At 41.8% G+C, this 119153-nt stretch overlaps 5 protein-coding genes and 1 pseudogene across 11 annotated transcripts; 1 reads left to right on the top strand and 5 right to left on the bottom strand.

Annotated features, from left to right (window-relative positions):
• Window positions 1–39942: 39942 nt before the first annotated feature.
• On the bottom strand, window positions 39943–59801 carry LOC115101461 (phosphatidylinositol-binding clathrin assembly protein-like). Of its 4 annotated transcripts, none has more exons than XM_065004899.1 (19): window positions 58972–59801; window positions 57273–57415; window positions 56424–56499; window positions 56104–56206; window positions 55695–55788; window positions 55476–55587; window positions 54303–54409; window positions 53330–53371; window positions 51419–51504; window positions 50704–50797; window positions 50314–50441; window positions 49982–50082; window positions 47964–48101; window positions 47809–47839; window positions 45936–46074; window positions 45416–45439; window positions 45261–45317; window positions 43867–43986; window positions 39943–43010 (listed from the first exon to the last, which is right to left on the bottom strand). In XM_065004899.1, exons 1-19 carry the CDS (start codon window positions 59099–59101, stop codon window positions 42978–42980), a joined length of 1758 nt encoding a protein of 585 aa, XP_064860971.1. In that variant the 5' UTR covers window positions 59102–59801; the 3' UTR covers window positions 39943–42977. The 4 variants fall into 4 exon arrangements, with proteins under 4 accessions (XP_064860971.1, XP_064860972.1, XP_064860974.1 ...); XM_065004900.1 differs by having other exon boundaries at window positions 39943–42992; window positions 58972–59800; XM_065004902.1 differs by lacking the exon at window positions 53330–53371.
• A 593-nt stretch (window positions 59802–60394) lies between these two features.
• On the bottom strand, window positions 60395–62531 carry LOC115146954 (ras-related protein Rab-38-like; annotated as a pseudogene).
• Window positions 62532–67289: 4758 nt separating this feature from the next.
• LOC115147067 (ras-related protein Rab-39B-like) lies at window positions 67290–85821 on the top strand. Its single transcript, XM_029689057.2, has 3 exons — window positions 67290–67624; window positions 68375–68601; window positions 77773–85821. Exons 2-3 carry the CDS (start codon window positions 68387–68389, stop codon window positions 78197–78199), a joined length of 642 nt encoding a protein of 213 aa, XP_029544917.1. The 5' UTR covers window positions 67290–67624; window positions 68375–68386; the 3' UTR covers window positions 78200–85821.
• A 391-nt stretch (window positions 85822–86212) lies between these two features.
• On the bottom strand, window positions 86213–103902 carry LOC115101460 (cationic amino acid transporter 3-like). Of its 3 annotated transcripts, none has more exons than XM_029620958.2 (12): window positions 103786–103902; window positions 93671–94132; window positions 93350–93511; window positions 92913–93102; window positions 92626–92744; window positions 91660–91882; window positions 91395–91534; window positions 90713–90815; window positions 90310–90533; window positions 90013–90179; window positions 89782–89890; window positions 86213–89636 (listed from the first exon to the last, which is right to left on the bottom strand). In XM_029620958.2, exons 2-12 carry the CDS (start codon window positions 94035–94037, stop codon window positions 89488–89490), a joined length of 1953 nt encoding a protein of 650 aa, XP_029476818.1. In that variant the 5' UTR covers window positions 94038–94132; window positions 103786–103902; the 3' UTR covers window positions 86213–89487. The 3 variants fall into 3 exon arrangements, with proteins under 3 accessions (XP_029476818.1, XP_029476817.1, XP_029476815.1); XM_029620957.2 differs by lacking the exon at window positions 103786–103902 and adding an exon at window positions 102878–103053; XM_029620955.2 differs by lacking the exon at window positions 103786–103902 and adding an exon at window positions 102916–103053.
• Window positions 103903–105889: 1987 nt separating this feature from the next.
• Window positions 105890–110078, bottom strand: LOC115101459 (sorting nexin-12-like). 2 transcript variants are annotated; one of them, XM_065004898.1, is made up of 5 exons: window positions 109724–110078; window positions 109306–109401; window positions 108935–109059; window positions 108574–108664; window positions 105890–107510 (listed from the first exon to the last, which is right to left on the bottom strand). In XM_065004898.1, exons 1-5 carry the CDS (start codon window positions 109886–109888, stop codon window positions 107505–107507), a joined length of 483 nt encoding a protein of 160 aa, XP_064860970.1. In that variant the 5' UTR covers window positions 109889–110078; the 3' UTR covers window positions 105890–107504. The 2 variants fall into 2 exon arrangements, with proteins under 2 accessions (XP_064860970.1, XP_029476813.1); XM_029620953.2 differs by having other exon boundaries at window positions 105890–107263.
• Window positions 110079–112842: 2764 nt separating this feature from the next.
• il2rga (interleukin 2 receptor, gamma a) lies at window positions 112843–117688 on the bottom strand. Its single transcript, XM_029620952.2, has 8 exons — window positions 117541–117688; window positions 116512–116605; window positions 115437–115603; window positions 115141–115277; window positions 114835–115006; window positions 114637–114736; window positions 114408–114477; window positions 112843–114283 (listed from the first exon to the last, which is right to left on the bottom strand). The coding sequence occupies exons 1-8, from the start codon at window positions 117608–117610 to the stop codon at window positions 114062–114064; spliced, it is 1032 nt and encodes a 343-aa protein (XP_029476812.1). The 5' UTR covers window positions 117611–117688; the 3' UTR covers window positions 112843–114061.
• Window positions 117689–119153: the final 1465 nt, after the last annotated feature.

Raw genomic sequence — 119153 nt, 5'->3', positions numbered from 1 at the left:
CTTTCAATCACCAAGGTGGGTATAAACAATGAGGAGATGGCACGTGGGTACCTGCTTCTATAAAACAATGAGGAGATGGGAGAGGCAGGACTTGCAGCGCAATTTTATTTTTGTTATGCAGGTGAGTGAGGACCCAAAAGCGGTTTAACAGAAACAGAGTCTTTTAATGTCAAAACACAGGGAAGACATAGATCCCCTTCAGATGTATCGATTGACAAAATAGACAACCCGCAGAGAGGACGACAAATAAATCATAAAGTCCTCTGATGTTTACAGGAGAGTCCCCTTCTAGCAGCAGAGGAGAATAGCAGGGTTAGCGGCAACAGACTGCTGGTCTCTCCGGGTAGATCAGAGGTACCTGATCACACGTAGCATCTGATGAAGAGGCAGATTACGACAGGACGGGACAAGGGTGAAGCAAACGAGAATCTGACAAAGACAGAAGCAGAAACAGAGAGAGAAATAGAGACCTAATCAGAGGGAAAAAGGGAACAGGTGGGAGAGGGTAAACGAGGTAGTTAAAGGAGATGAGGAACAGCTGGGGGAAGGAAAGGAAGAGAAGGTAACCTAATACGACCAGCAGGGGGAAACGAAGTGAAGAGAAAGAACAGGAACAAGACATAACATGACAATACATGACAATTTTAGCCCTTGGCAACGCAGACGCTCGTTGACGCGCGCAATATTTGAATAACTTACTGACTTTATTGTCCCCATGGGGAAATTCTGTTGCAGTGTCATGTACACATTCAAAGTGGCGTTTAAATACACAACACGATTGACAAAACAACTTTCATAACATTTATGCACCAATAAAAATAATAATAGTAAGAAATAAAACATTAAAAAAAATATTTAAAAAAAATTAAAAATTAAAAAGAAGAAAAGACTAGCCTGCTGGCTTTATGGGGTCAATGGGAACATTCGCCCCAAGCTATTTAGGAGGGATATCACACCTGGCACAAATGGTTGTCTAGTTCTGTTTTTCCTGCTGAGGTGCCCTATACCTGCGCCCAGAGGGGAGTAATTCAAAGTCCAGGTACAGGGGGTGGCTTGGGTCTAAAATTATTTTGTGAGCCTTACGGAGGGCCCTGACCTTAAAGATCTCATCCAGGCCTGTCTGTTTGACTCCAAGTACCTTGCTTGCTGTGGGTATACTCCTTCTCAGCATGTTTCTCTGGCTGACAGTGGCATTGCCAAACAAACAAACAATACAAAAAGTTAAAATACTCTCAATAAAGGATTTGTAAAACAGAGTCAGTATAGTACAGTCTATATTAAAATAACCCAACTTCTTTAGAAAGTACAGTCTCTGTTGGCTCTTTAGGTAGATCCGGTCTGTACATTTACTCCACTGAAGCTTATTGTCCAAAAAACCACCCAGATATTAATATTCCTCTACGATTTCTATATCCTGACCTCTGATAGATGTTGCAGAGGTAGGTGTTGTACGCTTCCTGAAGTCTATGTGCATCTCTTTGGTCTTGTTGGTATTGAGGACCAAGTGTGATTCCTCACACCACTCTACAAAGTCATCTAGGACCGGGCCATGATGTTTCTCGTCATCATGCAACAGGCTGATCAAGGCAGTGTCATCAGCGAACTGAACGAGGTGTCTGTCAGTATGGGAACTAGTACAACTATTAGTGTACAAGATGTACAGGAGTGGGGACAAAACACATCCCTGAGGAGAGCCTGTGTTGGTATTGCGTATATCCGACACATGGGGACCTATTTTGACTAGCTGTGAGCGTCGGCTCAGGAAGTCCAACAGCCACAAAACCAGCCCCCCGTCTAAGGAGAAGTCCCGAATGAGTCTCTGTGCCAGAATGTAAGGCTGGATTGTGTTGAAGGCAGAAGAAAAGTCAATAAACAGAACCCTGACATGGGATTTGGCCCCCTCTAGATGTTTATAGACCATGTTAAGGAGACTACACCCTCTAGATGTCTATAGACCATGTTAAGGAGACTACACCCTCTAGATGTCTATAGACCATGTTAAGGAGACTACACCTTCTAGATGTCTATAGACCATGTTAAGGAGACTACACCCTCTAGATGTCTATAGACCATGTTAAGGAGGGTAAGAATGGCATCATCAACTCCTCTGCTAGGCTGATAGGCAAACTGAAATGGGCCGAGGAGCTTCTGGGTGACACTGAGAATATGACTTTTCACAATTTTCTCAAGGAATTTCATAACTAAGGATGTCAAAGTGACAGGGAGGTAGTCATTCAGCACAGAGGGATTAGATGCTTTAGGAATGGGTAGAATTATTGAGTTTTTCCACAATACTGGAACATGTTGCTGGTTGAGTGAGGATTGGAAAATGTCTGTAAAAACACCAGCCAGTTGTTCAGCACAGTGCTTTATCACATGCCCACTTATTTTGTCTGGGCCTGGGCTTTTGTATGTGTTACATCGCCTGAACAACTTAAGAACATCAGACTGTTGAACAATAACTCCCTCAAACATTTGTAATGATGCTTCCATTTGTTTTACTTCCGACACGAAGTTGTCTGATTCAAATCTTGAGAAGAAAACATTCAGTTCATTAGCCATGTTCTGGCCCTCGTATCCCCCAAGGTCAGCACTGTTTTCCCCCCTGCCTATGTGGGAGGCACTAGCCATGGATTTAATCCCTTGCCAGGCCACCCTTGCGTTTCCTGAGGAGAGGGTCCTCTCCACCCTTGTGTTTCCTGAGAAGAGGGTCCTCTCCACCCTTGTGTTTCCTGAGAAGAGGGTCCTCTCCACCCTTTGCTTGAATGCCTCCTTGTCCACCAGTATCTGTCTTTGATCTCACATTGTACATCTCTTAAAGCCTGTCTATCACCCTCAGCATAAACTGATCTCACATTGTACATCTCTTAAAGCCTGTCTATCACCCTCAGCATAAACTGATCTCACATTGTACATCTCTTAGAGCCTGTCTATCACCCTCAGCATAAACTGATCTCACGTTGTACATCTCTTAAAGCCTGTCTATCACCCCCAACATAAACTGATCTCACGTTGTACATCTCTTAAAGCCTGATTTTAGATGTTTTGGTACCCAAGGCTTGTTGTTAGGGAAGATTTTACAGGTCTTAGTAGGCACAACTGACTCAACACAGAAGTTTACATAGTCTGAAATAACCTCTGTGAGTTCATCCAGATCAGAGCTGCTGTCCTCAAATACCTCCCACATTGTACAGTCAAAACATCCCTGGAGACAAGTGATACTGTTGTCATTCCAGATCTGGACAGTTTTAACTGTGGGTTTCTCCCTCTCCAGGAGCCGACAGTAGGTTGGCCTGAGGTAGACCACATTGTGGTCTGATGTCCCCAGAGGAGGTCTGGTGGTGGCAGAGAACGCCGTTGGTATTGTCCCATAGCACAAATCAAGAGTCCTATTTTTCCTAGTGTGACATTTCACATACTGATGGTATGTGCGCAAGACTTTGCGCAAGGTACAGAATAACATAGATTCCTAAATGTATTTTGCGACGCGAGCTGTGTGGTCAGCCTGTTAACGAACAACAAATTGTGCCGTCTGATTTGCTTAATAAGTCATTTGAAATTATTTATACTTTTACTTTTGATATTTAAGTATATTTAAAACAAAAACGTATAGCTGCAGCGTCTGAAGAATTTACTTGGAATGAAAATTGGCTGACCACACTGCGTTGCCAAGCAGGCTGACCACACTGCCATCTGCGTTGCCAAGGGATAACAGGCTCCCTTGACCAGTGTGGTCAGCCTGTTATTCCTTGGCAACGCAGATGCAGCCTGTTATTCCTTGGCGCCCCTTGGCAACGCAGATGGGCGTGAGCTGCGTGTTATCCCTTTGCAACGCAGATGGCCAGAGCCAGATGGGATAACAGCCTGTTATCAGATGGGCGCGAGCAGTGTGGTCAGCCTGTTATCCCTTGGCAACGCAGATGGGCACGAGCAGTGTGGTCAGCCTGTTATCCCTTGGCAACGCAGATGGGCGCGAGCAGTGTGGTCAGCCTGTTATCCCTTGGCAACGCAGATGGGCGTGAGCAGTGTGGTCAGCCTGTTATCCCTTGGCAACGCAGATGGGCTCGAGCAGTGTGGTCAGCCTGTTATCCCTTGGCAACGCAGATGGGCGTGAGCAGTGTGGTCAGCCTGTTATCCCTTGGCAACGCAGATGGGCGAGCAGTGTGGTCAGCCTGTTATCCCTTGTGTGAGCAGTGTGGTCAGCCTGTTATCCCTTGGCAACGCAGATGGGCGCGAGCAGTGTGGTCAGCCTGTTATCCCTTGGCAACGCAGATGGGCGCGAGCAGTGTGGTCAGCCTGTTATCCCTTGGCAACGCAGATGGGCGCGAGCAGTGTGGTCAGCCTGTTATCCCTTGCAAACGCAGATGGGCACGAGCAGTGTGGTCAGCCTGTTATCCCTTGGCAACGCAGATGGGCGCGAGCAGTGTGGTCAGCCTGTTATCCCTTGGCAACGCAGATGGGCGCGCAGTGTGGTCAGATCCCTTGGCAACGCAGATGGGCAGCCTGTTATCCCTTGGCAACGCAGATGGGCGAGCAGTGTGGTCAGCCTGTTATCCCTTGTGTGGTCAGCCTGTTATCCCTTGGCAACGCAGATCCTTGTGGTCAGCCTGTTACGCAGATGGGGCGCCTGTTAGCAGTGTGGTCAGCCTGTTATCCCTTGGCAACGCAGATGGGCGTGAGAGTGTGGTCAGCGTTATCCCTTGATGGGCACGAGCAGTGTGGTCAGCCTGTTATCCCTTGGCAGTGTTATCCCTTGCAACGCAGATGGAGCAGTGTGTCAGCCTGTTATCCCTTGGCAACGCAGATGGGCGTGAGCAGTGTGGTCAGCCTGTTATCCTGTTGGTCAGCCTGTTATCCCTTGGCAACGCAGATGGGCGCGAGCAGTGTGGTCAGCCTGTTATCCCTTGGCAACGCAGATGGGCGCGAGATGGGCCCTTGGCAAACGCAGATGGGCGCGAGCAGTGTGGTCAGCCTGTTATCCCTTGGCAACGCAGATGGGCTCGAGCAGTGTGGTCAGCCTGCAGTGTGGTCAGCCTGTTATCCCTTGGCAACGCAGATGGGCGCGAGCAGTGTGGTCAGCCTGTTATCCCTTGGCAACGCAGATGGGCGCGAGCAGTGTGGTCAGCCTGTTATCCCTTGGCAACGCAGATGGGCGCGAGCAGTGTGGTCAGCCAATTTTCATTCCAAGTAAATTCTTCAGACGCTGCAGCTATACGTTTTTGTTTTAAATATACTTAAATATCAAAAGTAAAAGTATAAATAATTTCAAATGACTTATTAAGCAAATCAGACGGCACAATTTGTTGTTCGTTATCGATAGCCAGGGGACACTAACACTGCCATCACATTTTTGCTTATAATTTCCGACATTTGGTAGGCCATTTGTTTGTCAACTACAGATACATGCAGCTTCTCTTCTGTCGTAACTTTCTGCCCTAGAAGACTAAATAAAGTAGACAGAATAATGTCTTACATCGATAGAATGAAAGCATTAGTAATCTAGTTGACATCGGTTAGGTCTGTTTAACTTCAGCTGACCTCTCCCGTGTCCCAAATGTGTAATTCGCACTCCGACCTGTGAAAGGCAGCAATACACCACAAATCGTCTAGTCTGCTGGAAAACTTCAAGAAGTTTTTATATGTCCGGTATTTTTTCTTGTATTACAGTTAGCGACGACATTCACCGCTCTCTGCTCTACAGTACTGGATTACAACGCCCATTACACCAGGAAAACTGTTATAATGAACACTTATGAGTATGGTGGGCTGAATTGTCTGGACTTTACTACCTTAAATAATACTTTTAAGATCAATTGGATAAAACAATTCCTAAGAAGACCCACTTCTATGTGGAAATGTATTCCTTATCATGTCTTCTCTACTTTTGGTGGCCTTAACTTCATGTTGGTTTGCAATTATAATATTGACAAAGTTCCAGTGAAACGTTCTGCTTTTCATCGGCAGGGTTTCTGATCATGGTCCTTAATTTATAAGCATAATTTTTCTCAACACAGATATTATATATAGAATAATCAGGACATATTGTATAAAAGTACTTATTTGTTTTTAGAATATTGGTTCCGAAATAATATCCTATTGGTGAGCCAACTGGTAAATGCAGGGTGTCTTTTACTTAGTTATAAGGAATTCTTATCACTTTGCCAGGTCCTTGTTACACCTAAAGATTTTGCAATTGTTTTAGATGCCATTCCCTCAGGTGTTGCTTTATTATTCAGAAACGTGTCAAGACCTGACCCTCAGAGCCTGCCTTCCATTTGTTTCTCTTTTGGTCCATTCAATAACAGAACGATACGAACCTTGTTTCAGCAGGATGTTGTATACCTTATGTCCTGCCTTATTGGAAAGGATTTATTGATATTGTAGCGACCCACACAGACAGCTGTGTGTTATGTGTCAGGCTATTAGTTGGTTGTAATGTACTAACCAGTACCCAGTGTTCGCGGGGTCCGACATGCCAATCAACCTGCTATCTGCCAATCACGGGAATGCCTGGAATGTTCTGATGCCAGGCATCCTGGTGGTTGGCGGAGTGGTGTGAACGGGGGTTGGGCAGGGGGATGGAGCATTGGAAGTTAAGACCAGGTTTAGTCATTGTTCTTTCTCTTATGTCTGGGCTTCACAAGAGAAGGTTACGGTTGGTTTGTGGGGTCTTTTCTTTCATTTATTTGGCGTGGGCTACGGCCAAACAGTAGCCTGTGTAAAGTTGGGTTAATAAACTGTCAATTCATAAGCTCAATCCTCTGTCTGGACAATTGTTCCTTTATGATCTAGTCAGGTCATTACATTGGTGTCAGAAGTAAAAACGTTGCTAAAAGTTAGCCAGCTAGCTAGTTGACTTCTATGGCTAGCTACCGTAGGTGAGAACGGTGGTTGAAAATGTTTCCGAAATCCGAAAGTGAAGGTGGAGGTAGGGGACGATTATGGCCAAGAAGGTGCGTGTGCTTCCTGGGCCTGGCCTCGTACTACAGGAGGTTTGTACGGGGCTCCTCAAGCGTCGCTGCTCCCCTGAACCACCTGCTGCCGAAGGACAAGGCCTTCAACTTGGACAGTGGAGTGTGACGAGGCCTTCAACATCCTCAAACGTGCACTGATCAAGGCCGCCGTGCTCGCCCCCCCTGACCTCACCTTGACCTTTATCCTGGACACAGACCCGAGCAATGTGGGCATGGGTGGGGTGCTGGCCCAGGTGGGGCCAGAGGAGAGAGTGGTGGCGTACTTTTGACAAACATGAGCTGTGTCACCCGGCGGGAGCTCTTGGCTGTTGTGGATTCCGTCAAACACTTCAAGTATACTACCTGGGTGGCCTGCCCTTTACTGTAAGGACTGACCACTCTGCTCTCCAGTGGCTCATGTCTTTCAGAGAGCCAGAGGGGCAGGTGGCACGCTGGATGGAGGAGCTTCAGCCGTATGACTTCACAGTGGTGCACAGGGCAGGGGCACGCCACTCCAACGCCGACGCCATGTCCCGTCAGCCCTGTACTGCAGACGGCTGCCGCCACTGTGAATGGAGAGAGGGACGGGAGAGAGAGCTGTGTGCAGAGGAAGGGGTCTGTGCCACAGTGTGTTGGGCGAGCGGGCCTGTCTGCTGTGATCTGCAGACTGTCAACGTGGCTGAATGGGGGCAGCACCAGGGACGGGACACAGACCTACAGCCAGTGCTACAGTGGGAGCAGGTGAGGCCACGATGGGAAGAGGTGAAAGAGCTCTCACTCGCGACCAAAGTGTTGTGGTCAAAGTTTAGCCATTGTTCTTTCTCTTACGTCTGGGATTCACAAGAGAAGGTTACGGTTGGTTTGTGGGGTATCGTTCATTTATTTGGCGTGGGCTACGGCCAAACAGTAGCCTGTGTAAAGTTGGGTTAATAAACCGTGGTGCAGTGGTCTAAGGCACTGCATCGCAGTGCTAGCTGTGCCACCAGAGATTCTGGGTTCGAGCCCAGGCTCTGTCGCAGCTGGCTACGACCGGGAGGCCCATGGGGCGGCACACAATTGGCCCAGCGTTGTCAGGGGTTAGGGAGGGTCTCCTCACGCACTAGCGACTCCTGTGGCGGGGTGGGCACAGTGCACGCTGACCAGGTGTACGGTGTTGCCTCCGACACATTGGTGCAGCTGGCTTCCAGGTTGGATGTGCATTGAGTCAAGAAGCAGCGCGGTTGGTTGGGTTGTTACGGAGGACGCATGGCTCTCGACACTCTCCGTATGGGAGTTGCAGCGATGAGACAAGACTGTACTACCAATTGGATACCACAAAATTGGGGAGAAAAAAGGGCTACATTTAAAAAATAAAAATAATAAAAAACCGTCAATTCGTAAACTCAATCCTCTGTCTGGACAACTGTTCCTTTATGATCTAGTCAGGTCATTACAATAATATCTGTTGGGAAAAAAATTGGATGTTGTCACACACATACTTAAGGATGTTTCCTTTAAAACTATTAATAAACATCAACTCAAATTGTACCTTTTTTATGTACAGTTTTATTGTAATTGTACAGTTTTATGTAATTCATTTCATTATTCTTTTGGCCAAATTTTATATTCAGAAATGTACATTTACAAACAGAACACCACATTTTCTTACCTTACAAAAAGAAACGGAACTGTTTTTACGATAATTAAAAACTCTACAAACAAAAAAGCTGTTAGAATTAAGTGTATGTCCCCTAAGTGTATGTCCCTTAAGCTCCTTGCGTAATGTGATATTGTCCTTTGTATATTATTGATCTATCTTCTGTATATGTTAGGATGGTAACGTTATAATAATTAAGGATGAAGCGTGAATTCATGCCAGGAATAATACGTGTAAAGATTTGATTTCCTCCCTTCTGTAATAAGCAGCCAATGAGGTATTTTTCCTTTATTCATGTGTTTAATCTGATACTGTTATAGCTCCGACTAAACTGTTTATGTATGTAAGCACTTCAGAGTTATATCAAGCTAATAAGTCACTCGTAAAACAAGAAGGTTTTAAGAGTGTGCTTAACTGTATTTTCTCTTACTTTATAGTTCTCACGGAAGGTGATAATTCTGACTAAAACTACAGAATAAAGCCGCCAGTTAAAATCAAGGAACGGTTGTGCTCGTGGTTACTGGAGGAAGCTACATCTTGTGTTCCCACATGTACTTCCTGTATTGATTTGTTGTTAATAAAAAATAAATGTATATAAAAATACTGGATTAAAAGGGGGCGCTCACGATGGCGGCATGAGAGGACGTAACATAGTAGCTGGGGAACAATTTTAGGGTTTACTTACAAAATGTATCATTTTAGGCTGCAGTTGCAAAAAAAATATCTAGCCATACAATGAGCAATTTTGAATAATTTTGTAATTAATCAAGCTATTGAAATATTTTTTTGGGGGGCGATATCCAAAGAACAAGCTAGCTTTCGAAAAGTTTCAGCGTGTTTAGCTAACATTAGCTAGCTAACATCTTCATAGCTAGTATTATGGAATCAGGACATAACCAAGCTATTGCTGAGATAATAGATGTGGAAACTTCCAAGGAGAAAAGAGGCATTGCTGAAACTCATGCATATGCTTGCAGTGTAAAAAAGGGGGGTGAAAGTGATTCATACCAGAATACCCCAACCAAGGAGCAACTTCCAAAGAAGCTGAGAAGTGAACCATCACTGAGCCAGCTACAGGACAACATCGTCCGCATCCTCACGGCTAAAATCAAAGAGCGCTGATGACATCATGGATTTGGTGTAAAAGAACACTATCAGCATTAGGCAGGGCTGCCCAATTAGTAAATAAAATCATGTTTTATTGGTTACTCAAGTTGCTGCTCTTCATATCAAGAAAGGGAATTTTCAAGGTGTTTCAGAACTTGTCAAGGAACTTAAACTAAGTCAACTGGCTGATGATACTACCATATTTTTGAGAGATATTTCATTATATGGTCGGTCGGGTTTTATTGTCCGAAGCTTTAGGGTTATCCAGATCAGTTTATGTCTCGTTATCACTTGACTTACCCCCTAAAATTGCAGAGGACTTAGATAAGATTCTTTATCATTTTATTTGGAGCAACAAGCCTCACTATCTACAAAAAGATATTCTCACTAAAACCCAAGAACAAGGAGGTCTTGAGGTTTGAGATTTCAATACTCTAAATAATACTTGTAAAATAAATTGGATTCTGAAGTATGTTAAGAACCAGAACAGTATTTGGAATGTCTTCCCTAAGTATTTATTTGACTCTGGTGGTGGTTTAGAATTTTTGCTTCTGTGTAATTTTGATGATAAAATCCCAGTAAAATTGGCCAAATTCCATAAGCAGGCAGCTTGGATGTTAGCATATAAACATAATTTCCCCCCTCACAGATAACTTATATGGAACAACAAAGATATACGATTTAAAAATAAGTGTCTTTTTTTTCGGAACTGGTTTGAAAATACAATTCTTTTGGTTGGTCAGTTACCGAATGATGGATATAAACTCTCATATGGGGAATTTCTTGATAAGTTTAGAATTCCAATAACCCCGAAAGAATATGCAATTGTTTTTGATGCGATTTCAAAGGGGGTTGTATTTTTATTTATTTTTGATTCCTCTGTGGTTGATGTAAGTAACATAGGTTTACATGAAAACATATTAATTGGCAATATTAACACCCTCAAAGATAAATGTAGTAATAAACAGATTAGGAATATTGTTTGTGATTAGTGATGCACTGATATTTTTGATACCGATATTGTCATGTATGTTCCCTCTCCGCCTCTAGGTCACCAGTCTGCTCGTTATGGCGCACACCTGTCACCACCGTAACGTGTAATTGCGCATTATGACACTCACCTGGACTCCATCACCTCCTTGATTACCTGCCCTATAATTGTCACTCCATTTAGGTTCCTTCCCCATTCGTCATTGTATCTGTTCCTGTTTCATGTCGGTGCGTTTTGTGTGTGTTTTTTATTTATTAAACATATTCACTCCCTGAACTTGCTTCCCGACTTAGTGTACATCGTTCAGATATCCGATATTTTCCTTGCCAGAAAAACAGTACCGATATTAAAAATCACTACAGTCCCTGGTTCGAATCCAGGCTGTATCACATCCGGCTGTGATTGGGAGTCCCATAGGGCAGTGCACAGTTGGCCCAGCGTCATCCGGGTTTGGCCGAGGTAGGCCGTCATTGTAAATAGGAATTTGTTCTTAACTGACTTGCCATACTTTTATTTTGAAGGCAAACCGCATATTCCACTATTGTGCCTAATTCTTATTGTGGCTAGCTTCACAACACAATCCGGTGTGGTCAAGCCTCACTAGCCAGATGATGCCAGCTGGCTGCTTATAACGTTAGCTTTGGGCAACAGGGTTAAGTAGCTGGCTGCTATTTATTTTCATGAAATGAAGTTCATTTTCAATAGGCGAACAACATGTGGCAACCTTGCTAATACTTACAAGGATTCGTAAATCATTGCTAAGAATAATGAAAATGACTGCAGTTTCTACTGGTCATTGTTTTCAGGCTGGTTGTATTGGTGCTAGCTAGGTACCAAGCTAAAGCTAACTACCCTAGAAGTTGCGGTTCGAACAAATGATGCTTTATTACCAACGCGGTATTGTAAACACATCATTCATGGTCGGTGTTTGCTTGTTTGCAGACTTTTTTGTACAGCTTTGACAGTGCTACTGTATCTTTTTTGACACTCAACGACCCAAACAGTGTTCCGTAGTATGTTTGTCATGAAGTTAATAGCAGTGACACTATTACTGTGTAACTCCGGTAGGGCAACATCTGAAAAATAGCGCACTTGGTAGTGTGTACCGGTGCTCGACCAGTCGGCGAAAGCCAATATCACCCACGACAGAGATCGGTTGATTGTCAAGGGCAATTAATTCCATTATCTTGGATTTAATGGATTTCACCTTTTGAGTTGTCTCGCTGAAGTTTTGTTACTCTTTCAAATGACTGCTCGACTTGTTGATTGCTCAATCCAGCAGACATTGTGGGCTAGTTGAGGAATGCTGTGTTGCACGTATAGCGCAAATTTAATGTGGCGTCATTACGTCATCTACCTACTACATTAGGTATGCACGTAAGCTTTGACATAGGCTTTGCTTTGCACATCGGCGTTAAACTAGACATCGGCCAATACCGATGTTGGCATTTTTAGCTAATATTGTCCGATTCCGATATGTTCACCGATCTATCATGCATCCCTATTTGTGATGCTACACTTCCCCCAGCATGATGTTTTGGGTTGAATATCTATGGTGATATACAATTGGGGAAAGCATAGACAATGGCTAACACACATTGTATCAGTAACAAGGTAAAGGGCGTTTCCATGGCAACAAGGTAAATTATGTTTTCATGGTAACAAGGTAAAGGAAGTTTCATTTAAAATGTTACAAAGAATTTATCCTGTGAAACGTTTTGGAAAGATTCAAGCTGAATATTGACTATAATTGTGATTTCTATGAAATGGAGGAGACCATTTATATTTTTTTAAATCATACAGAACTTTGTTACAAAGAAAACAGGACTGGTTGTACAATTGAATTGTTTTGATATAATGATTTATTTCATATGTTCTGACACTGATAAAGATATATTTACTATATAGTATATTTTATTCAACTGCTAATAATATTAGGTACATTTCACTTTGTAAATTAATTTAAACAATATGGCACTATAACTAAAAGGAACAACAAAAAGCCAATTCAAACTTGTATTATTAATGAATATGATTTGTTTGTTTTGGATTCCTGGCAATGTAAATAGCTTCTATGTATGCTTGTTTGCATGTGACTATTCCTCTTTTTTTTGTTGATATTTGTTAATCATTTATATATATATATATATTACAGTTGTAGACGGCAGTTTACTTAAACTTAGGTTGCCGTCATTAAAACTCGTTTTTCAACCACTCCACAAATTTATTGTGAACAAACTATAGTTTTGGCAAGTCGGTTAGGACATCTACTTTGTGCATGACACAAGTAATTTTTCCAACAATTGTTTACAGACAGATTATTTCACTGTATCACAATTCCGGTGGGTTAGAAGTTTACATACACGTGTAACGCTCGTCGTCGGTGGAAGGAAGAGTGGACCAAAGCGCAGCGTGGAAAGTTGAGGCTGTTGAGGGGAGGGCAGGCCCACAACAATGGCCAAAGTGAAAATGGAGACAGTAGATACAGCTGGTCTGTTGTAATATAATAAAGACAGTAGATCTAGCTGTCTGTCATAATACACTGCTCAAAAAAATAAAGGGAACACTAAAATAACACATCCTAGATCTGAATGAATGAAATATATTCTTATTAAATACTTTTTTCTTTACATAGGTGAATGTGCTGACAACAAAATCACACAAATTATCAATGGAAATCAAATTTATCAACCCATGGAGGTCCATCCACCAACGTGGCGTTGGTGGATGGAGCGAGACATGATGTCCCAGATGTGCTCAATTGGATTCAGGTCTGGGGAACGGGCGGGCTAGTCCATAGCATCAATGCATTCCTCTTGCAGGAACTGCTGACACACTCCAGCCACATGAGGTCTAGCATTGTCTTGCATTAGGAGGAACCCAGGGCCAACCGCACCAGCATATGGTCTCACAAGTGGTCTGAGGATCTCATCTCGGTGCCTAATGGCAGTCTGGCTACCTCTGGCGAGCACATGGAGGGCTGTGCGGCCCCCCAAAGAAATGCCACCCCATACCATGACTGACCCACCGCCAAACCGTTCATGCTGGAGGATGTTGCAGGCAGCAGAACGTTCTCCACCGCGTCTCCAGACTCTGACACGTCTGTCACGTGCTCAGTGTGAACCTGCTTTCGTCTGTGAAGAGCACAGGGCGCCAGTGGCGAATTTGCCAATCTTGGTGTTCTCTGGCAAATGCCAAATGTCCTGCACGGTGTTGGGCTGTAAAGCACAACCCCCACCTGTGGACATGGGGCCCTCATACCACCCTCATGGAGTCTGTTTCTGACCGTTTGAGCAGACACATGCACATTTGTGGCCTGCTGGAGGTCATTTTGCAGGGCTCTGGCAATGCTCCTCCTGCTCCTCCTTGCACAAAGGCGGAGGTAGCGGTCCTGCTGCTTGGTTGTTGCCCTCCTACGGCCTCCTCCACGTCTCCTGATGTACTGGCCTGTCTCCTGGTAGCGCCTCCATGCTCTGGACACTATGCTGACAGCCACAGCTCGCATTGATGTGCCATCCTGGATGAGCTGCACTACCTGAGCCACTTGTGTGGGTTGTAGACTCCGTCTCATGCTACCACTAGAGTGAAAGCACCGCCAGCATTCAAAAGTGACCAAAACATCAGCCAGGAAGCATAAGAACTGAGAAGTGATATGTGGTCACCACCTGCAGAACCACTCCTTTATTGGGGGTGTCTTGCTAATTGCCTATAATTTCCACCTGTTGCCTGTGAAATTTATTGTCAATCAGTGTTGCTTCCTAAGTGGACAGTTTGATTTCACAGAAGTGTGATTGACTTGGAGTTACATTGTGTTGTTTAAGTGTTCCCTTTATTTTTTTGAGCAGTGTACATCAAAATACTTCATATTTTCATTTTTTTTGTATATTTGTACTGTGTAGTTGAGCTTGTGCCATAAAAAATTACTACACTTGAGCAATTTATAAGTCACAATAAGGGGGGATTTTACCTTTGTTGGAGTTTTTTTGTGTACGGCACTCATGAAATAATTACTTTTGGGGGTTACATAGATTGCATTTTAAATTACATTTAGTTCCATTTAACTGGTTTTAATGCAAACATTGAAAGGTCAAGCCCCTCACGCCATGTGACTTAGTCCTACAAATAGTTCCTTTGAGATAACCACGACTATGAGTACAGATCCCCCCAAAATTGCTACTTTTAAAACGTTTTGAATACAGATCTCAGAATGTAATTAAGATTAAGTAAGATCTGATTAGTGACAACTTTTCAGAATCTACACTTGCGTGCACAATTATTAGGCAAATTGTATTCCTCAGGATTAAATGTATTGTTGAACAAACAAACCTGAATGTTTAACAAAGGAAAAGTGAGTTTTGTCTTTCTCAGGGGAATATATAAGTGTGCACAATTATTAGGCAACTATGTTTTTTTATTTCACCTTTATTTAACCAGGTAGGCCAGTTGAGAACAAGTTCTCATTTACAACTGCGACTAGTGTGCAGAATTATTAGGGAACTAAATTACAAAAATAATTTCTCCCAACTCACTTGTTTATTCTCCATTTTTAGAGTAAGTGTAACAAAGGAGTAACACAAAATGACAATTAAATAAAAATGTTGGCCTTTCAAAAATATTCAGTGACCAATATACTAGCCACCCTTCTTTTCAATAACTGCCTTGAGCATTCCATCCATGGAGTCTGTCAGTTTCTTGATCTGTTCACGATCAACTTTCGCTGAAGCAGCAACCACAGCCTCCCAAATACTGTGTCTTCACTCACTGTAAATCTTAAAAGGGCCCACAAGTTCTCAATAATATTTAAGTCAGGTGAGGAAGGGGACCAGGTCATAATTCGGGCATCTTTGAGGCACTTGCTGGCTAGCCAAGCAGTGGAGTACCTGGATACATGTGATGGAGCATTGTCCTGTGTAACAGTATTGCTTCCGTCCCTCTCCTCGCCCCTACCTTGGCTCGAACCAGGGACCCTCTGCACACATCAACAACAGCCACCCACGAAGCATCGTTACCCATCGCTCCACAAAAGCCACGGCCCTTGCAGGGCAAGGGGAACAACTACTTCAAGGCCTCAGAGCGAGTGACGTCACCGATTGAAACGCACCTCAGCCACGCTCAAGGTACTAAACGATATCATAACCGCCATCGATAAAAGACAGTACTGTGCAGCAGTCTTCATCGACCTGGCCAAGGCTTTCGACTCTGTCAATCACCATATTCTTATCGGCAGACTCAGTAGCCTCTGTTTTTCTAATGACTGCCTTTCCTGGTTCACCAACTACTTTGCAGACAGAGTTCAGTGTGTCAAATCGGAGGGCATGTTGTCCGTTCCTCTGGCAGTCTCTATGGAGGTACCACAGGGTTCAATTCTCAGGCTGACTCTTTTCTCTGTATATGTCAATGATGTTGCTCTTGCTGCGGGCGATTCCCTGATCCACCTCTACGCAGACGACACCATTCTGTATACTTCTGGCCCTTCCTTGGACACTGTGCTATCTAACCTCCAAACGAGCTTCAATGCCATACAACACTCCTTCCATGTGTAACGGATGTGAAACGCTAGCTTAGTTAGCGGTGGTTCGCGCTAAATAGCGTTTCAATTGGTGACGTCACTTGCTCTGAGACCTTGAAGTAGTAGTTCCCCTTGCTCTGCAAGGGCCGTGGGTAACGATGCTTCGTGGGTGTCAGTTGTTGATGTGTGCAGAGGGTCCCTGGTTCGCGCGAGGGGACGGTCTAAATTTATACTGTTACACATGGCCTCCAACTGTGTTAAGGTTTTCTTGCAATGAAGGAGAGGAGGACCAAAATGCAGCGTGGTTATCTCGATACATCTTTAATAAAGATAATAACGAACAATACAAAACAAGAAACGAAACGTGAAAAACCTAAACAGCCCTATCTGGTACAAACAAACACAGAGACAGGAACAATCACCCACGAAACACTCAAAGAATATGGCTGCCTAAATATGGTTCCCAATCAGAGACAACAATAAACACCTGCCTCTGATTGAGAACCACTCTAGGCAACCATAGACTTACCTAGACAACTCTACTATACCACAATCCCATAACCTACAAAAACCCCAAGACAAAACACACCACATAAATAACCCATGTCACACCCTGGCCTGACCAAAATAATAAAGAAAACACAAAATACTAAGACCAGGGCGTGACAAACTGCTCTTAAACGCTAGTAAAACCAAATGCATGCTTTTCAACCGTTCGCTGCCTGCACCCGCACGCCCGACTAGCATCACCGGCCTGGATGGTTCCGACCTAGAATATGTGGACATCTATAAGTACCTAGGTGTCTGGCTAGACTGCAAACTCTCCTTCCAGACTCATATCAAACATCTCCAATCCAAAATCAAATCTAGAGTCGGCTTTCTATTTCGCAATAAAGCCTCCTTCACTCACGCCGCAAAACTTACCCTAGTAAAACTGACTATCTTACCGATCCTCGACTTCGGCGATGTCATCTACAAAATAGCTTCCAATACTCTACTCAGCAAACTGGATGCAGTTTATCACAGTGCCATCCGTTTTGTTACTAAAGCACCTTATACCACCCACCACTGCGACCTGTATGCTCTAGTCGGCTGGCCCTCGCTACATGTTCGTCGCCAGACCCACTGGCTCCAGATCATCTACAAGTCTATGCTAGGTAAAGCTACGCCTTATCTCAGTTCACTGGTCACGTTGGCAACAGCCACCTGTAGCACGCGCTCCAGCAGGTGTATCTCACTGATCATCCCTAAAGCCAAAATCTAATTTGGCCGCCTTTCCTTCCAGTTCTCTGCTGCCTGCGACTGGAACGAATTGCAAAAATCTCTGAAGTTGGAGACTTTTATCTCCCTCACCAACTTTAAACATCTGCTATCTGAGCAGCTAACTGATCGCTGCAGCTGTACATAGTCCATCGGTATATAGCCCACCCAATTTACCTACCTCATCCCCATACTGTTTTTATTTTATTTACTTTTCTGCTCTTTTGCACACCAGTATCTCTAGCTGCACATGTTCATCTGATCATTTATCATTCCAGTGTTAATCTGCTAAATTGTAATTATTCACTCCTATGGCCTATTTATTGCCTACCTCCTCATGCCTTTTGCACACAATGTATATAGATTCTTTTTTTTCTACTATGTTATTGACTTGTTTATTGTTTATTATTTACTCCATGTGTAACTCTGTGTTGTTGTCTGTTCACACTGCTATGCTTTATCTTGGCCAGGTCGCAGTTGTAAATGAGAACTTGTTCTCAACTAGCCTACCTGGCTAAATAAAGGTGAAAAAAAACAAGGCCTTATTTTGATGTTTTATGGGCCACATCAGGCCTGCAAGTATGGTTCCAAATTTTACACAACTTTCCCAGTAATTCTGACTAGCCACAGTAATCACATTATTGTGTGCATGTATCTGTACTCATTGGCTCATAGTCTTTTAGATTGAGTTCTGATATTTGGCAAGTGTGGTAATGAGTACAGAAATAGCTCATCCCAGGGTAATGTGTCATTTGTTTTACCGATGTTCGTCTTATGAGGCCAAATTCTGAACCTCGGCATGGATGACCGGGTGCAGTACATGGTGACCGGGTGCAGTACATGTTAGACAGGTTCATTTTGGTAGGAGTAGCTTTTGAATATGTTTTGAATATTTGAAACTTCCTTCTTCACTTTCACTTTCCCCAATGTGACGGTCATGGATGTACATGTATTTTTTGAAGCTTTGTTTTTGTAATATATTGATTTAATATTTTAGTGTGTAGATTTCTTTTTGACCATTACCAAGGATTTTCTGGACCCAACACATTGGCCCCTCTAAGAAAGATCACCCATCAAATCTGAACAACTGGTGTTTTGTCCACAAGATGGAAAAAGGTAACTTAATGTTATACTTAATAAGTTATTTTGATTTATTTTAAGTACTAAACAAAAGTACTTCTTAGTTACTGGTTTACAACACATAGCCAACTATTAACAACTTGAAAAAATAATACAAATTATGATTGAATGATGACGTCAATAATGACAATATGGAAAAGCTTAGGAATAGGTTTTCAACAGCACTAAGTTTGTTGAAAAGGTGAAAGCAAACATTTGTTAAATAAAGGTAAAATAGGATTTTACTTCAGAAATGACGTACAACACACAGATGATAAACCCTACACAGCACCTTTGACTCTGGACCACAGGTGTCGTAGGTTCTTCCTTTTCCGGATTTGCTGCACGACTACACGTGGCGTTTTTCAGACCTGAATATATAAAACGATGGTACGTTTGTAATTGTTTCTAAAAAAATGATTGCTGAATTTCGTAACAGACAGAATGATAGGACGGAGCCCTCAAGAATGATTTGGATGATTTGTTTTGTCTCGTCAGATGCAAAAATGTTGATTGGCTCGGTAAACGTAATGTTCCTGTTCAAGTTATAGGCCGATATTACTTTAATTAGATGATACCTGCTATGGAACTTTCCTCCATAAAGTATTGTTTGTTTGTTCATGTAGCTTTTACCTTAACAAACAAATATTTACAGTATGTTAAACACTAGATCAGTAGATAAAGATGTGTTTAGCCTATGCTACTTGTGTTAGCATGCTAGCCTTACCTAGGTTACGTATCTTGTGATTTTTCAATACAGCATCCAGGGTAGAATATCTTCACTATGTATCTCAGAAGTATGACTTCTATGTTCTACAGATGAACAATGACAAAGTTATATCTGATCGTCCATCAGTAGAATAGATTGTGTCTTTAAGAACAGCCGGTTACATTTTTTTACATGGCGTTATTTGTACCAGGAAGAATGGTTCCTCATTGTCTGTTAGATTCCACAGTCTTCCAACAGAAATACAACATTACTTCATGTAAAGTTACAATCTAATTGTTGACTGTTGTTTTGTTGGGTCAATGTCATAGCAAACCCCTGCAGAAACCAAAGGGCAGGGTCAAGGTGAATACAACCTTCAGTCTTCTGATCTGACCTGCTGGGATATATCTTAATAACCCAGCACCAATAACCAAGCATTAACAACACAACCTTGCTCTTTTTAAAGAAACCAACCCAAATAAGTGACCCAACACCTGCAACCCAGCAGTTAGGTCAACCAAACAAGCAGTACTTTTTTTGTAGGTTGTTGTTTGAGGAACACGTTATGTTTTTTAAATTCTTGCTATGCATAAGCCGTAAATTATAAAGGCTTTAAATGTTCCACTACATAAGAGTGCCTTGATTACTAAAGGAGGTTTTTTGCCATCTATGTTTTTTAAAGGTAATTTGCTTTAGTAATTGGAGATGGAAGGGAGTTCCGTGTGATCATGGGCTCTGTATAATACTGTGCGTCCCTGTGACTTGTTGACTGTTTGCAGTTTCAGTGTGCTAACAACCCGCTGGGTAATCCTGGAGTGGTGGTCTACTACCTGTGTACATGTCCCCTGAACCAGACACCTCTTCATGGAGGGCAGAGGTATGACCATGTTAACACCTCTCTGGTTTAGGAGGGAGCTGGGAGAAACCTCTCACTCAGCTGTATGTATCTACCTATCACAGAAAAACCATGTGGATTTTAAGCGATAACATGAAAACGTGATCTTGTGGGATCTCATTTGATCACTTGATTTTATGGGGTTACGTGTAAAATAATCCCCCTGACAAAATTAGGGAACGAAAACTCACCCTCCCCCCACCTTCGACAGCACCCCAACCCAAAACATCTTCCCGCGGCCATGATAACGTGAGCACATGTGACAACAGGTCTCTGAGTATTAAAGAGATATGGCTCCAGACTTATTGGCAAGAATACATTCCTGCATTTTGCCCAAAAACTGCCCAGAATCAAGTAAACAATTGTCCAATTATTGCCACCGACGTTACTTTAACGTAAAACTAGCAGTGCTCAAGGACACGTGACACAGAGTATACATGATTGCTTGGGGATTTGAACTTGCAACCTCTTGGTTGAGAGCACCAATGGTTCTGCAGTGCCCGCAGGTTCATACTCATTGCTCAGAACATGTATTAAAACGCTCCAAAAATAAGGGTGTGGTTAGGGTACAGTGTTGTTCCCTGGGGTACAAAAAAGTCAACGGTACACTTCACAGGTACACATATTTATTTGTATTTATTTATATGTAACCTTTATTTAACTAGTCAAGTCAGTTAAGAACAAATGCATATGAGCTCACATGGTACAGTCTGGTACCTTGTAGGTATAATGGGACATTTTTCTAGACAATATTTTGAAAATAAGGTATGGTCATCACAGCACTTTGATAGGTGATGGCAATGTACTGGTGGGGCTCCTTAGCATAGTTGCGGGAGAGGTCAAATATATGTGTATTTGTGCCAACAGTCAGTGGAAGTGTTGTAGCAGTTTAAGTGTTTAATGGTTATGCCAATGCAAATTGAGCATCTCCTTTGACACTGTCTGTTCTACAAATGTATGTGTTACTGATGAGTGGCAATGCAAAGAGGTCATTGTACATTTTCCAGTAATTTAATGGCAACTTGTTGCTGTGAATTTGTAAGTTCTTAACTGGAAATCATTTGTCAGTAAGTACGTTATTGTACAATTCACAACAACTTAGTGGCAAAACGTTTTCCATTAACATACAGGTGTCTTGCTGACTCTAGCAATACATGCAGGTAACCTACTGTGCCTTCCCTGAGTCTTCTGTTTACAGCATACAATGTTACTTGCTGATTCGCAGCATACCGTAGCAGTGGCAGCCTATCAGAATATTGAAGGTGTGGCTTTCAGCTACTTGTAGCTCTTTTTGGTCTCCCAAGAAAGGGGATGCCATCCCAGTGAATGTGCTCAATTGGATTCTGTTCATAAACAATAAGGTTGTAGAGTGTCAGTTCTCCAGCCTTGTTAAAGGCTGACTGACATAAGTGCATGTTATACCAAAGAGCTCTTCACTATTTCATTAATAGCTGTTCACTGTCGTTGTAATAGTCACTTCCCTGACAAACCATCTAGTCAGGAGTTGACATATTACATACGATCATTTACAGCCAAATTTACAATAACTGACTTGCAGCTAGTTCAAATTAAGTTATTGAAAATCAAACATTAACTTTCTGTGAACCCGCTGCCATTAAGCTACTGTAAAAGGCACATTAAAACCCCATAACAGTTGATTGTCACAAGTTCTTACCAGGGCCGACGCCAAAACGAATCAGTAGAGGCTGTTGAGAAGCCTCTTGGACCTAGACTTGGTGCTCCGGCACTGCTTGCCGTGCGGTAGCAGAGAGAACAGTCTATGACTAGGGTGGCTAGAGTCTTTGACCATTTTTAGGGCCTTCCTCTGACATCGCCTGGTATAGAGGTCCTGGATAGCAGGAAGCTTGGCCCCGGTGATGTACTGGGCCGTACGCCCTCCTTAGTGCCTTGCGGTCGTCATGTTATTACACTAAATTATCCGCACATGCACTCTAAAACGGTACCGACCAGCACCATGTGAATTCCTTTCTGTACCTCTGAAGGTACCTTATGTTAATGAGATTTTTGTAAACCAGGGAACAACACTCTACTGTAACCGTACTCTTTTTTTAGAGTGGTATGTTTTTGGTATCAAATAAATATCTGGTTTGCACTTCTGAGACATTAATCCACTCCAGACCAAAAGGTTGCAAGTTCAAATCCAGAGAGCGTTTGTGCACACTTAATGTCAAGTGTACTGAGCACTGCTACTTTTTTGTTGGTGTTTTCAGATAGTCACATAATTACTGACCTGATTCTGGGCAACTTTTAGAAATGTATTCTTGACAATAAACTTGTGTCCGATCTCTGTCATGGCCACAGACCAGGTGGTGTAGCAGGAAATTCCGATCGCTGGCATCCCCCTTACGGAAAAACCACATGACTTTACATGTGGAAAATCACATGATTTGTTGTCAGAACACATCACGTGACATTTCACATGTGAAATCGTTTGATTGCATGTTTAAGAATTTCTTAAAACATTGTTTCTACCAGTCGTCAGGACGTCATGGGATGGTCCTTAATGGTCTCAATCCATCCCAAACCATTATAAGCAAAGTAATGAAATGGTTGTTTTAAAGTTAGAGGTTCACTGTTCAGCTAAAGTATGACCTCATGTGGGATTTGAACTCACAATCTCAAGTGCACTGTACTGTCTTCTGCTCCACAAAGTCTATTGCATTCTTATACACATTCATTACATATAAAACATCTCTGCACTTTGCAAAAGAGTGGCATTGATATGTTTTTTTTTAATTTAACTATGTAAGTCAGCTAAGAACAAACTCTTAATAACAATGACGGCCTGCACCGGCCACACCCAGACGATATTGGGCCAATTGTGTGCCGCCCTATGGGACTTCCAATCATGGCCGGTTGTGATACAGCCTGGAATCGAACCACTGCGTTTTATGTTTAGTTGTCTAATGATGGAGTGGCATAGTATTCTGTATAGTTGTCTAATGATGGAGGGGCATAATATTCTGTATAGTTGTCTAATGATGGAGGGGCATAATATTCTGTATAGTTGTCTAATGATGGAGGGACATAATATTCTGTATAGTTGTCTAATGATGGAGGGGCATAATATTCTGTATAGTTGTCTAATGATGGAGGGGCATAATATTCTGTATAGTTGTCTAATGATGGAGGGGCATAATATTCTGTATAGTTGTCTAATGATGGAGGGACATAATATTCTGTATAGTTGTCTAATGATGGAGGGACATAAAATTCTGTATAGTTGTCTAATGATGGAGGGACATAATATTCTGTTTCAATGTTATGCCTCAATCACTTTGAGAAAATATTATATTTATCTTGAATTTATCTGAGATTCACTTTGAATTCCAAAGTGTAGGCATACAGGTGAAATCTGTTATTGACACAGACATAGTGGTGCAGTGGTGTAGTGTCAAGATCCAAATGTTGTGAACCAATAGGTTGTGAGTTCAAACCCAGGTTGAGGACATGTTGAATAATAATTACTGTGACATCATGTCTTTTTTCTATAAGGACTGTTTAATTATCTATTTAATTATGTTGCTTGTTTCCCATTTGTGCTTTCCTAGTCAGATTAACGATGAGGATCCAGACGAACCCATGGAGGTAAAATGACACACACACTGTGTGCCTTTATTTGATCATTTTATACAATGCCTGTTTTACATATTTGGGGGGTTTTAAAGGGCAATTCCACCAAAATAATGCATGTCTATTGACTGTTCAGTGATGAGCAAATTGGTAAACTGAAGCAAAGATCATACCCCAAGACATAACCTCTGTGGTTAATGGTAATAGTGAGAGATTAGCATGTCTTGGGGGTATGATCTTTGACCCTCTGTAACATTCTCACTCATCAAAATTCACAATTCATTCAGGATTATCCCTAATCTTTAAAAAAAAAAAATTTAAAAACATGTTTGAATTTTTTATTAACAACAAATCAAAACAGGAAGTACATGTGGGAACACAAGTATATATACATAATATACAAAGGACAATTGGGCTAGGTGTGACAATATCACATTAAGGGACATACATACACTTAGAATTCTAACAGATGTTTTGTTAGTAAGAAAGTTTGGTGTTTTGTTTGTAAAATGTTATTTCTGAACCAATATTCTAAAAACAAAGAAACCAACTAGCTGCAACATGGAGTTAAGGACACCAAAAGTAGAGAGGACATTACATTACATTACATAGAAGTGGGTCTTCTTAGGAATTGCTTTATCCAATTGATCTTAAAAGTATTATTTAAGTTAGTGAAGTCCAGAAAATTAGTAAGGGTGTGCCTGGAGTGATGGTCTACAACAAGTGGACCTGTCCCATACATATACTGCCTACTGTAAGAAACACATTGTTTCATTATATTTTCCATCCATTCCCCTGGTCTGAGATAAAAAATACAAAAACAAAGGCATTCATATCTTTCACCACTTATAGCTTTACTAGGTGGTTCATTCGTATCCCCATTAGCTTTTGCCAAACAGCAGCTTGTGTGTCATTTCACAGTCCCTATTGTGCAATGAGATGTTGTTTTCTATGTTTTTTAAAGGTCATTTGCTTTAGTAATTGGAGATGGAAGGGAGTTCCGTGTGATCATGGGCTCTGTATAATACTGTGCGTCCCTGTGACTTGTTGACTGTTTGCAGTTTCAGTGTGCTAACAACCCGCTGGGTAATCCTGGAGTGGTGGTCTACTACCTGTGTACATGTCCCCTGAACCAGACACCTCTTCATGGAGGGCAGAGGTATGACCATGTTAACACCTCTCTGGTTTAGGAGGGAGCTGGGAGAAACCTCTCACTCAGCTGTATGTATCTACCTATCACAGAAAAACCATGTGGATTTTAAGCGATAACATGAAAACGTGATCTTGTGGGATCTCATTTGATCACTTGATTTTATGGGGTTACGTGTAAAATAATCCCCCTGACAAAATTAGGGAACGAAAACTCACCCTCCCCCCCACCTTCGACAGCACCCCAACCCAAAACATCTTCCCGCGGCCATGATAACGTGAGCACATGTGACAACAGGTCTCTGAGTATTAAAGAGATATGGCTCCAGACTTATTGGCAAGAATACATTCCTGCATTTTGCCCAAAAACTGCCCAGAATCAAGTAAGCAATTGTCCAATTATTGCCACCGACGTTACTTTAACGTAAAACTAGCAGTGCTCAAGGACACGTGACACAGAGTATACATGATTGCTTGGGGATTTGAACTTGCAACCTCTTGGTTGAGAGCACCAATGGTTCTGCAGTGCCCGCAGGTTCATACTCATTGCTCAGAACATGTATTAAAACGCTCCAAAAATAAGGGTGTGGTTAGGGTACAGTGTTGTTCCCTGGGGTACAAAAAAGTCAAAGGTACACTTCACAGGTACACATATTTATTTGTATTTATTTATATGTAACCTTTATTTAACTAGTCAAGTCAGTTAAGAACTAATTCATATGAGCTCACATGGTACAGTCTGGTACCTTGTAGGTATAATGGGACATTTTTCTAGACAATATTTTGAAAATAAGGTATGGTCATCACAGCACTTTGATAGGTGATGGCAATGTACTGGTGGGGCTCATTAGCATAGTTGCGGGAGAGGTCAAATATATGTGTATTTGTGCCAACAGTCAGTGGAAGTGTTGTAGCAGTTTAAGTGTTTGATGGTTATGCCAATGCAAATTGAGCATCTCCTTTGACACTGTCTGTTCTACAAATGTATGTGTTACTGATGAGTGGCAATGCAAAGAGGTCATTGTACATTTTCCAGTAATTTAATGGCAACTTGTTGCTGTGAATTTGTAAGTTCTTAACTGGAAATCATTTGTCAGTAAGTACGTTATTGTACAATTCACAACAACTTAGTGGCAAAACGTTTTCCATTAACATACAGGTGTCTTGCTGACTCTAGCAATACATGCAGGTAACCTACTGTGCCTTCCCTGAGTCTTCTGTTTACAGCATACAATGTTACTTGCTGATTCGCAGCATACCGTAGCAGTGGCAGCCTATCAGAATATTGAAGGTGTGGCTTTCAGCTACTTGTAGCTCTTTTTGGTCTCCCAAGAAAGGGGATGCCATCCCAGTGAATGTGCTCAATTGGATTCTGTTCATAAACAATAAGGTTGTAGAGTGTCAGTTCTCCAGCCTTGTTAAAGGCTGACTGACATAAGTGCATGTTATACCAAAGAGCTCTTCACTATTTCATTAATAGCTGTTCACTGTCGTTGTAATAGTCACTTCCCTGACAAACCATCTAGTCAGTGAGTTGACATATTACATACGATCATTTACAGCCAAATTTACAATAACTGACTTGCAGCTAGTTCAAATTAAGTTATTGAAAATCAAACATTAACTTTCTGTGAACCCGCTGCCATTAAGCTACTGTAAAAGGCACATTAAAACCCCATAACAGTTGATTGTCACAAGTTCTTACCAGGGCCGACGCCAAAACGAATCAGTAGAGGCTGTTGAGAAGCCTCTTGGACCTAGACTTGGTGCTCCGGCACTGCTTGCCGTGCGGTAGCAGAGAGAACAGTCTATGACTAGGGTGGCTAGAGTCTTTGACCATTTTTAGGGCCTTCCTCTGACATCGCCTGGTATAGAGGTCCTGGATAGCAGGAAGCTTGGCCCCGGTGATGTACTGGGCGTACGCCCTCCTTAGTGCCTTGCGGTCGTCATGTTATTACACTAAATTATCCGCACATGCACTCTAAAACGGTACCGACCAGCACCATGTGAATTCCTTTCTGTACCTCTGAAGGTACCTTATGTTAATGAGATTTTTGTAAACCAGGGAACAACACTCTACTGTAACCGTACTCTTTTTTAGAGTGGTATGTTTTGGTATCAAATAAATATCTGGTTTGCACTTCTGAGACATTAATCCACTCCAGACCAAAAGGTTGCAAGTTCAAATCCAGAGAGCGTTTGTGCACACTTAATGTCAAGTGTACTGAGCACTGCTACTTTTTGTTGGTGTTTTCAGATAGTCACATAATTACTGACCTGATTCTGGGCAACTTTTAGAAATGTATTCTTGACAATAAACTTGTGTCCGATCTCTGTCATGGCCACAGACCAGGTGGTGTAGCAGGAAATTCCGATCGCTGGCATCCCCCTTACGGAAAAACCACATGACTTTACATGTGGAAAATCACATGATTTGTTGTCAGAACACATCACGTGACATTTCACATGTGAAATCGTTTGATTGCATGTTTAAGAATTTCTCAAAACATTGTTTCTACCAGTCGTCAGGACGTCATGGGATGGTCCTTAATGGTCTCAATCCATCCCAAACCATTATAAGCAAAGTAATGAAATGGTTGTTTTAAAGTTAGAGGTTCACTGTTCAGCTAAAGTATGACCTCATGTGGGATTTGAACTCACAATCTCAAGTGCACTGTACTGTCTTCTGCTCCACAAAGTCTATTGCATTCTTATACACATTCATTACATATAAAACATCTCTGCACTTTGCAAAAGAGTGGCATTGATATGTTTTTTAAAATTTAACTATGTAAGTCAGCTAAGAACAAACTCTTAATAACAATGACGGCCTGCACCGGCCACACCCAGACGATATTGGGCCAATTGTGTGCCGCCCTATGGGACTTCCAATCATGGCCGGTTGTGATACAGCCTGGAATCGAACCACTGATGGAGGGCATAGTATTCGTTTTGTTTAGTTGTCTAATGATGGAGTGGCAATAGTATTCTGTATAGTTGTCTAATGATGGAGGGGCATAATATTCTGTATAGTTGTCTAATGATGGAGGGCATAATATTCTGTATAGTTGTCTAATGATGGAGGGACATAATATTCTGTATAGTTGTCTAATGATGGAGGGGCATAATATTCTGTATAGTTGTCTAATGATGGAGGGGCATAATATTCTGTATAGTTGTCTAATGATGGAGGGGCATAATATTCTGTATAGTTGTCTAATGATGGAGGGACATAATATTCTGTATAGTTGTCTAATGATGGAGGGACATAAAATTCTGTATAGTTGTCTAATGATGGAGGGACATAATATTCTGTTTCAATGTTATGCCTCAATCACTTTGAGAAAATATTATATTTATCTTGAATTTATCTGAGATTCACTTTGAATTCCAAAGTGTAGGCATACAGGTGAAATCTGTTATTGACACAGACATAGTGGTGCAGTGGTGTAGTGTCAAGATCCAAATGTTGTGAACCAATAGGTTGTGAGTTCAAACCCAGGTTGAGGACATGTTGAATAATAATTACTGTGACATCATGTCTTTTTTCTATAAGGACTGTTTAATTATCTATTTAATTATGTTGCTTGTTTCCCATTTGTGCTTTCCTAGTCAGATTAACGATGAGGATCCAGACGAACCCATGGAGGTAAAATGACACACACACTGTGTGCCTTTATTTGATCATTTTATACAATGCCTGTTTTACATATTTGGGGGGTTTTAAAGGGCAATTCCACCAAAGTAATGCATGTCTATTGACTGTTCAGTGATGAGCAAATTGGTAAACTGAAGCAAAGATCATACCCCAAGACATAACCTCTGTGGTTAATGGTAATAGTGAGAGATTAGCATGTCTTGGGGGTATGATCTTTGACCCTCTGTAACATTCTCACTCATCAAAATTCACAATTCATTCAGGATTATCCCTAATCTTTAAAAAAAAAAATTTTAAAAACATGTTTGAATTTTTTATTAACAACAAATCAAAACAGGAAGTACATGTGGGAACACAAGTATATATACATAATATACAAAGGACAATTGGGCTAGGTGTGACAATATCACATTAAGGGACATACATACACTTAGAATTCTAACAGATGTTTTGTTAGTAAGAAAGTGTGGTGTTTTGTTTGTAAAATGTTATTTCTGAACCAATATTCTAAAAACAAAGAAACCAACTAGCTGCAACATGGAGTTAAGGACACCAAAAGTAGAGAGGACATTACATTACATTACATAGAAGTGGGTCTTCTTAGGAATTGCTTTATCCCAATTGATCTTAAAAGTATTATTTAAGTTAGTGAAGTCCAGAAAATTAGTAAGGGTGTGCCTGGAGTGATGGTCTACAACAAGTGGACCTGTCCCATACATATACTGCCTACTGTAAGAAACACATTGTTTCATTATATTTTCCATCCATTCCCCTGGTCTGAGATAAAAAATACAAAAACAAAGGCATTCATATCTTTCACCACTTATAGCTTTACTAGGTGGTTCATTCGTATCCCCATTAGCTTTTGCCAAACAGCAGCTTGTGTGTCATTTCACAGTCCCTATTGTGCAATGAGATGTTGTTTTCTATGTTTTTTAAAGGTCATTTGCTTTAGTAATTGGAGATGGAAGGGAGTTCCGTGTGATCATGGGCTCTGTATAATACTGTGCGTCCCTGTGACTTGTTGACTGTTTGCAGTTTCAGTGTGCTAACAACCCGCTGGGTAATCCTGGAGTGGTGGTCTACTACCTGTGTACATGTCCCCTGAACCAGACACCTCTTCATGGAGGGCAGAGGTATGACCATGTTAACACCTCTCTGGTTTAGGAGGGAGCTGGGAGAAACCTCTCACTCAGCTGTATGTATCTACCTATCACAGAAAAACCATGTGGATTTTAAGCGATAACATGAAAACGTGATCTTGTGGGATCTCATTTGATCACTTGATTTTATGGGGTTACGTGTAAAATAATCCCCTGACAAAATTAGGGAACGAAAACTCACCCTCCCCCCACCTTCGACAGCACCCCAACCCAAAACATCTTCCCGCGGCCATGATAACGTGAGCACATGTGACAACAGGTCTCTGAGTATTAAAGAGATATGGCTCCAGACTTATTGGCAAGAATACATTCCTGCATTTTGCCCAAAAACTGCCCAGAATCAAGTAAGCAATTGTCCAATTATTGCCACCGACGTTACTTTAACGTAAAACTAGCAGTGCTCAAGGACACGTGACACAGAGTATACATGATTGCTTGGGGATTTGAACTTGCAACCTCTTGGTTGAGAGCACCAATGGTTCTGCAGTGCCCGCAGGTTCATACTCATTGCTCAGAACATGTATTAAAACGCTCCAAAAATAAGGGTGTGGTTAGGGTACAGTGTTGTTCCCTGGGGTACAAAAAAGTCAAAGGTACACTTCACAGGTACACATATTTATTTGTATTTATTTATATGTAACCTTTATTTAACTAGTCAAGTCAGTTAAGAACTAATTCATATGAGCTCACATGGTACAGTCTGGTACCTTGTAGGTATAATGGGACATTTTTCTAGACAATATTTTGAAAATAAGGTATGGTCATCACAGCACTTTGATAGGTGATGGCAATGTACTGGTGGGGCTCATTAGCATAGTTGCGGGAGAGGTCAAATATATGTGTATTTGTGCCAACAGTCAGTGGAAGTGTTGTAGCAGTTTAAGTGTTTGATGGTTATGCCAATGCAAATTGAGCATCTCCTTTGACACTGTCTGTTCTACAAATGTATGTGTTACTGATGAGTGGCAATGCAAAGAGGTCATTGTACATTTTCCAGTAATTTAATGGCAACTTGTTGCTGTGAATTTGTAAGTTCTTAACTGGAAATCATTTGTCAGTAAGTACGTTATTGTACAATTCACAACAACTTAGTGGCAAAACGTTTTCCATTAACATACAGGTGTCTTGCTGACTCTAGCAATACATGCAGGTAACCTACTGTGCCTTCCCTGAGTCTTCTGTTTACAGCATACAATGTTACTTGCTGATTCGCAGCATACCGTAGCAGTGGCAGCCTATCAGAATATTGAAGGTGTGGCTTTCAGCTACTTGTAGCTCTTTTTGGTCTCCCAAGAAAGGGGATGCCATCCCAGTGAATGTGCTCAATTGGATTCTGTTCATAAACAATAAGGTTGTAGAGTGTCAGTTCTCCAGCCTTGTTAAAGGCTGACTGACATAAGTGCATGTTATACCAAAGAGCTCTTCACTATTTCATTAATAGCTGTTCACTGTCGTTGTAATAGTCACTTCCCTGACAAACCATCTAGTCAGGGAGTTGACATATTACATACGATCATTTACAGCCAAATTTACAATAACTGACTTGCAGCTAGTTCAAATTAAGTTATTGAAAATCAAACATTAACTTTCTGTGAACCCGCTGCCATTAAGCTACTGTAAAAGGCACATTAAAACCCCATAACAGTTGATTGTCACAAGTTCTTACCAGGGCCGACGCCAAAACGAATCAGTAGAGGCTGTTGAGAAGCCTCTTGGACCTAGACTTGGTGCTCCGGCACTGCTTGCCGTGCGGTAGCAGAGAGAACAGTCTATGACTAGGGTGGCTAGAGTCTTTGACCATTTTTAGGGCCTTCCTCTGACATCGCCTGGTATAGAGGTCCTGGATAGCAGGAAGCTTGGCCCCGGTGATGTACTGGGCCGTACGCCCTCCTTAGTGCCTTGCGGTCGTCATGTTATTACACTAAATTATCCGCACATGCACTCTAAAACGGTACCGACCAGCACCATGTGAATTCCTTTGTGTGAATTACCTCTGAAGGTACCTTATGTTAATGAGATTTTTGTAAACCAGGGAACAACACTCTACTGTAACCGTACTCTTTTTTTAGAGTGGTATGTTTTTGGTATCAAATAAATATCTGGTTTGCACTTCTGAGACATTAATCCACTCCAGACCAAAAGGTTGCAAGTTCAAATCCAGAGAGCGTTTGTGCACACTTAATGTCAAGTGTACTGAGCACTGCTACTTTTTTGTTGGTGTTTTCAGATAGTCACATAATTACTGACCTGATTCTGGGCAACTTTTAGAAATGTATTCTTGACAATAAACTTGTGTCCGATCTCTGTCATGGCCACAGACCAGGTGGTGTAGCAGGAAATTCCGATCGCTGGCATCCCCCTTACGGAAAAACCACATGACTTTACATGTGGAAAATCACATGATTTGTTGTCAGAACACATCACGTGACATTTCACATGTGAAATCGTTTGATTGCATGTTTAAGAATTTCTCAAAACATTGTTTCTACCAGTCGTCAGGACGTCATGGGATGGTCCTTAATGGTCTCAATCCATCCCAAACCATTATAAGCAAAGTAATGAAATGGTTGTTTTAAAGTTAGAGGTTCACTGTTCAGCTAAAGTATGACCTCATGTGGGATTTGAACTCACAATCTCAAGTGCACTGTACTGTCTTCTGCTCCACAAAGTCTATTGCATTCTTATACACATTCATTACATATAAAACATCTCTGCACTTTGCAAAAGAGTGGCATTGATATGTTTTTCAAAATTTAACTATGTAAGTCAGCTAAGAACAAACTCTTAATAACAATGACGGCCTGCACCGGCCACACCCAGACGATATTGGGCCAATTGTGTGCCGCCCTATGGGACTTCCAATCATGGCCGGTTGTGATACAGCCTGGAATCGAACCACTGCGTTTTATGTTTAGTTGTCTAATGATGGAGTGGCATAGTATTCTGTATAGTTGTCTAATGATGGAGGGGCATAATATTCTGTATAGTTGTCTAATGATGGAGGGGCATAATATTCTGTATAGTTGTCTAATGATGGAGGGGCATAGTATTCTGTATAGTTGTCTAATGATGGAGGGGCATAATATTCTGTATAGTTGTCTAATGATGGAGGGGCATAATATTCTGTATAGTTGTCTAATGATGGAGGGACATAATATTCTGTATAGTTGTCTAATGATGGAGGGGCATAATATTCTGTATAGTTGTCTAATGATGGAGGGGCATAATATTCTGTATAGTTGTCTAATGATGGAGGGGCATAATATTCTGTATAGTTGTCTAATGATGGAGGGGCATAATATTCTGTATAGTTGTCTAATGATGGAGGGACATAAAATTCTGTATAGTTGTCTAATGATGGAGGGACATAATATTCTGTTTCAATGTTATGCCTCAATCACTTTGAGAAAATATTATATTTATCTTGAATTTATCTGAGATTCACTTTGAATTCCAAAGTGTAGGCATACAGGTGAAATCTGTTATTGACACAGACATAGTGGTGCAGTGGTGTAGTGTCAAGATCCAAATGTTGTGAACCAATAGGTTGTGAGTTCAAACCCAGGTTGAGGACATGTTGAATAATAATTACTGTGACATCATGTCTTTTTTCTATAAGGACTGTTTAATTATCTATTTAATTATGTTGCTTGTTTCCCATTTGTGCTTTCCTAGTCAGATTAACGATGAGGATCCAGACGAACCCATGGAGGTAAAATGACACACACACTGTGTGCCTTTATTTGATCATTTTATACAATGCCTGTTTTACATATTTGGGGGGTTTTAAAGGGCAATTCCACCAAAGTAATGCATGTCTATTGACTGTTCAGTGATGAGCAAATTGGTAAACTGAAGCAAAGATCATACCCCAAGACATAACCTCTGTGGTTAATGGTAATAGTGAGAGATTGGCATGTCTTGGGGGTATGATCTTTGACCCTCTGTAACATTCTCACTCATCATAATTCACAATTCATTCAGGATTATCCCTAATCTTAAAAAAAAAAACATGTTTGAATTTTTTATTAACAACAAATCAAAACAGGAAGTACATGTGGGAACACAAGTATATATACATAATATACAAAGGACAATTGGGCTAGGTGGTACAATATCACATTAAGGGACATACATACACTTAGAGGGACATACATACACTTAGAATTCTAACAGATTTTTTGTTAGTAAGAAAGTGTGGTGTTTTGTTTGTAAGATGTTATTTCTGAACCAATATTCTAAAAACAAAGAAACCAACTAGCTGCAACATGAAGTTAAGGACACCAAAAGTAGAGAGGACATTACATTACATTACATAGAAGTGGGTCTTCTTAGGAATTGCTTTATCCAATTGATCTTAAAAGTATTATTTAAGTTAGTGAAGTCCAGAAAATTAGTAAGGGTGTGCCTGGAGTGATGGTCTACAACAAGTGGACCTGTCCCATACATATACTGCCTACTGTAAGAAACACATTGTTTCATTATATTTTCCATCCATTCCCCTGGTCTGAGATAAAAAAAAAAATACAAAAACAAAGGCATTATCACACATTAATATATTCTGTATAGTTGTCTAATGATGGAGGGGCATAATGTTCTGTTTCAATGTTATGCCTCAATCACTTTGAGAAAATATTATATTTATCTTGAATTCCAAAGTGTAGGAATACAGGTGAAAATTGTTATTGACACAGACATAGTGTTGTAGTGGCAAGATTGAAATGCTGTGAACCAATAATTTGTGAGTTCAAAACCAGGTGAGGACAAGGTTGAATAATAATTTCTGTGATATCATTTGATTTTTTCTGTAGGGACGGTTTATTAATTGTCTTTTGAATTATGTTGATTGTTTCCCATTTGTGTTTTTCTATTCAGATTAACGATGATGAGGAACCCATGGAGTAAAAAATTTGTTCTTAACTGACTTGCCTAGTTAAATAAAGGTCAAATAAAAAAATAAAAGAAATGCATGTCTATTGTTTGTTCAGTGATGAGCAAATTGGTAAACTGAAGCAAAGACAAAACCTCTGTGGGTAATAGTGAGAGATTAGCATGACCCTCTGTAACATTCTCACTCATCACAATTCATTCATCATTGTTGTATCCATTGTCAGTGGCGTCATTAGGCCTTGGCTTCCAATGCTGTTTTTGATGGTAAAAGAAAAATGTTATGCGTTTCAATAAACACACATCATTTGCACTATAGAGTTCTTTAAAAAAAAAAGTTTTACTGACCAATTCTTTAATAATTAAATATATTGCGCTTGGTAGTAGCAGGCACTGCAAGAAGCCCCTGGAGTGACACGGTGTCCGCTGTGATTGGTCGAGATATCACCACGCGGTGGACTACCACGTCCCTTGACCCCACCCCTACGGCACCGGGAAGATGTAAACGTCATCACTCAGAAAAACGCCTGTCACTCAGTTAGTCTGCCGCATAGCATTAGTGCTCAGCATCCTTAGGCTATTGGGTTTCAGTCAGATTTATTTAATTGTATATTTAGTGAATGAGCAAGATAAGGGTGTTGATATGAATCATGATATTAGGAAAAGTGTTAATTTCTAGCGAGTGTATTTGATTTGAGTTTCGTTTCTTGGCTGATTAGCTATTGGCTGGCTAGCTAGCTGAGATTGAAGAGATGAGAACGTTTGCTGATTGAATCACAAATCTTTTGATTGTGACACAGTGCCCCCTGTGGACTGAAGCTGAACTTTACTACAACATATTTAACCCTGTTTGAAATGTGTAATGTTGAGGTGGGAGAACTGACGGTGTTCCCCTGCCAGAATTCTCCCCTTCGTGTAAACGCGCACGCACCCAATTCTTCATTGCTGCGACTTGCCTGCTAGTTGAGAATTCTGATCAAATTAGGTAGCGTTTCATTTGATTTTTTAAGTCGGTTTGATCGCGGGGGAGGCTCTAGTAATGTCTGCAGTTTTCGGTTTGGCTATTTGTTTCAAGTGTATTAGTCTATCTATAAATCTCTTTGCCAAAAGTCGTCATCTCTCCCATGTCTTATTCGACTAGTAGTTGTTCTGAAATGTTTATGTTTATTGCTTGCCTACATTTTACTCCCTCTATGCTTAATACACATACATTATTCAGAATTATTCATTTCGTTTGACGTGAAGTTTGTTCTATAGAAAGTATTTGACTCTGATGTGTGCCACAGAAAGTATTTGACTAGCCACAAAATTAAGGAAATTAGAAGGGAGAGGGGGGAGGACTTCGGCAAGGCTATTTTCTTGCCTGTCGAAATTCTCAGCACCCCCTTCCATCTTGGGACTGCAAGAAAATGGCATTATCGAAATCCCCCCCGCCCTTCTAATTTCCTTAATTTTGTGGTTGTTTTTTTAAAACTATTTTTTATTCACAATAGCTACTTAATTGTTCTACTGTTGCATTATTGAGAGGTTAACCTGCTAGTAAGCATTTCATTGCACTGTGTACCTACATGTACACTGAGCATATAAAACATTAAGAACACCTGCTCTTTCCATGACATAGAAAGACCAGATGAAAGCCATGATCCCTTGTTGATGTCACCTGTTAAATCCACTCCATTCCGTGTAGATGAAGGGGATGAGACAGGTTAAAGAAGGATTTTTAAGCCTTGGGTCAATTGAGACATGGAATGTGTATGTGTGCCATTCAGAGGGCGAATGGGAAAGACAAAAAATGAAAGTGCCTTTGAATGAGGTATGGTAGTAGATGCCAGGAGCACCAGTTTGTGTCAAGAACTGCAAAGCTACTGGGTTTTTCACGCTCAAAAGTTTCCTGTGTGTATCAAGAATGATCCACCACCCAAAAGACATCCAGCCAATTTAACACAACTGTGGGAAACATTGGAGTCAACATGGGCCAGCATCCCTGTGGAATGCTTTATACACCTTGTAGAATCGAGGCCCCAATGAATTGAAGCTGTTCTGAGGGCAAAAAAAGGATGCAACTCAATATTAGAAAGGTGTTCCTATTGTTTGGTATACTCCTCCATATTATCATGTGTGTATGACAAATAAACAAAATTGAACTGAGAAGGAAAGGAGGAGGTTAGCCAGAAAGGCAGGGGAAAGATGGCCAGCTTTGTGGTGAGATTGTAGGTGAACACATTGAAAATACATAAGCACTTAAATGATGTGTCCTCAAATGTTATGTAATCTAAAAGTCTCATATTAGTTGGTAGAACTGATGAAATTAATCATAGATGTCTTATAACCTATTCTACCCATTCTACAGGTAATTGGTTTTGGCTCATGTCTCTTTATATTCATATATTTACAGTACCAGTCAAAAATTTGAACACACCTTCTCATTCAAGGGGTTTTCTTTATTTTCTACTATTTTCTACATTGTATAATAATAGTGAAGACATCAAAACTATGAAATAACACATATGGAATCATGTGGTAACCAAAAAAGTGTTAAACAAATGAAAATATATTTTATTGCATTTCAATTAACAGGTGTGCCATGTTAAAAGTTCATTTGTGGAATTTATTTCCTTAATGCGTTTGAGCCAATTAGTCATGTTGTGACAAGGTATGGGTGGTATACAGAAGATACAGTAGCCCTATTTGGTGAAAGACCAAGTCCATATTATGGCAAGAACAGCTCAAATAAGCAAAGCGAAATGACAGTCCATCATTACTTTAAGACATGAAGGTCAGTCAATGCGGAAAATCTCAAGAACTTTGAGTGCAGCGGATAAATTCATTAGAGTTACCAGCCTCAGAAATTACAGCCCAAATAAATGCTTCACAGAGTTCAAGTAACAGACACATCTCAACATCAACTGTTCAAAGGAGACTGCATGAATCAGGCCTTCATGGTCAAATTGCTGCAAAGAAACCACTACTAAAGGACACCAATAATAAGAAGAGACTTGTAAGTCGCTCTGGATAAGAGCGTCTGCTAAATGACTTAAATGTAAATGTAAAATGCTTGGGCCAAGAAACACGAGCAATGGACATTAGACTGGTGTAAATCTGTCCTTTGGTCTAATAAGACCAAATGTGATTTTTTTTGTGAGACGCAGAGTAGGTGAACGGATGATCTCTGCAAGTGTGGTTCCCTCCATGAAGCATGGAGGAGGTGGTGTGATGGTGTGGGGGTGCTTTGCAGGTGACACTGTCTGTGATTTATTTAGAATTCAAGGCACACTTAACCAGCATGGCTACCACAGCGTTCTGCAGCAATATGCCATACCATTTGGTTTGCGCTTAGTGGGACTTTCATTTGTTTTTCAAAAGGAAAATGACCCAACACATCTCCAGGCTGTGTAAGGGCTATTTGACCAAGAAGGAGAGTGATGGAGTGCTGCATCGGATGACCTGGCCTCCACAATCACCCGATCTCAACACAATTGAGATGGTTTGGAATGAGTTGGACTGCAGAGTGAAGGAAAAGCATCCAAGAAGTGCTCAGCATATGTGGGAACTCCTTCAAGACTGTTGGAAAAGCATTCCAGGTAAAGCTGTTTGAGAGAATGCAGGGAGTGTGCAAAGCTGTCAAGGCAAAGGGTGGCTACTTTGAAGAATCTAAAATCTATTTTGATGTGTTTAACACTTTTTTGCTTACTACATGATTCCATATGTGTTATTTTATAGTTCACTATTATTCTACAATAAAGAAAAAACCTTGAATGAGTAGGTGTCCAAACTTTTGACTGGTACTGTATATTATACACTGGGTATACAAAACATTGAGAATACCTGCTCTTTCAAATCAAATTTTATTGGTCACTTACACATGGTTAGCAGATGTTATGTTTCTAGTTCCAACAGTGCAACAGTATCTAACAGGTAATTTCTAACAATTCCACAACAAAATCTAATATCTAACATATTCCACAACAAAACCTAATATCTAACAAATTCCACAACAAAACCTAATATCTAATCATTCCACAACAAATCCCAATATCTAACAAATTCCACAACAAAACCTAATACACACAATCTAGTAAAGGAATGGAATGAGAATAAATAAATATAAAATATATGGATGAGCAGTGACAGAGCGGCTAAGATGCAATGGATAGTCTCAATCTGATGAGTTTGGGGGGCACTATGGTGTTGAATGCTGAGCTGTAGTCAATGAACAGCATTCTCACATAGGTATTCCTCTTGTCCAGATAGGATAGGGCAGTGTGCAGTGTGATGGCGATTGCATTGTCTGTGGACCTCTTTCCATGACGTAGACTGACCAGGTGAATCCAGGTGAAAGCTATGATCCCTTATTGATGTCACTTGTTAAATTCATTTCAATCAATGTAGGTGAAGGTGAGGAGACAGGTTAAAGGAGGACGGGCTCATTTAATGGCTGGAACGGTATTAATGGAAGGGTATCAAACATTATATATATGGAAACCACGTTTGACTCCATTCCATTGATGCCATTCCAGCCATTACAATGAGCCGGTCTTCCTATAGCTCCTCCTCTGGTGGGCACCTACATCCAGGACTTCCTTCCCAGCGGTGCCCGTGTCCTCCAATGAGCTTTCAGCGACACATACTATAGTAGGGATCAGAACCTGAGAAAGTGGTATTTCATTATAGTTATCCGACCTGTTCCTCATGGAGGTTAATTTATTTTGGTATATTACATACCCCAGGAAGACTGTGACTGACATAGACAGGGAGACACTCCCTATGAGGGAGAACACATCACAAGATAACACTATTTTGAATACCAACTTCCTTTGATATGGCAGATTGTTATGTAATGCACTGTTTCAAAATTCCAGTCCTTACGCAACCCCAACCGTCCTCATTTTTATTGTAACCCTGGACAAGCACACCTGATTCAACTTGTCAACTAATCAACAAGCCCTAAATGAGTTGAATGTGGTTTGTCCCAGGCAACAACAAAATGTGTTCTGTTGAGGGTACTGGAGGACTTGGCAAACATTGCTGTAATACATATAGCTAGGTTTCCAGGCTTGTTGTTCACAGCAGGTAGATATTTGTTACTAAATAGATGGTAAACTGTGATTCTATGTCATAGTGAGCGATTGTTGCAATACTAGTGGTAGTGAAATTAGTTATTAATTATACATTTGTGACAGGTACTGTATGGATCTTTGAAATGGATAGAGAATAGTGACAATCTTCATCTTGTACACGGTTGTTGTGAGTTACAAGGTGTAGCGGCTACAATGGGCAGCAGGACTACTGCCAAGAACTACATAAAACCTGAGCAAAATATGACATTTTATTCCAAAAACAACAACCTCTGCATTTAAAATAAGAACCAATTGTTTATAACAATGTAACTTATCATTGACAATACAGTGTATTATGTATTATCAATCCATTTGATGTACAAAATCAAAAGGTATGGGCCCTCACTCCTCAAACAGGACATCCTGGACAATGCTTTCATCACAGGAAAAATGACAGTTTCCAGACAGACAGTATGGTATACAGTAGGTAATACTGTTCTCACATTGTGAAATATACATATATTATATATAACCAGAGAACGTCAGGCAAAAAAGTGAAAACGCATGTTGTTGACATCTTTCAGTGGCCAAAAGATATGAGAGTGAGATTTTCCACTGCAAACACAAAGGAAGCTTATTGGCAAAGAATGATGTGGTCCAATGACAAGGGGACAAGACATCCTTAGAGATGTCCAAAAATGTTGTCAGAGTACTCAAAAAAGAGCAAGCATTCAACAAATGTATTGCAAATAGCAACGCTTTAATAAAAGAGGGGTTTTGCAGACTAATGTCTAGCTAGCTATAGGTGATGCATGTCATTCACATTCATGTTGTTTCACAAACGTGTGGTCTCAGAACGGATTTGATAGCGCTTCCGAATGCAACACAGACGTCTGGATATCTGGTGGGACAAACATTTATGAATCCCAATGGATGCTTCTGTAAAGAGGTAAGTAAAATATTGTTTTGCAAACACACGGTAAGTGCAATTTCACACATGATCATGCTTTTTACCGGGCACACAAGTCAATAAAAAGACAACACTAATCATGCATAAAGACTTGTGTCTCTGAAATCAAATTCCTTCAAATTGGATATCAGCAATGTGACCTTGAGAAAAGCTGCGCTTGATGACTTTGGTGCAAAATGTTCCTGTGCGGACTGAGAGGACAGTGTCCACTGCCACAATGAAGACACTCTTGGTAGACAAGTTGTGATACTGTTGAACCCAACCCCCATCCCTCATCAAGATGTAGACAAACATTACAGACGAACAGCCCATCACATCTCCAAACACAATAACCCCACCACAGACACAGCTATAACAACCCATGGCATCTCCATGGGCCATCACTTACAGAGAACACTTCAAAAAACACGTGAGGTTATATACAGAGGACAGCAGAACGGTCAGAATTGGTCTATGGGACTGCACAAACTTGCATGAAACCATTTAACTGACACAGAGGACATTGAGACTGAACTACAACGTTTCTAATAACATCTACACAATGTGGGCTGGTCACAGATCAGAATGCAGTAGTCCGACAGGCCAATGATTAGCAGAATGAGAGGCTCTATAGCAATCTAACAGACGACGGACATGTACTGAGACACGTTACGACACTTGACTACTCATTGCTAAATACACGCTACCGGATTGCCTGGATGACTTCAGTGACATCATTGACCTCGGAGGACCCAGGAGCTGGGAGGCCTCGTGGAGGATCACTACCCTGTTTAACTCACGGGGAAGGCATGGACATAGAGAAACACAATCAATAGAAAACAAAAGCTTTCCCCAGCCCCTTCGACTGTACATCCCAGCAAGGGTTTTAGTTTTGTGCAGTAGAACGCTCACCCCTCCAGGGTTTGTGCTATATATGCTGTCTGTCACCGTTAGTTCTTTTGGGAGTTTGACAGACATGACCCTTGATGACATTTACAGGTCCCTGTACTTCCTCCTCACTTGTCCCCTGCCTTCTGCTAAAGTTCCGGACAGCTCTCTCTGGGGCTGGAGTTAGCAACGGTATGTCAGATAGTTGCTGATTCACTAGAGCGAGTGTCAGTTTCACTGTCTCAGGACGCAGTCTCAGAAAGAGCTCCTCAACAACATTCCCCAGTGGTTGGTGAGGAGCTACACTACAATAACTGCCACTCAGAAACACAACCACTCAGTAGGCCTCAACCTGGAGCAGTACAGTTAGCTGGAGAAGAAAAACAAAGAACGCACTCTCCCAACGTTTACTCACAGACAGGGCAAGACTGGTAGGACCATTACAAGAACAGCACATCTATCTATAAAACGCAACCAGTTTCAAAGAGCAGAATCTGTTGTAGCAGCTCAAGAAACACGGATCATATAAAACAACCTCACGCAGAGCGAACAATGGACGGGACAGCAGAGGCAGAATGTGTTATGACGTTACATATGAAATGACGAGTGGGGCTTCTTCATTGCTTTCATAGGAGTAATACTTTCAGTTTGTGGATGTATGTAGACATGTGAACCAGCAGTGGCCAGTCAATGCAGACCACAGCTTTCACAGGAACCTATGAAAACAATACACAATAGCCTTTGTACATTTAGATGTCTGAGTGCTACCTAACCCTCAGACAGATACACAGTACATACACACAACATGTGTCTCCAAGCCATTTATCCAAGGTCTTACTACAACTGGCTGTGGAATCTGCAGTTAACAACAAAATGGAATGAATACTGATGGTGGTGTACATTGATTTAAATACACACAAAAAAAGGACACACTTATCCATGTTACAACGATGGCAACAGCAACTCTGACAGGAACCTTGGAGAGGAAAGACGTAGCGGTACTGTAGTGGTTTGTATGAGATGCTAAGTGGACAATGCGCATGTAGACATTGATTAAAGTGCGTGCAAACTCTTAGAGAAAGAGATAGACACCGGTGGATGGGGGCTGGCAGTTGTCTGGAATTCACTACAAAGGGCCAAGCTCCAAACTGGAATACAGCAGTCATCATACCAGGGGTTCAACAGACAGAACATTACCCATTCAAATGATCAAATCAAATACAGAATGAATGTGAGCTGTGACTTTTCAAAAGACTTGGATGGGATTATCAGTCATGATACACAATGTGACAGAGGTTCTATTCCACAGAGGCCACTGAAAGAGCACGGACACCAACACATCTCCAGTCTGTCTCCACCCCGATCTTCTGCTCCTCTATCTTGCATTGTATTTGGTTCTGGATTGGTTTGTTTTGTCTCTCTGCTTTGCTGTCATGGTAAAATACTCCCGGTCCTACATGAAGTGCATCTGCATAGGAAAATAAGCCTGTTACGGTTTAAAAACAGATCATTCAGTGTAAGAAACAAAACAAAACAGTACGGTAACACTACAAAAAGGTAATATAGTAACAAGATCTTACATTATTCCAGAACCTACTGGCAAACCAACACTAATTGGCATTGACAAATGAAGTATTAAACAGTAGGTGATACATTCTAAAAGGAGCAGAGACAGTATGATTATGATTAACCTACTTAGGCCTCTTAACTGATGCCTTGAATCATGATTCACATAACAGAAGTAGTTAGGGAGAGGACAGTGAGGAGTGGAGAGAGGACAGTGAGGATTGGACAGTGAGGAGAGAGGAGAGAGGACAGTGAGGAGAGGAGAGAGGAAAGTGAGGAGAGGAGAGAGGACAGTGAGGAGTGGAGAGTGGACAGTGAGGAGTGGAGAGAGGACAGTGAGGAGTGGAGAGAGGACAATGTGGAGTGGAGAGAGGACCGTGATGAGAGGACAGTGAGGAGTGGAGAGAGGACAGTGAGGAGTGGAGAGAGGACAGTGATGAGAGGACAGTGAGGAGTGGAGAGAGGACAGTGAGGAGAGGAGAGAGGACAGTGAGGAGAGAAGACAGCAAGAAGTAGACAGTAAAGAGAGGACAGTGTAGAGAGGACAGTAAAAAGAGGACAGTAAAGAGAGGACACCTGCATTGTTTGCTGTTTGGGGTTTTAGGCTGGGTTTCTGTACAGCACTTTGAGATATCAGCTGATGTACGAAGGGCTATATAAATAAATGTGATTTGATTTGATTTGTAGAGAGGACAGTAAAAAGAGGACAGTAAAGAGAGGACAGTGTAGAGAGGACAGTAAAGAGAGGACAGTAAAGAGAGGACAGTGGGGATTACCTGGGCTCCTGGCATGGGGGCAAATGGATTGGAGTGTCGCAGGACAGGCTGGTTGTACATCATAGACTGTGGTGCCATCATAGGGACTCCACCCATCTGCCCCATCTGATGAGGAGGCATCTACAACGGGGGGAGGAGGACAAAATGTCACCTGAGGATCAGTGGTCCTTGTGTGCAGATCCCCCTTTATTGTTAGGCCTGGGTACTGTACCATGGTGCAGATCATTCCTTATTCTTAGGCCTGGGTACTGTACCATGGTGCAGATCATTCCTTATTCTTAGGCCTGGGTACTGTACCATGGTGCAGATCATTCCTTATTGTTAGGCGTGGGTACTGTACCATGGTGCAGATCATTCCTTATTCTTAGGCCTGGGTACTGTACCATGGTGCAGATCATTCCTTATTGTTAGGCCTGGGTACTGTACCATGGTGCAGATCATTCCTAATTTGTTAGGTCTGGGTACTGTACCATGGTGCAGATCATTCCTTATTCTTAGGCCTGGGTACTGTACCATGGTGCAGATAATTCCTTATTGTTAGGCCTGGGTACTGTACCATGGTGCAGATCATTCCTTATTCTTAGGCCTGGGTACTGTACCATGGTGCAGATCATTCCTTATTGTTAGGCCTGGGTACTGTACCATGGTGCAGATCATTCCTAATTTGTTAGGTCTGGGTACTGTACCATGGTGCAGATCATTCCTTATTCTTAGGCCTGGGTACTGTACCATGGTGCAGATCATTCCTTATTGTTAGGCCTGGGTACTGTACCATGGTGCAGATCCCCCTTATTGTTAGGCCTGGGTACTGTACCATGGTGCAGATCATTCCTTATTGTTAGGCCTGGGTACTGTACCATGGTGCAGATAATTCCTTATTGGTAGGCCTGGGTACTGTACCATGGTGCAGATCCCCCCTTATTGTTAGGCCTGGGTACTGTACCATGGTGCAGATCATTCCTTATTGTTAGGCCTGGGTACTGTACCATGGTGCAGATCCCCCCTTATTGTTAGGCCTGGGTACTGTACCATGGTGCAGATCCCCCTTATTGTTAGGCCTGGGTACTGTACCATGGTGCAGATCATTCCTTATTGTTAGGCCTGGGTACTGTACCATGGTGCAGATCCCCCCTTATTGTTAGGCCTGGGTACTGTACCATGGTGCAGATCATTCCTTATTGTTAGGCCTGGGTACTGTACCATGGTGCAGATCATTCCTTATTGTTAGGCCTGGGTACTGTACCATGGTGCAGATCATTCCTTATTGTTAGGCCTGGGTACTGTACCATGGTGCAGATCATTCCTTATTGTTAGGCCTGGGTACTGTACCATGGTGCAGATCATTCCTTATTGTTAGGCCTGGGTACTGTACCATGGTGCAGATCATTCCTTACCATTCCATAAACAGGCAGTTGCTGTGTCGTCATGGGAAAAGCGACTGGTGCTGGAGCCTATGGAGAGAAAGGGTGAAATGGAACAATGCAAGACTAGAAGAACAGACTGAGGAATGCACTACAGGTACTCCCTCTACAGATATTAATGTACTTACATAGCCAGTATAGATCATTCCATTCTGCAGCATGAGGGTAAGAAGAGGAGGAGAAATAGCAGGACATGTAGATGGGAATGGATGGTGGTGGATAATTGAGTGGAAAATGTAAAGAGAAGATGGATGAAAAAATGAAATGAAAAGAGGAGAGAGATAATTAGAGTGCAAACTTATTCAAATATGCAGAGGGAAAATGAGAATTGCCAGCGCCCGAGAGGAGCTGCAATAACCACTTCCATTTTGAAAGATGGGATTTGCAGCAGAATCCCAGTGTGTAATGCGTGCTGTTAGATTTTATAAGGAAAGAGTACATCTAATATCAAAGCCACCTTTTGCATTGCTGGCTTGTCCTTAACATTATATTTGGTGAGAGTAAGCAGGATACTCTTGCAACGCCAGGAACCCGTGTTCAATTCCCGCTGGGGCCACCCATATGGAAATGTATGGACATACAGTATGATTAATGTCGCTTTGTATAAAAGCGTCTGATAAATGGCATATATTACATACTATCACTCACCAGCTGTGGTATGGGCATAGCTTGAGGAGCCATGAGTGTGTGGTGGCTCCAGTTGGGGGTGGTGCAGGTGGTTTTGGCCTGCCAGTGAGTCCCCCCTGTGGGCCTCTTCTCTACCAGGTGGGTCCACTGGAGCTCTGGCCTGAGGGGGTGGGGGTTATGTATCAGATCATACTGGATCCAATACTGTATTATACTGGATCCAATACTATATTATACTGGATCCTATACTGTATCCTATACTGTATTATACTGGATCCTATACTATATTATACTGGATCCTATACTGTATTATACTGGATCCAATACTCTATTATACTGGATCCAATACTGTATTATACTGGATCCAATACTGTATTATACTGGATCCTATACTGTATTATACTGGATCCAATACTATACTGTATCCTATACTGTATTATACTGTATCCTATACTGTATTATACTGGATCCGATACTAAACTGGATCCAATACTAGACTGTATCCAATACTAGACTGTATTATACTGGATCCTATACTGTATTATACTGGATCCAATACTATACTGGATCCTATACTGTATTATACTGTATTATACTGGATCCAATATTGTATTATACTGGATCCTATACTGTATTATACTGGATCCTATACTGTATTATACTGGATCCAATATTGTATCATACTGGATCCAATACTGTATCATACTGGATCCAATACTGTATCATACTGGATCCAATATTATAGTGTATTATACTGGATCCGATATTATAGTGTATTATACTGGATCCAATATTATACTGGATTATACCGGATCCAATATTATACTGTATTATACTGGAACCAATACTATACTGTATTATACTGTATCCAATATTATACTGTATTATACTGTATCCAATATTATACTGTATTATACTGTATCCAATATTATACTGTATTCTACTGAATACAATAATATACTGTATTATACTGGATCCAATAATATACTGTATTATAGTGGATCCAATAATATACTGTATTATACTGGATCCAATATTATACTGTATCCAATATTATACTGGATCCAATACTATACTGGATCCAATATTATACTGTATTATACTGTATCCAATATTATACTGGATCCAATACTATACTGGATCCAATACTATACTGGATCCAATACTATACTGTATCCAATATTATACTGGATCCAATACTATACTGTATCCAATACTATACTGTATTATACTGTATCCAATATTATAGTGTATTATACTGGATCCAATATTATACTGTATCCAATACTATACTGTATTATACTGGATCCAATACTATACTGGATCCAATACTACACTGTATTATACTGGATCCAATACTGTATTATACTGTATACTATACTGTATTATACTGTATACTATACTATACTGGATCCAATATATACTATATTATACTGGATCCAATACTATACTGTATTATACTGGATCCAATATTATACTGGATCCAATTTTATAGTGTATTATACTGTATCCAATATTATACTGTATTATACTGGATCCAATTTTATACTGTATTATACTGGATCCAATTTTATGGTGTATTATACTGTATCCAATATTATACTGTATTATTCTGTATCCAATATTATACTGTATTATACTGGATCCAATATTATACTGTATTATACTGGATCCAATATTATACTGTATTATACTGGATCCAATATTATACTGTATTATACTGTATCCAATATTATACTGTATTATACTGTATCCAATATTATACTGTATTATACTGGATCCAATACTATACTGTATTATACTGTATCCAATATTATACTGTATTATACTGGATCCAATATTATACTGTAGATTGTTTGCACATCGGTCCTTTTCAAATAGTATTGACACTCACTTTTTGGCTGGTATTTCTCCGAACTGCAAGTCTGGAAAATGAGCGATTAAGATGTGTTACATGTTCAGATGTTATTACAGACCATATGACCATTTAATTACTACTGAAAAATAAAAGAATATGTGAAGCAACAAGTAAAAGCGAGAGAGACTCACTACCAACGAGGTTGGCTAAAGAGGAGTCCAGGTGGCTGGGTATCATCTTCCCCCCAGAGTGCAGCGGGATCCCAGGGCTGTGGGAGTGGACGTGTGTCGGCTGAGCTGGCTTCAGAAGATCCCCTGGGAGCCCCAAACCTGAGGACAGAGACATACAGGGGGATAGAGTTTGTTCTCACAAGGAAAGAGTCAAAGACTGAATGTTTACTGTTCATTTTTTATTGTTTATTTCCCTTTTGTTTATTATCTATTTAACTTGCTTTGGCAATGTAAACATGTTTCCAATGCCAATAAAGCCCTTTGAAATGATTTAAGTCTGGTCACACAGAGAGAGGGTCAGAGAGTCAGGTCACACAGAGAGAGGGTCAGAGAGTCAGGTCACACAGAGAGAGGGTCAGAGAGTCAGGTCACACAGAGAGAGGGTCAGAGAGTCAGGTCACACAGAGAGAGGGTCAGAGAGTCAGGTCACAGAGACAGACAGAGTCAGGCTACAGAGAAAGAGAGAGTCAGGCTCCCAGGAGAGAGAGTCCAGTTACAGGGAGAGAGAGAGAGAGAGAGAGAGAGTCCAGCTACATGGAGAGAGTCCAGCTACAGGGAGAGAGAGAGTGAGAGAGAGAGAGAGAGAGAGAGAGAGAGAGAGAGAGAGAGAGAGAGAGAGAGAGAGAGAGAGAGAGAGAGAGAGAGAGAGAGTCAGGCTGCAGGGTACAGGTTAATAGCCCTAGCTTCAGGCATATTGTAAGGCTATTTCAGTACTGTCATATTGTAAGGCTATTTCAATCCTGTCATATTGTAAGGCTATTTCAATCCTGTCATATTGTAAGGCTATTTCAGTCCTGTCATATTGTAAGGCTATTTCAGTCCTGTCATATTGTAAGGCTATTTCAATCCTGTCATATTGTAAGGCTATTTCAGTCCTGTCATATTGTAAGGCTATTTCAGTCCTGTCATATTGTAAGGCTATTTCAGTCCTGTCAGCTGTCCAGTAGAAAGCTACAAGCCATGTTGACTCAGCGATCAGAGAGAGAGGGACTCAGCAGGAATTGTGTGTTTGTACTGTATGGATGTGTAGTCTGTGCGCCTCACCTCCCCAGGAGTTGCTGTTAGACGGTACAGTGTGTGTTTGTACTGTATGGATGTGTAGTCTGTGGGCCTCACCTCCCCAGGCGTTGCTGTTAGACGGTACAGTGTGTGTTTGTACTGTATGGATGTGTAGTCTGTGGGCCTCACCTCCCCAGGCGTTGCTGTTAGACGGTACAGTGTGTGTTTGTACTGTATGGATGTGTAGTCTGTGGGCCTCACCTCCCCAGGCGTTGCTGTTAGACGGTACAGTGTGTGTTTGTACTGTATGGATGTGTAGTCTGTGAGCCTCACCTCCCCAGGCGTTGCTGTTAGACGGGACAGTGTGTGTTCGTACTGTATGGATGTGTAGTCTGTGGGCCTCACCTCCCCAGGAGTTGCTGTTAGACGGTACAGTGTGTGTTTGTACTGTATGGATGTGTAGTCTGTGGGCCTCACCTCCCCAGGCGTTGCTGTTAGACGGTACAGTGTGTGTTTGTACTGTATGGATGTGTAGTCTGTGAGCCTCACCTCCCAGGCGTTGCTGTTAGACGGTACAGTGTGTGTTTGTACTGTATGGATGTGTAGTCTGTGGGCCTCACCTCCCCAGGCGTTGCTGTTAGACGGTACAGTGTGTGTTTGTACTGTATGGATGTGTAGTCTGTGGGCCTCACCTCCCCAGGCGTTGCTGTTAGACGGTACAGTGTGTGTTTGTACTGTATGGATGTGTAGTCTGTGGGCCTCACCTCCCCAGGCGTTGCTGTTAGACGGTACAGTGTGTGTTTGTACTGTATGGATGTGTAGTCTGTGGGCCTCACCTCCCCAGGCGTTGCTGTTAGACGGTACAGTGTGTGTTTGTACTGTATGGATGTGTAGTCTGTGGGCCTCACCTCCCCAGGCGTTGCTGTTAGACGGTACAGTGTGTGTTTGTACTGTATGGATGTGTAGTCTGTGGGCCTCACCTCCCCAGGCGTTGCTGTTAGACGGTACAGTGTGTGTTGTCTGGATGGTTGGGTTGTAGGCGGGCTGGACGTTGAATAGGTCGCTGGTGAGGTTTGGCACGCTGGGGAGACAGAGGAGAGAGTCAGACAGCAGAGATAAAAAAGATAGCAGAGCAGACCCCTTCAGGGGAGGGTTCCCATTCACTAATAACCCAACTAATATACTATAAAGTGATTTAGCTAGCTCCCATTTTTAATAAGATACATAGAGTAGTTATACAGAGCAGACAAACTGAATGAAACATAGCCATAGGTCTTAAACACGTCAATTATCAGACAGCGGGTCTGCTTACTTATTTGTACCGGATAGAACGGATGAGTTGGAGAAGAGTTCTGTGGCTCCGCTGCTGGCACTGCCCACTGACTGGGCACTGGGAGAGATGGTGGGTGTCTGCATGTCAATCACCTTGGCTCCCTCATCCTGTGGGACAGACACGCAGGAGTGAATCCACATGGGACAAAAGAACGTACAACAGGGCTGGGTTTTACATGTGTTTCCTAATTAGCCTATATACGAGTACATTATCTGAAAGAACAATGTATAACAAGTGTTTATAATATGTCAATTATAAGCGTTATAATTTATTCTCATTTATATAAGTTGTTCATACAGTAATGCATTTACATTGTAATGGGCTATTCAAAAAAGTTATTCTACAGTGGTAGCAGTGACCCTGTCTGACCTGGAGACTGTTGGGGTCCTCCTTCTGTTCCATGAGGCTGAGGGAGATTCCAGTACTGGACAGTGACGATACAGCACTGGTTAAGGTGCTGGCTCTAGAGAGACCACACAGCGCTTGTCAGGGACCAGCACGCACACTAACTGTCACACATAGCACTCTGGGACTAACCTCAGGGATCAGAAAAACACTAATAATGTGTCTGACTGTGTGCCTGTATTGTATTTGTATTGTCAAGACATGACAACTAATGGTGGAGCAGTGACTGATAAATATGTTGACGTGCTAGCTTCAGTGACTGATAAATATGTTGACGTGCTAGCTTCAGTGACTGATAAATATGTTGACGTGCCAGCTTCAGTGACTGATAAATATGTTGACGTGCTAGCTTCAGTGACTGATAAATATGTTGACGTGCTAGCTTCAGTGACTGATAAATATGTTGACGTGCCAGCTTCAGTGACTGATAAATATGTTGACGTGCCAGCTTCAGTGACTGATAAATATGTTGACGTGCCAGCTTCAGTGACTTCAGTGACTGAAATATGTTGACGTGACTGATAAATATGTTGACGTGCTAGCTTCAGTGACTGATAAATATGTTGACGTGCCAGCTTCAGTGACTGATAAATATGTTGACGTGCCAGCTTCAGTGACTGATAAATATGTTGACGTGCCAGCTTCAGTGTAAATGCCTCCTTCAGACTCAAAGTGTTACCTGGTGTCTGTGGAGAGCTCCTTGGTTCTCCTCCCCTCCAGAGAGGCCAGATGCTGCTCCAGAGCTTCCAGGAGGCTGCTAGGGGCCTGAGTGAGAAAGGGGGGGGGTGAAGTAAGAATACTTTACCAAGGGAGAACAGCATTGTGTAGAAAAATTGGGAAAACACACACACACCCAAAAGCGTGCTGTCACACACACACACACACACACACACACACACACACACACACATACACTCACAGGTGCGGTGCGCACACATTTTTGCACGCACAAGCACACAGACACACACGCAGACACATGCGCGCAGACAGAGCCAAATAACACATTGTTCAGCATAGTCTCCATATTTGCAGCTAGTTTTACATATCAATACATCTGGTATAATTAGGTTTGGCTTCACGCCAGACATGCACAGATCAGTCATCTCTCTCATGCAATCAAGTAGACAGGCCTGGGAGGTCATTACAGTGTATGGGCCTGAGGGGGTCAGAATACAGAAAAGAGCTTAGCCCATGCATCTATGCCCCCACACACACACACATCACAGTCCATTAATGGCCAGTTAACCTTATATGCTAATTTGAGTATCACTATTCATTCATGAATATTCATTTAATAAATTGTATTTTACAGGTTAGAGGAGACATAATATTAGTGGATGCTACAATTTTGTCATTAGCTTAGTGTCCAATTCAAAAAAGGGTTTGGGAGCCAAACGAGTTAACTGACAGAAAAGCCAAATATCTGATGAAAATTAGGTAAACACATTTGGCAAATGAATAGCATATTTTATAAAGATATAAAAGAAGATGGTTTAATAAACCAAGGATGAGCGAATTAATTTTGCACATGTCATACCCATGTTTCAACCAGAGGCTTGCTTTTCCTGTTTCCACAATCTTAACTCATGCAGCTACTTGTATAATTATTTGGGGGAAACGTGAATAATTAAAATTCTGGATATCCTTCTTCAGAGAATGATAGAATATTCTAAAAGTTGAAAGTAAAGCAAAAACCATCTACAGCTCAGTAAAGACATGGGTTACTATTTAGTTGAACAGGGACACATAAGGTCTTCATAAGCACTGCAAACATGACATCACAGTTGAGAAACATTTGTTCATGATTATTTTTCTCAATGTGGAGGGAAAGCATGAGTGTCATTGAAGAAAGCTTCAACAACATCAGATGTTATGCACTGCTTAGGATGGCATTACGGACACTTTGGTAGAAACCATTCACTGCTCTCCCCACAGCTATGTTGATGGGATATCTTTTCAGGAAAAATATGTACAATAGTGTTCATTTTGAGGCAACACTGTAAACTATATGAGAAATCATGAAGGGATGTCAAACCTTGATGTACAAAAGGCTTATATGGGCGGACACCATAGGCCCATATCTGCTAGGACAGAGGCTGAATTTGCCTGACTTTTCAGTGCCATTTCAAAATCAAACTAAATGTATTTTGTGATTCAACTAGAAAAAAAATACTAAAATCAAGGTAGAGAAACAACAACAAAAAAATCACCAGCACTTGACCCCCTCCCTACTTCTAGCTCTGACTCTACTGATAGCTACGTTATGGAGGGGAAATGTACTGTCCATGCCTGTGATATGTGGTTGTCCCAACTAGCTATCTTAAGATGAATGCACTAACTGTAAATCACTCTGGATAAGAGCATCTGCTAAATGACTAAAATGTATGTTTTGCACAATCTCCAAAATTAGAAAGGGTCACATATTTGGAACCCATTTTGAAAGTAGCCCCCTCTGTACCCCAGAGCTCAGAGAGAGGGGGGTTCATCAGAATGAGAGGAAGGGCTTGTGGAAGTCTGTAGGGTGAGTAGGGAATGGGAGCGTTTACAATGGAGCCACATGGGAGATATTGAGATGAAATGTACCACTGACCTGTGTGAGATCGGGGATGTCACCCTGATCAATTCCAACTTGCTGTGTCACAAAAAAGGAGGGAAGGGGGGGGGGGGGTGGAGGGCAAAAACCAAACATAATAAACAAACAAACAAATAAACAAACAAACAAATAAACAAACAACCACGGAATAAAGGGGGGGTAGGTGTGTGGAGGAGGGAAAAAGAAGAATCAAACCAAAGGATCCATTACTCCATGCACTGACTACAAACAAAACAATAAAAAGACAACAGGGGAATTGGCATGCCCACACGTACATACAGTACACACACACACAGGATCTGAAGACTGGTTTGAAATGAATGTTTACACATTGAAATGCCATTGACAGGTGTGCCGGGTACATTGGGCTGTAATACTCATGTGACTGCAAGGTGAGAAACATCCAAAACAAACACACAACTAATGTTGACTTTGAACGAAAAAGGCAGGGACACAAATGACAAACACATTGTTAGACGACTAAATGAATGGGCCCTTAGAGTCAACGTTAGCCCGTATTTGGATAGAAGCCCACCCCCATCACCCCAAACCTTCCTCCAAATAGTAACCAAATCAGTAAAGACAGCAAGAACGCCTTTTAATAAAATAATGCAGGAGAAACTCTAAAACTACAGAGAGATACTAATTATCTTCGCAAATCGGCCTTCTGAATTGCAAGTAGTACTTTACTTGGATAACAGCAGACATTCATCATTGCAAAAGAGAGAAAGGGAAGGAAAGAGTAAGAAAAAAGCTCTTCCTTAGACATGCAACGCAGGCATCAGAACAGGCAGCACATGGATTTGTATGCCCACTAATAGGCTAACCTCTGCATTCATGACCTCAGCATGAGCCTCCACCACACAGCAACAGAGGGACAGAGAGATGGAGAGGAGAAGAGCCCTACCTTCCTGCTGGATCTATCTGAAACCTTCCTTTCCTCAACACAAGCCAAACAGGGAAACATTACCTCTGCAACTTTGAGAAACTCTGACAGCTTGGTCATTCTGTTCAGAAACGTCTTATAGATCTCCAGGGCGTCTTTGCATTGGTTCTTCTTCATGTCAAAATATTTCTCTTTAGGATAAAAAAAAGAGGATATGTTAACTAAGCAAAGAAGAAAACAAAAAGGGACAAAGGATTTTAGCTAGGTCTTTTCTAGATACATTTACAAACATCCTAGTGACACCATAGTGACATCCTAGTAACATCCTAGTGACATCCTAGTAACACCATAGTGACACCATAGTGACACCATAGTGACATCCTAGTAACACCATATTAACACCATAGTGACATCCTAGTAACATCCTAGTAACATCCTAGTAACACCATAGTAACATCCTAGTAACACCATAGTAACATCCTAGTAACATCCTAGTAACATCCTAGTAACATCCTAGTAACATTAACACCATATTGACATCCCATATTGACATCCTAGTGACATCCTAGTGACATCCTAGTGACACCATATTAACACCATAGTGACATCCTAGTGACATCCTTGTGACATCCTAGTGACATCATAGTAACACCATAGTAACACCATAGTAACACCATAGTAACACCATATTAACACCATGGTGACATCTTAGTGACATCCTAGTGACACCATAGTAACACCATATTAACACCATAGTGACATCCTAGTAACATCCTAGTAACACCATATTAACACCATATTAACACCATATTGACATCCTAGTGACATCCTAGTGACATCCTAGTGACATCATAGTAACACCATAGTAACACCATAGTGACATCCTAGTAACACCATATTAACACCATAGTGACATCCTAGTAACATCCTAGTGACACCATAGTGACATCCTAGTAACACCATATTAACATCCTAGTAACATCCTAGTAACATCCTAGTGACATCCTAGTGACATCCTAGTGACACCATAGTAACACCATAGTAACACCATAGTAACACCATAGTGACATCCTAGTAACATCCTAGTAACATCCTAGTAACATCCTAGTAACATCCTAGTAACCTAGTAACATCCTAGTAACATCCTAGTAACATCCTAGTAACATCCTAGTGACCCCATAGTAACATCCTAGTGACATCCTAGTGACATCCTAGTGACATTCTAGTTCTCCTCTAACTAACAGATAGTGTACTTACCCAGCATGTTGATAACTCCTTCATTGTAGGCAGCAAAGAGGCGGATGGAGTCTTTAAAGAGCAGCAAGAAGGCGCTGTTGATGACGCCATTGGTCAATTCATTAGAGTTAGCCTGGGAAGAGAACAGATGAGACATTGAGAGTTCATACTGACAGCTAGCTCACTGTCATCATGCAGCCCATATTATGGACCGCTCAACACCCCAACCATGCAGCCTACCTGAAAGTCCAGCAGAGCATCCAGCTGATTCTGAATGATAGGTAGAGTCTTGATCAGCTTGTCAACGGTCATGGTGCGCATCATACCATCAACCCTGTCAGCAAGAGACACGCAGCGCCACTTTAACAGGACAAGTGATGACTAACATGATCATACAGCATGATCAAACAATCATGTTGATACTTAATATAATCCACACATTATCCAAAGAGGCTGCTGAAATAAATGACTTGTTTAGCTGGATTACCTTGAATCTATTTAAAGGCTTGTCCCCAATCTTTGCCATTGTTTCTATGACGAAGTCACCGTTTCTCCCTCTTGAGGTGGGGCCTGGCCACTGAGGTAAACTATGTATCCCAGGGTGACAATGTGGAGGTTGTCCACACCTAGCCACTACAGGACATCTTACCCTCTCTTCATCTTGGTGAAGTCCACAGCCACCAGTCTGTAGGACAGGGCCTTCTCATTCAGATACCTGCTGTAGCGTCTGACGAACGTTGACATGTCATAACCTGGCAGAGAGGGAGCACTTACATTCATATTTAGAGTGCTGGCATGGCAGCATACAGAACCACACCTCTGCAGCGCGTTCAGAGTGACAGTTTGAATTGTTGTACTGCACACTGCTGTTCATGCATTGCACGATTATAATGTTTTTTTATGCCTGTGACTTCTGGACAGTTTGTCTCTGCTGTGAAATGGCTTGCGGTGAAAAATTCCCTACAGTACCTTGTAATGCCCCCTTATCCAAGAAGTTGCTCAGGTTAAAAAGTGTGTTTCTGGACGCCAGGTACTGGATTAATCGCTGGTGATAAAATACAGAGAGAGTGGGATCAAAACCAGTAAGAATAAAGATTCAATCAAATGTTTGAATACCAGAGGACTTGAACAGTGCATAATATAATAATACATGATATGCCATTTAGCAGACACTTTTAACCAAAGCGACTTACAGTCATGCGTGCATACATTTCACATACGGGTGGTCCCGGGAATTGAACCCACTATCCTGGCGTTACAAGAGTGTCATGCTCTACCAGTAACAATTGAGCTACAGTGAAGCCAGTCATTGCCGTACATCATTGGGCTCCCGAGTGGCGCAGCGGTCTAAGGCACTGCATCTCAGTGCTTGAGGCATCACTACAGACACCCTGGTTCGAATCCCGCTATATCACAACCAGCCGTGATTGAGAGTCCCATAGGGCGGCTCACAATTGGCCCAGCGTCATCCGGGTTTGGCTGGTGTAGGCCCGTCATTGTAAATAAGAATTTGGTCTGAACTGATTTTCCTAATTAAATAAAGGTCAAATATAAAATTTTAAAAAATCATGAGGTGATGATGAATGCCTTGAACCCCAGCTACTAGTGTTTGTTTTTAAACAAGGAAAATTTTGACATTTTGCCGGTTCCGACAAAAAAAACAAAAAAAAAACAGGCAAATGGGGACATTTGGGTTATGGTTAGGAGTTTTTTTTTTTGTTGTTAGGATTAGGTCTAGTTTTAGGGTTAGGCTTAGTGTTAAGGTTAGGGTTATGGTTAGGTTAAAACTGTGTGTGTGCGTGTATGTTTGTTACGTACCTCGTTGCCGTACATCATGAGGTGGTGCGTGGTGATGAGGGATTTGAACACCACCACCCAGCTGTTGTTGGCCGTCCTCTCAAACAATGTGTCAGCCAGGTGGGGGACACTCACGTTCAGCTCGTTGGTGCAGTGGATCAGGTCTGCCAAAAAATACGGCATGTGGGCAATTAAACATTGGACAGTGCTTTCTGTGCTTTACATATAGTCTACTTTACAGGTTGATCAACTCATGCTAAACATTACTAACAGCAGTTAGATCTCTGGTAGGCACCTCCCACCATAGAAAAAGATCCTGTTACTAGTGAATTAACTATCACTTACTATGCCTTAATTACAGTGACTAACCAGCAATTAACATTTCAAACTGGAAATCTGATTGTAAAGCAGACGGTGATCATGAAATATAATGATGTATTCCTTCTAGACATTTGACTGTAGGAGGGATTTCCCTCCCAGGAGTTGAAGCTTATGCTAAATCATACAAGAGAATATAGAAGTACATTTCCTACATTCTTACCCACAGGATTTTTCCACTTTCCTCAAAGACTGAAATGTGAACTACGTGAGGCATCAGGATAATCCATAGCAGTACAGACTCTTCAAATAACTACATTTGCAGTAGGCTACCACATTTTTAAGTCCCATTTGAAGTCTTCGATTCCACTCAGAAATGACTATTTGTATTATTTTAGCTTATGTAATTGCACACAAAATGACTCTAACATGACTCAAATTTGCACAATTGATTACTTTCAATAAAGATTGGGTACATAGAGAATTCAACAATGAAAAAATCCTTCCCAGAAAATAACCAGACCGGCAACACAAGATTTGTTAATTGAACCAATAACCCTCTGGGTCTATGGGTTGATACAGGACAGGGCTGATTGAGCTTAATTGATTGACTGGACACAGTAATTATTTGGGTAGAAAGCCACCTAACCTAATCATCAGCAGTTAAATGTGGAGAAAATGCTTGATATCCAACACACACTACAGTTCCAGACCACACAGATAAACAGAAATGTTGAGATCAAGGTTGTCTATGCTACTGTTGTCATTGCACTAATATGATTGACCCATGGACACCAGCTCACCACAAACTAAAGTAGCTGAGAAACCTAAAAGGGTACATACAGCACAATATACTGTACCTTTATGGCAGCAATAATACCATTGTTAATAAGTTATTAGTCTTAAATTAGACTTATTTTAGTCTAAAACTCAGTAGGAAATAGAGGAAATAATAGTAGATGAACTCAAATTATGCCTCTAAACCTAAACTGCCAGAAAATGTTAGCCTACATAGCCAGTCCTATTAAAAGGGGAATTGATTGCATTATTACTTCATACAATGATGAATACGGTAATAGGCTATTTATGATCACAATGTGTGCATTTGCATGTATGACACTGAGTAATAACCTATTTGTCTCATTATGTTTAGGCTACAGTACGATAGCCTACTGTAGGATGATGACACTGTAATGATTGACTACATGAGCTGTTGAAGGCTATGATGCGCAATTATTCATAGCCTATTACCATAGAATGTCGAAAACCTTGCTATTAAAACTACACCAATGGCCAATCAAACATGATGAACATACAGGTCTTCTTGAATATTCAATGTTACCAATGCTTTTGTTGCGAAATATGTAGCAACGGCGGGACACTGGTGGTCTACTTAACCTACAGTCAAGGTGTTTCTTCTTTGGTCCGCTGACTTCATGCGTCGTGGCCTTGCAGACGGCTTTGCTTATAGCGGATCCTGTCATGCTGTGCTGAGCCGCAGCGATCCGATCCGTGATAGACTGTCCAGACATGTTCCAGGAGCAAGTAATCGGGGAATTAGAAATCAAAATGTCTTTAGTGGTGATTGGGAGCGTGCCCTCTAAACAGATTGCCCGTCTGAAAACAAAAAACGTACACTGACGCGAATCCGATGGCAGAATTCATACGGCAGCCAAATAAAATATACGGCTACAGTCAGTAGTAAACCATATATTTTATTGGCAATCCCCAATGGTCCAAACATACAAATCCAAAAACCTTATCCAAACCCGAGCACACCGAAATCAGCCGATAATGATTCGTTCGGATGGTCGTGAATGTATCCCCATAAAAGCGTTCTAATGGTGATGATGCCGGTTAGTGTACAGCCAGTACAGTATACTACATGAACAGCAGCAATCATTGATTAGTTAGCCTACCAATGCTCGGTTGGTGATCACACAACGTTCGCGCTGGTTAGATGATTGCTGCTAGACTGATTTTGAAGACGTTACAAAATAGCATATGATTAGTGTATTTTCTCTCAAGCTTCCCTGTGATCGTGTCGAGGTCTTGTAGCAGTGACACCGAGTTTTTCCGTATCCTTTAATTGCCGTGTTCCATATGTTTTAATCTGAAGGCATTTACAAATGGTTCTTACATTTTACAAATGTTTTTTGTTAGGTAGCTGATTATTCATTTTTTCAGTTAAACTTCATGTGTAAAATGGCAGTATCGACTATGAATCAGGTGACTTAGAAAGGGGTTGATTGGCCAACACAGAAAAGGTCCGGGGTGGGCATCTTAAAGTGGAACACTGCGATTTAATTTTAGGAAGCTGGTTCATGATTTGAAGTGGATGGAATCTGTCTAAAACTCAAACCGATTAGGCCTGCAGTAGGCATGCTGTCCAATCAGATTCAGCCACATCTGAAGACAAACCCCTGGCCTAGTATGGTATTGATGTTATATCATTAGTATTTGGCTATAACAACAACCTTTCACAAAGCACTAGCTTCTCAGTTTCCTGGCTCTCTCTACAGTAGGGTTTACCAATGTTAGTGTTCTCCTATGCAATAAAACCAAAAATATACAAATTATGGACACCTAGGAGACAAGCTAGGAGACAGCTAGGGGACAGCTAGGAGACAGCTAGGAGACAGAAGACAATAGATCTCAGATGGGGAGTAATCCCAGGGCAGATCTGCTCAGGATTTTAAATCCTTTTACATCAGACAAAAGGTTTATTCTAATCTTTCATCATCTTTATCAATGTAAGCTATCAGCTGGGTTAGCCCCAGTGACATATTCACCCAATCAGCCTTCACACTAAACTGAGTAACTCATTAGAGAGTAGCTGTGAGTGTTCCCTTTCTCTCAGGTTCAGTCTGTGAGGAGGGAACACACATTACACAGCCTGCTGGACCATTTTACATGTTCCTGTTCACATTCCCCTTGGCAAACTAGCCTGTGTTCTTCTCAAATGCCCCGCGGCATGCTAGCATTTCATTCCAATTGATCGCATGCATTTGTGATTACATTCGAATGAGTTAAGTTAACCCAAGCTGACAATCAAAGGCTGCTGTCAAATGTGTTTGTGTTCTTCATAAGAAATAGAGACCATTGTACAAAGTGATCTTCCATAGGACCAAGACTGACAAATGTTATCAGCCAGGGAGCTCCCCAGCAGTCTGAAATGTGTTTAGATTAGAATCGTTAATATACTGAGGCTAGTCTGTCTCACACACAGACACACACACCATTTAAGTGTATCTTATCTTAGCCATTGCAAAGACACCATCTAGAGCAGCCCACAGAGCAGCCCACAGAGCAGCCCACAGACGGCAGTTGTGAGAGACTAGGAGGACTACAGTAAGTAAGCTGAAGCGTTTCCCTATCTGCGTCATTATCTCCCTCCCTTACCTTGGCTGAGGTCTCAAACCAGCCCACAAATCCTTTTTCCCCACAGAATGTGTCCAGATTGAGCTGCTGGGAGCAGACTTAGTCAGACTTGTAGACCAGCACCACAGCTGGGACAGGTTTGCCATGACTGAGGGTGACCTTAGTGTCCAGGTCGTCCTTCCACTTGAAAGGACGACCTGGACACTAAGGTCGTGGGTCATGTCAAACACCCCCAGAGCTCCAACAGCCTTCCGGTAACACACACGGGTCATATTCCAATATCTTTCTTGTCCTGGGACAAACAAATACGTGAACAGTACATATCAGGGTCAGACCGACATACAGCACTGATCTAGCGTATACTGTAATTATATGTACTTATAATCTTATTATATTGCATTATGATTTAGCACATTCCAAAAACAGCAGAAAAGGTCAGGTTTTCATAGTACAGACACACACACACACACACACACACACACATACAGAGAGCGAGAGTGTAACTAGTGCTCATATGGCTCTAATGAGCATGAGACCAGATGAACCCCGTCATTGTCTGTCACGTTCTGACCTTAGTTCCTTTGTTTTGTCTTTTGTTTTAGTATGGTCAGGGTGTGAGTTTGGTGACTTGTCTATGTTAGTTTGTCTATAATTTTCTATTTCTGTGATTGGCCTGGTATAAAACAAGAAAGCAAAATAATTTTTTGATAGGATGTTCTCTGTGATTCTTAATGTAAACATTTAGGGCAGTAGTGTATCTGTACAGGCACTCCAGTTATCAGTTCCTTCTCAATCAGAGGCAGCTGTCAATCGTTGTCCATGATTGAGAACCACATTTAGGTAGCCTGTTTTCCATTGTGTTTTGTTGGTGGTTATTTTCTGTTTAGTGTTGTGTTGCACCTTACAGGACTGTTCGTTGGTTGTTTATTGTTTTGTTTTCAGTGTTCATTAAAATATTTAAAATATGAACACTTACCACGCTGTGCAGTGGTCCTGCTCTCCTTCCCCAGACGACAAGCGTTACAGTATCAGTGTTTTGTTACTTGTCGTGTTTGTTGTGGACCCCAGGAAGAATAGCTGCTGCCTCTGCAATAGCTAATGGGGAGCCTAATAAACAAATAGACAAGACACATGCTCCTCCACAGCACACATGAAATTCTGTAGGGAGAAAAACTGTACACTGGTGATTATGATTGTCACACTCTGACCATTATTTGCGTTGTTTGTTTCTATGTTTTGTTTGGTCAGGGTGTGATATGAGTGGGCATTCTATGTTGCATGTCTAGTTAGTCTGTTTCTATGTGTTTTGGCCTGATATGGTTCTCAATCAGTGGCAGGTGTTTGTCGTTGTCTCTGATTGGGAACCATATTTAGGTAGCCTGTTTTGTATTGTGGTTTGTGGGTTATTAGTAGTCTTATAACGGAGTCACTGTCCCAGTGCAGAACCTTCAGCGCAAAGTCAACATCAATAGTTGCTCGATAATGTTGAGAAAAGATCTGATGGACATAACTCTTGACTGATGTTTTACTGACCCCAAGGTCCACTATAACGAGAAGTTTTAACAAATGTTCCTGCTGCATGGTCTGCGTTTGTACAACAGCCCAATGATCCAATATCTGCCGGTGTTGATGGCACATGGAAAACATTACAATTTAGTTTTAATTCCATTCCAACAAGAGCCTGAAATTCTTTCAAATGTTTCCATACAGAACTTTTAAGGTTCACTGTGCACCTTAACATATGAGGATGTTAAGGATGGGGTCAAGGAAATGATGTAATCCTACTTGATTCCATAGTCCGTACATGAAAGGTCACATTTTTATTTTATAAACTTGTCATATGTTCTCGTCAAAATATATACAGTACCAGTCAAAAGTTTTGACACACCTACTCATTCCAGATGATTTCTTTATTCCTCCTCTGGATAAATTAGCAGAGTTGGTACAGCCACCCGGTTCGGTTTCTTCACCGGTTTTTTCGCATGCTCAGACAGAAACAAACATCTCTCTGGTAAGAAGAAGGCCGGGGGTGTATGCCTTATGATTAACGAGTGGTGTGATAATAACAATATACAGGAACTCAAGTCCTTTTGTTCACCTGACCTAGAATTCCTTACGATCAAATGCCGACCGCATTATCTTGCAAGAGAATTCTCTTCGATTATAATCACAGCCGTCTAGATCCCCCCCCAAGCAGACACCGACAGCCCTGAAAGAACTTCATTGGACTCTATGTAAACTGGAAACAACATCTCCACCCCGTTCTCAGCCCTCTCCTGTACTCCCTGTTCACCCATGGCTGCGTGGCCACGCACGCCTCCAACTCAATCATCAAGTTTGCAGACGACACTACATTGGTAGGCTTGATTCCCAACAATGACGAGGCAGCCTACAGGGAGGAGGTGAGGACCCTCGGAGTGTGGTGTCAGGAAAATAACCTCACACTCAATGTCAACAAAACAAAGGAGATGATCGTGGACTTCAGGAAACAGCAGTGGGAGCACCCCTCCATCCCATATCGATGGGACAATAGTGGAGAAGGTGGAAAATGTTAAGTTCCTCGGTGTACAGATCACGGACAAACTGAAATGGTCCACCCACACAGACGGTGTAGTGAAGAAGGCGCAGCAGCGCCTCTTCAACCTCAGGAGACTGAAGAAATTTGGCTTGTCACAAAAAACACTCACAAACTTTTACAGATGCACAAACAAGAGCATCCTGTCGGGCTGTATCATCACCTGGTACGGCAACTTCTCAGCCCACAACCGTAACCAGAGGGTAGTAAGGCTCTCCAGAGGGTAGTGAGGTCTGCACAACGCATCACCGGGGGCAAACTATCTGCCCTCCAGGACATCTACACTTACCACCCGATGTCACAGGAAGGCCACAGAGATCATCAAGGACAACAACCACCCGAGCCACTGCCTGTTCACCCCGCTATCATCCCGAAGGCGAGGTCAGTACAGTTGCATCAAAGCTGGGACAGAGAGACTGAAAAACAGCTTCTATCTCAAGGCCATTAGACTGTTAAACAGCCATCACTAACATTGAGTGACTGCTGCCAACATACAGACTCAATCTCTTGCCACTTTAATAATTGGAGGTAATAAATGCATCACTAGTCACTTAAACAATGCCACTTAATATAATGTTAACATACCCTACATTACTCATCTCATATGTATATTCTGTACTCTATACCATCGACTGCATCTTGCCTATGCCGTTCGGCCATCGCTCATCCATATATTTAAATGTACATATTCTTAATCAATCCTTTACAGTTGTGTGTATAAGGTAGTTGTTAGATTACTTGTTAGATATTACTGCACGGTCGGAACTAGAAGCACAAGCATTTCGCGACACTCGCATTAACATCTGCTAACCATGTGTATGTGACCAATAAAATTTGATTTGATGTGATTAGAATAATAGTGAAGACATCAAAACTATGAAATAACACATATGGAATCATGTAGTTAAACCCTTTGCCTTGTTGACAGTTTCTCTCAACCAGCTTCATGAGGTAGTCACCTGGAAGGCATTTCAAGTAACTGTAACGGCAGATTTCCTCCTCTTCGTCTGAAGAAGAGGTGTAGCAGGGATCGGACCAAAACGCAGCGTGGTAAGTGTCCATATCGTTTATTATAAAACATCAACTGAACACTAAGAAATACTTAACAATAAATGTGACCATGAACGAAAACCAAACCGAAACAGTCCCGTGTGGTGACAACCACAGACACGGAAACAAACACCCACAAACCAACAGTGAAACCCAGGCTACCTTAGTGGTTAGAGCGTTGGACTAGTAACCGAAAGGTTGCAAGTTCGAATCCCCGAGCTGACAAGGTACAAATCTGTCGTTCTGCCCCTGAACAGGCAGTTAACCCACTGTTCCTAGGCCGTCATAGAAAATAAGAATTTGTTCTTAACTGACTTGCCTAGTAAAATAAAGGTAAAATAAAAATGATAAAAATACAAATCAGAGACAACCAACGACACCTGCCTCTGATTGAGAACCATACTAGGCCGAAACAAAAACCTAAACATAGAAACACAAAACATAGACTGCCCATCCCAACTCACGCCCTGACCATACTAAATAAAGACAAAACAAAGGAAAATAAAGGTCAGAACGTGACAGTAACAGGTATGCCTTGTTAAAAGATCATTTGTGGAATTCCTTTCCTTCTTAAAGCGTTTGAGCAAATCAGTTGTGCTGTGACAAGGTAGGGGGGGTATATAGAAGATAGCCCTATTTGGTAAAAGACCAAGTCCATATTATGGCAAGAACAGCTCAAATAAGCAAAGAGAAACAACAGTCCATCATTACTTTAAGACATGAAGGTCAGTCAATGTGGAGTATTTCAAGAACTTTGAATGTTTCTTCAAGTGCAGTTGCAAAAACCATCAAGCGCTATGATAAAACTGGCTCTCATGAGGCCAGCCACAGGAAAGAAGAACCAGAGTTACCTCTGCTGCAGAGGATAAGTTCATTAGTGTTAACAGACTCAGAAATTGCAGCCCAAATAAATGCTTCACAGAGTTCAAGTAACAGACACATCTCAACATCAACTGTTCAGAGGAGACTGCGTGAATCAGGCCTTCATGGTCGAATTGCTGCAAAGAAACCACTACTTAAGGACACCAATAGGAAGAAGAGACTTGCTTGGGCCAAGAAACACGAGCAATGAACATTAGACCGGTGGAAATCTGCCCTTTGGTCTGATGAGTACAAATCTGAGATTTTTGGTTCCAACCGCGGTGTCTTTGTGAGACGCAGAGTAGGTGAACGGATTATCCTCCGCATATGTGGTTCCCACCGTGAAGCATGGAGGAGGTGTGATGTATGGGGGTGCTTCGCTGGTGACACAGTTAGTGATTTATTTAGAATTCAAGGCACACTTAACCAGCATGGCTACCACAGCATTCTGCACTGATATGCCATCCCATCTGGTTTGCTCTTTTTCAACAGGACAATTACCCAAAACACACCTCCAGGCTGTGTAAGGGCTATTTGACCAAGGAGAGTGCTGTATCAGATGACCTGGCCTCCACAATCACCCAACCTCAACCCAATTGAGATGGTTTGGGATGAGTTGAACCGTAGAGTGAAGGAAAAGCAGCCAACAAGTGCTCAGCATATGTGGGAACTCCTTCAAGACTGTTGGAAAAGCATTTCTCATGAAGCTGGTTGAGAAAATGCCAAGAGTGTTCAAAGCTGTCATCAAGGCAAAGTGTTTGTTTAGCACTTTTTTGGTTACTACATTATTCCAAATGTGTTATTTCATAGTTTTGATGTCCTCACTATTATTCTACAATGTAGAAAATAGTACAAATAAAGAATGAATAGGTGTGTCTTTGAATGAGTAGGTGTCCAAACTTTTTACTGGTACTGGATATATATAATATATATATATTTGTTATATGTCTACTCGGTAGCTCTCCAACACCTCCGCAATGAGTTTCTGGCCCTCCAGTCACCTCGAGACCAGTGTGCTTTCTACCCGATGTCGGATGTCATAATAAACATTGTTTTTTTTACTGCCAAGCCACACTCATTCTCTTGTATCCTGCAGCCTACTGTAGGCCTAACTCAGAGCATGATTCAGACCCTAGCTATTTCGATCATTCAGGTGGTTACACAGTGTGACATCTGCTTCAAACTCACACTCAAACATGTAGATCCCCTGATGTCACTCTCCAGATCCCAATCACCTCAATTCTAATCACCTGTTCACACACCTGTATGTCATTATCACACACTATTTAGTTCAGTTCCCTGCACCCATCATTGTGAGGTATTGTTTGTGACACACTTCTATTCAGAGCTCTGGTTTTCCCCTGTAATTGAATCCTGCAGTGTATGATAGTTTTGGCCTGCCTCACTAACAATGCCTTTTGCCTATTCCCTGCCTGTACTTTAGCTTATTGGATTTTCTGTTATAAACCTATTGCACGATCTCCCGGATGACGTTACTAGCCTTTTCCTTGCTTGTACTGTTGCCTTTTTGGACTCCCTGTGTATAGCCTTCTGCCTGCCACTGGACCCAGCTACCTGCTTCATCCTGTCGTCCTTTACCAATAAACACCTGCTGCGCCCTGTGCTTGAAACCAGCTCTCTGTCTCCCCTGGTGTTCATTACACACAGTTGTCATCATTATTTTTCTCCCACAAAGACATTCCCTTTATGTCAGGTATGATAACCCGAATCTGATCTTCATAGGACTCCATTTAAATGCCCATTTGTAACACCCAATGTAGTGCCCCTTGAGATTTTTACTGCGTTGATATCTGAGTTCTTACGGTAATGGTGCTGATGAGGAATGAGTAATACTATGTGATGCTGTTACTGCCATTTCATCAGCGGATTTTCACAAACATCATCTTTAAACATGAAATTGCTATGAAATTAAACCATCGACAAGTTGTAAGGACGGCCGTTATCCAATTTTACATCAAACTCGCCATCACAGTAACAGTTCCCTGTGTAGAATAAAATAATACAAAAGGATACTAGGACAAGGCCTATTTGCGTATCACTGCTTGGGGTAAAACAGTGTTTGACTAGGCCTCCTGAGATCACTGTTTCAGAGAGCATCTTCGATATACGAGATTTCTCAAGAACATGGGATTTGCTATTTCCAGCCGTTGATTGCTCATCTAACAAGGTAATTAATTGCACATAAAATTAGTACACGACCATGTTCTAAAATGTATTATGGATTAATATGCCATTGCCACAGATAATACCGTTGTAAACCGATTTTAGATTAAGACTATTGTTTACGAAGAGCAGAAAGAAGATAAGTTAAATGTGTTTTAAATGTTATAAGACTCGTTCAGATTTATGTAGCCCAGAACGAATACGTTTTATTTTTTGCAATGGTGAAATTAGTATTCAATACGTAGCCTATTGTTTGTCCATAAAAATGTGCATATCTGCACTTTTAATTGTGTTTGAGGAAAACGGTTTTTATGTCAACACATGTTATTACTGCACTTGATCGGCTTTGCTATGCAACAACTGTGTATCCACATGTGAGCTGAATATGCGAGTGTTCTTTTTTAAGAGCTGTCTGCATTTACCAGGAAAGAGGAGAGTCCTTTCCCTAATAATGTAGGGCAGGCAGATACGTTTTTCAAGAAAAAGCTAATAAACCGTGCGCTGTGGGCTATAGGGCAAACAATCAAGTCGGTTTTCGATGTTGTGCGCGGTTTTGAGCACACATCCTCACAAATAGGTTTAAAAAATATAAGCAGGCCTACCACACAGAACTACATTTGTAAAACATTGCCCGATAAGGATATCACTGATAGTGGATTGGATAGCCTACCCTTGGGGTCAAAACAAGTGTTAAGTTATTTGTTGAGATGTAGATGATTTACTAATCGTCAAATATTTTATTTTTTCCCCATAGATTCTATGAGAGATGGAAGCGATATGGCTGTACCAGTTTCGACTCATCGTCATTGGGGACTCGACAGTAGGAAAGTCGTGCCTGATCCGGCGATTCACAGAGGGACGCTTTGCGCATGTGTCTGACCCCACAGTCGGTGTAGACTTCTTCTCACGCCTAGTGGAGATAGAACCAGGGAAACGCATTAAACTTCAAATCTGGGACACAGCCGGACAAGAGCGATTCAGGTGACACTTTTATGATAAAAAAAAAAAATCTTCCATTGTAAAGACCACAAATTGTGTGAAATAAATCACAAGTTTTTTTTATAGTCACCTGTAATTATTAACACACTACCAGTCAAAAGTTTTAGAACACCTACTTATTCAAGGGTTTTTCTTTATTTTTACTATTTTCTACATTGTAACGCATTTCCAACAATCTTGATGGAGTTCCCATACATGCTGAGCACTTGTTGGCTGCTTTTCCTTCTCTCTGCGGTCCGACTCCTTCCAAACCATCTCAATTTGGTTGAAGTCGGGGGATTGAGGAGGCCAGGTCATTTTACATTTACATTTAAGTCATTTAGCAGACGCTCTTATCCAGAGCGACTTACAAATTGATGCAGCATTCAATCACTCTCCTTCTTGGTCAAATAGCCCTTACACTGCCTGGAGGTGTGTTGGGTCATTGTCCTGTTGAAAAACAAATGATAGTCCCATTAAGCGCAAACCAGATGGGATGTTGTATCGCTGCAGAATGCTGTGGTAGCCATGATGGTTAAATGGGCCTTGAATTCGAAATAAATCACAGTGTCACCAGCAAAGCAACCCCACACCATAACACCTCCTCCTCCATGCTTTACGGTGGGAAATACAATCATTTAGTAGTGGTTTCTTTGCAGCAAATCAACCATGAAGGCCTGATTCACAGAGTCTCCTCTGAACAGTTGATGTTGAGATGTGTCTGTTACTTGAACTCTGTGAAGCATTTATTTGGAATGCAGTTTCTGAGGCTGGTAACTCTAATGAACGTATCTTCTGCAGCAGAGGTAACTCTGGGTCTTCCATGGTCCTCATAAGATCCAGTTTCATCATTGCACTTGATGGTTTTTGCAACTGCACTTGAAGAAACTTTCAAAGTTCTTGAAATGTTCCATATTGCCTTGGTTTCTCCCTCAGACATGTTTTAAAGTGCTTATTTTAACTGTTAATAATAATAGGGCTTCTATAATAATAGGGCTTCTATAATAATAGGGCTTCTATATTCCACCCCTACCTTGTCACAACACAACTGATTGGCTCAAACACATTAAGGATGAAAGAAATTGCACCAATGAACTTTTTAATTTTATTTTTTTGTGTGAATTTTACCCCTTTTTCTCCCCAATTTTGTGGTATCCAATTGTTTTTAGTAGCTACTATCTTGTCTCATCGCTACAACTCCCGTACGGGCTCGGGAGAGACAAAGGTTGAAAGTCATGCGTCCTCCGATACACAACCCAACCAAGCCGCACTGCTTCTTAACACAGCGCCATCCAACCCGGAAGCCAGTCGTGTCAGAGGAAACACCGTGCACCTGGCAACCTTGGTTAGCGCGCACTGCGCCCGGCCCGCCACAGGAGTCGCTGGTGCGCGATGAGACAAGGATTTCCCTACCGGCCAAACCTTACCTAACCCAGAAGACGCTAGGCCAATTCTGCGTTGCCCCACGGACCTCCCGGTCGCGACAGAGCCTCTGGTGGCGCAGCTGGCGCTGCAGTACAGCGCCCTTAACCACTGCGCCACCCGGGAGGCCCTACCAATGAACTTTTAAGAAGGCACACCTGTTAATTGAAATGCATTCCAAGTGACTCCCTCATGAAGCTGGTTGAGCGAATGCCAAGAGTGTGCAAAGCTGTCAAGGCAAAGGGTGGCTATTTGAAGAATCTAAAATATAAACTATATTTTGATTTGTTTAACACTTTTTTGGTTAATACATGATTCCATGTGTTATTTCATAGTTTTGATGTCTTCAAGATTATTCTTGTCACGCCCTGATCTGTTTCACCTGTCCTTGTGCTTGGCTCCACAACCCTCCAGGTGTCGCCCATCTTCCCAATTATTCCCTGTGGATTTATATCTGTGTTCTCTTTTTGTTGCCAGTTCGTCTTATTCGTTCAAGTTTACAAGCGTTTTTCCTGTCAGCTCCTATCGTTTCCCAGCCTCTCTTTGCTAGTCCTCCCGGTTTTGACATTTGCCTGTCCTGACCCTGTACCCGCCCGCCTGACCTCTCTGCCTGAGCCTGCCTGGCATCCTGTACCTTTGTTCCACCTCTGAATTACTGAACGCTGCCTGTCCCTGAACCTGAGTCCGCCTGCCGTCCTGTACCTTTGCCTTACCCTGGATTTTCGACCCCTGCCAGCCTTGACCTGTCTTTGCCTGCTCCTGTTGTTACAATAAATAGTGTTACTTGGACAGTCTGCATCTGGGTCTTACCTTGATTCCTGATAATTCTACAATGTAGAAAATAGTAAAAATAAAGAAAAACCCTTGAATGAGTAGGTGTTAAAAAACTTTTGACCGGTAGTGTATAGCAATATATAATTTTATCTAAAATTTGTCTCATCACACTATTTTGCAAAGAAGGTCTACAGTAGCCTCAACAGCACTCTGTAGGGTAGCACCATGGTGTAGATGGAGGACAGCTAGCTTCCGTACTCCTCTGGGTACATTGACTTCAATAAAAAACCAAGGAGGCTCATGGTTCGCACACCTTTCCATAGATTTACACAGTAATTATGACAACTTCTGGAGGATGTCCTCCAGCCTATCAAAGCTCTTGCAGCATGAACTGGTTGTCCACCCAATCAAAGGATCAAATAATGAATCTAGTACTGTAAGAATAAGCTACAGCTATCTAGCACTGCAGCGTATAAGACAACAGTTGAACAGTTTTTAACAAATTAATTTCTTACAAAATTAAAAAGCAAGAGAGAAATAGAGTGAGAGTCATTTTTCCCCACTTTCAGTTTCTATCACATTTCAGGTATAACCCAGATGCAGACAGTGTCGATGGAACCAACGTGTATTTCTAATACAGGGGCAGGCAAACGACAGTTCAAAGGCAGGCAGGGGTCAATTATCCAGAGAGAGTGTAAAAGATCCAGAACGGCAGGCAGTCTCAGGGTCAGGGCAGGTAGGGGTCAATAATCCAGTGAGGTGGGGCAAGATACAGAAGGGCAATAAACAGGAGACAAGGAGCTGTGACACATGGGTTTAATCCTGGGTGGACAGCCATACCTTCTGCACGAGAGGAAGGGTGTTGCAGGTGTATTCGACCCACACAAGCTGCTGGCTCCAGGTGGTGGGGTTGGCGGAGACCAGGCAGTGCAGAGTAGTCTCAAGGTCTTGGTTGGCTCGCTCCGACTGGCCGTTGGACTGGGAGTGGAACCCGGAGGACAGGCTGGCCGATGACCCAATGAGGGTGCAGAATGCCTTCCAGAACCAGGATGAGAACTGAGGACCCCGGTCGGAGACCATGTCAACTGGGAGTCCATGGATCCGGAAGACGTGCTGCACCATGAGCTGGCCCATCTCTTTGGTAGATGGTAGTTTGGGGAGAGGAATGAAGTGGGCGGCTTTGGAAAACCGATCCACAATGGTCAGGATGGCGGTGTTGCCATCAGACGGTGGGAGACCCATGACAAAGTCCAGGGAGATGTGAGACCAAGGACAGTGAGGGACAGGCAGAGTTTGTAGGAGACCAGCCGGAGCTTGCTGAAGAGTCTTGTTCTGCACAGACCGTGCAAGCGGCGAAGAATGTGAGACGTCAGGAACCGTGGTAGGCCACCTAAAGCATTGTCTCACAAAAGCCAGGTTCCGACGGGAGCCCGGGTGGCAGGCAAGCATCGCGTCATGCACAAACATCCGGTTATCTGGACCCCCCCGGGGTTCGGCTGGGAACGCTGTGCTTCCCGAACCTGCTTCCCTATTCCCCAGCTGAGTGCTGTCGCCAGGCACGAGGTGGGAAGGATGGTCTCAAGTTCCCGGGGTAGTAGTCGTGGGGCTATAGCGGCGTGACAGCGCAGCCGGTAGGAGAGGGAGAAGTTGAACCGGGTGGTCCCACCTAGCCTGCCTGGAATTGAGGCACTGTTCGGTGTGGAGATATTCCAGGTTCTTGTGGTCGGTCCACACAATGAATGGATGTTCCAACACCATCTTCACCGCGAGAAGCTCACGATTCCCCACATTGTAGTTCCTCGCCATGCCGTTGAGGCGGTCAGAGAATAAGGTGCAGGGATGTAACCTGAGGTCCAGGGCAGACCCCACTCAGACATCCAAAACATCAGCCTCCACTCCGAACTGGCGGGACGGGTCAGGATGAACCAAGATGGGAGCTGTGGTGAAGCGGTGTTTGAGATCCCGGAACGCCCGGTCAGCAGCTGGAGACCAAGTGAACGGAACCGTAGGAGAGGTGAGTGTAGACCGGGGAAGCCAGGGTGCTGTAGCCCCGGATAAAGAGGTGATAAAAGTTGGCAAATCCCAGGAAACTCTGCAACCGTACTCTGGACGTACCGCTCTCTCCTTCCCGGGACCCATCTGTTTCACTTACTTAGCTAGTAATGCAGCTAACTAGTTTAGCCTACTGAATCACTCTGCTCAAACAGAGGGATGCTATGTTAGCTAGCTGGCTATGACTTTCCAACACAACACTGGAACTCTTCCAAGTCAAAGTAAGCTTTTGGTATTACTCATTTATTGCCACTGGGGCCCGCCGTGAAACTGCTAACTCACTGTACACTGTAACGTTACTTCATGATTGTAGCGGTTTACTAACGCATTAGTTATATTAGCTATGCTGACTAGGACGTTACTTTAGCTAATATGGTGACAACGATGTAGGCTGTTTATAGAGGTTTGTCTTGGAAAGGGTTTTTCGCCTGGTCACATACAGCTGATTTGTTGTGCATTGAAGTCCACAAGCGACAACGTGGCTGTTATGAGTGAACTCTGTTTACGTGTGATCAGGGGTGTATTCATACTGCCGATTCTGTTGAAAAACGTTTCTTAAACAGAAGCAAATGGAACAAAACGGGGATAAACATACCTGAATTTGTCCAATAGAAACTCTCATTTGCAACTGTTGGACTAATGATTATACCCTGTATCAGCTAGATGCAGGCATGAGTGAGCAAGGCGGTATTGAATGTCAATCACCTCAAATTTGTATCTCAACCTGTGTGCACCTACATTGTAAACTTTCATTCATTCGCTAGGTTTTAGGAACCTCATGATGGGAATAGGGAAAATTTGAGTATCATGTTGTAGCCTAAACCTATCGCTGTTGTATTGACTGGGTGAATGGAATATGAATGAGAGTAATCCAATATGCTGTAATAGAAATAAGGCCATGCTCATGAATTATAAAAAAATAAATAATAATAAACAGCACTAACCGCCACTGTTCTCCATGTCACATCCTCTGTTTAAACAGCACTGACCGCCACTGTTCTCCATGTCACATCCTCTGTTTAAACAGCACTGACCGCCACTGTTCTCCATGTCACATCCTCTGTTTAAACAGCACTGACCGCCACTGTTCTCCATGTCACATCCTCTGTTTAAACAGCACTGACCGCCACTCTTCTCCATGTCACATCCTCTGTTTAAACAGCACTGACCTGCCACTGTTCTCCATGTCACATCCTCTGTTTAAACAGCACTGACCGCCACTGTTCTCCATGTCACATCCTCTGTATAAACAGCACTGACCGCCACTGTTCTCCATGTCACATCCTCTGTATAAACAGCACTGACCTGCCACTGTTCTCCATGTCACATCCTCTGTTTAAACAGCACTGACCTGCCACTGTTCTCCATGTCACATCCTCTGTTTAAACAGCACTGACCTGCCACTGTTCTCCATGTCACATCCTCTGTTTAAACAGCACTGACCTGCCACTGTTCTCCATGTCACATCCTCTGTTTAAACAGCACTGACCGCCACTGTTCTCCATGTCACATCCTCTGTTTAAACAGCACTGACCTGCCACTGTTCTCCATGTCACATCCTCTGTTTAAACAGCACTGACCTGCCACTGTTCTCCATGTCACATCCTCTGTATAAACAGCACTGACCTGCCACTGTTCTCCATGTCACATCCTCTGTTTAAACAGCACTGACCTGCCACTGTTCTCCATGTCACATCCTCTGTTTAAACAGCACTGACCTGCCACTGTTCTCCATGTCACATCCTCTGTTTAAACAGCACTGACCGCCACTGTTCTCCATGTCACATCCTCTGTTTAAACAGCACTGACCTGCCACTGTTCTCCATGTCACATCCTCTGTTTAAACAGCACTGACCTGCCACTGTTCTCCATGTCACATCCTCTGTTTAAACAGCACTGACCTGCCACTGTTCTCCATGTCACATCCTCTGTTTAAACAGCACTGACCTGCCACTGTTCTCCATGTCACATCCTCTGTTTAAACAGCACTGACCTGCCACTGTTCTCCATGTCACATCCTCTGTTTAAACAGCACTGACCTGCCACTGTTCTCCATGTCACATCCTCTGTTTAAACAGCACTGACCTGCCACTGTTCTCCATGTCACATCCTCTGTTTAAACAGCACTGACCGCCACTGTTCTCCATGTCACATCCTCTGTTTAAACAGCACTGACCTGCCACTGTTCTCCATGTCACATCCTCTGTTTAAACAGCACTGACCGCCACTGTTCTCCATGTCACATCCTCTGTTTAAACAGCACTGACCGCCACTGTTCTCCATGTCACATCCTCTGTTTAAACAGCACTGACCTGCCACTGTTCTCCATGTCACATCCTCTGTTTAAACAGCACTGACCTGCCACTGTTCTCCATGTCACATCCTCTGTTTAAACAGCACTGACCTGCCACTGTTCTCCATGTCACATCCTCTGTTTAAACAGCACTGACCTGCCACTGTTCTCCATGTCACATCCTCTGTTTAAACAGCACTGACCTGCCACTGTTCTCCATGTCACATCCTCTGTTTAAACAGCACTGACCTGCCACTGTTCTCCATGTCACATCCTCTGTTTAAACAGCACTGACCTGCCACACTTATATACTGAACCAAAATATAAACACAACATGCAACAATTTCAAAGATCAAAGATTTTATTGAGTCACGGTTCATATGAGGAAATCGGTCAATTGAAATAAATAAATTAGGCCCTAATATATGGATTTCACATGACCTTAAAATAAAATGGGCCACAGGATCTCGTCACTGTATCTCTGTGCATTCAAATCGCCATTGATAAAATGCAATTGTGTTTGTTGTCCGTAGCTTATGCCTGTCCATACCATAACCCCACCGCCACCATAGGGCACTCTGTTCACATCGTTGACATCAGCAAACCGCTCGCCCACATGACGCCATACACATGGTCTTTCCGGTTGTGAGACTAGTTGGAAGAACGGCCAAATTCTCTAAAACAATGTTGGTGGCGACTTGTGTTAGAGAAAGGAACATTAAATTATCTGGCAACATCTCTGGTGGACATTCCTGCAGTCAGCATGCCAATTGCATGGTCCCTCAACTCGAAACATCTGTGGCACTGTGTTGTGTGACAAAACTGCCCATTTTAGAGTGGCCTTTTATTGTCCCCAGCAGAAGGTGCACCTGTGTAATGATCATGCTGTTTAATCAGCTTCTTGATTTGCTACACCTGTCAGGTGGATGGATTATCTTGGCAAAGGAGAAATGCTCACTAACAGGGATGTAAACAAACTTGCGCACCAAATTTGGGTGAAATAAGCTTTTCGTGAGTATGGAACATTTCTGGGATCTTGTATTTCAGCTCATGAAACATGGGACCAAGACTTTACATTGTCGTGTCTTTGGCATCATTAAAAGTGAAGACTGTTATTTTATCAAATCAATTCTCTGTAATTATAATTACGTGATTAAACTAATCATGTAAATGTAATTAACCAGGAAGTTGGGGCACCAGGGAAATCTTCAGATTACAAAGTTATAATTTTCCTAATGTAACTCTTCAGATATTTGAATATCTGATCAATTAGTCTTCTTATTAATGAATTATTATTTACCTCACGTCAGTCTCATTCTAAATGTCGTAAATTGTTGGTTATCTGCACGAACCCAGCCTTGACTATAAATCGTCCATACACCAATTGGCTTATTCATTTATTTACTAACTAACTAAATAATCCCAGAAATGCATAAACAAACAAAGCAGTAGATCTGTTACTAACAAATGATAGGGGAGATTCCCTAGTGGGCTAAGCCGATATGACGGCTTGGTGGACAAAGGGAAGTGGGTGTGGACTGAGCGAGAGCGGGAAAGACCAGAGGGATCACTACACATAGTACTACTATAATTAATTGAAATGCTAATCCTTTGCACATGAACGCTCACTCATTCGGGAATAATTGCAAACAATAAATACATTTGCGACCATGTGTCATGATCTTTTCTGTTGGAATCCGGTCCGTCTGCTGGAGAGTCAGTTCATCCGCGTCTCTTTCTCTCTGCTGCCCTGAAGATCAGTCTTTCGTGGTTACAATGGATACACCAGAGTATCACTCAGAAGTAGATGTTTCGGCGGTTGTCAGTAATAGCACCCCAGGTTTACATCATTTCTAGCTGCAGACTATTAATTAGTATCTAAGATTAGCTCTTATTTTGTCGGCATCGATAGTCTGAGTTGAACCATTTCCAGCCGTGTAGCCATGTGGTATGGTTAGGAATTCAATAACTATTCACAATCACAGCTCACGCTGTGGGTTTGCTCAATCTTTGTACTCAAACCTGTGCCACCTCAGCTGACACCGAGGTATGTGTGGTCTGAAGAGGATTTCCTCAGGAGGGGGTTTTCTTCATAACAGTAGAAAAGGCGGTTCTATGGCGCCTGATCATGACTGTGTTCACGGGGGCGGGCCAATGACTTAGTTCAACTTTAAAGGGAATACATCATTTCACAAATAGTTTCATCTTTACTCATTCATTTTCTACAATAATTTGATGCAAACCTCATAACGGAGGCTCCTGTATAAACAGAGTTATGGTAATGTGGCTGTATTGTCTTTCATGAGGTCACAAACATGAAACAAAACGGACCGGATCGTAGCTGGCTTCTCCACCGACCGTTTACACATCCTCCAAAACATGGATCAAATTCTGGAATGTAGTAGAATTTGGCAGGAGTTCCTTTGTTCTGCTGTGGAACTCTCTCTCCATACTGCATGAAAAGGGGGAGAGAGTCTCTGCCAGGAATTTACGACCTGAGATAACAGAACAGTAGGAGAGAGTGAGAAGCCATGATCTATACACAGAAAGGGCCACGTCACGACAACATGTGACATTTTTTCTGTGTATTTACCACTGTCCCTCTTCTTTGCTTATCCTCTCACCCTCTCTAGGTCTATTACCAGGGCTTATTACCGTAACTCTGTTGGGGGGCTGCTGCTGTTCGACATCACCAACCGTCGCTCCTTCCAGAATGTGCATGAGTGGCTGGAGGAGGCCCGGAGTCACGTCCAGCCTCACAGCATCGTCTTTCTGTTGGTGGGCCACAAGTGCGACCTGGAGCCCCAGAGGCAGGTGAGCCAGCAAGAGGCGGAGAAGCTGGCAGGTACCTATGGTATGCGCTACGTGGAGACATCGGCTCGCGACTCCATCAACGTGGAAAAGGCCTTCACTGAGCTAACGCGGGACATCTTTGAGCTCGTGAAGAGCGGTGACATCAACATCCAGGAGGGTTGGGAGGGGGTGAAGAGTGGCTTGGTGCCCAACGTGGTGCACTCCTCAGAAGAGGTCACCAAGAGCGGCCGGCGGTGCCTCTGCTGATTAGCCTGTCTGTCTAGTTGGCTTCACTCAACCCAGCCCATGCAGTCCTGTTACATTATGTCCCACTAGCTCGCAATCTTGTCACATATATATATCTCTCTCACTCCCATTCTGACTACTGGAAGGCCATTCCCGCTCTAGTCTACCACTGAATAAAACATGAATACAGCAACATTCCACAGTAACCTTCCTGGCGTCTGTCTTACCTGTTACAGGCACTTGAAAGACAAGAAATGGCCTGTTTTATGATTTCATTGTCCTCCCTGTATTTATGCTTCATCTTGTGCCCCACAGAAGGAACACACTTCAAACTTTACACGTCTGTTCTGTGTTCTGGAGTCTGGGGAACTCGCACAACTATCGGGGGGGGGAGTGTTCAATACAGGGGGAAACACCAAATCTATCACAGCCTATTCCACCTTGGCTATGGAAAGAACCAGAAAGCGTGTGTTGTATTACTGGCTGTGTGCAATGCCTCCTGCTTTTGGTGCGAGACTGATGACACCCCCAGACACATGAACAACCAAGAACACAATAGTGTATTGCCATCATCCTTTTCATCACAGATGGAACCAAAGCTTGCGTGGACTGAATCAGTTCTATATGAGTATCAACAGGGAATTTGCACAGTTGAGTGTTGGGTAGGCTGCACTGTGCAATGCCTAACATCAATGTTTTTCATTTGCCGTTTTCTTCATCGTTGCTCATATTAAATGCACAGTTGGGGACACAAGGTACTGTATAACATATCACCTTTTTTGACCACCCTGGCCATCCACCATAATCGTTAGAGAATGCGTCCCATGAGAAAGACGATTTATATACTCCATTGGCTTTAACAGTAAGCTCACCCCTTAAACATTGACATCTACACAACGATAGCGCCTCCTGATGTTGTGAACACCAAGCTTTAAATGGGGTCAGCTGTTCTAGAGTTGTTTTTTTCTTCCGTTTATTTAATACCTGCATACTGTAGGGTCATATGCTTGTAGTTTTAACATGATCCTAAGCAACATTCCACACGTGTCCAATATTTCTTCCCAGACTATTGGACACAGCCACATGCTTTATCTAACCGTTATATCTTCCAATCACAACCTTTAGTACCTCTAAAATGTATTTTTTCTCAATGCCAGTTTCCACCCTCCCCATTGAACTTTTTGGGTTAGCTATGATCCCATTTGCTGCCAGGCCCATGTCCATATACAACGTTAATCCCAAGCAGATCATATCTGAGAGCAATTTAAAGAGCCTCCTAGGTTCAAAGTATCTATGCAGCAGGAAACTAACCATTTGCTCGAAAGGAAAGCTACAACATGTATTAATCGACCTGAATTTTACTCTCCTTCAGGGTTGTTCAATACTGCACGTGTATAGTTGCATTTTATCCATTTGTAAATAGCCAGGGTGTTCTGGATGAATTCATTTCCAGAACATGAAATGTCATAATGGTGTGATAGAAATGGGCAATTCCATGACTTTCAATATTTGTAGGAGATACAGTGCATTCGGAAAGTATTCATACCCCTTGACTTTTTCCACATTTTGTTACGTTTCAGCTTGTAGCGTCATACCCAAGAAGAATCAAGGCTGTAATCGCTGCCAAAGGTTCTTCAACAAAGTACTGAGTAAAGGGTCTGAATACCAGTTTGGGCACACCTATTCATTCAAGGGTTTTTCTTTATTTGTACTATTTTCTACATTGTAGAATAATAGTGAAGACATCAAAACTATGAAATAACACATATGGAATCATGTAGTAACCAAAAAAAGTGTTAAGCAAACAAAAATATATTTTAGATTCTTCAAAGTAGCCGCCCTTTGACTTGATAACAGCTTTGCACACTCTTGGCATTCTCTCAACCAGCTTCACCTGGAATGCTTTTCCAACAGTCTTGAAGAAGTTCCCACATATGCTGAGCACTTGTTGGCTGCTTTTTCTTCACTCTGTGGTCCAACTCATCCCAAACCATCTCAATTTGTTTGAGGTCGGTTGATTGTTGAGGCCAGATTGTTGATGCAGCACTCCATCACTCTCCTTCTTGGTCAAATAGCCCTTACACAGCCTGGAGGTGTGTTTGGTAATTTTCCTGTTGAAAAACAAATGATAGTCCCACTAAGCCCAAACCAGATGGGATGGTGTATCACTGCAGAGTGCTGTTGTAGCCATGATGGTTAAGTGTGCCTTGAATTCTAAATACATCACTGACAGTGTCAGCAGCAGAGCACCCCCACACCATCACACCTCCTCCTCCATGCTTCACGGTGGGAACCACACATGCAGAGATAATCTATTCACCTTCTCTGCATCAGACCAAAAGACAGATTTCCACCGGTCTAATGTCTATTGCTCATGTTTCTTGACCCAAACAAGCCTCTTCTTCTTATTGGTGTCCTTTAGTAGTCGCTTCTTTGCAGCAATTCGACCATGAAGGCCTGATTCACCCAGTCTCCTCTGAACAGTTGATGTTGAGATGTGTCTGTTACTTGAACTCTGTGAAGCATTTATTTGGGCTGCAATTTCAGTGTCTGGTAACTCTAATGAACTTATCCTCTGCAGCAGAAGTAACTCTGGGTCTTCCTTTCCGGTGGCGGTCCCCATGAGAGCCAGTTTCATCATAGTGCTTGATGGTTTTTGCGGCTGCACTTGAAGAAACGTTCAATTGTCTTGAAATGTCCCGCATTGACTGAACTTCATGTCTTAAGGTAATGATGGACTGTCGTTTCTCTTTGCTTATTTGAGCTGTTCTTGCCATAATATGGACTTGGGCTTTTACCAAATAGGGCTATCTTCTGTATACCACCCCTACCTTGTCACAACTGATTGGCTCAAACGCATTAAGGAAAGAATTTGCAACATTTTCCAAAAACCTGTTTCTGCTTTGTCTTGTGTGTAGATTGATGAGGGAAAAAACCTATTGAATCCATTTTAAAATAAGACTAACGTAACAAAATGTAGAAAAAGTCAAGGGGTCTGAATACTTTCTGAATGCACTGTATATTACAACAGCTGGAGTGTTGCTCTGTTCAGGGTAATAAGATTGGTTTGGTTTGGTTTCCCCCTCTTTCACTGAAGTCACACCCTCTGATTATGAAAGGAGAGAGATCCCTGGGGAAGTCCACAGCCTTTAGAGAGACATCCGTTACCTACATATTAGACATGCGTATTGAGCCTCCATGTGCCAGACATGTGTGAATACCCTCCCCACCACAGGTGGCTGGTGGCATCTTAATTGGGAAGGACGGGCTCATAGTCATGGTTGGAACGGAATAAATGGAATGGTATCGAACAAGTGAAATATGGTTTCCATGTGGTTTATTATGAGCTGTCCTCCCCTCAGCAGCCTCCTGTACTCCCCACCAATGTCGTTGAATGGACTCTCCTGGCTGTATTCTCTGCTAAGCCAGGTACCAGATCAGCTGCTGAATTGACAGCACTGGCGCTAAACCAACTTTGTTTTTCATTCTAAACCATTGAATGACTGTGATATAGGAATGTAGAGAGAACAATCTTTTCATATTTCATGTTCTCTGCTATACCCCTGAGGCTCTGAGTGATGGTGCTTACCTGCACTGTGTCATGCAGAGGTTTGAAATGGCTATGAATCAGGTCTTGATAAACCTAGTCAGAGCTAGGATGTATTCCAATTAAATTGTGACTGGTAGATGTCATTTCTTTTTTTGAAACAAACGTAAAGCAGACCATGTTTCTTTAGCGGTGTATAGGTTTGGAGTGCATAGCACAAGGGCAGGTTCGATGTCTCATATGCTTGTAAGGAATAAACATTTGATCTCAGCAAAGGCATGGTCAATATTCCAGTGCTCTATGATGCCCATCCAAAATACATGTGCTCAGTGTTAGTTGCCTTTGAATGCACACGCATACCAATTAATTTAAAAATATTCCCCCAGCCTGGAAAAACACTGTTTATTCAACAAGCAGTTGAAAGAAATTGATATTCCGGAGGTTAAACTGGATGTACACTCTATATAAAAATAAGTATGTGGACACCCCATCAAATTAGTGGATTCGGCTGTTTCAGCCACACCCATTGCTGACAGGTGTAGAAAATCGAGCACACAGCCATGTAATCTCCATAGACAAACATTGACAGTAAAATGGCCTTACTGAAGAGCTCAGTGACTTTCAACGTGGCACCGTCATAGGATGCCACCTTTCCAACAAGTCAGTTCAAGTCAGTTCCCAACAAGCAGCCCCGGTCAACTGTAAGTGCTGTTATTGTGAAGTGGAAACGTCTAGGAGCAACAATGGCTTAACCCCGAAGTGGTAGGCCACACAAGCTCACAGAACAGGACCGCCGAGTGCTGAAGCGGGTAGTGTATTAAAACCATCTGTCCTCGGTTGCAACACTCACTCCCGAGTTCCAAACTGCCTCTGGAAGCAACGTCAGCACAAGAACTGTTCATCGGGAGCTTCATGAAATGGTTTTCCATGGCCGAGGAGCCAGAGACAAGCCTAAGATCACCATGCGTAATGCCAAGTGTCGGCTAGAGTGGTGTAAAGCTCGCCGCAATTGGACTCTGTAGCAGTGGAAATGTGTTCTCTGGAGTGATGAATCATGCTTCACCATCTGGCAGTCCGACGGACAAATCTGGGTTTGGCGGATACCAGGAGAAAGCTACCTGCCCCAATGCATAGTGCCAACTGTACAATTTGATGGAGGAGGAATAATGGTCTGGGGCTGTTTTTAATGGTTTGGGTCCCTTCGTTCCAGTGAAGGGAAATCTTAATGCTACAGCATACAATAACATTCTAGACGATTCTGTGCTTCCAACTTTGTGGCAACAATTTGGGGAAGGCCCTTTCCTGTTTCAGCATGACAATGCCCACGTGCACAAAGCGAGGTCCATACAGAAATGGTTTGTCGAGATCGGTGTGTAAGAATGTGACTAGCCTGTACAGAGCCCTGACCTCAACCCCATTGAACACTTTTGGGATGAATTAGAACGCTGACTGCGAGCCAGGCCTAATCGCCTAACATCAGTGCCCAACCTCACTAATGCTCTTGTGGCTGAATGGAAGCAAGTCCCCGCAACAATGTTCCAACATCTAGTGGAAAGCCTTCCCAGAAGAGTGGAGGCTGTTATAGCAGCAAAGGGGGGACCAACTCCATATTAATGCCCATGATTTTGGAATGAGATGATCGACAAGCTGGTGTCCACATACTTTTGGTCATTAATGTTAAGTCAGTGATGTATCTATTTGTACTACAAAGATAATATATGCTCCCTATTAAATTGTGAACACGTGATAAGAAAATAACCAAAAATGGTTTAATTAAATAAAGTTAGACCACAACCTGTCGTTTCCAATGGGCGGAACAGGCAAGCAGGCAAGTAGGCAGGCAAGGAGGCCAAAGCCAAGCCGCGTTCTGGCATGTATTTTCATATTTCCGTTAGGAAACGGCTACTCTTTCAAGTGCGCATGTGCAATAACTCAACAGAAACTGTATTGAGATCAAATGTTTAATCGATGAGAATATTAGCAGAAGGTTGGCCAAAATACATCTCACTCCAACTTCCCCCACTGCCGGCCACTGGGCTTCCTCTCATCACCATATTTGGTAGTGAGTGGAAACGTCAACCGGATGCTTCACATTTATACATCTGGTGAAACATCCGTCTCATTGTTCCATCTGTGAAACAACTGTTTGAAGTCATTAGTACAATGCCATATACAAACACAAGAGGGCAGCACACACTAAACAATTGACCTTGTGAATGGTTACAAGGCACAACATTAAATGTTTTATTTTATTTAACCTTTATTTAACTAGGCAAGTCAGTTAAGAACAAATTCTTATTTAAAAGTTCAAGAACATTAAAGTTCAAATATAGGGTGGCTAAATCATATGGGATTCTATTGTGAATTTAGAAACAATTCCTATTAATTGTGAATCATGTAACGTTAACTCCCCAATGGCGATCCACACAGCGAAACGGCACCACGTAGCCAGGTCCAGCTGCATCATGAGGTAGATGTTGGCTGCCTCTGTTCAGTGTCTTTGTCAAGGCAGCAGGGGCACCTAGAGGGAAGAGGTACAGGTTAGTCATACTTTTACTGCATATCAAGCTGGATTATAAACTGGTTGTAAGACATGAATAAACACTGGACCTGTTTAAATTAAATAAATATTCAGAAACGGACCTTGAAGGTGAGGGCTTCCATGATAATGGCACAAAGGGTACAGAGCAAGGCCAGGAGAATCTGAACGCTTGTCATGTTTAACACATGAAACAAAATAAATACTTTCAGGTAGATAGATATTAGACATGCAATGCCATTCCAAAAGTGTTGTGAATCTGTAGATGTGGAGGGAAAGGATATGGATTTTCCCTCGGTTTGATAAGCTTATTCATTTTTATATAATTATTTTTTTTTAAATACGAAAATAGTTCCATCTACTGTTGAGAATCAACACGAGACGGCCTACAGGGAGGAGGTGAGGGCCCTCGGAGTGTGGTGTCAGGAAAATAACCTCACACTCAACGTCAACAAAACTAAGGAGATGATTGTGGACTTCAGGAAACAGCAGAGGGAACACCCCCCTATCCACATCGATGGAACAGTAGTGGAGAGGGTAGCAAGTTTTAAGTTCCTCGGCGTACACATCACAGACAAACTGAATTGGTCCACTCAGACAGCATCGTGAAGAAGGCGCAGCAGCGCCTCTTCAACCTCAGGAGGCTGAAGAAATTCGGCTTGTCACCAAAAGCACTCACAAACTTCTACAGATGCACAATCGAGAGCATCCTGGCGGGCTGTATCACCGCCTGGTACGGCAACTGCTCCGCCCTCAACCATAAGGCTCTCCAGAGGGTAGTGAGGTCTGCACAACGCATCACTGGGGGCAAACTACCTGCCCTCCAGGACACCTACACCACCCGATGTTACAGGAAGGCCATAAAGATCATCAAGGACATCAACCACCCGAGCCACTGCCTGTTCACCCCGCTATCATCCAGAAGGCGAGGTCAGTACAGGTGCATCAAAGCTGGGACCGAGAGACTGAAAAACAGCTTCTATCTCAACGCCATCAGACTGTTAAACAGCCACCACTAACATTGAGTGGCTGCTGCCAACACACTGACATTGACACTGACTCAACTCCAGCCACTTTAATAATGGGAATTGATGGGAAATGATGTAAATATATCACTAGCCACTTTAAACAATGCTACCTTATATAATGTTACTTACCCTACATTATTCATCTCATATGCATACGTATATACTGTACTCTATATCATCGACTGCATCCTTATGTAATACATGTATCACTAGCCACTTTAACTATGCCACTTTGTTTACATACTCATCTCATATGTATATACTGTACTCGATACCATCTACTGTATGCTGCCCTGTACCATCGCTCATTCATATATCCTTATGTACATATTCTTTATCCCCTTACACTGTGTATAAGACAGTAGTTTTGGAATTGTTAGATTACTTGTTGGTTATTACTGCATTGTCGGAACTAGAAGCACAAGCATTAAGCTACACTCGCATTAACATCTGCTAAACATGTGTATGTGACAAATAAAATTTGATTTGATTTGAAAGGCATAGAAGGTCATTATAATAAACATTTATTTAGAAAAGACAACCTTAAAAATACAGCTCATTTCTACATGACAGGCATATATCCACAGTATATAAAACCAAAGACAAAAAATATAATTGATATTTATGTGACAGCATTTAGAGTAGTACTGATCAATCAGTACTATGGCCTGATATGAGACTTGGTTTACCAGCCCCTGGTATCTGAGGCGGGCGGTATTTTCAGGCACTGGTTTCTTTTTGAGATTCTTGCAAGTTGTTAAAATGTATGTTAAGAAGCACAAGTATAAAACACCTCCTTTGAATAAGTGTCCATTTGTATAATATTCAGCATTATACAAATATGATACAGCTATACACATACTGTACAGTAGTTATTACTGTACTACAACTCACTTAAAAGGAAAACTCCACACAAATACTATTTTGGTATTTGTTTCATTAGTCCATTGTTGACATTGGCCCAACATCTTTTGCAAAGCAACAATTAACTTAAGATATCATTTTCTAAATACAGTTGTTATGATGCATTTTGCATCATATAATGCATCAGGTTTTGCATGGTATTTTCCTTTAACAAACCATAGAACTCAATTATCCTCACCAATTCCAATGTCTTTACAGATGAGCACAAATATACTTCAGATTTAGAGAGCAGATTTTGCTGGTCAAATTCCTCATGTTCTTGACCTAGTGTCTCCAATGCACACTGCATTTTGGTCAAGCAGCACCACAACTAGTGATTAATAGCAAATGGAATCACAAGTTGAAGTCTCAATCATTTGGTGGTGCAAAAGTTTTGCTATATAAAGTAAATCATTAAAGGGGGTCGTCAAGAGTACTTTAAAAACTGTACATGTAAGAATACAATAACATCTATAAAAAGAACATTACTTGATTAACTTAATTTGAAAAGCATAAAATAACTACATATAAAACAATTCTACAGAATAGAATGTTCAGATAAAATGATGCAAACTCGACAGCTAAGCTTCCAAGAACAAGTTTCAACGGAAACTAAAAAAACATTTGCTAACATGTTTTCACAAGAATCTACAACTAAAGCTCCATCAGTGGTAGTGCATGACCAGGACTAAAGTCACTGCCTTTAAGATTCAACACAGAGCCACTGAATAGACCCCCAGGGTACTGGTCTTTATTAAACATCTGTAGAGACAGCTCAAGCATTGGAGGCAGGCAGAGAACTCAAACTCAAGTATGTTCATATAAAAAGGGTAGTTCTGATTTGTAAAGACAAACTCCAGTGAGATAAACAGAGATACATGAAGGGTGTGGGGGGGGGGACAAGAGTACAGTACGGCCCAAAATATCAAATTAAGATGACACAGCAGCAGCCAGCTACAGTGGGGAAAAACAGTATTTAGTCAGCCACCAATTGTGCAAGTTCTCTCACCTAAAAGGATGAGAGGCCTGTAATTTTCATCATAGGTACAGATCAACTATGACAGACAAAATGAGAAGAAAAAAAATCCAGAAAATCATAGTTGGATTTTTTATGAATTTATTTGCAAATTATGGTGGAAAATAAGTATTTGGTCACATACAAACAAGCAAGATTTCTGGCTCTCACAGACCTGTAACTTCTTCTTTAAGAGGCTCCTCTGTCCTCCACTCGTTACCTGTATTAATGGCACCTGTTTGAACTTGTTATCAGTATAAAAGACACCTGTCCACAACCTCAAACAGTCACACTCCAAACTCCACTATGGCCAAGACCAAAGAGCTGTCAAAGGACAACAGAAACAAATTGTAGACCTGCACCAGGCTGGGAAGACTGAATCTGCAATAGGTAAGCAGCTTGGTTTGAAGAAATCAACTGTGGGAGCAATTAGGAAATGGAAGACAAGACCACTGATAATCTCCCTCGATCTGGGGCTCCACGCAAGATCTCACCCAGTGGGGTCAAAATGGTCACAAGAACGGTGAGCAAAAATCCCAGTACCACACGGGGGGACCTAGTGAATGACCTGCAGAGAGCTGGGACCAAAGTAACAAAGCCTACCATCAGTAACACACTACGCCGCCAGGGACTCAAATCCGTGTCCCCCTGCTTAAGCCAGTACATGTCCAGGACCGTCTGAAGTTTGCTAGAGAGCATTTGGATGATCCAGAAGATTAGGAGAATGTCATATGGTCAGATGAAACAAAAATATAACTTTTTGGTAAAAACTCAACTCGTCGTGTTTGGAGGACAAAGAATGCTGAGTTGCATCCATACCTACCTACTGTGAAGCATGGGGGTGGAAACATCATGCTTTGGGGCTGTTTTTCTGCAAAGGGACCAGGACGACTGATCCGTGTAAAGGAAAGAATGAATGCTGCCATGTATCGTGAGATTTTGAGTGAAAACCTCCTTCCATCAGCAAGGGCATTGAAGATGAAACGTGGCTGGGTCTTTCAGCATGACAATGATCCCAAACACACCGCCCGGGCAACGAAGGAGTGGCTTCGTAAGAAGCATTTCAAGGTCCTGGAGTGTCCTAGCCAGTCTCCAGATCTCAACCCCATAGAAAATCTTTGGAGGGAGTTGAAAATCCGTGTTGCCCAGCAACAGCCCCAAAACGTCACTGCTCTAGAGGAGATCTGCATGGAGGAATGGGCCAAAAATACCAGCAACAGTGTGAAAACCTTGTGAAGACTTACAGAAAACGTTTGACCTCTCATTGCCAACAAAGGGTATATAACAAAGTATTGAGATAAATAAGTATTTGGTCAATAACAAAAGTTTTCCACCATAATTTGCAAATAAATTCATTAAAAATCCTACAATGTGGTTTTCTCATTTTGTATGTCATAATTGAAGTGTACCTATGATGAAAATTACAGGCCTCATCTTTTTAAGTGGGAGAACTTGCACAATTGGTGGCTGACTAAATACTTTTTTCCCCCACTGTAAATGTAGTGGTGCCAGGATGTCATTTCAGCAACTTTAAGGTTTAGCTACAATATCTCCATGTATTCTTTGGATGAACCTAATGTGCATATACTGCTTCAGTTACACAGGGACTAACCAGACAATAACTTACATCATTACTTGGGCTATTTTACCATACGTTTAAAAACATTTTCAATGACAAAGACATCACTGGCAACAGATCGTTCATCAATGCCTTTCGGATATTTAGTTCCCACATCTCTGTGGTGATATTTCATCTTACAGAACAAGCGGACACCAACAATAAATACTTGTTTCTGCCACAAGGCCCTACTGTTAAATACATTGCTCTGTGACAGGTGATGGAGGACAGTTTGTCTACGCCAGCGATCCCCAAAACACCTGCATCAGGCCTTGATCCACTAACCCTGTGCTGTTGACCCAAGTACACAGAGGTTCTGACCAAGATTGTAAACCCCATAGACCCACTCTGTTTACACATGGCCCTAACCAACAGTCCTGGCCAGCTGCAGTTCATATGGCTGCTGGACACCAGGAGCTAATAATTAGAGGCACAGACACAATCAAAATTGGAAGAGACTAACTTCTAATAAATAAAATCACTAGTAATGTTAATAGCAATGTTTCAACTGTTAAAAATATAATTCCTCAAATGTCCAATAAAGCTTAAAACAGAGATATCCCAAAAATGGAAAAGAAAACAGATGAATTGTAGTGTCAATCAGTTGAATTGTCTGCCTTCACTGCAGAGGTATTATGTGTGGGGTTTCATCCAGCTGTTCAGGGGCTCATCCCCTCCACCTCACTCTCGTCTCCCCCCAGGTAGATGTGCTTCTTCTTGGTCTGGAGGGCAGGCTCATATTTCCCACGGGTGCTGCTGGCTGCCGCACTGCTGTGCCAGATCCCATAAAAGAAGTAGATTGCGAATCCTGAGGGAAGGAGTAAGAGGAATGGTTAGAGGAGTCCACACAAATTAAGGTAATATTCTGCTGCTCATAAAAACAGACTTAGTTTTGAGATTCTATTGTGACTTTAGAAACATCTCCTATTGTGTAGAATGTCACGTTAACTCACCAATGGCCATCCACACAGCGAAACGGCACCACGTAGCCAGGTCCAGCTGCATCATGAGGTAGATGTTGACAAAGACACTGAACAGAGGCAGCCAAGGCAGCAGGGGCACCTAGAGGGAAGAGCTACAGGTTAGTCATACTTTTACTGCATATCAAGCTGGATTATAAACTGGTTGTGAGACATTAATAAACACTGGACCTGTTTAAATTAAATAAATATTCAGAAACTGACCTTGAAGGTGAGGGCTTCCGTGCTCTCTGGTTGTCTCCAGATGATAATGACACAAAGGGCACAGAGCAAGGCCAGGACTACACACACTGTGACCCACACAGGCTGAACCTCCATCAACTCATCCAGCTTCCCTGCCAGCACCACACACAGCACAGTGATGAGCACCGCTAGAAAGGATGAAGAGAGAGCGAGTTAAAATTAGCTTTCTAAAAAAATATTTAAAAAAGAGCTGCTTTGAAAACAACCAATGGTCAACCGCATAAGACGGCAAGTGCGGGTGAGAGAGGTGTCACTCACAGATAATGGCCGTGGTGGCATAGACGATGTTCCCCGAGGTCTTGGTAGGTAAGGCACCACTGGGGAAGAGGAGGAGGCAGGGGGTGAATTTTTCCCTGACGGGGCGGTCCTCCAGATCCAGGCCGTACTCATCTCCACTGTCCCCCCGGGCCACCTTCTCCCCTCCAACCAGCTCCACTAGCTTTTCTGTCTGACTGGATGAGCTCAGGGTGCCGGGCTGGTACCTGGACAGACAGACAGACAGGTCAGTCTCCTGGAACATGGGAGGTATTCACACTGAGCGTGCCATGTAAAATATCATAAGCAAATCCAGTATAGGAGGATAATCACCGTTTCAATATCACAAATGCTAGGTTAGGTATTAAAGTATGTTTAAAATAATGTGGTATAAGTCGTCACCTACCTAAGGATAAGCACACAGATGGCCACTAGTGAGTAGGCCAGCAGTGTCCCTATGGACATGAGATCAACCAGGGCAGCCAGGTCAAAGAGGAAGGCCATCAGAGCTACAGAGAGAGGTGACAAAGCAGCATTACTCACTATATAAAGACAATCTACTCCGTGAAGTTGGGTTCATTACCAGCATACTCACTATATAAAGACAATCTACTCTGTGAAGTTGGGTTCATTACCAGCATACTCACTATATAAAGACAATCTACTCTGTGAAGTTGGGTTCATTACCAGCATACTCACTATATAAAGACAATCTACTCTGTGAAGTTGGGTTCATTACCAGCATACTCACTATATAAAGACAATCTACTCTGTGAAGTTGGGTTCATTACCAGCATACTCACTATATAAAGACAATCTACTCTGTGAAGTTGGGTTCATTACCAGCATACTCACTATATAAAGACAATCTACTCCATGAAGTTGGTTATTTACACAAGTTATTCAAAAACAACGGAACAAAAAACAGCATTCCGTTGTTCAGAGAATATTTTTCTACGGTCTTCCCTCATGCTGTACATTCCTACTTTCATACATAAACACAGAACAGCAGGAGTTGACTACAGTGGAACCCAGCAGTAGTAGAGCAGAACCAGATGAATGAACAGAGGGAGGAGGGCTGAACTCACATGCCACACAGCCAGAGACTATAGTGGCCATCAGGGGGGTCTTGGTGCGCGTGTTCATGCGGGACAGACCACGGAACAGGAGCCCATCCTCTGCCATGGCGTAGATCACCCTCGGCATGGGGAACATGGACCCAAGCAGGCTAGGAAAACAACAAACATTGACTACATAGCAAAGACAGAGTGACTTAAGTACCGATGAGCGTAGTGGATACGTTAAGGGAGCTATAGAACAGTAGCCATAGTGTGATCTATCAGCCTAACTGACCTGGTGGAAAGCGCACAGAGGGAACCCACAGCCACGATGTAGCGAGCAGGATCCCAGCCCACGTAGTTGAAGGCCTCTGGCAGGGGGCTCTGGGTGTCCAGCATGTAGTAAGGCATCATGAGGGTGAGAGCTGCAGACACCCCGAAGTAGGCGAAGAAACAGATGAGCAGAGAGGCCACGATGCCCACGGGGATGGAACGCATGGGGTTCTTAGCCTCTTCGCCTGTAGGAAAATACAAGGCAGCACTATGAGAGAGGACCACCAAAGAGAACTACAAGGTAGCACTATGAGAGAGGACCACCGAAGAGAACTACAAGGTAGCACTATGAGAGAGGACCACCAAAGAGAACTACAAGGTAGCACTATGAGAGAGGACCACCAAAGAGAACTACAAGGTAGCACTATGAGAGAGGACCACCAAAGAGAACTACAAGGTAGCACTATGAGAGAGGACCACCAAAGAGAACTACAAGGTAGCACTATGAGAGAGGACCACCAAAGAGAACTACAAGGTAGCACTATGAGAGAGGACCACCAAAGGGAACTACAAGGTAGCACTATGAGAGAGGACCACCAAAGAGAACTACAAGGTAGAACTATGAGAGAGGACCACCAAAGAGAACTACAAGGTAGCACTATGAGCGAGGACCACCAAAGAGAACTTCAAGGTAGCAACCATTTTAAAAGTGACATTTTGAATAATGGAGAAGAAGAACTCTTGAGAAGAAACGAGGTGGACCCATCTAATGTTTATCGCTAGTGCAAAGTAAATAGCTCAAATAACTTGATAAAGTACGACTACAATTGATATATAAATGCCTTTATTATTTTAATTTTGGAGAATCTCTTATACAATGGGTTAAAGTTATGTATAGTAACCCCAGGTGTAAAATAATGGCTACTTATCAGAAAAGTATTAAACTGTCAATAGTTTGTTTAGCTCTGGAACAGAGTAAGTAACTCACTGGTCGTGGCGATGCAGTCGAAACCGACGAATGCGTAGAAACAGGTAGCAGCACCGGACATAATGCCACTGAGGCCAAAAGGAGCAAAACCACCCGAGCCAAACATCTTATCCACAACCCTGAGTGACAGAGAGGACACAGGGGGTTATACTGTTATGTTTCTGAAACCAAATGCAGAGATCAAACACAGCTAGTCAGATAGAAACATGATTTACTCCGTACGATTGGTCTATAATGGAATCTACAGCCAAATCTCAGCTGGTAGCCATATTAAATGAATGACTCACTCCTGGGATATGCTGGAGGTGTTGGTGTGGTTGGGGTAGGTATTAACAAAGTCCTCCAGGGTGAGGTTCCAGTGGTCTGGGTCTCCCTTCACAAAGCCTGAGATGATGATGAAGCCCAGCACCACCAGGTTGACCCCAGTGAAAATCTTATTGATCAAGGCAGACTCACTCACTCCAAATGCCAGCAGCCCTGGAGGAAGCAACATGATGGCATGATTAACACAAATCTACATTTGTACATTGTCATTTGAGTCATTTCGCAGATGCTCTTATCCAGAGCAATGTACAGTTAGTGCTTTCATCTTTAAGGTAGCTTGGTGAGACAAATCAAGTCATGTTACTATACTGTACCTCCAGCTTTTATGACGGGGTTATTAGTTATGTGCTGCCTCCCCGGGCCCCAACATTATCCATGTTGGTTGACAATGGGTCCTCACCAGTTAATAGGAGCACGATGATGAGTGCAAACAGGTCAGGGTATTCAGCCAGCACGCCCCCCGGGACCTTCATGGCCATGGAAGACCTGAAGAAGAAAGAGATCTTCTCCTCCACTAGATTATCAAATGTAGAGCTCCAGGCTCGGGCCACACTGGCTGTACCTTAAGGACAGAGGACCAAGGAGGATAAGTTAACATGACGCAAAACATCAACCAAACTAAAGAGGATAAGCCATCCTAGAAACAAGCCTCCATCCATGAACATAGTGGCTCAATGCGAAGCCTTTGAATACTTGACCAATTTCCAATCTACCAACTCACCGATGACATAGGAGAGGATGAGGTTCCATCCCGTGATGAAGGCCCAGATTTCACCAACCGTCACATAACTGTACAGGTACGCCGAACCCGTCTTGGGTACGCGGGCGCCAAACTCGGCATAACAGAGTCCGGCCAGCATAGAGGAGAGTGCAGCGATGAGGAAGCAGAGAACGATGGCAGGGCCAGCCTTCTCCCTGGCCACTTCACCAGCCAGGACGTACACCCCTGCCCCCAGGGTGGAGCCCACCCCCAGGGCCACCAGGTCCAGTGTGGAGAGGCAGCGAGCAAAGCGTGTTCCCTCATCGGAACAATCCAGTGCCCTGCGTCGCAGCAGGATCCGGCCGAAGGAGGCCATTTTTTCTACCATGGTTGTCTGTGGAGGGAGCGGGGGCCGAGGCTGTGATCAGTTGCTGATCAGAGCAGTGAAAATGCGTCACGAGCTGAGATGCAGCAGGAGAGATCCTAAGGTCAAACACAGTGGAGAAGCAGATTCATGAGTATATAAGAAAGTCTATAGGCAAAACGTATGCTATTAGTTCTTGCTAATGACATGAAATATTATGATTTAAAAATGTTTTTAACTTTGTTGTGTGTGCAATCCTTGTTTGCAAACCAACTGTCTCTGGAACAACAAACTGATTAACTGATTAGTTCTCGTGTGCATGAGAGAGAGCGAACAACATGAACATTCAAGAAATTTGCCCTGGCAAAGGAATAGCCTACGACTAAAATGGCTAATATTTGGTCGAGCCGGGACATTACAATTGTGTTTGATGCCACACTAGTGTATCCTCCTAATCTGATCATTCCAGTAATTCTTCCATTTTGGGATTTGGTCCATGTTTTAAATCCCCCTCCTGCATGTTTCCAGACAACCAAACCACACATTCTTCTAAGAAACAGCATGCTGGTATTATGGAACTACCCAGAATTACATTTATTCACTTTAGGGCTTTATGAAAATAAAAAACAAACTGACACAGAGAGCTTTGATAAGCAGACATGGAAGCGAACACCAATCTCTGTGCGGCACAATCCACTTTAACCTTCCTGGAGGACTACTGAGTTAAAGACATGCTGACCAACTTTCAGTCATCAGAAACAATTGTTTATGTAGTCTATTATAAACTGGGTGGTTACAACCATGAAGGCTGATTGGCTGTCAGCCATGGTATATCAGACCATCTACCACAGGTATGACAAAACATTTATTTTTACTGCTCTAATTACATTGGTAACCAGTTTATAATACCAATAAGGCACTTCAGGTGTTTGTGGTATATGGCCAATATACCACGGCTAAGGGCTGTATCAAGGCACTCCGCGTTGCGCATAAGAACAGCCCTTAGCCGTGGTATATTAGCCATATACCACATTTCCCCTTGTGTCTTATTGCTTAATTATACTCTAGTACCTAATAGGCTATATTCTATCACATATTCAAGTTTCCAGAATACAGATAGTTCATTTTTTTATCCTAATGAAATGATACCAGGTGGTAAGACAACCACTTAGCCTACATACATAAAAAAAAATTGTATTACCAAGTTCAACACTGTCACAAGGGTCATTTGCATTCCACCAAGAGCATGTATCAGCGTTTCCCCTATATTCATTTAGCAGCAGCGGGCCGCCAATGCCAAAAAATTGTCTCCACTCCAAAAGATGATTTTTCTTTAGACACACACGGTAAAAGCGGTTTCAGTGCTTAAACGACTAAACCTATATATAAACGTACATATTATAATGGAGCTATATATTTAGGAACTAGCCATCACCAAAATAAAAACTAGACAGTCAGGGAGAAACAAAAATCACAAAAATGTTATGGCATGGGGCCGCCACTGATTTTGTTCATGTTTGAGCCCCATGGCAAAAAGTGTAGAATAGCAGGAAATCATACTGAACAAAAGCCATGCCCTTTTGTGGGTGGGCATGGCTTCCCAGTGGGTGGGCCTACGATTTCCCAAGCCCACCCGCGGCTGCGCCCCTGCCCAGTCGTGTGAAATACATAGATTAGGGCCTAATTAATGAAGTTCAATTGACTGATCTCCTTATATGAACTGTAACTCAGTCAAAATTTTGCAATTTTTGCATGTTGCGTTTATATTTTTGTTCAGTATATTTTTAAAACAGCATCTTTTTTTGTTCAGCCCCATTACAAAATGTGTAGAATAGCGGGAAACTAGCTTTAAAACGGTAAAAGTATCTCTCAGCCAATGTCAAAATGTGTAGAATTGCAAGAAATTTACTTTAAAGCTTTTTTTAAAAAGGAACATTTCCATTTGACGACTCTGCCATTGGCCACGCCCACTACCACACCCCTGTATACATTATGCATGTTGCACAGTACTTAAGGTTATTATGGCTACTGCTTATTCTACATATCGGAGACACTGCCTCTCCAGCAGCACACCACACACACTCTACAAAGCCTGGAGACTTGTAGCTTAGCCTGTGACACACTTAGGCCTATAATAATAAATGTGTACAGGCCCATTCTACATGTTGTTATCCATAGAACACAGTGAACAATCACCGGAAATGTGTTGAGAAAACTATTTGCATGAGGAATGGCAGTCTAAAATAAACATAGCCCCTGGCCTCTGAAGGTATTGGGAAATCAAAACAATGGTTCAAAAATAACAACTTTCATGTATCGGGCATTGAGTCTGCCACATGAGTCACTGTCACAAACTGTCAACAGGGAAAATAGCCAATGCGGGTTTGATCAGGCTAGCAGCCGTGATTGGATCAGGATGGTGCTGGTATGGGGCCAAGTAGAAAATAATTGCAGCCAACAATACTGTCTCCTTTCCTTGGACACGCACAATAGCTTCCCTCATTTCAGTCTGCATGGGCTTGGCATGTCCACCTTGTAACTTAAACCACTGTTCTAAAACACGGAAAGGATGACTGTGCTCTCTAGGGGTTGATTTAACAACTGAACAGTTACACAAGACTGACATGTTAAAACAGATACAGAGTGTCCTCTGCTCGCCGTGAAGAGTTAAACTAGCGATTAACCGCCTTGGGCCAGTAACCAAAAAGTTACTGGTTCGAATCCCCGAGCAGACTAGGTGAATAATCTCTTGATGTGCATTTGAGCAAGGCACTTATCCCCCCCTGGATAAGAGCATCTGCTAAGTTACTCAAAATGAAAACGTAGCCATTTTAGAGTTAGGCAGGCCGCATATGTAGCCCTGGGAAAGTGCCCTCTGGCAGCCTCCCTGCCAGAGATTCATGCCCAGTGCCTGAGAGGTTTAGTCTGTTTTGTTCTGCCTACTCAGTAAGCTCTCGAGATAGCCTCTTTGGTCTGAGTGATGCAGGGTGGCTGGCCTGTGTGTATGCGTGAGTGGATGTGTGAAACCAGGTTGTGAAGAAGCGAATGCTCAACTCTTCTAAATGTAACGTCTGAAAGCTCAAATCAGACATGCTCGTTGGAGCCTCCAGGCAGAAAGGGTTTAGTGTCCACCTGCCCTTCTCTGTAATAGGTCGGCTGTAGTATACAATGGATAGGACTACTTCAGCAGACCTAAATGACTAGGCTAATTGGCCTAATACCATTTGGATTGCATTCAGGATTTTGCTGTGGTGCTTTTCACTAACCCCCACCTTCCCTCTGTACTACAGTAGATAGTGAATATTAGGTGCCTCGCCGAGCTTTTGTAAACATATCTAAAAGGATTATCCCAAGACTAACCAACCTGTTAATCTCATTAGGGACTGTTGCTCGCTCTACACAAAGCATGTTATTGTTTTGACTCTCACTGTCAACAACATGTCTGTTTACTTCTCGTCTAGCCCCTTCTCTGCCAGTATGACCGTTTTTTGTTATCATGGTGTCCTAAACTTGCTAGTGCTAAAAGATTACACACAAAACAAACACACTGAAGACCAAATGATTCACTTAGTTATTATAGTGTACAAGTAACTGGAAAGAGTGGGTTCCCTTGGTGGTTATAGACAGAGTTCCTGCCCACTGGTAAAGTTCACTATTCTTCTTTTTATACCCAACATGGCAGTCATAGACACTGAAATACATAGATATTGACTAACATTAGAAAACAATTAGGCTTACACACAATGTAGATGAGAAGACCCACAGAGATAATAATAAGGTGGAAGTAGTATGGTAAGGGGGATGTATTGTCTCGCTCAGTCCCGGCGTGTGAGATAGAGAGGAGGGTTGGTGGACAGGTTGTTCTGCCGGTCACTTGCCCTCACCAGTCTCTAAAAGGGGGATTTGTAGAGCGATTGCACAGCGTGATCAATATTGTACTACATTGTTGAGGAGAGTTATGCAAGTAACTAATAAACTTAGATTTTACTCTACTCATAACAAAAAAACATTTTAACTGTAACACGCATACCCATCAATGAGTGCACTGTTCAACATGACTGGATCAGAAAATTGCAGCCTTACATTTCATGTTCGACTAACGACTGCAGACATCATGACCAGAAGAATCACGTGACAAACCGGGTCACCATGTAATGTGGGTAGAGCAGCGTTAATTGGGGAGTGGATACTTTAAGAGGTTTGTACAAATGCGGCACTCTTGTCAGCGTGGGGAATTCAAGAGTGTCCTTCCAGCATTCTGCGTGGGGAATTCAAGAGTGTCCTTCCAGCATTCTAATCTCAGTGGGTAGCTCACCCTTGGAGCTACGTGATGGGCGGCTACATTTCATATGTCATTGTCAATAGTTGTCCAGCTGTTTGAAGTTATGGAACAATCTGTTTTCTTGGCGAAGAAGGACATACTGCTGTGAGTGAACTGCGCAACCCCTCAAACCAATGGAACCAAGCCAACAGGGTCCCTCCCTCCTTCCTCAAGGTCCAATACATTGCCTATGACAACTGACCAGTCTAGGACATACACCAGGCTAGGTGTAAATTTGCCCCCGAACATTTCTGAAAATGTCCCTGTAATTATCATTTATTTCCACCGATCAGCTTAGAATACTAAGGTGAACAAATAAACACCTCCAATGCAAAAAGCGACCCCTTGAAAGAGTCAGAAGGTGCAAAAATATAGCATGATTTGTCCTCTGCATAATGACCATCCTGAACATCAAACTCAGTGAGTGCAAAATAAAAATGTAAGCCTATTGCCAGCTAAACCATTCTAAAGTGGTGGGAAGAACAAGAATAGCTAGCTAGGCCTATTGAGAGTGATATCATCCTGCCCATGCATACCTGGCATGAGACTGAAGTCAAACACCACAACTCAACACATGATCCTCAATTTGAAAATTACATTTAAAAAAAATTGCTACTGTAGTGGCTAGCTACAAATGTAAAACGCAGCCATCAAGATAACGTAAGCTACCTGCCAGTAGCCCAAACTGATGCAACACATCAAAAGGTGCTAGCTGTCATGCCAAGCCCAAAGACCTGTCTATTGGCTACTAAAGTCAGTCGTAAAAATCCAAATAACTTCACAGATCTTCATTGTAAAAGGTTTAAACACAGTTTCCCATGCTTGTTCAATGAACCATAAACATGTACCTGTGGAACGGTCATTAAGACACTAACAGCTTACAGACGGTAGGCAATTAAGGTCACAGTTATGAAAACTTTGGACACTAAAGAGGCCTTTCTACTGACTTTGAAAAACACCAAAAGAAAGATGCCCAGGGTCCCTGCTCATCTGCATGAACATGCCTTAGGCATGCTGAAAGGAGGCACGAGGACTGCAGATGTGGCCAAGGCAATAAATTGCCATGTCAGTACTGTGAGACACCTAAGACAGCGCTACAGGGAGACAGGATGGACAGCTGATCATCCTCGCAGTGGCAGACCACATGTAACAACACCTGCACAGGATCAGTACATCCAAACATCACGATACCTGCGGGACAGGTACAGGACGGCAACAACGGCCCGAGTTACACCAGGAACGCACAATCCCTCCATCAGTGCTCAGACTGTCCACAATAGGCTGAGAGAGGCTGGACTGAGGGGTTGTAGGCCTGTTGTAAGGCAGGTCCTCACCAGACATCACCGGAAACAACATCACCTATGGGCACAAACCCACCGTTGCTGGATCAGACAGGACCGGCAAAAGGTGCTCTTCACTGACGAGTCATGGTTTTGTCTCACCAGGGGTGATGGTCGGATTCGTGTTTATCGTCGAAAGAATGAGCGTTACACCGAGGCATGTAATCTGGAGCGGGATCGATTTGGAGGTGGAGGGTCCATCATGGTCTGGGGCGGTGTGTCACAGCATCATCGGACTGAGCTTGTTGTCATTGCAGACAATCTCAACACTGTGCGTTACAGGGAAGACATCCTCCTCCCTCATGTGGTACCCTTCCTGCTGACTCATCCTGACATGACCCTCCAGCATGACAATGCTACAAGCCATACTGCTCGTTCTGTGCGTGATTTCCTGCAAGACAGGAATATCAGTGTTCTGCCATGGCCAACGAAGAGCCTGGATCTCAATCCCATTGAGCACGTCTGGGACCTGTTGGATCGGAGGGTGAGGGCTAGGGCCATTCCCCCCAGAAATGTCCTGGAACTTGCAGGTGCCTTGGTGGAAGAGTGGGGTAACATCTCACAGCAAGAACTGGCAAATCTGGTACAGTCCATGAGGAGGAGATGCACTGCAGTACTTAATGCACCTGGTGGCCACACCAGATACTGACTGTTACTTTTGACCTCTCCTTTGTTCAGGGACACATTATTCAATTTATGTTTCTGTCACAGGTCTGTGGAACTTGTTCAGTTTATGTCTCAGTTGTTGAATCTTGTTATGTTCATACAAATATTTACACATGTTAAGTTTGCTGAAAATAAACACAGTTGATGGTGAGGACGTTTCTTCTTTTGGCGAGTTTATTACACTAACCTGTGAAAGTTGTCTATGATCGGTTTGCTAGTTAGCTACCTTAGCGTGTGTTCGTAAATTCACTCTGGCTATCTACTCAGATTTCAGAGCACTCTCGTTTGAGCGTGCCAGAGCGCAGAATAACTGATGACTAACGCCCAACACCCGTTGAATATGGGCGGTGCCAGTAAACATCGGCAAAAAAATTCATTAAATTGTTGCCAGCAACACAGTTAAATACACCAACACTCTGGATAACATGAAAACAGACTAACCAGCTCTGCTAGGTCAAGTAAAATGGTCAGTGAGGTGTTCTCTCATTTTTGTCTCGAAGTAACGTAAACTCACCCCATTCCGTACAAATGTGCGCAACCGCAACATTCAAACAAGGCTACAAAGAAAACTAATGGGATTGTAGCGACTTTGCTGACTTCAAAATCGGGGGTGTGAACTAGGTTTCTATTCAAGCGTTGATCGACATGGTAATGGCTCTATAGTATTGGAGAAAAGTTTAACAAAAACTGACCCTCCGTTACATTGTGACGCGTCATGTCGTAACGTACAGAATGCACAAAGCAACTATTTCTGTCTTACAATCTCTCTCCACCAGGTGTAGCACTCCTCTCATCGTTTAAAAACAAGAAATGGACAGTGGGGGCCTCCCGGGTGGCGCAGTGGTTAAGGGCACTGTACTGCAGCGCCAGCTGTGCCACCAGAGACTCTGGGTTCGCGCCCAGGATCTGTCGTAACCGGCCGGGAGGTCTGTGGGGCGACGCACAATTGGCCTAGCGTCGTCCGGGTTAGGGAGGGCTTGGCCAGTAGGAATCTCCTTGTCTCATCACGCACCAGCGACTCCTGTGGCGGGCCGGGCGCAGTGCGCGCTAACCAAGGTTGCACGGTGCACAGTGTTTCCTCCAACACATTGGTGCGGCTGGCTTCCGGGTTGGATGCGCGCTGTGTTAAGAAACAATGCGGCTTGGTTTGGTTGTGTATCGGAGGACGCATGACTTTCAACCTTAGTCTCTCCCGAGCCCATACGGGAGTTGTAGCGATGAGACAAGATAGTAGCTACTAACAATTGGATACCACGAAATTGGAGAGAAAAAGGGTTCAACATTTTTAAAAAGGGGAAAAAAGAAGAAATGGACAGTGACGGGGGTAAGGGGGGATACCTAGTCATTTTTTTACGTCATCATTGCCTGCGATCATCATTCTCAAAGTCGCTGTTTACTTCTAAGATCACTTTAGCACCGCCCTAAAAACGCAATTCAAATTCGACACAAACCTTCAAATAGGTATGTAATGTCACATTATATAAACTCTTTATAGTGTTTAATTTACATTTTAGAGGCGATAAGGTGCTAAGTTGGACAGATCGAGTGAAAAAAAGCTATTTTCCCCACACAACATCTCTCCTTCTCACTATCACGCATTAGTTTCGCTTCCCCACCCGCCATTTTTAAAAAGAGCCGACGGGGCTCCATTGCCTGCTTGAATTATGCAGAAACAGGCAGCGTTTAGGTCATGTAATTGATTCTGTTGGAAAGGGGAGAAATTGTGCTTTTACAATGGTATTGACATTACAGTTGATCTGGAAGTATTACGTTTTGGGGGCGCTAAAATAAGGGCAATTGTACGGACCAAGGCGATGTACGAGTTTACGTTAGCTAACAAGCTGGCCAACCTTGGCTTGGGTGCTTGACTGTCGCTGTGGTCAGGACGCTCGGATCAACGCTACTCCCTGGCCAGAGCGGCCAATTGAACGCTCCGAGAGCGAAACGCTCTGAATTTACCAACGCCCGGAGTGCACTCCAGAGCGAATTTACGAACGCATCCATATTTATGCTACACACATCCACACAGTTCGTTGATGTGTTGTTTCCTAGCTAGCTAGTTAAATATATAAATTACATGTTAGTTAGATAACGTTTGCTAGTTGACTCAAGATTGTTTGCTTGTTAGCTAGCAAGAACTGGCTAAACAATAATGAATTGACACTTTTTCACACGGCAGACAGTTGCAGTAATGTAAATTTAAACTGCACGTATTTAATGAAATTGATCATTACAATACTAGCAATATGCTAGTTAGCTCTCGTCTAAAACAATCGCATAGCTAGCAATGCTGGTAACGTTCGTTGTAAGATGTTAGGTTTGGTAAACATTATTTGTTTCAAACAAATAAATACCACTGATCATTCTAACACCGAAACAATAACCTTAAATGTATTGTTTCAAAATTGAGTAACAGGAGTACATCTGACAGCACACGAGAAATAATTGCGTCAGAGTTATAATAAAAGACTACGGAGCCTCGTGCAGTTCATGCAAACACATGGACCACGATATCAAAAGGTATAAAGCAGACCTACTTTTCAGTAAAATGTGTGATGTTTTCAAGCTACTTTACCGTTACTCTTCACTCTGAAGTGTTCGGAGGATCTAGCCACACCGCACGACAAAATACTGCTGACTTCCATAGGCTGATGAAACATCCCGATTTCCTCGGTGAAATTTCCTTGTGCACTTTTTGATTTTCAGAGGGCGGAGCCAGTGACGTGTGAATCATAGTATAAACAAGCCCTTCTTTATGGGGCAGTGCTATCAGGGATTCTTTGGACCTCCACACCCTAAACCCCACCTTAACCATTTTACATTTCAACTTCAAAGGTGGGTATGGACGTCCCAAGGATTCTAGATAGCAGGGACCCTTCTTTGAGGGGTGGAGCAAACCATTCATGAATTCCAGGGTGCTTCTCAATGTTCTAAAGTGGCTTCCTCTGTGTGTGTGTGAGAGAGATTACACAGACCCACAAATAATTTGAAAATAAATCAAATTTTGATAAACTATCTATTGGGTGAAATACCACAGTGTGCAATCACAGCAGCAAAATGTGTGACCTGTTGCCACACGAAAAGGGCAACCATTGAAGAACAAACACCATTGTAAATACAACCTACATTTATGTTTATTTATTTTCCCTTTCGTACTTTAACAATTTGCACATCATTACAACACTGTATGTATACATAACATGACATTTGAAATGTCTTTATTCTTTTGGAACTTTAGTAAATGTAATGTTTACTGTTAATTTTTAATTGTTTATTTCACTTTTGTTTACTAGCTATTTCACTTGCTTTGGTAATGTAAACATATGTTTCCCATGCCAATAAAACCCTTTAAATTGAATTGAGAGATGAGAACTCATCATGTTCATGTCTCCTTCGCCCAGATACTGGTTCAGGCAGCAGCCTGCCTTCCCCAAAAGAGGCTTACCCAAGTATGGAAAGAGAGGGTCATTCTCTTTTCAAGATCTTTCACTCCAGCCACTGACCTGGCACCAAGGACTTTCCACGATATCCTCTGTAGCTTTATCACCCAGATTAATAGAAGAAAAAATGTTATTCGTCTCCGCCCCCAATGCTCTTGTGTGGAGTGTTAGAGGTGCAATGACCATGTTAAATGAGGAAATACTGATGGTGTCACCAAATATCTTTAGTACTAAACCAAATAGAAACAAATGAGTCATGTGGGCAGAACAAGCAAGGCGGTGGGCAGAGCCAAGCACAAGTTTATGAGATCCCATTGGCGAATTTGAGCATATATTTGCATATTTACGTTAGGGAATGCCTACTCTGTGAAGTGTGCGGTTGCAATAACTCAATTGGCCTTTGCACTCCTTCGAAACAATAACATTTTTTTAACTTTAGCAAAAGGTCAAGTGTAATTATCTTAGTCCACTCTGGTCATAACAGATTCTAGTTTTGGGAACAGAAAACGGTATTGAGATCAAATGTTTCATCGATGAGAAAATGTGCAGAATGTCAGCCAAAATGAATCTCGTTCCAGCTTCTCCCACTGCTGGACACATGGCTTCCATATTTGGTAGTGAGTGGAAACGCCAAGCGGATGCTTCACATTGATACATCCGGTGAAATATCTGTCTCATTGTTCTGTGGTGTCACTATATGTATGACATATGGCCTCCCAAGTCCTCATATCTCATTGGGCATGCAAACTCTCAATAACAGACCATAATAAGAATAAAACAGAAATTAAAATATGCATTGACTAATTATATCCCACAATGCTTCATTTGGTTAGTCTTTCTATTTGACTATTTTTAGTTTAACTTTGGTTAATACCCAACCTATTGTCCTTGCTCAGTGACGTCTGCCTCCCTCAAGGCCGGCATCGAGTTTCTCTTTCAATTAACTACCACTTTATCAAGCTAACAAAACTGTGTGTTTCCCTAAATAAAACAAGCATCGTCACCACTAGCCTTATGCTCTGGGATGGTATCGCCGTCTGCACCATTAACATAACACTGCTAATCTCACTACTGTCCCATGCAGTTCAACCATTCTGCCCCCTTTCATTGCACAGGACAAGGCCTGTAGATCAAAAGAGAGGCCTGTTTTTTTTTTGGCCATCAGTAGATATTCTCAGTCTCGATTGACATCAAACATAAGCTCTGCAGTTTTGGTAATGGGTTCTCCAAAAACTCAACTCTTTACTTCACACATAATTTTTGTTTAGCACTATATTCTAAGAAATATGACATGGGGACGTGATCTAAAGCATGTTTAACTGAAAAAATATGTAGTGTTTGTACTCAAGCATTATTTTATAGCATGAACAGCCCATTGTGAATAATTTCATCCCCTGCTATAGTAACTAACTGACCACACCTGCACACTGTATGTGGGGTGGCTACAAAGGAGCAGAAAATCCCATTATTTTAGTACTACTTTCAATTAAATCTTAACATATGGTTATTTGGGACAATTGTGTTGTATTACAGTCAACTTTAATTAGATTTTTGAGCCATGAACCATACAGGTCAGGTATTTTGGGGAGAAGTTTAATCCCCTTGACTACACTTTCCTTCCCCCTGTTAATCCCGCAAATTCCTAGAGTATGCTACTAAGAAATGAAAGTTAAAGTTTAACAGAGCAAGTAACCCCATTCATCCATCCACCAAACTACAGCACTCAGTACTTTGGTTGTCCATGGAGTGTAATCTTATATAACCATGCTGACCTATTTTTGAAGTTATTAGTTATACCAAGAGTTTACATTTTAACACGGATTATGATTGCTGGAAAATGCTTATAAAAGGGAAAATAGCTGGTTTATTAGAATATGACTTGCTCTCGACTAAGAACTATGTTTCCATAAACTAATCTCTTAGAGCAACAGGGACTATTCTACTTCCGGAATCAGCTGGACACATACGAGGCCACCTAAGAAATGACATTCTAGTTAAAAATCAAATTCAGGAAATAAACAGTATGGTCCTGTACAAGATGCATTAGGAAACACATATCCCGACATGAAATTGAACAGACCATTTAAAAGAGACAACTGGACATAGCCCTACAGGTAGAGGGAATTTTATTTATGGTACAAACAAGGCAGCTCTTCTGAAAACGGAGATTAAATGTACATGATAATAATGAAGACAAAATACATACGACAAAAAAGGCATTCAAGAAATACTTTAGGTCAATAAACTTCATGCCAAAAGCTTCTTTATCAATAAAAATGTGTGGATTATTCATCAGCCCCTTGTTTTCACAGTGGTTTGATTACCTGACATTACATTCCCATAAACAGACTGAAGACGATGCAAAGACTGATAATGAACAATTCAAGGCAAACAAAGTCAGAAAAAAAATCTGATAATAAAAAGTAATCATAATAGAAAAATCTAACTGCATGAGCATGTTGGAAAGCCACAAATTCTTATTTCAATGGAAAATGCAAAGAAACATGAAATGTCATGTTAGAGGAAAAGTATGGGAAGATCTCCCTTTAAAAAACTTTTTTTCCAATGATGCTACATTTTGCTTAACTTTGGAAGGTACCATTGTTTACTGACATCCATCAGAGATTTTAATCATACAATTGGAGAAACAATTTTGGTTACTGTGGGTACAAAGGGACGGAGATACCTTTAAGTTTTCAATCATAATGTAAGAAATCAGACTATTACAAAAGTGAAACGTCTCCAGAAGGAATGACAGAAATAGGTATTTTTTTATTATTGATGCGTGAAAAAAAATGGGTAACCCATTAACTGGAATGACAGAACCATGAACATATAATCCTTTAGGCTATGCTGGGCAGAGAGAGTATAACAATTTCCTCAAACAGCTATGTATTTTCTATTAGGTTATCATATATACTTTACACGTAGACACAGCCAGTCTTCTATGGATGAAGATCATTAGAGAGAGAGAGAGATTGTGATTTGTGGATTAAATCATTCAAGAATATAATTTATTGAGGGAGGGACAAAGACAAGTGAAACAAATGTAGCTGGGAGGTTGGGCAGATTATGAGGCATAGCTGGAATTGATACAGAGATGGACTCAACTACAGTGTCAAATGCAATGCTTTTTTTTTAGGGGGAAAATTCAGTCAGATACAGATTTTTTTAAAGAAAATCTCATGTCTGTTTATTTGTAAATCTGCAACAATGTACTAACTTCCCTGTAACACACCCCATTTAGTGTGCTTGGCTACACACACATTATAGGGCTGCGGAGGGCCGTGAACCGGTGTTGCTGGGGTATCTAGAAGAATATACATGTATATACAGTACAAGGCATTAGAGAGACAGAGGCAGCTGTCAGAGGTGGTTGCGGCTGCGACGGGGACAGGGCTCTGTATGCTTTATCGGGACGAGGTGATAAATCAGACGTGTTCTGGCCGGTGCTATGCACATCTCGCCTCTGGATCACTGGATCTGGATCCCAAACAATTGTGCCACATATGATCAGATATCGTCTTTCCATTAGTGAAAGAGATGTTCCACACATTGTGTAAAGTCAGGTCAGATTTATTTTATTTTATACTAATTAAGCAGCACAGATATATTAGCCATGTGAACTGTCACTAACATCACAAGATTTTGTGGCCATGCATGCTATCATCTGACTTCCAAAAGATTTTAGTGTTTAAAATGTAAATAAACAGTCAAACTTACTTCATACCTGTATAAAAAGAGAATAAATAGAATCAGTAAACACACCACTCAATTCACCACACACAGTAGTATTTACAACATATGAAATAAAACAAGTACCGTAATTTCCGGACTATAAGCCGCTACTTTTTTCCCACGCTTTGAACCTCGCGGCTTATACAATGACGCGGCTAATTTATGGATTTTTCCCGCTTTCACAAGATTCATGCCGCCAAAAAACTGAGCACCGTCACATAATGTGACGTAAATCGAGCGTGCTCAAACTTCCCATCATTCTGATTACGGTAGTCATTTTGTCACCCTCATCATGGCAAAGACACGGAGAAATGCATATGATGCAGCTTTCAAGTTGAAGGCGATCGATCTGGGTGTTGGAAAAGGAAATAGAGCTACTGCACAGGAGCTTGGCCTTAATGAGTCAATGATAAGACGTTGGAAACAGCAGCGTGAGGAACTGAAACTGAAAAATACAACAAAAGCTTTCAGAGGGAAGAAAAGCAGATGGCCCAAACTAGAACATGAGCTTGAAGACTGGGTCAACACACAGAGAGCAGACGGCCGAGGTGTTTCAACTGAGGCTATTCAATTCCGACACCGAAGGAGATGACTTCAGTGGTTTCAGTGCACAGGAGGAGGAAGATAGTGACCAATGACTTTCTTGATAGGCTACTGTTTACTGCATTTTAAAAAAAAAATGTTACAAGCCGTGTTTAGTTTAAAAGCCTATTTATTTTTGTAACAAGCCGTGTTTCGTTTAAAAGCCTATTAATTTTTGTAACAAGCCATGTTTCGTTTAAAGGCTGTGTAAAGTTAATTTGTTTCAATGTACCGGTAGGCACCTGCGGCTTATAGACATGTGCGGCTTATTTATGTACAAAATACATTTTTTTATTCAGTGGGTGCGGCTTATATTCAGGTGCGCTTAATAGTCCAGAAATTACGGTACTGCACTACTTTGAATGGCAAAGAGCTCAGTGGAAAAATAACAAATGAAAGAAGGGGAACAGAGCAAGGGAAAAGAGCAGAAAGCAGTCATTTCCACAGCCCATTGTCAAACCCAACGGCCGTACCTTTCCGGGAATGTAGTTACGGTCAAGGCTCTCGTCCTGCAAAAACATGTGAAGACAGCGCTCGTTTTGAGCGAGAGGATGACCTGCAATTCTAGAAAAAAAGAGAAAGACATGAATTTATAAAAAAAGATATGCATTTAGACATCTTGCCGACTGTGCATTTAAAAAATGGTGTCTAAAAATATGACTTTTAGTTATCCACACCAGCAGAAGCCAATTCCAAATCTGTCACCACAACATTGTTTCAGCTTACTTCACATTATTACAAAAAGGTTGATCTTGGTTAGCTCAAAATGTATGTTTTCTCCTGGCATCGGTTGTCTCAAGATGATCCTCTAATGTTTAATAAGTTAAGACCCACCTGTTGATGAACTGCTCAAGACCCACACGTCGCTCTTCGATGAAAGCCTCTTCAAAAATGCCTTCATCCCCACGGAAAGGTAGCTGTCTCTTCAGTGCCTTCCCAGGCAAGGGCGGCACTACAATCTGGAATAAATCAATAGCAATGCACTTAGTCGTTAAAATAGCTGATTAATTTAACCATGACTAATTACATTATTATTTCTCTAACTAATGACATTAGTACTGTAATAAGCAACTTGTGTAGACGTCACCATTGAGAAAAACCCTACTGTAGTGATATGTAGATACAGTATTTATTATAGTCCATCAATATAGGTCCTACCCAAAATACATTTGAACCCAAAACAAATAGATTAATCTTTCACTCACCTTGCTGTCTCGCTCCAACTCATTCTTCAACCACTCAAAGTCACTGTATCTTCTTCGCACAATGGAATCCTTTAACTTAAAAATCGGCAGGTTTGTCTGCATTTAATGAAAACAGAAACAAGAATATTCTCGTCAAGAGACAGCCACCAAGTATATAACTAACGTTAGCTAACCCTGTTGGCCTAAAAGGGCTAGAAAGTTAACGTTACCTCAAAGGGAATTTTAATAACTTCCCTAGCTGACAATGCTAGGTTAGCTATCTAGTAGGCCCGTTCTTAATACCTCAGTGAGTAGGCCGGACTAAATCCTGGGCCTCGATTTTCATCCACCTAACGTTCGTAAACTATAACAATTAGTTAGCTGAAAATGTTTGTAGGTTTAGCTAGATATGTAACGACAGATATCTTCAGCAACCTACCCGCATACGGACTTCGTAAGTTGTGAAACGGTTCCGCCCGACTCCAACAGTTTGTGGGTCATAAACGTCAATTTCAAGAAAATTGCTGGGGGGACCATAAGCATCCGTCAGGTCCTGAGGCTTTGAATTTAACCGGCGAGTATCAGCCACTGTGGGATCTGACATTTTCCTTATCCGACAACCCAGTGAGTTCACGTCAGAACACTCAATACTGAGAAATAATTATTAGATCTCCCCTTTCATTAATTTGATGTGGTATATAAATGAATCTACCCTGATTTAGAGGGCCACCCTGTGCCCTCTCTCGCTACACACACACACCCAGCCACACTGAGGGAGTTCGATTAAGTGCACCGGGGCTATGGCCCATGATGTAAAATGGGTAAAAGCGGTGTCGAGGGGCGCACTCTCAAATGGAACAGTAATCTGCGCCAGTCGGTCATGTTTTATCAACAAGGCAACAATATGTATCGTTCAAAAACATACAATATCTCCTTTCCTTAAAATATATGCTCAAATGTTACAACTAGTTTTCATTGCGAAGGTAGATAAAGACTTTAAAAAGAGCAATACATTTTGCATGTGAAAACACAGAATCCTACAAATTACTCCACGACTTTCGGTGTCGGCCTAAACGGGTTCTAAAACGAACGCAATCAACGCTAACCCGGGAATGCCCGGAGAATTAATCGAATCCCCACACTGACTGAACGTGCCACAGTATCAAATGCTGTACGTCCATTCTGGAAATGTCATGAAATAGATTCAAACGCCTCAAACTTTAGACAAACATACTGTACATGTCATGCAGTGTTTTCAGTTGAAGTTTGTTATTTGTCAGATAAACTCACTCCTGAGGGGGGGGGGGGGCTAAAGAAAGCAGGGATCAAATATGATATTATTTTGAGCACATGAGGCACAATTCAAACATAGATGTATTCAAATATAGGTGTAAAATAAGCTAACAGAGGAATTAGCCAATTATAACAATTGCTTATATAACTCTATTTTTTTAAACTGCATTGTTGGTTAAGGGCTTGTAAAGTAAGCATTTCTTGGCTGATTCACGTGATGTGTTGTCTCTACCTTCTTGCCTTTGTGCTGTTGTCTGTGCCCAATAAGGTTTGTACCATGTTTTGTGCTGCTGCCATGATGGCATGTGGTATTGCTACCATGCTGTGTTGTCATGTGTTGCTGCCATGCTATGTTGTTGTCTTAGGTCTCTCTTTATGTAGTGTTGTGGTGTCTCTCTTGTTGTGATGTGTGTATTGCACTATATTTTTTATTTTGAATCCCCCATCCCCGCAGGAGGCCTTTTGCCTTTCGGTAGGCCATCATTGTAAATAAGAAATTGTTCTTAACTGACTTGCCTAGTTAAATAAAGGTTCAATTAAAAAAAACGTACTTCATACCTGTATAAAAAGAGAATAAATAGAATCCGTAAACACACCACTCAATTCACCATACACAGTAGTATATACAACATATGAAATAAAACAAGTACCGTGCTTTCAAGACAACTGGGAACTCGGGAAAAAAGAAGGTTGAATCATGACATCAGTGATTTTCAGGACGGAGCTCTAGAAAGAAGCCCAAGTTCCCGACTTGGAATTCCGAGTTGAAGGACTGTTCTTCCCAATCGGAACTCGTTTTTTTTTAGTTGGATGACTGTTTTCCCAATCGGAGCTAGTTTTTTCCAAGTTCCCAATTGACTTGAACTCACTGAAGTCTGATATTTCCCAGTTCCGAGGTTCTAGTTGTCTTGAACGTGGCAGAACTCATGCTGGATTGACAGCATGTCCAATGTTGAATGTTTACCCTTTTAAGCTTGGAAAGAGACCCTTAAACTCAGACCACGCACCCATTCCACTTAATAGCAGGCTAGTGATTGCTTTGCAATGCTTGCAGTTAACCACTGATTCCTTTCAAACCACTCATTGTTGAATTTGTGATTTCTAACTTGTTGTGTAATGTTTTTGTCGAATGGCTTATGAGCACTGATACCTTTGATCTATAATTTCTATTCATCATTTTTCTTCATATGACAAGGATGGAAAGGGATTTGCCAGCTAAGATTTTGAAAGTACGATGTTGACATAATCAGTCCAATCAAAGCTACGGTAGATTTAACGTGATTTGACGTCATTTATCTGTGGCCAATTATTATAATATTTTTTTATTTAACCTTTATTTAACTAGGCAAGTCAGGCCAATGACCTTGACCCTTCTTGGATGGGCACCTCTAATATAACTCTATGGCAGCACCCAAGGGTCTAGAATTTTCTATCTCTACCCATAGATTTTATGGTGATGTAGTGTCATCATGACTGACAGAACACTAAACCAATCACGGCGCAACTAGAGAACCTTAACAAACCCTACGCTCCATATTTTCCGCTGGCTGCCCCACCACCACAGAAAGCCCTGAGCTGCATTTTGGAGCTGCCTTACATGCTGACCAGACCGCTCGTGCGCATGCATGCACATGTTGATTTTGTCCACCCACACCAGACACAATCAGGACACGCAGGTTGAAATATCAAACAAACTCTGAACCAACTATATTCATTTGGGAACAGGTCAAAAAGCATTAAACATGTATGGCAATTTAGCTAGCTAGCTTGCTGTTCCTAGCTAATTTGTCCTGTGATATAAACATTGGGTTGTTATTTTTACCTGAAATGCACAAGGTCCTATACTCCTACAATTAATCCTCAGATAAAAGGGTAAACATAGTTCATTTCTAGTCATCTCTCCTCCTTCAGGGCTCTTCTTCTTTGGACTTTATATTGCGGTTAGCAAGCAACTTTAAAGTGCATTGGCACCACCAACTGGACTGGAATGTGGACCTCAGTTCATCTTTCAATCACCCATGTGGGTATATGCTCCTAAAAATCAATGAGGAGATGGGAGCGGCAGGACTTGCAGCGCATCAAGTGTCACAAATAGAACCAAGTTCTATTTTATCGCCTGGCTACAGACACTCGTTGACTCGCGCGAGCAGTGTGGGTTCAATGATTGAATAACATGTATGTGTAAAATTATTCCGCAAAGCTCACGCACGCGACGCGAGCGGTGTGGTCAGCATGTTACTCAAGAAAGCAAAAAAAGAGACCATGTTTGTCTGCTGCTTTATTATCTCAATGAATATGTTTTTTTTTTTTTTACATTGTTTGCAAACTGATATGACTTAAAACAGGTGGGGAACCTGCCCTGAATGACAGGTCGCCACTGGTAGGATTACAGGATATCATGCAACATTAGGAAGCAACGTTTATCATATTTATTTAAGAGGAAATAGGCCAATAGCCTATAGTAATTTTTATAGCAGTAACCCCCGCTTGGAAACAACATTTTAAAGAAAATACTATTACAATCAGATTTTAAAAAACAGATTAAAATATACCTTATGGAACAGCGGGGACTGTGAAGAAATATACACAAAGGTACAGACACAGGCATAGGCACACAAGCGCTAGCACACTCACTCTCCACACATGTACATTGTAATATTGTTGTATGGTGGTATTATACATTTTGTATTGTAGATATGCAGTGGTGTAATAATGTTGTATGATGTACTGTTTTATCTTTTGTACTATTTTATCATTTGTTTTATATGTAATGTAAGTGCCTTAATGTGTTTGGACCCCAGGAAGAGCAGTGGGTATCCCTAATACATTTAAATACAAGCTCCTTTAAAATACCATTTTATTGAAGGTATAGGCTAATATTCCACATTTCAGATGCTCCCTCTATTCCAACGAGATACAGTGTGCAATAGTACAATTTAAATTTCACAAGGGATTGTTTATAATATTAAAACTGTCAGCTGAACACTCAATCAATTCCAACTATGTTTAACCCTGTGCTAAGATAATTTTTCTCATTAGCTTGTATATGCATAGATGTCTTTTTAAAATTTTATTACATTATTAGAACCATTTTAGACATGCACGCTCATAAGTAGCTTAGCTCATAATGCTACGCTATATTGTATGTGGTCAGTTTGTGTAATTAACAGTGTTTTTTCTCGCAATAGGAGGGTATGTCATTATTGCAATGTTCAGTGCATTTTACGTTTTATTCTCTCTCAAAAATCGATGCATTTAAAAATCTTACAAATGGTTGAACATCAAACAAAAATGCTTGCATTTATTACAAATTGGGTGCCGTAATATTAAGGATGTTCATATGTTAAAATTCAACAACAAAAAATATGATAGAAACTCCCTTTGCCCATGCATACACCCATCTAATACGTATTATCAATGAGGGGGAGGCAAGCAAGTGCACACCTAGGGGAGAAGGGTAATTAGAATGCAGCCATTGTAAGTCTCATTCAATACCAGCTTGTTCATTTTCACTTGTGACAGGAAAAGTGGAAGCTGAGGAGGAGCACGTGGACAGGCAATCTGACTGGTCTGTTAGGATGGAGAAGTTGCTCTCAGATTCACTGACGCTGCCAGTTTGGGGAACCAGACTGTACTCACGAACAGGACAGGCAAGCTCAGTGAAGTTAGACTGGAAGCAAATGTCCTTGGAGATTTGACGCCAGGCCTTTAAAGGTAAAGGTTACATGTAATATGTGAGATATAAGATGGGATTTACACTGTATATAACAGTAATAGAGAAACAAAGATTATAAGGAAGTGCAATGCATGGGACCAGGGATAAATATTACCTCTACATTCTCATCTAGGTTCTTTCCTGGATTAGGCACAATGGGAATGAGGATGAATCTCAGTCGTTCTCTACAAAGAGATAGGGTCAGTTCAAAATCAGAGAATCACTTTTTTTCAGAGGAAGAATGGAGGAGACTGATTTTTTTTTTTTAAATGTAAACTATACCCCTTGATTTTAGTCTTTATTTGGGGCCTAAGTGTGGCGTTAACTTCTGTTGGCAAACCCACCTTTCCCTGTAGACCAGCATGCAGGCCAATATGAAGAGTGTCATGGTACCCACTAATGACAATACTGGCTTCCACACAGACATTGAGCTGCCAGATATTTCTAGGCCAAAGAGAAAGGTTGACATAACAAAGTCCTGACAGAAGTCTGAGCACTACTTTATAACCATAAAGCAAAGCAGAGATTTTGTATGTATTTACCTGTGATGTTATTTCCCTTCATGGAATCCCATTGAATAGGCTGACTCCATTCACTCCAGAACTTGGACTCACCACACATGTCGTTTACTCGTGCTCTCACTTGAAACTCATACCGACTGCTCTTTAACGGGAAAGCCACAGCATACTTCTGTTCCTTGCTTGGAGTAGAAGTCTGAAGAAAGGAACAAAGAGAGTGGAGGAGAGAGAGAGTTTTTTTCAAAGATTTGTCCAGCATTTTGTTGAAAAATGACCAGTAGGCTTGTGTCCAAACAGTGATCCAACTCCTGAGACCTGATCCATGCCCACCTTCCACTTGTCGCTGTTTATTCTGTAGCGAACTTCACTCTCAATGCATAAGGTGTTCTTGCTGTTGTTCCAGTACAGATTCAGCTCTGGGTCTTTGTTCATCTCAACTGACAGGTTGAAAGGAGGGTAAAGCTTCACTAGAAAAAGCGTTAAGGAGGGTCAAATGTTAACGACACATCAAATGAAGATTGAAATAGGAAAAACACAAGTTAAAAAGCCTAAAGATGACTATTGCTCTTCATGTTACATGCTGTTCTGTATGTAAGGTTCTGATTTGATTGAGAAAAATAACCTACCCATGCTTTTCAGGTTATGGTCCTGCACATTACTGTTGTTCTGATGGACCAGCTTGGTTGTCAGTGTTCTAAACCTGTCAGACTTGTCATAGGACAGTCTACATCCCACAGCATAACTCTCCTCCTGGAGATATGTTGTGCACTCCTCCATATTACCTTTGATGAACCTAAACACATACCATGTGAAATTGATGGCTGAGAATGAGTAACAAAGTACGGATATTCAAGATTTGACAGAGATATACTCCCCCCCACGTTTGTATTCGGACAGTGAAGCGATTATACATGTTTTGGGCTCTATACTCCAATATTTTGGATTTGAGATGTTTCCTATGAGGCAACAGTACAGAATGTAAATTTTTATTCACGGGTATTTTCAAACATAATGTATGTATTTTACAGTTAGGAAATGAAAGCATTTTTATGTATCTAGTCTTAAGTATTTGGGCAAATTAACTTATGTATTATAGTAGTCAAAAGTGACAAACTTGTTGGATGCATTTGCAGTTTGTTTTGAGTTATATTTTGCCTAATAGCAACTGAATGGTGAATGATGACTGGAGTAATTTTCTTTCAGTGATAAGATGTTTCTGAACACTTCTAAATTAATCCTGATAATGCCATGATTAAGAAAATAAATCATGAATAGTGATGAGTGAGAAGGTTATAAAAGATACAACAAAACATACTAACCTCTCACCATTACCAATAACAGGGGAGGTTAGCATTGTTAGGGGGTATGATCTTTGTGCCTCTGCAACCTTCTCACTCATCATTTTTCAGGATTCATGATTATCCATAATCATTATAGTATCCACATCAATGTAGAAGTGTTCGGGAACTTCTTCATTTCTTAATAACAAAAGTCACTCCAAAATGACATAATACATTATTCACCATTCAGTTCCTATTGGGCTAAATATAATCCGAAATACAACCAAAACAAAATGCAAATGCATTCAAAGAGTTTGTAGAGTCACAAGGTTGATGTGGTCATTGAGTGCTAGGAATTTGGGACCAAATACTTGGCAAGCATTTTGGGCAAAGACCTCAACACCCATCACATTGCACTAACCTGCTGCTGAAGAAGGTGAAGTTGACCTCTGGGATCCTCTGTTCACTCCAGATGCAGTTGACATAATCCAGATTAATGATCAGGCAGTTTACATCTGAAAAAATGGAACAGAAGTTGAAAATCTGTTTCTAATATGACATTACACCGAATCTTTTAAAAGGGAGCTGTGTTATGATATCAAGAGGAGTTGCATAATTACATTGGGCGTTTACAGTGTTTTAAGAGACAAATCAGATAATATATATTAAGGGTCTATACCTTCATGTATATCATGACTAGAGTACTTTTCCACCATCACATTGAATTAAATGAATCATTTTATCAGTATGCGAATGTATGAGACAAGATGGATGGCCATGTTACAGGAAACCACAAAGTAGTTGACGTCAATCTCAGACTAGCAGGGGAATTTTGGTGTCGCATCAGCAATAGAAATGGCACATGAAACTTTACTTTTCAGATTATTTTGTGTTTCTAGGAAGTTATGTAATAGTTTGATCAAATAAATTGCTATAATACCTGGTAGAAAGTGTCATTTGTTTATTATTTGATGACTCCCAAAGAAAGGGTAATTAAATTGGCATTATGTAATTACATTACATACCAGGTATCAATTCAATAAATATAGTTCAACCAAAAACTTGAGAGTTTTTAAATGTAACGATTATATTTCCTGAACATAGAATACTATATGTCATAGTCTAAAACAGTTATTAATAACTGGAGAGAAAAAAATATATATATAATTTGCTGAAACACTTTTGTGAACATTGAAAGAAAATTCAAGACAAATGTCAACTGAGCGGAAACCATCCATCAACATGAGCACACGAAAATGATCAGAAGATAATCTATTTTATTAACACAAATACATGTAAAAAAATTATAATACATCCTACAAAGATTCTCTAAGATTAAAAACAGTATCAAAAGTTAAGGGCAGATTGGCCGGATGTGTTGTTGTAGCACCAGGTCTTAAACAGGTTGAATAAATTAACATTAAAATAAATGGCAACAGAACAATCTTACTGTGTGTGGAGGGAGCCTCATATCCTTGGAGAGAGATGAGGAGAAACAACCAGCTTCCAACCATCTTCATGTCAAAATGGATGACAGTGGGAATGAACGTAACTAGCTATACGCTAATGCATTTGTGTATGGCTGCTCAGTGACTTCCTCTTTTATCCCTTTAGATTAACTTTTTTTAAACAGCCATGGTAGGTGTTACATTTCCTGTTCCACTGGCCACATCCTTAAATCTATGAAAAACACAGAAAGACAAACTACAGAAAAGAACATTACAGGGGGATTGTACAGACCATTAATAATCTACAACTATAAAGTAAATTAGCTATGCACGTTCATTAACAGTCAGTAGGTAAGTGATAAACACAGAAGCTTTGTGTGTTGTTATGTGTTAATAACATTTAGACTACGTTACCCAGCAGGCTATGCGGGCGCGGGAGTTGGTTAAATAATGCCTTGCATGGCTTAACATGGAGTTGTCTAGCTGAAGTATATGTTCATTAAAAGTAGTTATACCTACGCCCCGGTTTGTCATTATATAAGGAACAAACATAACACTTTGTACATAATTAGATTATAAATAATACTTAATCCAATGTTTGTTAACAATCAAAAGTTAGTAAAAACAAACATTTAGTATAGTATATCCTTTTGAATTTAAAGTAGGCCGTCTATAAATATGCGTTGTGGTGATACTGATTAACTTGAAGCAAATGAGAAGTTCCTGTGTAAAACATTTTTTTTACATTTAAAAAAAGTTCCAGTTAGCGTCAGTTCCACTACTTAAGCTTCAATCAAGTTGCCAGAATTCATCAGCTACATCATCTGTCTTTTTTCTACTTAAAAAGGGTACAGGCACCAGAAGGAAGTCTGTGGCAGGGCTTTGACACGGAAACATACAGGTGTAGGATCTTAATGTTGTGACCCTGTTGTTGCAAGAACATTTCCTGCACTTCAGAAAATGCTAACTTGTTGTGTATTCAAGGTTTAAAAAGGGTTCTAAAGTTTGTAATTTCCACTTGAACATTTCAGACTTTATTTGCTCTAACAAAAATGTATCAAACCCTACGCAAAAACATTTTTATAATCCACACAATAATTCTAATTTCTTATTGCTGCAGGATTAAACTCCTCAAATTAAGATCCTACATCTGTAGACCACAATTTAATCAGACCATACTATCTTGAGCTAGTGTGATAAAATGTCATGCAGAGACACAAAGCTGGTGAACTATAGTGTTGCTTTTATGAAGATTGACATACAGTACAATATGTTCTTTGCAGCATTTTCCTGATAACGTTTCATCATTTGTTGTATTTTCCCTGTATCACATTGCACATTACAATGCCTCCATTCTTGATTCTGTTTTCACAATGTAATAAAAACTCCCAAGAGCATCCAAAAACAGGAAATGACCCAAAATCAACTATTGAACCACACCTTGACCACCCAGGTCTCGATCTACTCTTAGAAAAAAAGGGTTCCAAAAGGGTTCTTCCAGTTCTCCATTGGAGAACCCTTTCGGTTACAGGTAGAACCCTTTTGGTTCCATGTAGAACCCTTTGTGGGAAGGATCTTACATGGTACCCAAAAGGGTTCTACCTGGAACCAAAAA

The sequence above is a fragment of the Oncorhynchus nerka genome, linkage group LG19 (assembly GCF_034236695.1).
Source record: "Oncorhynchus nerka isolate Pitt River linkage group LG19, Oner_Uvic_2.0, whole genome shotgun sequence".
NCBI lineage: Eukaryota > Metazoa > Chordata > Actinopteri > Salmoniformes > Salmonidae > Oncorhynchus > Oncorhynchus nerka.
The sequence above is the reverse complement of the archived record's forward strand: the minus strand, read 5'-3'. Positions and strand labels throughout refer to the sequence as shown.

Bases quoted from the DNA above. Each gene is read 5' to 3' on its own strand.
- LOC115101461 (XM_065004899.1), bottom strand. From the start codon at position 59,101: ATGTCTGGACAGTCTATCACGGATCGGATCGCTGCGGCTCAGCACAGC. The intron at 48,102-49,981 runs GTGAGGCCCACA...CTCTGTCCTCAG, and splicing joins TAACAGCAACGCCTGGGGAG to GTTTGGGGCTCCCAGGGGAT. The intron at 46,075-47,808 runs GTGAGTGTCAAT...CCACCCCCTCAG, and splicing joins GGAGAAATACCAGCCAAAAA to GCCAGAGCTCCAGTGGACCC.
- LOC115147067 (XM_029689057.2), top strand. From the start codon at position 68,387: ATGGAAGCGATATGGCTGTACCAGTTTCGACTCATCGTCATTGGGGAC. The intron at 68,602-77,772 runs GTGACACTTTTA...CACCCTCTCTAG, and splicing joins GCCGGACAAGAGCGATTCAG to GTCTATTACCAGGGCTTATT.
- LOC115101460 (XM_029620958.2), bottom strand. From the start codon at position 94,037: ATGGTAGAAAAAATGGCCTCCTTCGGCCGGATCCTGCTGCGACGCAGG. The intron at 93,103-93,349 runs GTGAGGACCCAT...TGCTTCCTCCAG, and splicing joins CATCGTGCTCCTATTAACTG to GGCTGCTGGCATTTGGAGTG. The intron at 91,883-92,625 runs GTGAGTTACTTA...ATTTTCCTACAG, and splicing joins CGACTGCATCGCCACGACCA to GCGAAGAGGCTAAGAACCCC.
- LOC115101459 (XM_029620953.2), bottom strand. From the start codon at position 109,888: ATGTCAGATCCCACAGTGGCTGATACTCGCCGGTTAAATTCAAAGCCT. The intron at 109,060-109,305 runs GTGAGTGAAAGA...GATTTATTCCAG, and splicing joins AGTTGGAGCGAGACAGCAAG to ATTGTAGTGCCGCCCTTGCC. The intron at 108,665-108,934 runs GTGGGTCTTAAC...CTTTTTTTCTAG, and splicing joins CTTGAGCAGTTCATCAACAG to AATTGCAGGTCATCCTCTCG.
- il2rga (XM_029620952.2), bottom strand. From the start codon at position 117,610: ATGAAGATGGTTGGAAGCTGGTTGTTTCTCCTCATCTCTCTCCAAGGA. The intron at 114,737-114,834 runs GTAAATACATAC...TCTTTGGCCTAG, and splicing joins GAAGGGAAATAACATCACAG to AAATATCTGGCAGCTCAATG. The intron at 114,478-114,636 runs GTGGGTTTGCCA...ATCTCTTTGTAG, and splicing joins ATGCTGGTCTACAGGGAAAG to AGAACGACTGAGATTCATCC.